At 37.0% G+C, this 144179-nt stretch overlaps 1 protein-coding gene across 4 annotated transcripts; it reads left to right on the forward strand.

Moving 5' to 3' along the window:
• Nucleotides 1–23392: 23392 nt before the first annotated feature.
• Nucleotides 23393–107303, forward strand: CLVS2 (clavesin 2). Of its 4 annotated transcripts, none has more exons than XM_034669078.1 (7): nucleotides 23393–23529; nucleotides 24006–24928; nucleotides 35643–35817; nucleotides 75812–75922; nucleotides 82084–82304; nucleotides 89489–89613; nucleotides 106318–107303. In XM_034669078.1, the coding sequence occupies exons 2-6, from the start codon at nucleotides 24540–24542 to the stop codon at nucleotides 89574–89576; spliced, it is 984 nt and encodes a 327-aa protein (XP_034524969.1). In that variant the 5' UTR covers nucleotides 23393–23529; nucleotides 24006–24539; the 3' UTR covers nucleotides 89577–89613; nucleotides 106318–107303. The 4 variants fall into 4 exon arrangements, with proteins under 4 accessions (XP_034524969.1, XP_002919735.1, XP_034524968.1 ...); XM_002919689.4 differs by lacking the exon at nucleotides 106318–107303 and adding an exon at nucleotides 91864–95930; XM_034669077.1 differs by lacking the exon at nucleotides 106318–107303 and adding an exon at nucleotides 94405–94446.
• The last annotated feature ends 36876 nt before the right edge of the window (nucleotides 107304–144179 follow it).

Here is a 144179-nt window from a genome sequence, read left to right on the forward strand (position 1 = left end):
TCTATTCAACATAGTAAATAAAAATCCTAGTTAGAACAATTAAGCAAGAAAAAGAAATAAACGTTATCAAAATTGGAAATAAGGAATCTTCTGGGTGGTTCAGTTGGTTAAGTGTCTGCCTTCTGTTCAGGTTGTGATCTCAGGATCCTGGGATTGAGCCCTGTCTCAGGCTCCCTGCTAACAGGGGCGTCTGCTTCTTCCTCTCCCTCTGCCCCCCCCGCCCCGCCCCTGCTCATGTGCTCTCTCTCCTTCCTCTCTATCTCAAATAAATAAATAAAATCTTTAAAAAAAATTGGAAAGTAAGAAGTAAAATTCTTTCTGTTCACTGATGACATTATCTTATATGTAGGAAACCCTAAAGACTAATAAAAAAAAAAAAACCCTGCTAAACTTAATAAATAAATTTGGGAACGTTTCAAGTTACAAAATCAATACATAAAAATCATTTGTGCTTCTATACAATAAAATGAATAATCCCAAAAGGAGATTAAGGAAACAATCCCATTTACAATAACATCTAAAAGAATAAAGTAGTTAAGAATAAACTTAATCAAGAAGGTGAAATACTTGTACACTGAAAACTTCAGAACATCGCAAAAGAAATTGGACAAATAAATGGAAAGACATTTGTTTTCATGGTTTAGAAGAATCAGTATCGTTAAAATATCTACACAAGGGTGCCAAGACTACACAATGGGGAAAAGGTAATCTCCAACAAATGGTGTTGGGAAAGCTGGATTTCCACATATCTTTTGCATGATATCCAAATATGAAAGAATGAAATTGGACCCTTCTCTTATATCACATGTTAAAATCAACTCAAAGTGAATTAAAGACCTAAAAACTGGTCCTGAAACTATAAAACTCCTAGAAGAAAACATATGGGCAATGCTTTATAACATTACCTTGGCAATGATTACTTGGACATTACACCAAAAACACAGGGAACAAAACCAAAAAAACAACCAAAAACCCCTCAAAACCCTAAGTAGGATTACTTCAAACAAAGTTTTGCACAGCAAGGGAAGTAATCAACAGAGTGATAAGGCAGTCTATTGAGTGGGAGAAAATATTTGCAAACTATGTATGTGATAAGAGGTTAATATCCAAAAAAACCCCTAAAGAATTCCTGCAGTTCAATAGTACAAAAACAAAGAGACCAATTAAAAAATGGGCTAAGGACCTTTGTAGATATTTCTCCAAGGAGGACATACAAATGACCAAAATGTATAAAAAATGCTCAATAACACTAACCATCCGGGAAATGCAAATCAAAACCACCTCCCATCTATTAGGATGGCCATTATAAATAAAAACAAAATAACAACCCAGTATGTGAAGAAATTGGAACTTTTGTGTACTGTTGGAAGGAATGTAAAAAGGTTGTAGCCACTGTGGAAAACATTATGAAGTTTTCTCAAAAAATTAGAAATAGTACCATATGACCCAGACATCCCATTTCTGGGTATATACCCACAAAAATTGAAAACAGGATCTAAAAGAAATGTTTGCCTTCCCATGTTCATTGCAGCATTATTCACAATGGCCAAGATGTAGAAACAACTTAAATTTCCATTGACAGATGAAAAGGTTTTAAAAAGTGGGGAGTGTGTGTGTGTGTGTGTGTGTGTGTGTGTGTGTGTGTGTGTGTGTAATGGAATATAATGGAATATTACTGATCCTTAAAAAAGGAGAAAATTCTATCTTATGCTACAAAGGAGACAAATCTTGAGGACATTACGTGAAATAATGGGTCACAGAGGATAAATACTGTGTTATCCCACTTATATGAGGTATCTAAAGTAGGCCAACTTATAGAAGCAGAAAGTAGAATGGTGGTTGCCTGTGGTTGGAGGGAATGGGAAATGGGGAGCTTCATTTCAATGGGAATAGTTTTAGTCATACCAGATGACAAAGTTGTAGAGCTCTGGTGTACAACAATGTACTTATAGCTAACAATACTGTACTGCATACATAAAGATCTAAGAAGATTGATTTCATATATATATATATATATATATTTCACTCTAAAAACAAAAACAACTGAGTCCTTTTAGGAAGAAAGAAGGAATTTAGGATAGATTCTGGTAAGTAAATAATGATGTTGATTATACTCAATTAAAATAGGATCTTTGATTACTGGAGAATCAAGACTGTATGTCAGCATTAGCAGTGGGATGTGTTGGTCTGTGATCAACTAGTTTTCATTTAAAATAGAAAGAAATTAATTTAGGAAAAGGGAATATACGTTCTATTGAGCAGAATATTATTAACTACCACTTACTAAGTACCTACTTTGTGTCAAATTCTTCAGTAAGCTCTTTACTTGTGTTACCTAATTTAACCCTCCCAAAACTCCTATAAAAGTGGATACGATTATGCCCATTTTACCTGTACAAATATTAAGATCAGAGAGTTTAAGCAACTTGCTCCAGCTAAGTAAGGTGTGGAAGACTTCAAGCCAGAGCAGCAGAGCCGCACAGCCCACTCCCTTGAAACATGCAAGAGAAAGCTGAAGAAGGCCTTGTTAGGAGAAAATCTACATGGAGTTAGCCTGCCGTAAATGATTGACAAAATCACCATAACAGCTCAAAAGCAACAGAAATATTAACATTGATTCACAGCATCTTGTGTGATCACTTAAAGGTAAAGGGGAGAACTAGGAGCATTTCAAATGTTTATAGTTTTGTCTCTCCTGATGCGGCTCTAGCTTACATTCTCTTCGCCTTCAGTGTTCAAGTGTGGTATGCTTCTGTCTTCCTGAAAAAATTGAATTCTATTGGCCGTAGTTAATGCAGAAGCAATTAAAAACTATTAATATTTCCATTTTTTCTCTTAACGTCCTCCTATTTTGATAGACATAGACTGCAATTAGATGCTCAAGGGGGTAGCCATAAATCATTGAAGGTAGTTTATCTACTCGCCACAGAAAGTCTGTGTGTCTTTAGAAGAAATCAGAAAAATTGTCTTTTCCCAGGGAATGTTTAATCTCTTGCGGCAAGTGTTACTCTTGGGTCACTATGGGGGGGCGGGGCAAGCCCAGTGTTTCATATCTCCATTTTTACTTTTGAATTCTTGTTTTACATTCCGTTCCCTTGACAGGTGACATTTTGAGGGCTGTCCCACCTACACGGCGGGGCAACCATGAAGAATGTCTAGTCATTTTCCCGTATCATCCTTTCCCCATGTTGCCATATAAGGGTCTCAGAATAGTTGTCCGACATCATGATTTTCAAGGGCAAATTTTTCATTTTTCTTATTATATATTAAATTTATACATGTTCTTGGTTTTGTTTGCGAATTATTTAAAACGATATTCTCTAGGAACATCTGGGTGGCTCAGGTCATGATCCCAGGACCCTAGGATCGAGTTCCACATCAGGTTCCCTGCTCAACAAGAAGTCTGCTTCTCCCTCTGCCTGCTGTTCCTCCTGGTTGTGCGCTGTCTGGCAAATAAATAAATAAAATCTTTAAAAACAAAACAAAATAAAATAAAATGATATTCCCTAAGTTCTGTTAAAAAAATCTTAAAGTGTGCCAAGCCATAGTATATAGAATTTGAACATGACATATTCAAATGGTAATTTTCTTATCATTTCCCCTTTCTGTATGGTTCTCGCCTATTGTTTTGAGAAGGAATTTTAATTTTTGTTTTTAATTTTAATTTTTAAAAAAATTTTTGTTTTACCTTGGACTGTTTGATTAGACCATGGAATAATTTGAATACTCAGTGAACACTCTGGAAAGTGAAAGTTTTATTTATTGAAAGGGAATGAATTTCACCAGAATATCCAGGTCTAAAATTCTAACAGTTATAATCTTGGACTTTCTCCAAACTTACTCTCCTGTCAGCATCAGAAGGAAACTTCCACTTGAATAATTTACCATCTCTGCTCCCAAGTGGGTCTTTCAAAATCCTCTTTATTTTCTTTAACTTTTCATTATGGGGATTTTCAAACATGCACAACAATATAGAGATGAGCATAACAAAGTCCCAAATATCCATAATCGAGCTTCAACAATTACCAACGTTTTTTCCATTGTTCTTACACTTTCCACTACTCTCAATTGTTTTTCCCAGCATGGTTCAAAGTGAATCCCAGATATCATGTCATTTCATCTGTCAATAATTTCATCTGCATAGAGCTCTTGTTAAAGGGTAAGAATTACACAAGAAAATATTCAAATGAATATGACAATCACGGTTATTCCTCTAGATATGCTCATGTTGTAGAGAGTGGAATGGAGACTTTGCAAGCTTTTGGTTCCCCTGAGTTACCAGTCCTAACTCAGGCATATATTAACAATGGGGTTTCAGTCATGCACCTTAACCTCTGTGTCCTCAGTTCTTATTTCTAAGGTGAGAATTTAAAAATGTTTTTTAGCTCAGAGACAAAAACTGGGTTGTTACAAGGATGCAACACATAAGGAATGCAAATTGGCTTTGTAAACCTCAAGTACAAAGGCATGTTTTATCGAGGTTTGAGGGTGTAAGCACCAAATAAATATGTGTTAAATGGAAGAACGGGCATGTAAAAAGTGAATTAAAGACATAATCTGCACAAGGCTGTATGAAAAGTATAAAGTGTGTCACTTCAACTGATGTCAAACAGGTAGCTATTTAGAAATAGCAATTGAGTATACGGTATATATAAAATACACCTTTAGACCATTTGACATTTTAGTCTTTTGTCAATGAAACACCATATAATTGACATTTTCATTTTTCATTGAGATGCTTATTATTATGTAATAATAGCAAGAAAAAATGCTATGTTTTGTGCACTGTTGATTACATTAAAACATCAGATCTTTGCATTTAGTTTACAACCTGTGTGTTTTTGCGTGTATTCCTGCCTACCATGGTGACTAAATGAATCTCCTCACATGGACTCTTAGAGATCACTGGGTGTTCATGGTGAATACAGTGATGGACTGTTTGCAAGAAATTATGTTTTTCCCTACATGATTTTTAAAAAGTAAGATTACTTTGGACTGGTCAAATTAAAGTCAGTTCAATTGGACACAAAAATATTGAGTTTTTTTCCTTCTTCGGAGAGTACCAGTTTTGTGTTGTCGTAAGATATGAAAAAGATATGGGCACTGCCCTTTAAGAGCTTGCAGTCCCGTCAGAGAGAAAAACATGCACACAAAAAAAAAAAAAGGAAAAAAAAGGTCAGCTGCTAGACAGAATAAAACATGTACTTGAAGGAGGTACAGATAAGTTAGGACAAAGTAATGAGCAATTAAATCCAGAGGAAAAGAAGGGTGGGAAAGAAAACAAAATGTTGAACTAATGGGTTGCAGTTTGTATCCAGAGCCTGAAAAAATAAAATATAAGGTAATATATTTCCTTGCCCTGCAAGCCCATTAAAAAAATTGCATGAAACAAGTGTGAGGTCTGAAGAAATATACATAGATTTTTCCTTTCTTCTTTTTATCCACAAGCTCAAAGGAAGGTTGATAATAGAGTAAAAATTGTAATTGATAATAGAAGACATTTTTAAAAATAAAAATAGAAGAGAAGATTATCATCAGCAGTTTCTCTAAATGTCCTATATAACATCATGTAATGAAACAGTTTCTGTGGGAAAAAATGGCATAGAATTACAGTACGCTTTTTAGTCCAGGCAGCTGCTCTCGTGATTTTGTGTAAGGCTGACTGAGTCACACTACCCGAAGAGCTTTCTCAGGATCCGCTGCGGTTGCCCCTGTTTTCTCACACTGCAATACTCAATTATCTGTATAAACCATGAAAGGATTAGAACATCTAATAAATGGAGATGATGAGATTTAAAGCTTTTGTTCTCTCCATTCTGGTGCTATAAAACAAACTATGGAGAACCTGAGAATTTATTTTTTTTTCCATTTAAAAAATACATTGGGGGAATCTTGGAGCGTATGATAGCAGCATTGGGAGGATGTATTGTGCAATTTTCGTTGCTACGAGGGATATGTCAACACTCAACACTTTAGAGAACATGCACTTCATGCTTTTCCCCGAGGAATGCACACCACTTGGCTAAAATGGGGGAAGGGGCCTCTTCTGCCCCTCACCCAAATGCTCCCCTTCGTGCAGTCTTCTTCCATGGGGAAGCTGGATCTCTCCCTGGGGGCCATCACTGCACTGAGTTCCTCTACTATTCCCTCTTCAGACCAGCTGGCAGCTAAGTGGAGTGGAGCACGTTATGCTGGCCTGTGTCTGTTTTTAACTTGCCCACACATTCTTTGGGACTCTCTTCAGCTTTCCTGAACTTCAGTACAGTGCTGCATGATATACAGAACACATCTCCTTCCCCCAGTCATCTTCATAGCTCCATTCTCCTAGACAGTGACGGGAGGATCAAGCTTATTATACAGATAGAGTCAATTGATTTCCATTCAGTGTGAGTCATGTTTGCTTTAATTGGTACATAATCAACGTCCATTCTACTAAGACAGTCAGTATGCTCTTTTGATGAATTGCTTTTAATTTTGCTCTGAGAGTTTGTGGTTAGATTCTCAAAGGTGATATTACCTTGTTCATCTAAAACTGGAAATTCTATATCTATAAGCCATATGGCAATATTCTGACATTAAATCATACTCATTTGAAGAAGAATAATACTAACATTTTGAGTTCTCCATGCCGGCTTCTGCATTGCTCTAATCAAAGAAGGTAATGCATGAAAAGTTACTAATAAAACACACAGCCAGAGAACAGGATCATTCAACTGATAAGTGAATTTCTATCTAAAGTTGAACCATAGTGATTAGACTTGAATTATGAAGGGTAGATTTAAAAGCAGGTTTCAAGTCCCTGTTTATAGTTGAGACAAACTTTGTTCCACTTGAATTTTATTTAAAAATTAGATTTTCCATTCAGTAGCAAAAGCATAAGAAACAAAGCAATTTATAAGGAGAGTGTGAAAGATACTTAGTCAAACCGTGATGGCTTATAAAGATAAATATTGTTTCCCTTACTCCCATTTTACACAACTGAATAGAAGTAAATAAAGCATATCATTAGTTAAGCAGCCTGGTAAGCATTTGTACTTAACATATATTCTACTTACATTTACTGTTATTATCTGAGTAAAGGATTTTAAGTTTGAAAGAAATGTTAGAAATCATTTAACTGAACACTCTTGCTTTACAAGTGAAGAAAAAGTGGTTAAGTGATCTTAAATAACTTAGCCTAATAGCATAGCAAGTAAGAGAGACATAACTAATATCTGGTCCCTTGACTCTTACTAATGCAATTTCTACCATATAATTTATAAAGCTATTTCTTATCTGTTTTAAATCACTGCTATTATATTTTATTTGATGTATTTATTTGAGCTTTTGTGTTCCCTGAGAAACCTGGTATATTCCCTAAACCAGAAAACCAAATGATGTTATGCATTCATTCAGCATGTATTTATCATATCCCTACAAGACAAAGCCCTTGCTTTACAGAACTTACATACACTAGAAAACAAGATAATAAAGGAGAAAGTGGGCAATTGCACGAAAGCATGATACATTATACAAGTTTATCACACAGTGTTATGAGTACAGAATAGGAGCACAGATCCATCTTGGATAGAGGTGGGTAGGTCTTATAATGAAGTTGATTTCAAGTTGAGTCCTGAATGATCAGTACTTGTTACGACGACAGTGAAGAAGGGTGCAAGAAGTACGTTCCAGGATTGGGGAGCAGACTGTGGATCAGTGTACAGACTCAGAAGCAAGGCTGTTCAGTACTCTTGCTTTTGAGAATGTGCTGGGAGATTGATTTTGCTGAAGCTGAGTGAATGACAAGAGAAATGAGTAGAGAAGTAAGCCAGGATCAGATAATACCTGGACTTTAAGCTGAGGAAAATAGAGAACTGTTGAAAGGGTCTTAAAGAGGAGATACAAAGTTCACTCTAATTGAAGGGCAGGGACTGGCACCCCTGTGGCCGGCGCTGTCATCTTTCTATGTGACTTTCTTGCTTTCAACCATGCAATATCTCCCAACCTCCATAGGGCAGAGTCTAACTAATCTCCTCACAAAATACACAGGGATCTGCCTCTGTTTCTTCTACCCTGATTCCAAATTTCAGCTACACTGCAACAGAATGCTTCATGCTAAGAAGACTGGCTTCTAGAATATTGAAAATGGTTCTTCTTACCTGGGACGTTTCTTCCCTTTATCTTTGTGCAGGCAGTACCTACTCATACTTTAGGCTTCCTGGAGGCGGGAAGCCTTCACTGAAATCTCCCAGTACCACCCTAAGCTGGTTTTTATCTACTCTATGTCTTCAAGACCAACTGTATTATCACTGCCATATCATTGTCATGCTATAATATGATTGCATTAAGATCCTCGTGTTCTTAAAAATATATAATGTGACTAATGTTAATGTGATATTATATGGAATAAAAATAATAAAGCTGACACTGATAGAAACAGAAGTTGTAACTACAAATTTACTTTTTTTTCTCCCCGCTGGCTATAAACTTGGCTCTGTAAATGCTTGTACGGTAAATGAATTGGTATAAAGCTGGGGCAATGAAACCAATACAAAGTGGTTACAGATGTGATGGAGGGCCTGAGCAAGGGAATGGCAATGGGGTTGGTTGGAATTGGATGAGCTCTAGATAAAGGAGAGATCAGACTGGACCAGAGATCTGTTGTGAAGGATGATGGAAAAATGGTTGATCTTCAGGTTTCTGGCTCGTGCAATGGCTTGATGGTGGTACCAGTCCCTGAAGTAGGGGACCCAGGGGCAGAGTACTTATGGAAGGTGAAGATGGAGACTTCAGTTTTATGCATGTTGCATTTTTAGGCCTGGAGGATCTACATGCAGAAATATACTCAAGACTCTGGCAAGGGAGTCTGGAGCTTCTTAGGGTAATTTGGCTAGAGATGTGGGAGTCTTTGGCATGAGAGTGGCAGGGTATGTGCATAGAGTAAGAGGAAGGAGCTGAAAATGCAACCTTAAGAAACATAAACATTTTAGGATTGGGGGAAGAATACTATTACAAAGGTGCAGTGAGGTAACAATAATAGTTTATATTTGTTGTGGGCTTTCCATATACCGTAGTGCCAAGTACTATATCATTTAATCAATCTGACAACAATGATGTCTATCATATCCCTATTTCTCACTTTCTCTTTCATATTTTGTAGCTATCAAAGTAATGTATGCTTTCACAAAATTCACAATGATATAAATACATAATTTAGAAGGTAACTCTATATCCCATTCTATAAAAAACTTATGGTACAGTTTAGTGCATATCCCTCTAACTTTTCCTACACTTTGCATATTTATATTGCTATTGATCATTCTTTTAAAGGATTGTGTTACTTTTGCGCAACTTAATTTAACCAGATGATTGCAATTGATGTGATTTATATTTTAAAATAGCTGCTTGGTATTCTATTTATGGATACAATGAACAGTTCAAGTAGTGCTACAGTGAGTAATCTTTACAGTGAAGAAAATTAGACTGAGAGGTAAAAATAGGCTTAGGGTAAAACTGTAAAGGGAAAGTGGCTAATAAATGGTGGCAACAGGACTCAAAAGAGAGAAACTAAATATCAATCTCAGAAGCCTAAAGAAGACTTGTTAATATGACAAGAAAGATGGGGATATTAACAGTGCAAATGCTAGAGATTAAATAATATTTAGCAAGAATTTGTTAGTGACAACCACTAATTCCTGGTGAACACATTTTAATGGCGCAGGTCAAAGAGCCTGGTCAAGAGCATCTGGAAGATGACTAGGATGAAATGGGCACTTAAGCAGCTTTTTCAAAACTTTTAAAGGAGAGGAGAGGAGAAAGATAAGTGCTGGTCAGAGGGGTTTGTGAGGTTGAAGACCCCTGTAAATGAGACCAGTTGTTAAAATCCAAGGTCATTTTGATAGCTCATCAAAATGTTCTTCTTTGATTTGTAATTGGAGGAATAAAACGACATCACAGAGGATGGGTGAAAAGACAAAAGACAAAATACTAAATAAAATACTTAACACTATACAAAATACTAAATATTAAATAAATGTGCATCACATGCCTTGACCTGTATATAAAGGTCACCAAAGTATGTGTACGATTAAAGCAACTCTGATGTCGTCTTCTTTCTTAAAAGCTTATTATGAAACATTTAAGACATAGAAATAGAAAAAATATCATGAAGAAACCCTTACACCCACTAACATACTAAAAAACAAAATGATGCCAAATTATTTAAAGCTGTATGGTATCCCTCTTTGGTCTTTTCTCTCTGCCTTCATCTAAACAGTTACCAGTATTATGAATTTGGTGATTTTTCTGCAGAAGGTAAAATTTTTTGTAAGAATACATTTTCATTTTGTCATTTTCATGGAAGTACGATGACAGATGATAGGTATTAGCATAATATTAATCTACTGTTTGACATTCTAAGAAACAGTCCATTTTGAAGCCCCAGTCTTCTTTGTGCATTACACAGTTCATTTAGTGGAAAGGATGTGCTGTTTATAAAAGTGAGTCTTGTGGCAGTCAAGGTGCCCGGCTAATGGTGCGACATGGAGGGGGGGTAAGATGGGACATTATTCCAGAGGCACATAACCGGAAATTAATCAAGCTCATTTCTCCTCTACGTGGTACTCCTCATCCATCCCATAATTTAAATCCTGGTCATATTATATCAGAGCATAGCTAACTATTTTCTATAAAACAGGAGTGTTTTGTCTTGTTCAGAGGCAGCTTCTATAGTTTTTAGTGTTCGAAGTGAAATAGTCCAACTTTATGTTAATAAAGAGATGCAATTAATTTTACCAGATTACTTGTTTCCCCCTTTTAGAAGTCTCAATTACATTTTAATTTACTGATCATTTCTGAAACAAATATATAGTCTTTGATGCGCTGAAAGACCCATTTATTTTGTTCGGAGAAAAATAAGTTTTAGTCTCTTAAGCACAAAGCATCAAATCACTGTAAGCATCCGCAGCAGCTCCTTTGAGACTAGCTTGCATCAGCTGTTGGGGGGTCAGTATCAGGAAGATTGGTTCTTTTTTCCAGGAAGCCCAGGGATCTCCTTGTGCCTGCTGATTTCACGTCCTTAAACCATAGCACATTTCAACGGCTGAGCTCACACTCGAAGACACGTTTAACTCATTCACGGAGTTTCTTTGAACTTTGAACTCTCCAGTTCTCAGTTCCCTGCACAGGAGATCGAGGCATGTCTTGGAGTCTGCCAGGCCTCTAAGAGTCAAGAGATTCACATAAGTTAGACCAGACAAATCAAATAAGGGGCTTCCCAGGCTGCAGACACCTTATTGACTTCCTATGAAAAGTCCCTCTCTAATCCACTGCTCACACTCTCCATCACCCCCTTAGTCCTACAGGCATTTGCTTACCTGACCACGGGGGGCAGGACCATCACCATGATCTTGCTCACCAGCTTCTTCCCTTATTTCTTCCCTGTTTCCATTTCCATTTCTTATATTGGTGAAATAGACCCTGTTTTTTATTCTTAGAGTTTCTTTTATCCCCTCTGTGGGCAACAAATTTTTCAACTAGGCCTGCCAGATAAAATATAAGATATTCAGTTAGATTCGAATTTAATTTTAAAAAAATTGTGTAAGTATGCCTCAAGTATTTCATGGGACATATTTATGCTAAAAAAGTTTTATTTGTTGTTTATCTGAAATTTAAATTTATCTGAGCAACTTTCTTTTTTTTTTCCTTTTCACCTCTAAAACAGGGAACCCTACTTTCAACTGGCATTAGTCAGATAGCCCAGACCCCAGATGACCATTGCGGCTTTGGCCCCTAGATGTTAGTCAAACTCTAGCAATTTTGCAGCTCCCTCTGCTGGGAAGCCAGAACAAGTAGGGCTTAAACTCCACTCTGAAGCTGGGAGCAAGGAGTAATACATAGCCCCAGGAGAAAGTATGTAATGCTTATAGGGCGTAATAAGTAAATCCATATGTATGAAGCAAGGAATATTTTGAAGAGTTGAGCTGCTTTTTTCCCCCTCAGTTGTTTTATATTTTGAGAATTCTTATAGCTTTACAGATTTACTTATTCTTTGGTTAATTTTGAAATCATGACATCAGTATTTTATTTCTTCTGCTCCATCGTGGATATACATCAAACTCTTCTGATATTCCCTATTAACTTGGATCCCAGAAAACTTGCAAATATCTTTGGAGTCTTGCTTTGTAGCTTCCAGAGGATTACAAGATCAGAAGATAGAAGTAGGATATTATTTTCAGTGTTTAATGTTCTGGTAATACACAATTTGAAAACTCTAGCTGGATGAAATTGTTACTAACAGTTTTTTTCTTATTATGATATTATTGCCTTATTATGTTTTGCCTCATTGTGAAAATTGTTCAAATATTTTTCCATAGTAACTTGATAGGCACATATTGCAACGCTGTTGATGTATGGGAAGCATTTATCATAAATATGTCTCTTAACACTTGTAATCAAGTATTGTGAAAATGAATGGCTAACAGTTTGAGCTGACTGCCGCGTTAAGGCCCATCCTGGGCTATTCAAGGTATATTCTCCCTTGAATTGCAATTTTGGTAGATTCAGGAACAATGTTGGTTGAATAAAAGATGGAAGATGGAGCCAAAAAATCTGCTCTCTGAGATGTTGCTGAGCTCCCGGTGCTTTTCTGGAAGGGCCCATATCTTTCCCACACAGTGTTGGAGGAAAGATGGGCTCTTGATCACGATTCCAGAAGCAGTGTGTTCTGGCGCCTGGACTCATGTTCAGGTAGTCAAGGTGTAGCCTGCAGTCCTTAGACTGGTAGGAGAACATTCAGAAGTCAGAGAGTTCATGGGCGCCTTCTGGAAAAATGGCCTATTGATGACTGGTGCTCGGTATCAGATAAAAGGCAATATTCTAACCACAAGGAGAACAATCAGAATGAGCAAACCCAGAATACCAGACAGCCAATCAACACATAAGGGTCTGGGACAGGCTTCATGGCTCATGCCTGTGGCCTGAGTCCACCTGTGGGTCAAATACAAGTTCTGAGGTCTGTGACCTGGGGAATATACAAACGCTGGCTAAGACATGACTCAGGGAGTTGAGTCCCTGAAGCAATGAAGGTGGGGGGGCGAGGACAGCAAGGCAGCCCAACTTCAGTGTGCAGAAGGCGCAGAGGTCCACAGAACCTGAGGTCGGAAGCCCCATAGAGGAACAGCTTAAGCAGAAAATATTCGTTAATGTCAAGGGTTGCAAATGGGCAGCACTGCAGATGTTTCCATGGGCCTCACAGTGGGCCTCATGGTAGAAAATGAAATCCGTATGCTCTCAAGTCGGCCAGTTACCCACATGCTCTGTGGCCTCACCCAGGCTGCTTCACATTTTCAGATACCTTGATGCTGGGTCCCTTGTGCCATTTGAATTTGGAACTTCTGGTTGGCACCTTACTTTTGATTGATCTGGGAAGCTGAAGAGGGCCAGAATCTTCAGAAGCACCCTGTCGGGATTTGGCTCTGAGGAGCTCGGTCAACCAGAGGCAGAGACACTAAGGTAGCCGCTGATGTAACTAAAAACTGTCATCACCAGTACTACTATCAAGCAAAAACATCTAACCATTCAGACACAAAAACTAAATAAATTTCACTTCACGTGATGAGACCAAGGCCAGCAGCTCTTAATTACAGAGAGCCAACAGACACATTTTGTAAAGATTTTGTGAGGTGTATCACATCACATGGTTACCACTAAGACTGAAAGCACTGACATTTGGAAATTCTTTTTCTTCACACGTATAAACTGAGAGGAGGATTCTGTGGTGGGTTTTTATCGCTCCAACTTCCTTTTGGGTATACTTTTTTTGAGAGAAAGAATACTGGAAAAGGCAAACTTTCCAGGGATTGTACAAAACCTGAAGGCCCATCTTATCTTTGAGTTCATGGGATGATGTCTAAAACAGGCCGAGAAAACCTCTGTGGAGGAGGTCAGAAAAATTGAGCTGCTTTTAAAGGATGCTAAAAGGGGAAATTTTTGGTTCTAGCATCAATTTGAAAGGCTAGACTATCACTGGTAATGGTCATTATCCTGAAGGATTCTGTTGAAATGTATGGAACTACACCTGTCTTAAACCGGAAAACATGATCTTAGCTATGTAACCCTGAAAATGAGGCTTTGGCAAAATAAGCCTCTAATAGTTCAGATAATTTACATGTCGTATATCCTACCCAGCTGAAAATGAAGCAGAGTTGCTGAGCACAGGGCACATACTGTAATTGGTTCTCAATAAATATTTGGTGAAAGAACAAATGAATTAGTAAAGGACTGAAACTCCATTTGCATCTTTAAACATTTTTTTCAAACTTCACGGGAGGATCAATTCATGACTTCCTAGAATGATTTTTTATAACATTCTTCGTATCACTAAGAATGTCATCTTAATAATCCATCAACACATAGCCGGCTAGGCAGTTTCAAGGCTTTCTTCTACAGTATAATCCTCTTTAGTAAGCTAGAAGATAAACAGTTTGGGGAAGGCACATGGATGTCTGTAACTGCAGCTTGAGAGGAAGTGAGCCACTGAAAATCTAAGGGAAACATTTTCAAAGGATGATTTAAGTGAACCGCAAAAAAAAAAATCATAGAAAAACCGATTTATAACACTTTGAGTCAAATGTCAAAAAAAAACTGCTTTCAAGAATCTAAAATGTGTTACTTGTATATTTTGACGACTATTTCTACTTTTAAAAAAATGGCCTGCAGATGAAACACATAGGGATTTTTTTTTAACTTTACAAGTTTTATTTTTCTTCCACTTGTTTTCACTGGTGGCCTTTTGAGTTTTAATGTGTGCTGAGCACTGAGGTTGTAAGGCAGGGCAAACGTATGTATGGTTTCTATGTGCTTGTTGTAGAAAACTTACTTCTAATGCTTGTGAAATTTAGCTAATTATATTCCATTAAAACAAACCCAGACCCTATTAGATAATTATTAGTAGATATGACATAGTAACAGAATTATTTTTTAAATTTTTTTAAAGATTATTTATTTATTTATTTGAGAGAGCACAAGCAGGGGGAATAGCAGGGGAAAGGGAGAAGCAGGCACCTGGCTGAGCAGAGACCCCTATGTGGGACTCGATCCCAGGACCTTGGGATCATGACCTGAGCTGAAGACAGATGCTTAACTGACTGAGCCACCCAGGCGCCCCCAGAATTGTTAATTTTTTAAAAGACTTATTTATTCATTTGAGAGAGAAAGCACGCACATGCATAGGCACGTGCGAGAGTTGGGGGGAGGGACAGAGGGAGAGAGAGACTCTCACGCAGACTGAGTGCTGAGCACGGAGCCTGATTTGGGGCTCCATCTCAGGACCCTGAGATCATGACCTGAGCCAAAACCAGGAGTCCCTGTTTAACTGACTGAGCCACCCAGTTGCCCCAGATCATCAATATTTTTAAGAACAAAATCATTCTTGAGAAAATGAAAGAGATTTAAGTTTGAGCAGTTGGTATGAAAATATGTTACAACTGAAATTATATGCCTCAAAACAAGAGCAATGAGGCAGAACTGAATTTGTTCTTATCTACTGACGAGACATCACCAACAGGGTGACATTTAGTCACTGGCATGTTCAGTACGTCAACAAGCCTGGATACAACTGCATTCATTTGAGAAATGACAACTCTCGGAAATCCAACAAAATAGTAGTTTTCCCCATGTTTTTCTATTACAGTATCTTCACCCTGACAGACTCTTTCGTATCGTAAATCGGGAAACTCATTTTAGGGGAGTTAGTATTGTTGATCCCAAACTGTTACTCAGGGAGTGAGCACATGTCTTCTTATTATGATAAAAATAGCTGAGGCTTATACACATCCATCCAGAACTTCATTGCTCTTTTTTATCCACACACACACACACACACACACCTCTTAACCTTTTATAGAGTGTTTTTCCTTGAGGTGGTCCTTAATGATTATTTTAATCTAGTTTCACCTGTGCAACTATATTGGAACTCTTGACATATGGAATTAAGTGACCTGGGCCAAGTATATCCATTTAAAAGTCTTTATTAAAAGTAGAGAGAAACTCTGCAAAATAAAATAAAATAACTAAAAGATTAATTTAATATAGATCTGTGATATGAAATTATATTAAAATAGTCGTGTATGTTATTTATTATATTTTTAAATAAAACTTGTCAGATTAATAAGATTTAATATAATCATCTCCTTAATTACATTTACTTCTTTGAAAGAAAGAAGAGCAATACAATCACCTCGATTGCATCTAATAGGGTTTCTGGGAAGCATTTGTATCATCAGGGGAATAGCTGGATCAATTTCCTATTACTGGTTTCTATGAAGGTGTGATACCATTGGTAACATAACACTAAGATGAAATAAGAATTTGTCAACTACATCTGCAACACCTAGTCAATGTAATGCTTTTAAGGGCAATACCTTTGTTTTAATTTTTAACTTCTCTGTAATACTACATAGATAGGAAAAAAAGAAGTAAAAAAGTCAAAACAAACCTCTGGAGGAAAGAGTTTTGCCTATTAACTACCACAATGGAATTTGTGTAGTATAATTGTGACAATGGAAATTGTCAAGATATTATTTCAAAGTTCTCTTAATGCTCTCTTGTGTTAGGGAGACTCCTGGTTATGAATCCTCTAATTGTGGAAGGAAGAAAATTCTAAATCTTAGTGCATTTAGATATATTAGGGATGCGTTTTTTGGGGTCTGAGAGTTAAGCAGAACTTACAGAAGTGGGTGTGGCTATGAAAGGGTAACAGGAGGGATCCTTGTGGTGATTGAAATGTCTGTCTTTTGACCGTATCAATGTCAATATCCTGATTGTGATGTGTTACCATCTGGAGAAACTGAACTAAGGGTGCATGAGATCTCTCTGTATTATTTCATAAAGCTGCATATTAATATAAAATTATCTCAAAATAAAAATTAAATTAAAATCCCCAGCTTAAAATTTTAATTAAATTAAATTTTTAAAATATAAACATTTTCTTATATTTTGGGGATCTGCTGTCACTTGTTTGCAAGTGAAACTTACAGATGATGAAATAAATAAGCACTTGAGAAATAACTACTAAAGGAAAAATTTAGAAATGTGTCCTAATGCTTAAATGAATTTTTATTCTTTTCATGAACATGTGAGCTCCTAGGAGTGATTTAATAATGCAGGCATTGTTCCTGCAGGTAAAATAACTTCATATATCTCTTAATTATACATTATAGACGTAGGTATAAAATTATGGTCTCCAACATTAAAAAAAAGTCTATCAGTAATAAGAAAATTTGGAAACTGGTTTAAATTATCCTACAGTCTCTTAAGAAAAAAGACTCTGTTTGGGTATTTTGGAGATTAATAGGAGTGCTGAGGACATCTAAAAATGACAATCAACGAAAGGAGAACCTGCTTAAAGATACCAGAGAAAGTGTAACAGAGGATCAGTGGGGATTAAGAGCAGGGATTTCCAGTATTGGGGGCTACTTTTTCTTGAGGGGCATTTTATGATTGAAGAGAGAGCTTGAGAGGCTAACCAGTACTTTTGACAGCTTCAAAAGTCTAGGGGATAGGTGTTAGATTCCAGGGTCCACCACAGGTAAGTAAACTAGAAAAGTATTTGCCCTTATAGAGACTGCAGCTCGGTTGCAGATAATTTCATTCCCTGAAATAAGATAAAGTTGATCTGTAGTTTTAGTGCCCGATTGTTCATAAAACAATTGATAAAAGCCACAGTAAAAACTTTCTGGACTAAGATAACATCATTCTAGATCTTAATTTACTGCTATAAATACTTTTGTTAGTTCAATGACCAGGATGTAATTTTTTAAAAATAGGCAGAAACTCAAGGAGGTAATACAATAAAAAATGAAAACCAAAAGAAACAAGGGAAACAATAATTAATAATAGAGCAGATCCACCAGGAACCCAGATATTGGCAGTATCAAAGAATTTAAAATCACTATGTCTATTGTGCCTATTGAGATAAAAACTGAGATTGCTAATTCCAACATAACTGACATACATATGTGTATCTGTCTGTGTATTAAGCAGTAATCCTAGAACTAGAAAATATTAAATTAAGAACTGAACAAGAGACAGTCAAGAGATAAAACAGCAGACTATTAAGGAGTTGAAGAATGATTTAATAAATTGAAAGCAGCACAGACAGAAAATATCCAAAAGGAAAGATGAGGAGAAAATTGATGGAAAATGTAGAAGATACATGTGGAGATGCAGAAGAAACAGTGAGGAGACATAATACCTATATAATTGGAGTTCCAAAAGCAGAGGAGAAAGAAAATGGAACAGAAGCAACTTAGACCATTCCAAAAACATATGAGAACCATCAAAATAACATCAGGAAGCCCTCTACATCTCAAGAAGGATTTTTAAAAAAATGTATAAAGAAATATAAGAATAAACAGTGGTAAAAGCCAAGTGATAAAAAGAAACTGCTAAAAATGAAAGAGATAAAGAAAAAATAAAATCAGCTAGAGAAAAATAGAGATTACTTTCAAAAGAATAATGAAAAGAGTGAGAGCTAACTTTGCAACAGAAATAATACAAGCCAGAAAAAATGGATTGCAATTTTTAAAGTGCTGAAAGAACATAGTTGCAAATCCAGACTCTCATACCTAGAAAAAATATTCTTGGGGAGGGAAAGCAAGAGAAACCGGCTTTCAGGCAAACAAAACAAGAATTTTTAGCCCTGGGATCTGTACCAAGGGACATATTAAAGGGTATGCTTCAGGTAAAAGAAAAACAATTCTTTATAGAAACTCAGAGATACATGAAGGAATAAAGAATAATGAAAAGGATAAATATGTATGTAAATCCAGGGGAATGATTCTCAAACGTTAGTGTAAATTAGAGTCGTGTGAAAAGTTGGCCAGCGACACCATGAGATCCCGTACCAGGATTTTGATCAGGATGTCGGGGTGTGGGGGGGATTTTCATTCCTAACAATTTCCCAGGTGTTGCTAATACTGCTAGTCGGAGGCTCACAATTTGAGAACCACTGAGCAACACTGGTTTATAAAATAATGATGTCTTGTGGGACTTAGAATTTATACTGAATTAAATCTATGCTAACATGGACAATTATTTTGTGACAATGGTAGCTCTTCTGTTCAATAGGAAAAAGATCATCTTGTCAATAAACCGTTTCAATAAATGGTGCTGAGTCATATTATATTCGTTATATGCGTATAATAAAATACTCCATCTCTTTCTCACACCATGCACTAAACTCAGTCTCAGGTGGATTGTAGGTTTAAATGAAAGGCAAAACAATAAAACTTCTAGAAGGTAATATCAGAGAATATCTGAGTGACCTTGAGACGCTCTTAAAAAGGACCCAGAAATCACTATTCATTGAAGACAAATTGAACTATATGAAAATTTAAAACGATGCTAATAGATTAAAAGAGTAATACATTACTATTAAAGAGTAATACATTTCACACAAAAGTTTATAGAAATGGACAAAAAAATATGAAAACTTGCTCAACCTCATTAGCAATCATGGAAATTACACCCAAACCACCATGCAATGCACCTGTTCAAAATCAGAAGGGATAAAGTTAAAATGAAGAATAAGAGTGAGATACGTGAGACGTGGCACTTGGGAACTCTTATATAGTTCTGCAGGGAGGGTGAAATAGCACAACAATTTGGAAAATAGTTTGGCGTCATGTAGTAAATCTGAAGATGCTCATCCCATATAACCCAGCACTTTCATGCCAACATATGTCCATGTGCACCAAGAGATGTAGATCAGAATGTTTGTACATCATGACTCATAACAGCCCTAAATAGAAAAACAACTCAAGGGGCGCCTGGGTAGCGCAGTCTGCCTTCGGCTCAGGGCGTGATCCCGGCGTTCCGGGATCGAGTCCCACATCAGGCTCCTCCGCTGGGAGCCTGCTTCTTCCTCTCCCACTCCCCTGCTGTGTTCCCTCTCTCGCTAGCTGTCTATCTCTGTCACATAAATAAATTAAAAAAAAAAAAAGAAAAACAACTCAAATCTCCATCAGCAGTAGAACAGATAAGTATATTGTTTATAAAATGGAATTCCATGCGTCATCACTGAATATGGATGAGCTAACTACATGCAACAACTCGGGAAGAAGAGTCCTATTTCACAAACATAATATTGAATGAAAGCAGCCAGTCACAAAATTACAATGAATGATTACATTCACTTAAGTTAAAAAAAAAACAGGAAAAACTAAATTATAGTGCGTAGTCATATAGTTTATAAAAATTTTAAAGAAAAACAAGGAAGTGATTATTTTCAAAATGAAGATGGTGTGGCTTCCTTTGTTGGGAGGCAAGGCAAGTAGTTAAAACGCAGGAAGGAGGGCTCTGTGGGTACTAACAGTGTTATATTCCTTAGCCTGGGTGGGTATTTATATAAGTGATTGTTTTGTAATATGCCGTAGAGCTGTGCATCTTGATTTGTGCCCCTTTCCGCATGTATATTTTATTTAACTATAGATGGGATAAATTGTTTTAAAATGTAAACTACTTATTCTGTCCACTTTAAGTATGGCAGTAAACCAAACTGCTTTCAGGTTCCTTGAAAACACCGGAAGTCCTTAATTTAATTATTTTCCCAACAATACTTTAATGAGTCCTTTTGTTTAGTTAATGTATTCTCCTATTCTAGTTCCTACATTACTTTGCAATAATTTGGCAAAGGAAATTAATATTGAATGGGAATCAAATGCTCTGAAATCATCTGGATAAACACCTTGTTTAATTCTTAGAATACTCTGTATATTTATTTTGGTTTCAGAACTGATTGCAAATGTTAAAGTAGAGAGAGAATAGTAGTAAAATTATTGGACTAAGGACTTAATAGTTTGTAAATATAGTGAAAAGATTCTTACATAACACATCTGACCTACTCCAACAAGCCTACCGCATGACAGAGGTGAGTTACATCATACACCGATAGATGGTAGATTAAAATGAACCTTATTTGAAGCAAATCGATCACTGATAAATAATAAAAACACCATCACTAAATACAGGTCACACCATACCTTGGAACAGCAAAAATTTTATCTCATACTTCCTTTCTGAAAATATGGTCTACCATTTCCATCTCAGAGAACAAAATTAAGTAATTAGTTTTTAAGCACCTGTAGGTTCTAAGATGTGACCCTACTTGCAAGCGAACAGCTTTACCTGTTCAGAGTTTCATGTCTGCTGTAGAAGTTGCAAAACCTTTGGGTTAGGGATAAACAACTTTATCACCCAGGCACAGAAGCAGTCTAAGCACCAGCACATTTTATGCTTGTTTCCTGAGCCCTGATACCCTCAAGCCTAGGAGAAGAGGGTCAGATGTTACCGGTGCACATAGTGGGTGGCATCACGGGGCAGTAGCTTGGAGATCAGGGAACCAAAATTAACCTGCCTGCCTTTTGCTCAGAAGGGAGATGCTACCTCTACCTTCCAAAGCTCTGAGCAAAGCTTTCATTCGGACGAAGGGACTAGCTCCAGCTTCCAACACTCTTTCAAGGCTGTGCACTGCATACACTGTACACATGGCCTTGAACAGACGGTCTGGAAAAAAGGCAATTCATGCCTTGCTCTTAAGACATTCTGACACACAAGAGATCCATGGAGAACTGTCAGAACCAACCTCTTTATAAAACCTGTTTATACAGTTCACGTGACACTAAATTTCTTCAAGTTCTAAAATAGTGGTCAAAAATAATTTTTTCAAAAATTTTTGAACTGTGAACCAAATTATTTTAATAGTTCATATGACATTCGAAATGCTTTTGAAGAGTCATAATTATATGAAGTCTTAGAAGGACATTATATGTGTGTGTGTGTGTGTGTAATTTTCTGCCTTCGTTATTTAAAGTGTAAATTCCTTGGGAATAATGACTGTGTGTGTTTGTGTGTGTGTAAGGTATTCTCTTATTCTGGTTCTTAATAAACTTTGCATTGATTTAATTAATAAAATACTAGAGGTCTGCCATCCCTCTTCTTTTTTTTCTTTTTGTGAACACCATTGCTAAAAAGCAACAAAAAGTGTGTGCCTATAATCTGAGTGTTCTAATGGTCATCAAGGATGACAAGGTTTTCCTATCTTCAAGACCACCTATTCCATCCATAGACCAAGACAACGCCCCCACACACAGTGGAGCTCAGGAAATATTTGTTGCATTGTGTTGGCTTGAATTTAGGACCCATGCTGGTTTGTAAGCCAAAGTTGCTCTTAGTGACATGCTCAGTAATACATACTGTGCTTTGAAAAGAGAAAACATTCCTTTACCTCAAACCCTCAGACAGTCATCTTAAGCTCAGACTCCTGTTCATTTATGATGATTCTAGGATACAGATGTATAAAACTAAAGGGAATGACTGCATGCGTCTCCAGAAATATTTGCTTTATTATGAGATGAGGAATGAGTGGAAGGGTGTCTGTTTTTCCTTCCTGTGGGGCTGTTTTTGTTTTTTGCCCCGGTGCTCATTTCCATTCTCTTCAATAGTAATTCAGCAGCCAGACTTTATGGCTGAAATACGATTCATGTAAGTTCCTCCGGAGGTTTAGTCATCAATACAGTGCTTTGGAATCACTCTGGTCTTCTTTTCTAAATCGAACATTTCTGTCAACAACAAATGCAGCAAGTACAAAATATTTCCGTACACTTTCCACATCAAAATGATCTCCTATGGGACCTCGAAAATGCCTGTTCATGTGAATTACCATCCACAACGGCTACTCCCCGGCCGCTCTGGGGTCTTGCACACAAAGGGTGAGAGAGGGGCGTGGGGACGCTGCGAGGCGTCGCAGCCCCGCCTGGCCAGGTGATGCCCTCTCGAGTAGTCTGCCGGGGAGTGCGGACAAGGAGAAGGCTAAACTTGGGGCTCAGGATATTTGAATGCCGCGGAAATTGCCGTGCTACCCAGCCGAGTCAGGGCGAGAGGAGCGGGGTGCGTGCGCGAGCGGAGTGAGCGCTTACGTCGCAGCTCGATCTGTGCTGGGATAATTAGAGAGGAGTTGGGCTGAGCCGAGTCCTCTTTTAGCCGCGGCAGCCGGAGCTGCAGCAGCAGCAGCCACAGCAGCAGCCCAGACGGGCGCGCCTGAATCCCGCCGCCCGGCGCGCACCGGGAGAGGCCCGCGCCCGGCAGCAGCCGCCCCGCCGCGCCCACCGCCCCCGCTCCGGCGCACAAAGGCGGCGGCCGCCCGCGTGGCCTTCTCCATCCAGGCATTCGAACCCCGCTCCCTCCCTTCTCCTCTACCGGGAACGCGAATGGCAGGGCCAGGCGAGGACCTGGGACGCCGGTGGCCCTAGCTGCGCACCCCCACCCTCCTGCTGGGAGAGGCAGCGGGTTGCTCGCGGAAGATGTGGTCACGGCTGCTCCCCAGTGCGTCTTCGGCCCGGGTCCCAGCTGCCGCCCCTCTGCTCTGCTCGCTCCATCCCACGGAGAGGAGTTGATGCTGCTGTCGCCGCCGCCGCCGCCGCCGCCGAAGCCGGGGCTGATGGATGCCAGGGAGTGCCGCATTGCTTAGCGTCCCCGCCTCCGGGTTTGCTGGTAGGAGCCCGCTGCTCTTCTCTCTTGCTTTGGGGTTTTGTAGAAAAGGTAGAGACATTTTAATTTTATTCTCCACTCCTCTTCCCTACCTTCTCTCCCCCGCCCCCAACCTCGCATTTGGAAACGTATATTGTGGGAGAGATCCCCCTCCTCCCTGCGCACCCCCCCCCCCGATAATTCCGTTGAAATAAAGGCTAGAGGAAGGCAGAAGTTGCGGGTGGGGCTGGGGTGGGGGGGAAGCCCACGCTGGTGCCAACGCCACCAGAAACCCTTCTGGTGCCTTCTGAGATCACGGTGTATCTAGGAGGGGAGGAGGGAAGGTGCGTTATCTGCAGAGTCTCCACCTAACTGGATCATAATCATTTTAAACAAAATCCTACAAATGTCTTTTAAAAATAACATTTTTGAATAAGCAGAAGGAAAAATAAGCTCCTTTCCCCCCTCTTTCCCTTTCTCTCTTTTTCTTTCTGGCAAAGACGCTCTCTCCCCGCCCTGGAGCTCAGCGCTGAAGAGCCACCTTATTATTAATCAGAATTCCCATCGTTATCCCTGGCAGGCGCATCCTTCAGTAGGGACCGCAGAAGCATCACAGAGCTGGGGCTGAGATGTGCGTGGGGGTTGTTTTTGTTACATCTTGGAAGAGAAGAGGACAGTACCAAGATAAGTGCCAAGCGTGCTGGGTGGGCTTAGGGGCGTTTTGTTAGGATTGAGGAAGGACAGGGAGTGTTGGGCCTGCCAGAGGTCCACATCTCTTTAAAGGAAAGCGAAGAAGGAACCAAAGTGAGGTGTTGTTTTTAAGGGGTGGGAAAAGAAGTTTATACCCCCCCAGAAAAAAAGCTGCGGGAAAGCAGGAGCAACAGGGTACTAGTCTGGACACCAAGACAAATAATTTCCTGTACAGAAGAGGAAGCAGGCAGCAGTGAGGTCCGCCAGAACGTTGTGGTGGCCAAGGCCAGTTTGTTGTGGGACAGTCAGCAAGAGGAAGGGAAGGTTCAGGAATAAGCAGAACAATGACTCATTTACAAGCTGGTCTCTCTCCTGAGACCCTGGAAAAAGCTCGCTTGGAGCTCAACGAGAACCCAGACACACTGCACCAGGACATCCAGGAGGTGAGGGATATGGTCATCACCAGGCCGGACATTGGCTTTCTGCGCACAGATGATGCCTTCATCTTACGCTTCTTGCGGGCCAGGAAGTTTCATCACTTTGAGGCCTTCCGCCTCCTGGCCCAGTACTTTGAGTACCGGCAGCAGAACCTGGACATGTTCAAAAGCTTCAAGGCCACTGACCCTGGCATCAAGCAGGCACTGAAGGATGGCTTCCCTGGGGGCCTGGCCAATCTGGACCACTATGGCAGGAAGATTCTAGTCCTTTTTGCAGCCAACTGGGATCAGAGCAGGTAAATCCTAAATTCAAACTTGTACTAGGGATTCTTTTACTCTCCCATTTTCCAGAATTTACCCTGAGTAGTGTCATGGTTTTACAGCTTTGATGTGTTTATTTGGCTGGGGGAAAAGAAAAACTGGAACTACAAAATGAGGTTCTGGTGGGCATCCTCAGGGGTGGGAGAAAGGCTTTTATTCCTGCCTTTGAAACTCTTTCTTCATGAGCGCCTAGTTTCTACTGCAGCTTTTTAAGTGCTTCCTGAATCCTGTTATTGTGTTGCAATTGAAATCATTCAACTTCTAAATAAAGCTGCTAAATTTTCCACCTCTTGAGTAAGTTTACTGTTCTGTGGAGAAATGAAGGATAAGAATGGAGACAACTTCTCCTTCTTCCTCCTAATGAAACTCTTAAACTAGGTTCATTATCACCATCACCATCATCACCATCATCACCATCATCACCATCATCATCATCTGTCTCCTTAGTACGGAGGTTTTATTTTTAAAGAATAGCTTGACATTCAGTCAAGATCAAGTAGTTTTATTCAACCAAGATCAAGTACTTTTGTTGCTTGGGAACTTTTCTGCTTGGTGATGTGTAGATGAAGGAATAATATGATGTGTGTCACTTCAATGAGAAGGAGAGTTGTACCCTCTGTCGCTGAGCATGCCTACTGACACTGAAAATAAAGGCTGACTGGTATGCTCGTTCTACACCTGTCACTAATCTGAAGCGTGTGTTTCCTGTCTGATGTGATTTTTTATCTTTTGTAAGGAAGTGAAAAATGTTCAGACATGTCATTTGGTAGACTTTTTGAATTCTATTTCTTTTTCATGGAGGAGAAATTATATTCTTATTTCATCTACATTATAACAGAAAAGTGCAGAGAAGGACTATTCTACTTCCTCAGTCAAAATTATTTTCTCAGACTGAAAGACATAAAAAATTGTGAAAGGGTCTTGTGTAAGGTAGTTTCAATTAAGTTCAAAGCTAAATATATTTCATGGAACTTGAAAATGTTACCAGAACTATGAATCATGAGGAGCTGGTTGTTATAACATTGGTGTATTTTTAGTTCTGTGAATGGTGACTTTTGATGCATCTGGTTAGTTGGAAACATCTCTGGAACAATTGTAAAAGACTTTTAGAGCTACTGACAAAGCTTATTGATTTTACGGCTTTCTAGAGAGGCTTCTCAGACTGTTGGAAACTTGGAATGTAAGCGAATGTTTTTAACAGGTTTTTACTCTTTAGTTAACCTGTTCCTTGTAATTCTAAGTTGAGAACTACTCTGATTTCTTTTAGGTAAATATAAAGACAAATTACTACCTAAGAAATCACAAAGCTAAGAAACTTACAGAGTTAGCTATTAAGGGGAAATGGAGTTCTGTTCCTTATTTTGGTTACTTATAAAGGTTTCACTGTACTTTTTATCAGGTGGCAAAGTTTAAAGGCCCATGAAACGCCATCTTTGACCGCAGTTTCTCTTTAAGAAGTTTTTTTCCCCCCATCTGAGATGTACATTGTAGGGTCATGCAAACCAATTATTGTGTATATCAAAATTGAAAAAAAAAACTATTCAAGAAGGAACCTAATCCATATGTCAGTTAGGTTGGCATTTTGTTTACTGAACTACAATGAAATGGGTGCCGTGGAAATTTTATATTTAAATGTATCTCAGAGTCTGTCAAAGGTACCATTAGAGAGGCAGATTGCATTCAGAGAGACATGCATATAGATCAGACCTTTTTCCACTTATTTCTATAAGTGAACTAATATTCATACTGACTTATAAGCCTTATTAAGATGAAAGTCATTTATAGTTCTCATGTATATGGGAAGCTGATTACTCCAGATTTACTAAAGAAACTGTGTTTTAGTCGTCTGTCTTATTCTTTCATATAAAGGATAGGTTAATAATAATGAAAATCTATCTCCTTGGAAGTCTGCAGTGGGAGATGATTTATTATTTGGTATATAAAAGTATTTTATTAAACCTACACAAAAATCTTAAACATTAAAATTTCATATATGTGAAGTTAAAAATGAGAAGCAATGTCCTGTAAAAATACTCTATCAGGAACTATAGACTAAAAATTGTGAATTCTACTTCTATGGTTGGAAATAAACAGGTATAATCAAAAAGTTCTACTATGTCAAGATCAGAAGGGATATGAGTTATTTAGAGCTTGTCTAAAATTCCTCCTATATTCTTAGGGAAAAAAATCATTCTTTACTTCCTACCTGCCCCCCATCTCAGATATGCCTATATCCAGTAACAAGGACTAGTGGATAAACGATTCCATCCTCCTGACCTACTCTGTAAACTTCTATCAGTGGGATATGTGTGTAAGAACTGCTCAGAAGTCTGCAGGATGGTTTCTGGAAGTTCCTTCCTGGTAGTATCAGGGTGTCATCAGCTCCTTTCCTACCTTGGGTCTGAATCCTTTTCCTTTCTACCCTCTGCAGCTTCAATTCTTATCTGACTTGACTTTTAACGAAGTCTGTGTCACCTTCCCTCGATGTTTACCATACTGCTGTTCTGTTAGGTAGATCTGCCACATGCCAAATTCTCTTGGTCCCCACGCCTCTCCTGTTCTGTGAGTTGGCCTGCTCTCATCCTGCCAGACCAAACACCCTGGGTCTCTTGAGAAGACTGCACATCTGATCATAATTCTGACCGCCTTCCTTGAGTTGTTCAGTGACTTGCCTGGCTTTCAACAATCTTTTTTTTAAAAAAATAACATTGTTTTAAGAAAGTAGAGTAGCATTGTTTTAAAGAAAGAATAGGTGGGAATGTCCATTACACAGGGAATTTCCAGAAATGAGGTAGAAGAAAATGTCCCCTTTATTTGGAAACAGGTTATTTTCAACTTCCCAAAGGGAAAAGCAAGATTTTTTAAATTAAATTTTGAAAAATTTTGTAAAGACTTCTGAAATCACTAATCTGTATAACAAAAAAGACTAAGTCCTATGGTATTGTGTTTATAATAGCACATGAACTAGAGTTAAAGCTTGTTGATATTTGTTGAGTGGAAGTGAGTTATGCATTTAAAAAAAAGATTCTAAGTAGGAAGTGATCTGATGTATGTTTTCTCCTATGTTAAATTTGTAGTATAGTTTTCTGTGCTCCTCGGGAGACTAGCAACAGTAAATGTGTGTGAGATGGTGACTATAAATAAAATAGTGTCTCTTTATACTGCAGTGTAGTGCAGGTCAGTTTCAGGTTATTGCTGAGAATTGGACGATTTCCAAGGCTTTTATAGGAGAGATGGAATCTTCAGGAAGACTGAAGTAAAATAATAATATTTACAGTGTACCTGTCTTCTAACATATCTAAAAAATAATTGAAATTCTGAAATGTCAGAATGACTTTCAATGTGGTCTGTGATTTTTCTAAAGAGGATAGAACAGGGTCAGATGATTTATTACATGTGTTGAGCAGGCCATACCTTGGTAAAGATTCATACAATGTTAGCTCATTTCTTTCAGACTGTCTCACATAAGTTCTGAAAACAAGAATAAATTCCACCAAATTACAAACAGCTGAATTATTACACCACATTACTAGGATCTAGTAGTCTTCCACACATCACATGCTGTGTTTCCTTCCTGAAGGATCGTACCCTGCTAGGACTCAGAAGATACCTTCAAATTGTCCACCTGATTGCAACCATAGAGTGTGAGGGTAATGTAACATGAAGCTAGAAGAGATCATACTATCTTAAGAAAAGGAAGCTTGGAATGCAAGTAGATCACGGTTTAGACTCTGGAGCATGGGAGCAGCTATCTGAGAAGTTGAAATTCGTGTGAATATTCATGAGTAAATTGGGTCACCTGAAACATAATGATGTCACCCATTTTGATAGTTGGCCTGTAGGTCGTAAGTAGTATTTTACTTCATTAGCATTATAAAGTAGTTCTCTAGACTTTGGTACATCAAACAAGCATTTATCTGGAATCTGGTTAATAACCATTAGAAAGCAATTAAATACAGCTAAACCAAAATGATTCCTAATATAGTGGCAATTCCGAAGCACTGACCATCTTGCACTGTGTTTGGCTTGCCGTGATAAACATTGATCATCACGTATAGTATCGAAGCTTTGGAGGGGGTAGAAGACCAGCAGGTCCAACATCATACTATGATTCTCTAACTTATCCTGGAATTTGTCTAAAAACCATATTATTGTCAGTTTGTCTATTCTTATTGTGTGGCGTTTTCATGAAAAAGAAAATGATATTTGCAAGTTTGGATTGACTTGTGAATATGCTCCCATGTATGAAAGTAATGTGGTCAGTCTCCAAATTGAAGATAGGTTGTGTTGATAATAAATTAACATTTTAACACAGCCATAGACTATACAAATTTGTTTTACTCTCAGCCACAAAGTTTTATTCTTCTCTGGAAGTGCACTGAAATAAAATAAAACAAAATAAAGTAAAAATTACTAGGAATAGTCAAAGGCAATTAACTAGATAATTAGGAAGAAACACTCATACTCAGAAATCTTAAAACAAACGAACAAAGAATATAGGCTTAATTTTGAGGCCTGATTTTTGAAGATTTCTTGTCTCAGATTATTAAAGTTTTTATTTATGTATATTTGTTTAAATATGTTTCAACTTTTTGTTTTACAGTGTTGTATATTGTGCCGAGGTCAGGAATCCTTACGCTTCAAATCCTGGAGGCATCTTGTGCTGTGTTATATGGGTGGATTTTGAGATTCAGTCAAAACTGGAAATGGCAAGTGTGGATTCCACGGGACTTCTGTCCCAGCAGGGCTTCTGTACTGTTTCCTTATAAGGAGGCTCTTTTCACAAATATTCCGGAAACTTCAGTTTATTCCAAACTATGCTCTTAGTTCATACCATGGAAAATGGGAACGAAAAAAAAAAATTGTCCTGAGAAATGTTAGTGGAATACTGGAACAAATCTCTGGAAAAAATAGGACGGTCTCTAGAAACTGGGGCAATTATACAGTAATTAGTGAAATAATCTTGAAATAACGGCAAAGACCAAGAGTGCCAACCTTAAAGTAGGATGTTGATGGGGTCTGACTTGAACTGGGCTATTTTCATATTTTAGATATGCAACTTTAAACAAAGGTGAAGAGAAACAAAGGATTTGAAGTTACTACACTGCACTGAAAGGAAGCCTCAGAAGAAATGTTCAAAGATATTTTAAAACAGAAGTCAACAGTTAGTAAATTAATGTTATCCTCAGTGAATGAATACATTTCCTCCATTCTGGGAAAGGTCGAGCTCTTTGACATCACTGAGAGCAGGTGTATATACTTTACTAACATAATAAACAGCACTCCTGATGGGGGGAAGGATGTCCCTGTGTATCATATCTTTACAACATCAAATAACAAACTGAGCAAATAGTACTCGATTTAAATCGTTTTTTTTTAAAGTACACCTGAGTCAAGCGTTTGTTACATACATAGAAATTTAGTAGGTGCCAGGGGCAAATGAAGACATGTAACGCATTCTTTGTACCATCAAGGGGCATATGACCTCTGGGAAGAAAAAACATGAGGCACTAAATGTCTAGCAGAGAGAGTGTAAGTGCTTAATGGGGTACCGTGTGCCTGCGCTCGAGGTTCAGGGCAAAGGGGCAGCTGCGGGCTCCTCAGTGCTGTGCAGAGAGAACATCATCTTCTCCATTAACTGAATTTGACCTTTTATTGTTTCATGTTAATTCATTCATTAATTACTTCATTTATTCATTCGTTTAAAACACTTTTATAGCGTGTGTGATGTGCCAGGCACTCTTCTAAGCCCTTTACAAACATTGATCTATGAAATCTTTACCACAATCCTACAAGGCAGGTCCTATTGACACCCACATTTTGCAGTTGAGGAAACCGAGGCGCTGGGTGGTGAAGTATCTCACTCATGACCATACAACTAGTAAGTGAATTGTTCAAGCTTTTTGTGTGTGTATAGACAGTGACCGACAGGAGTCTAGGTAAAAACAAATCTAGGGGAAAGAATTCCATCTATCGTTTAGAAAATCTTGATTGAAGATCAGAATAGAAAATTACAAAGTTCAGCTGCTGGAATAAATCTCCAAAGACAAAGATTGCACTTAGCAGACCTTTGCTTAGAGTGTCCTACCCTAAAAAGAAGAGTTGCCTTTTTGACGTTTGCGTTTTTTCCAGCATAGTTCTACTTTATTTTGTTTTGTTTCATTTTTTTATTTTATGTTATTCTGGTGGCAGTAGGTACACATTGTTTTACCTTTCTTTTTCCCCAAAGAAAGACATTATTCCTGTAGTTGTTGCATTTTCAGTGATTCACGTGTTCTCACTCACCTGCATTCCCACAGCAGGAAAAATAAAGCAAGGCTCATGCAGCTAATCTTCTGTGCTCAGTGGTACAAGCCAGACAGATGAATATTTCAGGGTTCCTACTTTCTCTAGGGTTTGTAGACCTCGCCTCTTCCCATTCAGACTCTTAGGAATGTCTTCTCGCCTTTCCTTCACCAAAGCCTGCTGCTGGGGCCAGACCTGGAGCATGCCCTGGAACTGGGCATGGTACCACGTTCGTATTGACTTCTGATCTGTCTTCTGACACGCATGCCACGGAGACCTGAAAAAGGCAGAGCAGCTGTTCATTAGACTGTGTTCTAGGTATGAGATAGCACGGGGCGTGCAGAGAACCCAAGTGTCAGAACGACCCGGCTTCTCATCATGGCTCCCCGCTTTACTCCCAGGGTGATTCTGGTCAAACCATTCCAATTCTCTGAGACCCTGTGTCCTCATCTCCAAAATAATAGGAACAAAGCCAGCTTAGAGACTTTGGGCTTGTTTTGAGATTAAGATAATGCGTTTGAAATTGCCTTGGCAATCTGAAACGATCCCACAGATAGAAGTATTATTATTATTACCACTCAGTAATATAAAACACCTAGATAGGTTCATCAGCTTTAGAGCTAATGATACCCCGAGGCATTAATAGAGACAATTCTTTGCCTTTGTCTTTCCCCTCTGCACCTTTCTAATAGGAAGTGCTTCAGACATGAGAAACGTGGCTTAATGAAAACTGAGGGGTGGGGGCAGCCTTAATGAAGAATTTAATAAGAGCTGATTGATTTAGTGACAAGGGGAAATTGTTTGCTGTTGTGCTGTTCAGTGTGATGCCCAGATGCCAGTGTTGCCTTGTCAGGCTGAAAGAAAAGGTTGGGGAACGGGAAAGAAATGACCTGTTTGTGATTTAGGTTCCTCTTTGCATGGTTCAGAAGTTGTAGAGGATGCCATTCTGTAAGCCCCAGGACAGCACAGGCCAGTCAGCAGCCCAGTCCTTGCCTGGCCAGAGGCAGGAGAACAAGCTTCCCTGCTTTTGATTGTATCTGTAGCAAATAGGAGATACAGGGGTCCGTCTTCCCCATACGGTTTTTATACATGATCGCAGCTCTGCTGTCTTTCAAGAGCAAGGGTCTATATAGTCTGGCGCCCCAGTTGTAAAATTCCTTCCTGGTGTTATTATTTCTTCTTACTACATGCTATGCATCATCCTCTCCAAGTCGATTTCAGATTCAGGCTTTACTTAATGCTGTTTTGGGAAGCACAATCAAGAGTCAGTCGAGAGCTGCATTAATGTGCTAATTTGTTATTTATGGCTTTCTTCCACCGTACAAGGGGAGAATAGCAATGGTGGAGCTCCTAGAGTTGGGAGGTAAACCTCAAACATGAACACACTTATTGTAGTGGCCTCAGATTTGTAGATGATAACAGTTAAAAATAATTTCAAAGAGAAAAATGAAAGCAGGATCCTGGAAGATATAAAATTCATAAAATCCTCCATTTCTTTGGAAGATATTTGACAGACTTTGGCAAGATCTCATGTAATAATGTTCTGCTTATGCGGAGCCTGCTGAGCTGCTAATGGTAGTAATGTGACATGTTTGACAACAGAGGACTGGAGTGGCAAGAGTGGTTTTGACCTGCCCTTTGAAGGCGGTTAGCTAAGATGTTTTAATGTTTCTTTTCTTCAATTTGGACATCAAAATGATTTATATAAAGATCATTTGATTCTCTTTTTGAAGAAAGATATTAAATTTAAAAACTTGGTGAAATTTGCTCTTGGAAACTTTGCAAACCTGCTTTTCGTCTTTGCTGATTATGGGATTTGCCTTATTGTATTTCCTTGGGAATAATGATATGTCTGCAGGTTTTTCTCTTGATTTGGCCTCAGTTTGGGAAAACCATACTTAAAGTGTATTATTTAAAACAAATTGCCTCTTGATTTCTGCCTTTTCTGATGCTCTGGTTTATTCTCACTAGAAATAATACATCATCCTTCCATATCTGATTTCAGATTCAAGTTTTACTTAATGCTATTTTGGTATTAGTGCTATTTGCTATATAGTTACTCTGTAGGTAACATAAGAATTATCATAATGGGGAGAAATTCTAAATTGGGCTTTTCTAATTAAAAATGTTTTACCATGATATTATGAATTTCAGGAATTAAAATGATTATTGTTTAGCAGGTATCTTAATTTAAACCAGAAATATAGCCTTCTTCCTCCATCTTTCCAGTCTGTGTAGGTTTATAGGCTTTTTGTTATAACACTGTGTTAGGCTATTATATTTATAAAGGAGACAGGCCAGCCATGGAGTGACAAATAAAGGTATTCGGCCATAGGTATTTTACGGATTTAAAGACAAATAGGTAATAGAGCTTTACGCAAAAATTTTATTATCTTGTGTATTCAGGAAGTATTCTGGGATGCCATGTCCTTATGCCTATAGAATAGTCTGTACCTTCTAAAGGTTTAAAAATAATCTCTTGACCCTTGACTTTTATGAGTAATAAGCTATCTAAAGATCATCATTAATTTTAAGTATAATATACAAATAGCCTTCAGTTCTGATTATATCCTGCTTAGTATACTGTGTCTGTGGTTACCATTACAATAAAAAGTATGCTCTGTATGTATTCCAACCAACATTTCCTGAATACTTGCTGTATACCTGGCGCTGTGAAAGTACTTTCACTTGAATCATGTCCTTGACTTTCCTCCCCATCCCCGTCCCTCCAACCCCCCCCACTGCCAGTGAGATAGAGTAAGATAATCACAGGTACTTCCATTTTTTTCATATAAGGGAACTGAGCCTTAGAATTATAGATCGATGACGTGTCCAGGACCACACAGCTAATGAAGGACAGGGAAGAGATTCTATCTTGAAGTCTTCTGACGCCATGCTGTATGCTTGAGTAATGTTGGGTTTCCAAAGGGTTTCTGTTCCAAACTACTGATTTTATAGATGAGGAAATGAGACCCAGAGCAAGTGAAAAATTGCCTGAAGTTCCTTTCTGGACTACTATGCTTTCTCCATTCACCTCCAAATGTTTTTAAAAGTAAAAATAGAACTACTCCCTCATATGTACTCACTATCTCCTATTGTCTTCCTGGTGAGCCCATCATTTCCACTCCATGCTAGGGATTTCTACCCCTAGTCCACCAACCCTCCCCATCCCACCTGTTCCCGAGGTCAACATTTCTTTCTCTAGTTTTTTCTAGATGTTTCCGCCTGAATATCTGAGGGGGAAAACTTGAAATGTTACCATTTTCATAAATTTGGTGATTCCCCTTGAAATGCTGGGATTTCCTTCTTGAATAACTATTTCATTTTCTTCTCAGCTCTGATACATCACCTCCTTCACTTACTTGAACTGTGTTTTTTTGACTCTGGAATTTTCCCCCTTGAGCTTTCTCCTCAGTTTTGGATTTACTTTTTCAGATGTTTACTTGATATATCTTTCTGGGTGTACTACAGACTTCTCACCAACTCTACAATGGGCTTTCTTCCAAACTCTACATTTCCAGCCATCCGCCAACTGTATCCTCTACTTGCATTATCGATTTTGTTGAAAGGTTTTGCCATTTACTCAGGCTCGGAAGCTAGAAAATCTTTGTGTCATCTTTTACTCTTCCTTCCATCTTAGTCTCTGTGTCTAATTAAGTATCACATTTTAACAAATTTACCTCTAAAATACTTCTCAAATTTGGCTTTTCTTTGCTCTTCCTTCTGCTGCCTTCGCTGAGGCAGTGTCTTACTCTACACTTAGTGTCTTTGTGCTCTAGTCTACTCCCATCTTACAGGAACGTAAAGCGCATTCATTGGGTTCCTACAATGTGCTGGGCGCTCTGCTAACATGCAAGGCTGAAAGATAAAAACTCAATGCCATATCCTTCTTTCTTTCATTGCATCTTTATGATGTAAACTCCATATGAGTAATTAAAATCTGCTGACACTTTTAGCCATAGCTGTTTAACCCTAGTGTTCTTGTTTATTGGTGAAACTCATTCAAATCTCATTCTCAAGTTTTCCAAATGTGAAGGTGTGAAATGTCAGTATTACTGAGGGCATTCTTGAGTTGTTTCAAAAGTACCATGCCTAGTTTTCAGGATAGTTGAGATGAGATTTTAGAAAATCATAGGAAGGCCTGGAGGTAAAGGAAATGGTTGTAAAATATGAAACAAAATATTTTCAAAAGCATTTTAGTTTGTTTTGGTAGAATACATGTTAAATTCTAATACGTCTCCGGAGTGCAACAAATAAATTTCCTCTTGGAAGAAGATTTCTAAACAAAATTATCTTCAGACTCCCGAGGTATTTTAAAGGGAATTTTCAGCGTATTAAACACTTTCTACAGTTTTGACGAAAGTGGTTGTTAGATTTAATGCAGTCCATTTCTGTTGCTGATAGGTACACACTGGTGGACATTTTGCGTGCCATCTTACTTTCCTTAGAAGCCATGATTGAAGATCCTGAGCTTCAAGTGAATGGATTTGTTTTGATCATAGACTGGAGTAACTTCACCTTCAAGCAAGCCTCCAAGCTTACACCAAGCATGCTGCGATTGGCTATTGAGGGCCTTCAGGTAAAGATTTACAAATTATGCAGTTTCTCAGCCTTTCAGCGTTTGACTTCTCTTATCTAATGTGTTAGAATGACAAAATGTCTTACTTAAAAAATACTAAAAACGTTTTTTAAAGTAGTTTTTAAGCACCAACACCAAAACACTAACCAGACGAAGGATTATAGAGAAAAGTTGAAAGATATGGACCTTTTAATAGATAGGGTTTGTAATACTGGGTACAAACCTCACTATGTCTAAGCATAAATGCGGGTGATGACCTGAGATTTTTACCTTCATAATCAGAACAAAGGGCATGTTTTGGATTTTAATTATTAGCTGTTCAGGTTTTTTTGTTTTGTTTCTCTTTCTTTTCCTGTGTATATGAATTATTAGTTAAATATTTGCTTTAAAGCTATTCCATTTAACCTGCTGAATTGGGGATACGATCATTCATATCTTCATGTTGCCCAAAAAACCATTAGAAAGGCAAACAATCAATATGTATCTTGATATCTAAGATTTGGAATCACTGTTTTGAAATACTTCTCTAGAATTAATTCAGGTTTTTGCTGTTGTTGTGGAAGGGCCATCACATGGAATTTACATAGGAATGGTGCTTCCTCCAGTGAATGACACTTACCTGGGTAGGAACTATAAAATGGAAAATCAATTATTAGTGACATGTCATAAACCTACTATTGATGATTTCTTTTTAAGTTTTAGGATGTCTTTCTTCTCTCTGTAGTTTGCTTTCTGGTACTTTGTATACAATATTTATGGAATAAATTTTAAATTTTTTAAAAAATTTGCAAATTAACTCTTGAGTGATATTAGTTACTATTTATTTTCTATATATTCAACATGCATTTTAGAAGTTTGCAAGTCAACAGTTTATTTTTGTAACTTTTACCACTGAAAATATCACTTGTTTTAAAATGGCTAATTATATCTTTGTCATTCATTAGGCCAGAGTGCTAGACTTTATTTTTTTATGTTGAATAGCCAAAATAATCCAGATCTCTGTTTCATAGTAATTTCTGACTGTATCTGTAGGCACCTAAATTGATGGCTGATGACTCACTAAAAATGGTCTACTTCTCCAGGCAGCAGTACATCTTAACCAAATTGAATTCACAGTTTGGATTTTGCCTCTGAAGTGAATAAGGCACACTGATCCTTTTTCTCTGCATAGCTTTTTCCTGATGCAGGTTTCCTGACTTGCTCTGGGTGAGTCAGCCTTGCTCCTGTCTTATCTTAAACAACATCTTTTTTTAAAACTCCATAGAGACAGTTAATAGGGGTTGAGAGAGGACACAGGGTAAGCATGTTTGGAAATGCGTATATCATGTAGATTCATTCCTAATTCTGTTCTATTGCCAACAAAGTATAAAGTTTCCTTAGCTTTATAAAGAAAAGTGGTTACTACAACCATGTTACTTAGCACAGAATGGTAATCTAGCATTTTACAATTTTTTTTTTTAAATTTAACATGCCATCTTCTTCTTGCATGAGGCACGGACTAGGTCTTCAGCTACACGAAGAACTGGAGATCTCATATTATTTGTAAGAAATTGAAAAAAAAAATCTCAAGAATAAACTCAGTATCTTGCTATTTGCTAACTTCCATGCTTTATGGAGTCATGTAATGGTAGCATTGTAAGTCAGTCCAGGAGGCAAACCTGACCACTGGGACGTGTTTGGGAGCTTCCCCGCTAGCCATAGCCGCTATCGAATTCAAGTGCTAAGTGCCAGCACTGACAGGAACTACAGTTAATTTATTTATTTTTTTTAATTAATTTTATTTTATTATATTATGTTAATCACCATACAGTACATCCCCTGATTCTGATGTAAAGTTTGATGCTTCATTAGTTGCGTATAACACCCAGTGCACCATGCAATACGTGCCCTCCTTACTACCCATCACCAGTCTATCCCCTTCCCCCACCCCCTCCCCTCTGAAGTCTTCAGTTTGCCTCTCACAGTCCATAGTCTCTCATGTTTCATTCCCCCTTCTGATTACCCCCCTTTTCTTTATCCCTTTCTTCCCCTACCGATCATCCTAGTTCTTATGTTCCATAGATGAGAGAAATCATATGATAATTGTCTTTCTCTGCTTGACTTATTTCACTTAGCATTATCTCCTCCAGTGCCGTCCATGTTGCAGCAAATGTTGAGAATTCGTTCTTTCTGATAGCTGAGTAATATTCCATTGTATATATGGACCACAGCTTCTTAATCCAGTCATCTGTTGAAGGGCATCTCGGCTCCTTCCATGATTTGGCTATTGTGGACAATGCAGCTATGAACATTGGGGTGCATATGGCCCTTCTCTTTACTACGTCTGTATCTTTGGGGTAAACACCCAGTAGTGCAATGGCTGGGTCATAGGGTAGTTCAATTTTTAACTTTTTAAGGGACCTCCACACTGTTTTCCAGAGTGGCTGTACCAACTTGCATTCCCACCAACAATGTAGGAGGGATCCCCTTTCTCCACATCCTCTCCAACAATTGTTGTTTCTTGCCTTGTCTATCTTTGCCATTCTAACTGGCGTAAGGTGGTATCTCAGTGTGGTTTTGATTTGAATTTCCCTGATGGCTAATGATTTTGAACATTTTTTCATGTGTCTGTTAGCCATTTGTATGTCTTCATTGGAAAAGTGTCTGTTCATATCTTCTGCCCATTTTATGATTTGTTTATTTGTTTCTCGTGCATTGAGTTTGAGAAGTTCTTTGTAGATCTTGGACACCAGTCCTTTATCTGTGGTGTCCTTTGCAAATATATTCTCCCATTCCGTGGGCTGTCTCTTAGTTTTTTTGACTGTTTCCTTGGCTGTGCAGAAGCTCTTTATCCTGATAAAGTCCCATAAGTTCATTTTATCTTTTATTTCTCTTGCCTTTGGAGATGTGTCGTGAAAAAGGTTGCTCTGGCCGATGTCATAGAAGTTGTTGCCTATGTTCTCCTCTAGAATTTTGATGGATTCCTGTCTCACATTGAGGTCTTTCATCCATTTGGAGTTTATTTTTGTGTATGGTGTGAGAGAGTGGTCAAGTTTCATTCTTTTGCATGTAGCTGTCCAATTTTCCCAGCACCATTTATTGAAGAGACTGTCTTTTTTCCACCGGATGTTTTTTCCTGCTTTATCAAAGATTAGTTGCCCAAAGAGCCGAGGGTCCATTTCTGGGTTCTCTATTCTGTTCCATTGGTCGATGTGTCTGTTTTTGTGCCAGTACCATGCTGTCTTTGTGATCACAGCTTTGTAGTACAGCTCGAAATCCGGCATTGTGATGCCCCCAGCTTTGTTTTTCCTTTTCAACAGAGGAACTACAGTTAATTTAAATCTCTGTGTTTGTGTTGGAGAGGGAAGGATCCCCTCCTCAGCAGGGACCGGTGCTGACTGCCTTGTTTCTTTTCCGCATGAATGTTTTGGTCACCTTTCCTTTCTCCCAGGACCCAGACTGAGGAAGCAGGGTTGATTTCCCCTGGTTGCCACCTGGGATGACACTTAAAAGAAAGGAGCTCTTTCTGGGGAATAAATATGACATCTTACTAACACTTATTTTATTTTTTTAAGATTTTATTTATTTATTTGAGAAAGAGAGAGAGACAAAGACAAAGTATGGGGGGGAGAGGGGAGGCAGAAGGAGAAGCAGACTCCCCACTGAGCAGGGAGCAGGACATGGGGTTCTATCCCAGCACCTTGAGATCATGACCTGAGCCAAAGGCAGATGCTTAGCCAAATGAGCCACCCAGGGGCCCCTGTTACTAACCTTTGAACTCGGTTTTTCTCCAGTTTGGATTGGTTTTTTAAGTGCTCTGTATCTATGTGTCTATGTCTACATCTGTACCTAGATCAAAAACAATAGGAATTCCAAATAAGAATAGAAGATGTGCTAAAAGTGTTCCTTTCACTGCGACAAGCATGAATTCCTAGTTTGTCTTCCACTGAAGTAACATTTTATGACTTTTCTAACCACTACTCTGTTTTACTTTGCATATGCATATGCAATGTTTCATGAGAAACATTGTTGCGTATTGATCCGTTTCATGCAAAGCATCAATAAGCTTTTTTTTGAGATTAGCATAAGACCAAAAAATGTTTTCAGTAAGATATGTACGCAACTTTAGATTGCTAAACACAACTAAACCATCACCAAGACTACAAGTACTACCACAATAGTAAACCACTTCCAGTGAACCCAGTCAAGGAAATTAAGAGATGAGGATATTTTTAATAACTCAGTGATAATTTATATCATGCTATAAACTTGCTATAATATGTTACTTTTATTTAAGCAAACATAAAAAATATTCTAAGGAGTTGAAGTAAAAATAAGAAAGGGCATCAATGGGTCTAGTGCCAGGAAGGAAACTTACTTTAATGACGTATATTATTAATGGGATGATGTAGCTGTGCTTTGAAGAGGCCCCACCTCTCTTCTTCTTTAGGTGGTTGTATAACCTGTCTAAATGCACACAACAACGCCCTTTTTCTCAAGCAAGAGTATTTTGAGTGACCTGGCTAGAGATAGTATCTGACACCTGGAAGAAAGACACATAGACTATTGCTTTTAGGACCTGCCTATGATCAAAGTGCAAGGTCCATAGAGAGAGAACATGGAAGAGTGGAAATAGAATGTGCTTTAGAGGCAGATAGGTCTGGGTTTGGATGACAAGCCTGCTGCATACTAAATACTTGGGCAAATTACTTACCTTGTTTGCCTCTCAGTCTATTCATTTATACCATTCAAATTAGAAATGATACATCTTGTACCTAACAGGTGATGCGAATGCTCAGAGTAATTGATGGGAATGCTCAGAGTAATTGAAGCTCATTTGTCAGGTGGCATACTTTTCTGCATATGTGCTGGTTTTCTCACAATTCAGTGACTACTTAGACTATTTAGACTTAAAGCTGATCGACTTTGGGAATCTGAATAACATGATATTTTGCTTTTAGTGCTTAGGTTATCAGTACACTGATTACATTTTTTTAAATCACTGTGTGGTTAAGTAGCATCTAGATATTTTCATGTTAGCTGCCAAATAAAATATTTTTTCATGTTGGAAGCCAAATGAAAAATGAGATTGTTTCACCTGGTGAACATTAATTTTTGTTTCCTTGGGGAGAAACTCCAGGCACAGTTGGAAAGGTGGCGCTTGTGGATATATCCTTGGCCTGGAGGGATGACCAAGAGTTTGCTAAGTGGAAAAGGACAGGAAGAATATTTTGGACAGGAAAACTTTGGGGAGGTGCTTTGAACACACATACAGCTGTAAGGCATTGAAGATACATGATAAATCTGTTTCGAGGTGGCTAGACAGAGAAATGAATTGAGGCAAATGACCAGAGGTGAACCAAGCAAGGCTGACTGAGAACTGTTTCAATGGGATGGAGCTGATGACATTCTTTGTGATTTGGCCTGTGTTCTCCAGACATGGGGAGGTTTGGGACAGGCAAATGACCCGGCCACTCCTGTGCTTGGGAAAGATCTCTTGAGCAGAAGAAAGAACTTGGATAGAAGGTTGGAGAAGTTAGATTTAGAGAGCCCCCATACTGCCGTGGAGGTAACTATATTGATCTCATTTTGTAGGACAGAAAATGACACTTCAGGGAGTTTAAGAGACTTAACCAAATTTTCTCAAATGACATAAAGGTTTGAGTCCAGGTTGTCTGACTCCAAAGACCAGTGTCTCTCATGACTCTTGTTTCTATTGTTTCCAGGGCTGTGTTTAAGAAAAAGTGGGTAGGGTCAGATTAGAGTAACTTCACTCCCCCATACCAAATCTTCATGCTGTACTACAAGTGAAATTTGTTTTTGGGATAGGGAGTACAATTCTAACTAAAGAAGTCACAAATGGCTGACCTGTGCAGAACCATTTTCTTCCTCCCAGTGAAAATCCTCCTTGAGTGAATGCCAGCCTCTCAGTTCCCTGTGAAAAAGGCCAAATGAAAGGCATTTTTCCATAGTCGAAGAGAACTTTTATCAACACAACCACAGCTTGATAAGCCACTCATGATATTGGTCCACTGCGGTTATGCTTTCTCTGTGCAGAATCTGTAAACACGTTTTTAAACAAAAAGCTTCAAATATTTTTACCAACATAATGTAGTTCCTTAATAGATAAGTGGCAACATCAGATATTTTTGTGGAAATAAAGTATTCAGACTTCATTGGAAAGAAACAAGAAAGAAAATTATCTTGCTACTTATAAGAAGTTAATTGATTGGGGTAGTCATAGTAACAGGAAGCATCTTAGAAAATCAATACAAGATTAAGTGGATGTGACTTGTAGCCCTGGGAAGCCAATTAAAACATGAAATGTTTGGAAATACCTGGAAAAGCTTAGACTGTTTGAATTTACAGTGAAGCGATGTTCTCTTTAATATTTCTTGCCCTTGTTCTATTTTTATTTTTTTCTCATAAAATACAACCATTCTTAAAACTCTTTAGTAATGAAAAACTCAAACTCTGTTATGAATCCAGAATCTCTTGTCATTTTTTTTAAAACTTATACTAATGTTACCTGTTGTTCATTGTTCTTTGGCTATTTTTATCTGTTTTTCCCTCTTAGCGCTGTCCTTCTGTGTCTCAGTGCTTTTGTTGCACAATTTCACAGGAATCCCCAAACTCCATCTGCTGAAAAGTACATAATGTAGTCAAGACGCGGCTTGCTGTCAGGGGGTTTGGCTGTAACAAGGAGCTGAATAGTTCTTTGAGATGCTACATAAAACTCAGATGTAAGGGCCATCACAAAATGCCTAAATCAGTGCCAGATATTTTAAGAGCCCTTAATAGATGGGACTTGTGAAAGAATAAAGAATACGTAATCAATTCACAACACTTGATGCCAGCCCTTTCTTCGGTCTAAAGGGTCTAGTGTCAGGAGCAGCCACCAATCTGCTGGCTCTGGGAGCTCTGGTCATTCATGTGGAAGGCAGAAAGTGCTGCTGTTACAAATTCTGGCTCTGACTGTTTGGAAGCCCAGTCCTACCAGGGGGATCTTGCCAAAAACAGAAGACATGCTAATGATTTGGAACATCACTGTCCAAGACTAGCGGGTGAAGAGCCCCATTAACTTCAGTTCAGCATTAGTTTGTGCAGTCCTCTAAATCCTATATGCAATTTCTGACAGCTTCCAAATTGCATGTGTGTGTGTGTGTGTGTGTAGGATGGTTAAGAGAGAATATCAAAAAATAACTCAGTGAGATGTTGAGTAAATTAGGAATTTGTAATAAAACAAAAGGACTCTGTGCTTTGCAACAGTGTTCTTTGCAATGGCTGTTAACCTGCCAATAGTTTTCAGGCTTAAAATGCTTTGGACGGTAGCAGAAACTTCTTGCATTCAAGCCACCTTCTAATCTTAAGGCAGCATTATGGTGTATTGCTGGGAGAGGGTTGAAACAATGCCTATCTTTATAAAAATGAACACAGATTCACGAACTGTATTCATTCAGACAGCCTGAAGGTGGGAGCGTTTATTTCCACATTTTGTATGCACAGGCAGAACCATATTGAGAAACAGTGACAAGGGCAGTGTGTAAAAAAAGTGACATTTTGTTCATCACATGCATAGCTGTCTGAGCTAAGTGTGCTTCCTTTCAGTTGTTACTTAACCTAAAACAAATGAGTGATACCCTTAAAGTTGCTTTATTTCATGGTGTGAGAATGTGGTGGTTTGGCGGAGAGCTTTAGTTCCCAGAAGTAGGACGTTGGAAGTCTTTTTAAAAGCTGACAATAGGCATGTAAAAGCTATATATAATTCAGTTCAGTAAGCAGGCTAAGGATTATATAACCTTTGATAGTGGGCTAGGATAATTCTGTGTATGTATTTATGTACATATATACATATTGATGTATATATATATTACTCTTTTTTCTTGCATTATAATTGCTATTTTATGTTTTGATTAGCAGTTAAATCTGTTTAAAATATCTATTTGTAGGAAGGAGGTGTCAACCTTGACAAAGAAATGAACAGACGGGTGCTCTAGAGTTACTTAACACACACTTGCTGACTTAAAGTAGAGTATTAGTAATTATCAGTACAATTTAATACCACTACACTTTCAATTTAATACTTCTACATTACTGAAGAAGAATGTATTTGCCTCAAATAACCAAATAATTGCAGTGACAAAAGGGAAAGAACCAAATAGCAATCTTTTGGTCTGAGTCAGTGAGATAATGATAAATGGATAGAAAGTAATTATCTATAATGAAAAACTGAATGAACCATATGAGCTGCTCTGCATTTCATTTTATTGACTATGTTTAGACATGTCCTTAACTAGAGAACAAAAAAGATGAGTAAGTGCACGTTCTCTTTTCTTCTTTTTAGTAGCAATGCAAAAGCATCTTGATATATCCTTCTCCCCCAATGGAACTTTATTTTTTCACCCTCTTCGGTTCTAAACTGCAAAATGTGAACAGCCAGTTATCCTTTCAAAAAATTAGGTCTGATACAATGGAATACTCTTCAACCTTATAAAAGTAGGAAATTCTGCCTTTTGCAACAGTATGCATGAACCTGGAAACATTATGCTAAGTGAAATAAACCAGACGCTTAGAAAGACAAATGACTGCATGATCTTATTTATATGTGGAATCTAAAAAGATCAAAATTCATAGTAACAGGAGTAGAATGGTGGTTATCAGGGGTGGGGAGGTGAGGGAAATGGAAGATGCTGGTCAGAGGGTACAAACTTTCAGTTATAATATGAATGTACAGCATGGTGACTATAGTTAGTAACAATGTACTGTATTCTTGAAATTTGCAAAGAAAGTAGATCTCAAGTGTTTTTATCACACCACATCCACACCCCCCCATACACACGGTCATTATGTGAGGTGCAGATGTGGTAATTAGCTTGATTGTGGCAATGATTTTACAATGTGTGTGTATAACAAAACATGCTGCATATCTTAAATATGTACAATTTTTATTTGTTAATCATATCTTAATAATGCTAGAAAAAGATTAGGACCTAAAGTCATCAGATTTTCCTACGGATGTTGATAAAATTGACATGCTTATTTTTCAAATGTTTAGTCATTTTGCCTTCATAAATAGAACCTCAGGTACACCTAAATCAAAAATTTTTGAAATCTCAAACTTAGGTTTCATTTTTGTTTTCATAAATTTTAAAATTCTGGTGCCATATTTCCAGAATCATGGAGGTGAGTGATTCTTCTGTCTCACCCGTGGGTAGCACTCTTGTTATATTTTCTTAAGGTTGATTTGGAAGGAGAGCACTCTTTATCCTTCATCATAACTGTTCTGAAGATTTGTTTTTAATGGGCTTAGTTTTCTTCACATCTGTAATTAGAGAAACTACAATAAACTCATAATGGGAGTGGCTCCTAGACTACTATTTGGTGCACAATTAATAACAGTGTGTTTTTTAAAAGATTTCATTTATTTATTTGAGAGAGAGAGGGAGCTGGAGCTGAAGCAGGGGGAGGGGCAGAGAGAGAGGGACAAGCAGACTCCCCGCTGAGCAAGGAGCCCAATGTGGGGCTTGATCCCAGGACCCTGAGATCACCACCTGAGTCAAGGGCATACGCTTACTAACTGAACCACCCAGATGCCCCAACAGTGTGTTTCTGTAGCTTAAAGTCAACAGCATTTTTGCAAGGTCCCATTAGTTTGAATTTTAAGATGTGGGTGTGTGTGAGGTAGCTACATAAGGTAGTAATAGCTGCTATAACAAACAACCCAAAATGTGTACATTGGCTTAATCATCTTTCCATGAAGTCCAATACAATGCTTCTCCTAGTGAGTCAGTAATCCATGTTCTTTCCACCTTGTTGTCCTGCCATTTTCTAGGTATAGTTTTCAAGGTCACTTTGCTCAATTCCATTCCATTTTCCTATAAGTAAAAAAGTATAGAGGATCACACATGATAAATTTCTGTGGGCCAAACCTGAACACAGTGCACCTTGCTTTCTTTCAAATTTTATTGGCTAGAAAACTCAGTCAAATAGATACCCATAATTACAAAGGAAGTGAAGAAATGTAGTCTAGCTGTGATCCTAGGAAGAAAAGGAATGACGGACATCTTGTATTCTCTTTCATAAAACTGATTCCCTAAAATAATTTTTTTAAATGTTTGCTTATGTTTTCTGAAAGGAAAAGGTGATAATTAGACAGTGTTTCAGGGAAGTTTAATTGCTACATTCAAGCACAGTGGAATAAGTGCATCTTCTCTACAATTCATTCTGTGTACTGACTGCAGTCTCTATACCTGACTAGTTTTGCCTAGATAAGGGGGTTGGTAATTTCTATAAACCCAGTCACTCTAACTATATCTCTGCAAATGTAACATGGTTATGATTCAATCAGTTCAACTTTCCTAAGACAAGTATTTCCAAACATCCTGGATTTAAAGGGAGGAAAAGCTAAATAATTCCTCCATAGTCTTAAGACAGTGTCCAAGACAACTCTAGTGATATTGTTGCTTTAGCTTGAAGTTAGAAATCCTCTGAATTTGAGACTTAATTTTCATAAAATGAGAATATGACTTTTTTTTAGAAAGTGAGAATGAGAATATGTTTTTTGATGAGGTGACTTGAGAAACTCCCAGAAAAGATTATTAGCTGCTAAAACACTGAAAGGATTCCTACTATACAGTCTTATAAGGATTTAGAGAATAGAATCTCCATCAAACTAGGATGTAGAATCCACCAGCATCCAATATTTATCAAGTGCTTTAAAAACCAGTTGGAGTTTTACTTCTTGTTTAGTCACACAGGGAATACATGCAGAAGTCAATATAATTTTAGTCAGTACAGAAACTAATAAAGTAAAAGTTACATCATCAGTACCTAGTTTTTCAATCATATTGTGTACTATATGTAAGGAAGCCACTTTCCCTTGAAGGTACTCTAGGAGCTCTTTATTTCATGTTATAATTTTTAACTATCCCAAACTGCCATCTTAGAAAATTTTAAAATTTTACTTGTATTATGTTAACTGGTTCTTGGATTTCATTTCCTCAAGTCTTTGCATTTTTTCTGGTTTTTGTTGTTGTTGTTTGTTTGTTTGTTTTACCTGAAAGAGTATAGGGGAGTGAAATGTCAGAGTATTTGAATTCTTTTAAATGTGTTTATTCCATTTCCATTTTGGTTGATAGTTTTGCTAGATATAAAAATATGAATTCAAAATAATTTTCCCTCAGTATTTTGAAATCATTATTTCATAGTTATTAAACATCGATTATTTTTGATAAGAAGCCTGGCTTCAGATAAATCCTTGTTGCTTTGTAGGTATTTGTACTTTGCTAAAGATTTTAGTATCTTTCTTCATCTTTGGCATTGGAAAGCACAGACTTAGAAGTAGATCTTTTATGTATCTACCAGACCATAATGGAACATTGTTATTCTTTCAGTTGGAAAAAGAAACATTTTTATTATTCTTTCTTCTGAATTTTCCTCTGATCCTTTTTCTCATATTCCTTTAGCATGGACTTTTATCTGTGGTCTTAATCCTTTGCATATCATAGTGTCATATGATCACATGTATTTATTTATTAAACTTTTTAATTTTATTTTGAGATCATTTTAGATTCATGTGCAGTTGTAAGAAGTAGTACAGAGAAATCTTATGTTTCCCTCGTGGTAATGTCTTATAAAAATACTGTACAATCTCACACCTGGATGTTAAGGTGATATAGTAGAGAATGAAAGTCCTGACTCTTCACTCACTCTTCTCTGACCACTACAGTGGGTGGTGGGGTGCCTAACAGCCTGGAAAAGGTGCCATTCTAGACTTCCCTTTCACCCCTTGTTGGTGTGGGTGGTTATGAGGTCACTTTTCTTTTCTTTTTTTCTTTTCTTTTCTTTTCTTTTTTCTCTTCTCTTCTCTTCTCTTCTCTTCTCTTCTCTTCTCTTCTCTTTTTTCTTTCTTTTCCACCTTGTGGTGTATGGCTGGAGTAGCGTAATTATTGCCTTAAAGTTTTGTATGTTGTGAGTGTGCACACCTTTCCTGGTCCTTTGCCCACTGAGAGCAGCCTTTCGTTGGGGATTTTTTTTTGTCTGTGCCCACTGGAATTTCCAGTTGCCAGTTTTCTGAGCTCTAAGTCAGATGTATGAGGTAAAATCAAAGCCAGGCTATTTACCTAGATCATTCTATGGAACTTAAGATTTCTAGCTGGTGTGCTTTCACCTTTCATAGTCTTCTTATGTTTGTTTTATATATAATACCCAGTTTTTTAAGTTATACTTACTGGGAAGAATAAGGAAAAGTATGATTATCCCATTTTCTTAGGGTAGAAGTCAAAACTACATGTATTTTTCATAATATAAAATTTTATCAAATATCTGATTTATTAATGTTACTTTGCCTCTTTGCACAATGCTTTTGTAAATTTATTATAAATTTATTATTGTTTGTACTGTTTACTGTCATTTAAATTTGCAGAGGAAGTGAGGACATTGAGCTTATTCAGTCTGCTGGATTGACTTGGAAGCTCCTTAATGCCTAAAAGCTAATCATTATCTAGTTTATGATCAAAGGATGATAGAAATGAAGTTCATGAGGTATCATTTTTTTTTACCTTTACATATGGGTCTAGAGAGAAATTATTATTCTTTCATGTGGTGATAGTTTTGTTATTATTATGTTTTTTTAATCTAAATTCCCAGGGATATATTTTTCTGGGGTGAAATACAGAATAAATTTATTTACAAAATCAAAATTCTAAGGGATAGACTCACAATTTTTTTTGCAAATAAGTATAGGCCCACCTAACCTAATACTCTGAAGCTCAAAAACCAGGTTCATTTGCAACTGGGTAATGATTCAGGCAGATAGACAACTTTATCAACCTGTTTCAAAAGAAGATCTTGAAGAGATGCCTCTAGCCATCCTATTATCTCTGCTAACATGGCTAAGGAAAGCACATTTTACTTCACGTAGGACAGTAATAGATTTCTACGGAGCTGGTAAACAAACTACATTTGGTGGTAACTCTGGCCTGCTGTCCTAACCCAGGTGATGGTCAGCGTCATAGTCGGTTACTGCTAGGTGCTAAACTTAGAGACATAATTAAGCTAGTGAAAGAAGAGTCAAAGCACTCCACTGCAAATCTTAAGAGGCTGTTTTCTAGTTTTATAAATATTTAGATCTGGAAAGGACCTTAACCCAAAGAAGAGCTAAGGTGATTGCCGTGATGCATAGAAACAATCAGAGGAAGCTTAGGCTGAATTGAGCAGCACCACGGAGAGCTCCTAGAAATTCCATTGTTATGATTTGCAATTTTCTGCTTTCCAGTTTTGATTTTCTCTAATCATCACTGCCTTTAAAGTAAGCCCATTTACCTTTAGAGTAGGTCACAATCCCTGCTGAAATAGAGTTGGGTTTTTTTTTCATTATCCTGAGTTTCATAGTTTATGTGTTTGACTTAAGGCTAGTTTTTCATGCAGCTCAAAGTTCTCCTTTTAAGACGTTTACTTTATTATTTAGCTCCTGTTTCTGGAATTGTTTACTGGAAGTTCATGTATCAGCGTTGCCTTCCCTTTTCTTTCCCCTTGGAGGCTTCCCACATTTTTTATAACTTAATTTTAAGTATACGAGCCATTCTTAAGTTGGATTGGGGGTAGAAGAAGTGACAATATGAGTTGTTTTTATCATGAGCCCAGGTGAGGAAGAAAGAGATCATTTTCTTTCAGCCCACTAAACGGCTGGGAAAGTTATGTTCACTTATCTTTTTTCTTTATATGGAGTTGTTTGGAGAGCAATTATAGAGTATATAGTTAACAGCAAAATTGTCTCCTCCTGACACTTGCTAGAATAGGTCAGACTTTAGAATCAGGTGTTCCTGGGCTTACATCTTGCCTCTGCCACATCCAGATTTCAATTTCAGATAGACTACCTAACTGATCCCAGTCTTTGTTATCAGATCTTTAAAAATGAGATTAATAACTTCCACCTGGTATTATTATGAGGTTTAAGCAAGACATCATGTATGAGAGAGATTGGCATATACCTAGTCAGAGAAGGCACTTGGTTAAATCAATTCTGTGAAGTTCTTCCTTGCCTTGTGCTCCAGAAGAGAATCTAAGCAACCTTATGTAAAAGAAAGGCTACTCCTTTAGACTGAAGTATGATTTTTACATAACGTAATTAATCAGCCTAACTTGGCAGATCATACAAAACTGACCAACTGAAGTTATGTGGGAAGAACCCTCCTACACAACATTTCTTGCAAATGACACACCTTTTAACAGTTTTCTCTTAGACATTTATAGCCCCTGCCTTTGTCCTTCCTAGCTGTAAATAATAGTTAAATATGATTATAATAAGTCTTGATGCTTTATGGTACATGGAACTCATTAGTTTATTCCTAGGATGTAAGATTCTTGAGATTTTCACTCTTGGAAATACCAAAAATATTTTCTGTTGAAACCACATGAAGAGACTTGTATAGATATGATTAATACACATATCTCTCCTCACTGTTCTCAGCCATACGGTAAGCTCCTCAATGGCAAGATGACATTTAGTTCAGCTAAATAACTCACAAGCTGGCTGACAAGGAGGATCATATTGCTGGTTTTGGGTAGATTAAAGACATATTGTAGAACTGCAGCTTTTTAAAACTTTCCTCTGTGGTGAAGTAGGATGGGATACTTTTGGGAGAGCATACTTTGGGAGGTGTAATATCTCAGGCATTTGAGAGATTCAGGGAAAGTGGAAATCAAAAGAACTATGGGAAAAAGAGAGCTGATATATTAAAGTCACTAAGTGGACTTTGTGACCAATAGGGATGGTAGGATTCAGAAATAATACTGGCCAGGTGATGGCACTTAAACATCAGAAGTGTGTTGAGAGCCATTATTATAATGAGTGGCAAGGCTGGAGTGGCAGTCATAAGGGCCTGGCCTTTGGGGGCTATGGTATTCCTATGGGAAAGATAAATGAGAAGACAGTAAGTGTTGCTTAAAATATTCAGCCAAAACAAATGAAAAGGAATGAAGAGAGCTATTCCAATGTAAAGTTAGAATACCATGCCTAGTTTCCTGGCCTGAGCCTGTTCTCAGACTCAGAATCCATGACCAGAAGGAGAATATGGATCCCCCAAAAAGAAGGACCCTGAAAAACCAAGTTATTTCTACCATGGATGATCTTTCAAGTCTTAGGAGTAATGTTTGCAAAGAGTTTGTAATAATATGGGCAACAGTTATGTATAATGTTAAGTAAAATATATATGGTATAAACAAATGTAAAATATGATCACATTTATGTTAACAATGTGTTAAAAAAAGAGAAGAAAATGTATTGGAATATAAACAATTATTAAATGAGAGTGAATAGGACTATGGTAAATTTTTCTTTTTTCTACTTGCTGCATTTTACACATTTTGTCATTGGGGATGGAGACATGGTATTTTAATTATAAAATATTTATTTCAAATAGCAACGATATACTGTAGAAAATAAAGTAAATTATTTAACAAATAAATATACAATATGCCATGTTAAAAAGGTTAGTTTCTATTTTAAAATAATATTAACATAGGTTGATGAGTAAATTAACAGAATCAGGCAGCTGCAGCTGCTCATCTTAAGAAAATTATGCAGTGCTAACATATAGAGCTGTGATGGGTCACGTTTGGGGACCACAAAAAAATCTGCAGCAAGATTTCAGGGAAGCAGAGTCAGTGGAAATGTAAATATGCTTTGTAGTAAAAGATGAGACATGTTTAAAAAAACATGTTTTATGAAGTTTCCAGGCTGGTGTATAATCTGAAACATTATACTAATATACCTGGCATGTATTAACTAGTTTTTGGTAGGAAGAAAGAAGGAAATTGAATTTCAACAGCCATCAATAAGCCTTATTTAAAAAAATATTTTTATACAAATCTTAATAAGATAGCCAGAGATGAATTAAAAGAAAAAAGTGGACATATATTACACCTTACAAAGACAATCATGCTTTTAAAGATTACATGCTCTTTCTGACAGTTGGTTATATCCTTATATTATTAAAATCATTTAAATAAATGGCAAAATAAATTCTGCAGACAGAAATTGTCTAATGGTTCAGAAGAGGGGATTATGCTGTATGACTAAAAATGCTAGAAAGGTTTTATGGGAGAGTCAAAATTGAGCTAGCTAGCCAAGGAGGACACGGTATGGGTATGTAGAGAGACATAAGAAAGGAAACAGCAGAGCTAAGATTTAGAGATGAAAACACTTAGATGGCATTGAGAATATGTAATAAGTCTAGGCAGTCTGATGTAAAGGGTTGAGGCAAGGTAGGCAAGAAAGATAAGCTGGTAGGTTGGGGCCAAAATAGGAGGGACCTTGAATTCAAACTGTATTTTATGAAGAATGGAGAATCAATGAGTATTTTGAGGAAAACAAATCATAAAAAATGGCCAAAACAAAAATTAATGTGACATCATTCATTTGTTCATCATTTCACTGTGCAGATATCTATTGTGTGGGATAATTTTAAAGAAATTATTTGAAAACATCGGAATTTAGGAGACTTTTGTAGCAATCCAGTCCAGAGATGCTGGTGGTCTACAGTAGTTCAGGCCAAGTAATAATGGAAAAGAAGGGGAGGATACTTTTTTCTTTGTCCTTTCCTATCCAACTTTTCTTCCTGTCCTCATTTAAATCTTCTTTCTCACCTTGGTTATCTCACAAGACAAATGAGTGGCCCTGAATCTAACTTGCCCTGATCCAGTCCTTTTTGACATGATGTTTACAACTTTCTTCCTAAAACATGATCTTATACAGCCTGATGTATTATTTGTATACTTTAACTATTTAAGGGTTACAGGTACATAATTGGATTTTTTTTCCTATAGACTTTCTAGGCTAATAACTAAGTACGGGTGAAAAGAAAACTGAGTCTTCCTAATCTAATCTTTCTCATGTAATAGGGATGCTATTTTTTGGCATTTTATGTGTTTCTTTATCGGGCTGTGGGCCATTCTATACAGATCTAAATCAGTTTTAATAGGCGCACAACATAGGAACAAATACTATGTCAGATGCTGTAATGAAAAGCTTAGCGTAGACATGTCTAGAATCTTAGAATCCTAGCATTTGAAAGAAATTTAAAAATCACCCAGGCCATCTAACATAAGAATCACTTCTCTGGTAGTCTTAAGAGATGATCATGCAACTTCTGTTTATACACATTCAGAACCTGCTAGTGCAGTTCATACAAGGCAGACCTTGTTATCTTTAAGAGTTTGGCATCAAAGCTTTTTCTTAAATTCAGCTCCTGCCTCTGAATCTTGCACTTTCTACCACCTCTTATACCAACTCTTGAACACAGGATTGATGGCACTCCACCTAATACACTGTCTTTTACATACAAATATTTCAAAAATGTAGAATGTGTGTTCCTTTGAACATTGGAAGCAATATTTTTCATTTTATAATTTCCTTCTCCAAATACATACTGCCTGTTCTTCCACCCTTTCTCTCTTGACATAGTCTCTGAATAGTGTATCATTCTAGTTGACTTCTTTTTTTTTAATAATATTTTTTATTATATTATGTTAGTCACCATACAGTACACCCCTAGTTTTTGATGTAAAGTTCCATGATTCAATACTTGCATATAACACCCAGTGCACCATGCAATATGTGCCCTCCCTAATACCCATCACCAGCCTATCCCATTCCCCAACCCCCTGAAGCCCTCAGTTTGTTTCCCAGAGTCCATAGTCTCTCATGATTCATTCGCCCTTCTGTTTACCCCCCCTTTCTTCTTCCCTTTCTTCTCCTACCGATCTTCCTACTTCTTATGTTCCATAAATGAGTGAAACCATATGATAATTATCTTTCTCTGCTTGACTTATTTCGCTTAGCATTATCTCCTCCAGTCCTGTCCATGTTGCAGCAAATGTTGAGAAATCGTTCTTTTTGATGGCTGAGTAATATTCCATTGTATATATGGACCACATCTTCTTAATCCAGTCATCTGTTGAAGGGCATCTCGGCTCCTTCCACGATTTAGCTATTGTGGACAATGCTGCTATGAACATTGGGGTGCATATGGCCCTTCTCTTCACTACATCTGTATCTTTGGGGTAAATACCCAGTAGTGCAATTGCTGCATCATAGGGTAGCTCAATTTTTAACTTTTTAAGGGACCTCCACACTGTTTTCCAGAGTGGCTGTACCAACTTGTATTCCCACCAACAATGTAGGAGGGATCCCCTTTCTCCACATCCTCTCCACATTCTAGTTGACTTCTAAACTCAAAAAATTTTGCCAATTTATCCCCAAGTAAAAGTATAATTATTCCACATGTATTTTGATCAGATTTGCAAATATTTCTCACTATTAAAAAATTATATTTTATATTTTAATATATTTTATTTGTATATGTCATATCATCTTATACCATTTTAATATATATTATTTATTTTACTTAGTATATTACTGAATAGCCAGTTTTCTGTAAAAGTGAAAAAAGGACAGGGCAATTATATCTTACTTAGGGAAAGGATCAAGAAAAGAGAGATCCATAGAAATCCTTAGAAGGATTTTGAATGGAGGAAAATGCATTGTTAAAAATATTATAGGGGCACCTGGGTGGCTCAGTTGGTTAAGCGTCTGCCTTCAGCTCAGGTCATGATCCCGGGCTCCTGCAATTGAGCCCCATGTCAGGCTCCCTGCTCAGCAGGGAGTCTGCTTCTCCCTCTGTTCCTCCACTCCCCGCCCCCTGCTCATGCTCTCTCTGGCACTCTCTCTCTGTCTGAAATAAATAAATAAAATCTTTTAAAAAACCCCACACATTATAGTTTGAGAACAGTTGGGGGAAAAACAGAGCTAAATATGTACACAGTGCATTTGGATGTCAGCGATTAGGTTAATTTAGTCATTTCTTAACATTCATGAAGAAGTCAAATAGGGAATAAGGTTGCCAAAGTTAGTTAATACCTAATAGTAGAAGGTCATGAATGCCACTCTTAAAGTTTTTGAGTTTTTTCTGTAGGTGATCAGTCAAGTTTCAAGGTGACAGGATAAGTATATTTTAATAGATAAGTCTACCAGTTCTGTGATAAAGGATGGATTAAACAGAAGGAAACATTGTAACCATTGCAACATGCTGTTGGTTCACGCTAAGCATGCCATCAACCATAATTCTAACAAATACTGATGAATTCATAGGTTGCAAGGAAGCAGTGCATTAAAACACAGATTGATGGGGCAGTTTTTGTCAAAAGCCCTGCGAGAATAGTTCTCATGAATCATCTTACATGCAGAATGCTGTTCAACCTGAAGGTGCATCACCCTCACTTAGTGAAATGCTCATCACTTCCACACACTGGACGTTCAACAAGCCATTCGGAGAGAGCAAAGCTCTGTCAAGCCCTGCAAATGCTGACTGTCAAAAAAGGCAGGAAGTTACATTTATCACTATCACAGTGTTGTCTTATAATATCCCAATGTCTCCTTTTATATTATTTTTTCTTAGTTCTTTCAAACAGGTTTTTAAATAGGCTGTTAATAAAAGTGTGTAAATTTAGTTCTTTTCTCATTCAATTCTATCTGTGTCTGATCTTTGATCTCCTGGTTCTATGGAGCTATTATAAGAGACAGGTGAGAGACAGGATTCTTGAATCCACTGTGTAATGTTTAATCTTCAGTGGAGTCCCAGTTATCCAAGACTCTTATCTCATATTCTGTTTGAATGTTCTCAAAGCTTTAGCAGTAAGAAGTGGGAACGAGTCGCTTCGAAGTCAAGCTTTATGTCACCTGAAACTATATGTTGTTCAGACTCATACATGAACGCTCGGAGATTGTCCACTTCCTGCTGGCTAACACAAAAATCGCCCCTATCTTTAGTAACATTTTTTTCCCAGAGGTGCTTCGCTTTGTCTGTTTCCATAGCTCCAAACTGGACTTTGCTGCCCAGGTAATATTGGAGTGGAACCAAGCTGTGCTGATCCAAAGGACAGCACAGACTTTCTTCTTCACATTAGTATCTGAAACTCAAACTGCTTCTGCCAGACCACATGGAGTAAATCTTAGGGCCTTACCTGCTACTCCATTTGCTATGTGCTAGGATGAGGTGGAAATAATTTTGTAAGAGGCATCTTAATCCTGCCTGAAAGGTCATCATTTAGTACATCACGAAGCAGAGGAAGGATACACTTCTGTTGCGTTAGGTGTCTCTATGAGGTCACCTCTGTCTGCTCAAGCCAATGCCAGGTCTAACTCCAGCTCATATATCTGCTAAAGAATCTGATAAACTTTTAAGTGGCCATTTTCAGAAGATTTCAGGGAGTACAACTCCAAATTCTGATGCTAAAACACTCAGGGATATATTTGCCCACTTTTTATTGCATTAGTCTCATGATTCACCCTCTTGGTCTTATTTTTCCTTCTTTACTACTTAACTCCATTTAAAAGTATGGAATCGGGGGCGCCTGGGTGGCTCAGTTGGTTAAGCATCTGACTGTTGATTTCAGCTCAGGTCTTGATCTCAGGATTGTGCATTCAAGCCTCACAAAAAAAAATGTATCAGGTAAGATATTTACTTCTTCATAAAAAATAAAATAGGAGAGCTTATAATTCAAAGTAAAAGGCCTTTTCCCACTATTTACTGCCAATATCTTACGGTTATCTTTTCCTAGTATTTACTCATGAAATTTCTTCTAGTCGTTCAAAAATCGTTCTCCTTTAACCCTTTCTCTTCTAATTTGTCTAATTGCTTCCTAGCTTTACTGGATGGCTATCACTCTGGATCGTTTTTCACTGGACTCCTGGTTTAAACCTACCATTTCTTGTTGAATATCCCTATCTTGTCACCCTTGGTTTTCACATCTATATTGCTTCTGTTTTATTCATTAGACTTTTATCTGTTCTCCTATTTTAAAAATGCTTTGAAATAATTTATGCAATGATGGTTTTTTCTCCACTTCTTTCACTCTTTACAGTTTTCATTTCCTTTAAAACATATTCCTCTTCCATCACTTTCAATGAAGTCTCAGGAGTAAGGGAGAGCGATATGTGTGCTCATTTTAAATCAGAAAATTCTTATCTACTTTTTTAAAAAGATTTTATTTTTAAACAATTTCTATACTCAACATGGGGCTCACACCCACAACCCTGAGATTAAGAGTCACTTGCTCCACTGACTGAGCCAGCCAGGTGCTCCAATATTCACCTATTTTTAAATAATTTTATGTATCATTGTAAGCCACTGAAATCCTCCCTGGTAAAACAGAGTGTAAACTTTTATTTCAAATGAGTGACAAAATTCATAGGTGGCAGGGATGGCAAAAAATGGGGCTTAACATGTGTTATCTCTTCAATAAAACTTGATTTTCTTCTTTGCCCAAACTAAGAAAATGATAAAGGTGGATGTTGGTTATAGAGTGATCAAAGCAAGGTCACTACTATAGGGGTCTGCGCAGTATTTTCTTAGGATGGTGGTGCTAGTTTAATATGTAAATTTTCATCTCTTTCACACTTACTAATGAATAAAAACTTAGAGCAGAGTGGACTAAAAAGAAGATTTGAAACTGTGGTAAAGTCAATGTTCACCTTGAGCAGCAACAGCTTGATTAGAGCTTTAATCTTTCAAATCTTTAAGATTTCTGTGTCTAATTTTTTCAGTAATAAAATTAAGAAGGTGCAATGACAGTCTGGTCCAAGCGGCTTATGGGCATTCTGTAAATCATAAACACCGGAAGTTTCTTTATTGTCTGTTGTTTCTTTATCTATGTGAGATTTTTAAAAAAGGTTTTTTTTTAATTTATTTGAGAGAGGGAGAGGATGAGCCCAAGGGTGGGGGGATGCAGAGGGAGATGGAGAAACAGATTCCCCACTGAGCAGGGGGCCTGACACCAGGATCGATCCCAGGACCCTAGGATCATGATCAGAGCCAAAGGCAGATGCTTAACTGACTGAACCACTCAGGTGCCCCAATGTGAGATTTTTAAAAAATTAATTACTCCTTAGAGTTGTGTCTTTTCCTACTACATTTTTAAAATCTTTAGATGTATAACTTTGACTCAAGATTGTGGTTTATATTTTTCATGTTGGCATATTAATCTTTTTTATATTTTTTAAAGATTTTTTACTATTTGAGAGAGAGAGAGAGCATGCACACACAAGTGGGGGAAGGGGAAAGGGGAAAGGGAGAGAATCCTCAAGCAGACCCGGGCTGAGCACAGAGCCTGATGCGGGGCTGATCCCAGTACTCTGAGATCATGACCTGAGCTGAAATGAAGAGTTGGACGCTTAACCAACTTAGCCACCCAGGTTCCCCTTTTATTGTTTTAAAGGGACCATTTCAAACTAATATTAATTGGCTCATGAAATTAAAAGATTTAAAATGACAAGTTAATTTTTTAGCATTTTCTGGGTAAGGCATTGTTTCCTTAAAAATCTACTTTTATTTAACATTCAGAGAACAACATAGGGTTATATGTAGAAAATATTTTAAATTTACATCCTTGGGGCACCTGGGTGGCTCAGTTGGTTAAGTGTCTGCCTTTGGCTTAGGTCATGAACCCGGAGTCCTGGGATCAAACCCCATATCGGGCTCCCCGCTCAGTGGGGAGTCTGCTTCTCCCTCTGTCCCTCACCCTACTTGTGCTCACTTTCTCTTGCTCTCTCAAATAAATAAATAAAAATCTTAAAAAAAAATAAATTTACATCCTTAAATTTTTGTTCCTTTTTTTGTGCCAAATCTACATAGCAGCAATTAACATTAAATGTGGTGATGGTTGCACACAGCCACACTGGTGATAAAATTGCATAGAAGTACATATGTACACACTCACAAATGAGTACTTACAAAACCGATGTTATCTGAATAGGCTCTGTGGATTGTACCAATATCAAATTCCTGGTTTTGATGGTTTATTCTAATAAAGTATCTCATTGGGGTAGGCCAAGGGAAGGGTGCGTGGGATCTCCCTGTTCAGTTTTGCAACTTCCTATGAGTATATAAATATTTCGAAATTTAAAAAAATTTAGTAAATAGATAGATAAAGATACCATCTGAAAGCTGAAAAAAGTGAGCTATCACAGAGTCTAGGTCCTACCACCAGCATTGTGCCAATATATAGTAGAAACAGTAAATAACTGTTGAATGAGAATGAGGAGATAGTGTCTATTATCTCTTTTGATGAACACCATAGGATAATATTTAGAAAAGCATTTTTATTTTGAATTATTAAAAGAAATTGGATTTTTTGTTGTTTCATACTGGTTTTGATTTTATCTATATGACAAAATATTAGAGAGAAAAGCAAAAATCTTCAAGGTAAAATCCTCTTTGTTAACATTTATATGTAAAAGAATGTTTTGATGACTTTACCTAAATGCGGGGATTATTTCGTAAACCTTCAAATTGAACTTTCCTTTGGATACACACACACACACACACACACACACGAACATGAATACAGATAAGACCCATATTGAAGGAGTGGGAAGCAGATGGTAGGAAAAAAGGATTATCATCAAGGTCTGATCTAATGGCAAACTATATAGATGGGATTGGGAGAGTACAGAAGATAAGATGTAACTGTGTATTTTGTCTAAAAATTTCTAGAATCCACCTAAATTATAACTCACAGGTAAACCACGGTCTATTTTAAAAAGTAGAGTGAATTTTTAGAAAGTTGTATAAATCAACATAGCAGCCTAAATATGTCACATACTTCAATGTCTACAATGACAGGCCTTGCCCTAGCCAGATTCACATGCTATGTAAAACAGATATTTACCAGCTTTGTCACTAATTCAGAATTGCTGTGTTCACTTAGGTTTCAAGGATGGGTGAAGGCAAGGAATGTAATCTCTTTCTTATACTCATGAATTGCAGGGAGGAGGTCAAAGCTAGGGAGCTCTCTTAATCACACAAGCCCACATCCACACACAGCAATAGTTGGAAACATCTCTTTATTCAGAAAAATCTGTGTTTCTTTGAGATCTTACGCAACTTTATGGGGCGGGTTGGAAATTTTGTTTTTATATTTACATTCCATTACTGAGATTATGGAAAGAAAGATCGCAGATGTGTGTGGTTGCTCTGATGTGAATGCTTGATCAGATGGAGATGCTCACACATCTTGTTTTACAAATTGGCAGACCAGAAGCTAACATGAACTCTCCAATTACATTGCAAGATTCCAGAATGAATGGAGACCTCAAGTGCACAGTACTGCGATGGGAAGACAGTAAAGGCTAATCTTTGACATTGCTTTCCAGTGAAATACACCATGGGTCAAGGACTTGTTGAATATTACTTCCTAAGGAACTTTATTTGTAGGAAGACTTTACAGTAACGGGAAGGAAAACTTTAAGGAATAGCTCTGGATCATTATTATTTGCCAATAAAGTAACAGAGGATAAAGCAAAAGGAAAAATAATCTTTCGGAGGCCACATGAATTTCCTGGTGGTTTAATTAAAATATTCTCAAATTAACAAAAATTGCTAAGTAGCCACAGAATTTTGTGATCAACACAATAAGAGCAAAGTGAAATCTTTGAGGCACTGACTTAAAAATTCTTTTTGTAGTTAGGGTTACACTCATTAAGTATTTTTGAATTTTGGAGAGGGGATGATGATCCGGATCTGAACACTTGCTTCCTTCCTGTTGTAAAACTAACAAATAAGAGAAGGTAAATATTCCAAAATTAGCTAAACTGAGACATCATCTTCCTTACCCCCAGCCTTGCAGGAGGTATTCAGAGACTGAATGGGAATTCCTCATTAGCAGTCACGCAGAGGCATGAGCCCTAGTTGTGCTGTTTTTCATGTGTGCTTCTTTGAAGGACACGTGCCTGAAACATCTTTAGACTCTCTCAAGCTGTCTTTATTATCCACTGCCTCACAATCCATATGGACATCACACAGTCTTGGAAGGCAGTGGTAGAGCTAAAAGTGTTCTGGCAAATGACTGGAAAACATCATTCTGGCTTCAGTGACCTCTTCTCTCCAGCTCCTTTCTCAAGCCAGCTCCATGGTATTGGTCAGGAACTTAAATTAGGGAGAAAAATCTGCATTGTTTTTATTTTAATAGTATACAGATTACTGTAGCCTTTAAATGTAGTCAGGAATCTTAATTCTTTTGCTATTTCTGCTTTTCTATATCTTTACTTCAGTGTGAGCTGTCCAAGCTTCAGGATATCTTCACATGTACGGCTACTAACACTGAAATCTCAATATATCAAACTTCCTCTTAAATCTGATCCTTTTCTTCTGTTTCTAATACAATTAGTGGTGAACGAACCAAGATTAAAAAGTAGCAACCTACTTTCAGCCATTCTGTGGTAGTTCCTCTTTGCTTCTAACCGTTTGTTAAACTGTATCTTCCCCATATTTTTAAAATGTATAACTTGTTTACCTTTTATGGTTTCAGACCTTGATAGGACTCAAATTCAGGCTCTAGTTACCTATATATTGCTAATAGATTTGACTGCATGTCTCCATCTTCCTGAAATCAGGTAAAGCAGGACATTTTGCAAACGTTCATCAAACAAACTGGGCAAGTCAAAGCATCAAATCACCATTTTCTATTTTAAGAAATATGCATCAGAGACACCCATAACCCCTATTCCATCATTATCTCTAACAGTTCCCTAGTTGAACTCCAGCCCTATCCCATCCTTAACCCTCACCGCCTCCTCCCTGTTGCCCCCTCCCTGCTGTACATAGCTCTGATGAAGGACCCGGAAGATGGTGGCTCACACATTACTTGGTCATTTAAAAACTAATTAAACTAAAACTCTAGCTGTTTTTATTATTATTGTTTTTAACCTGAGATAAAATGTCTCCACAACAAAGTGGTTGCACTAAAACATAAATATTAAAATGTCAGATTTGCATAACAAACTACACACCACGGCTAGACTAATGTTCTGACAGCGCAACTGTAACATACCACTCTGTTCTCAGGAATGCCCAGTACAAGCCCTTTGGCAAGACAACCTGGACAGTCCAAGTAGACTCCACAGCTGTCTTCTTAGCCATGCTGCCAACATTTCCTCACACTTACCCTCAACTCCTGACAAATGCCCCTGGCAACTGTATCTTAAAGGTGGCCCAATCTTCCCGTCTCTGGTCCTACTGCTCCTTCTCTCCAGGACACTCTTACACGTGCCCCATTGCCTCATCCACAGCTACCAGATTCTCTTTGACACTCCAAAGTCTATTCCATAGACTACTTCTTTTGGGAGTACTTTCATCATCATTCTAATTTTTCTCTTCGGTCTCTGGCATCGTTTCTTTCCTTCAAACATAAACACACCTTGTGGAAATTATTTTTTCTTGATTTATGTTACTTATTCTCTTAACCAGTAGTATATAAATTCCTTCAAGTTAAGGCCTCTGCTTCATTCACATCCCCCTTACACTTCCCAGGCTAAAGTACTGTTCAACAAATATTAGCTAAATTCAGTAGATGCTTAGAGGGTTATATTGTTGTCTTTATGTTATTTTTTAAGTATACGATGTTTTTACCATTAGACATACTTACAAGTATGTGAGTGTGTGTGTATTGGTGTGTGGTACATGGTCATATAAGAACATTTGAAAAATATAAAATTTACAAAGCATAAAATAAAAGTCATCTATTATTCAGTTACACAGAATTAACCAGGCTAATAGTTTGATGTGTGTTTCTAAATCTTTCATATTCCTTTTTAAAATAAATTAATGCTTTTTCCAGATTTATTAACCTAGTATCATATTTTGATTATTTTCTGTCGTTTAGAATTCTTTAAAAATGTCATTTTAATTGCTCTTGAACACTATATATTATAAACACATTCTTCATTTATTCACTGTTTTGTCAAAGTAACTTTAATCCCAGTGTTTTCCTCATTACAAAATATGTATAAAACATTGTTGTACATAAAATTTTACTCTAATTAATGATGATTTCCTTATAATTGGTTTCTAGAACTGGGATTAGGGGACAAAAGGAGTGTATTTTGAGGTTTCTTTCAGGAATGTTTTACCAATTTATATTCCCTCAAAAGAATCTGATGGCTCCTGTCTTGCCAAACCCTTGCAGCATTGAGTTTCATCATTAAAAGCAATCTGGTCTAGTTTCACATGCCTGATGTAGGCAGGAGTGTCCTGAAATATCCACTTAAGGACTTCTGCCTAATTCTTTTTATAATTTGCTCTTCTCAATTTCTCCAGCCGAAGTTGTGCAGCTTAACTTCCCTTTGGCAATTTTGAATATGAGAATGTCAGCACTTCTGAATGTGTGTTACTAAAGTAGTTTAAAAGTCTAGAGAGAGACCTAATCCATTATTAATATACTGGCTGGGGTAATAGTAAGGTCTGTTGCAGTTGACTTATAGATTGGAGCCAGAGGCCTCAAGATACAGGTCACAGAAAGTTACTACATATTCTATTTTGATCAGAAATGGCACAATTATTTGTTACCCTTGCTATGCATTCACTTTTAATAGACGAGCCTGACTTAGGAACATGATGATGTAACAATTTTATAAGTTGGTAATTTTTACTTTGGGCTCTCTCCTGCTGTTACACTTGATTGAAATTGGTATTTCACGGATTGGGAAAAGGTGTGAGAATGGCTTTGTGTCATGTTCTCCCAGCTGTCTTGCCTCCTTTGTGTACCAGGCACACATCAGCAGCAACTAACTTAAATAAACCTTGTGTCTTCATGTTAAGGCTCTGTGGCTGTGATTCGCTTCAATCTGTTATCAATCTTCTCTGACAGAAAAAGTAACTGGGGAGAATACCACACTTAATTTTGCTCACAAAAGAAAGTTCTTCCCTCCCATTCAGTTATACGATGACTAAACATGATCCAATTAGTTTTCTGTGTTGGTTTTACTTTAAGAAATAGTTTTAGGTAGGAAGAGCTCTTTTGAGGAGGAATATTTTATATAATACCCCACTAAGTTGCCTCTAGACTCAGATATTCCTCTCTCCATGCAAAGTTGATGCCACTGAGTCACGAGTGTCATTTGAGAGTTTTATACAGGTTTAGGGATTTATCTAAACTGATAAACCAGCATTTGTGTTCCAGGGACCCTTGCAGGGTAAGGAGGGTCATGTTTGAAGCAAAGTTAGCCACCACCAACTGATTAGGTGAGCACAGGAAAAACAATAACAAAATAATGATTTGTTTAGAATTAGAGTACACTTAAGATTTTGAGATAGATTAGTCAGTTCTAGCCCACAAATTTCAGAGACCCTGACCATATAGTCATAGTGAACTCTAGGAGACTTTCTCTCCATAATAGTCCCTCTGTTCTATTTAGTAATTCTGTATATGTGGCAGGGATTCTTTTGCTGACAGAGGCGCATTTATCTTATGGGTAAGTAGATTTATCACTGGAACCTAGAATCCAAGAATGTATGGATTACTTCAATACATGTGTTCAAAACTAGCAGGAAAAGAAAGAAAAAATGGAATTACATTATGTTTTGTCTGTGGCAGCAGTGTTTAACAAGTTATTACGTTGTTATTTACAATATATTTGCATGTTGTTTACAAGTGATTGTTATGTTTACTTGTTATTTACAAATGATAATTTACTGGTCAAAAAGGAATTGGAGAAATTAAAAATTTAGAAATGATTGTCTGCATTAAGATTACCGCAATGACAAGGACATCACAAAACACTCATTTTCACTTGAGCAGATGATAATCATACGCTATCCTGGACGAGGAAAGGGTTAACTCCTTGCTTTTCTCTGGGCCTGTGGCTTTGTAAACTGGAGAAGCCCTTGACCACCACTGTGTTCTGAGTGACCTGAGAAGATTCCTCCTAGTATTTTTGAGTGAAAGTTAAAAGACTCAGTTAGTCCAAACAATAAATTCTGAATGTAGAATCATGAAAGCAATGCAATAAAATCCTTCTGCTTCAAAATGTTGACGTGAGACCTGAGCTTCCTACAGTGTATATCCACTCACAATTAAAGGTCGTGATTATTCAACACCTTAGAATCTTATGCAGGTTTCCTAGTAATTTGCGTTAAGAACATTCAGCCCTTCAGTAAGTCCCTCTATGCTTTCTTTTATGCACCCTATGAAGGAGAATATCAGACAACATCATTGTACACGGGCATCATTTCTAATTAAATTAAAAATTAAGTCAGAGAACACCCTCAGACAAAACTGAAAAAGAGCAAATCTAGCACATCTCTATAATGGGAACTGAATTTCATAAAAGGAGAGTGACAGAGCAAAAGAGACTTATTAGGAGTCACAGTGTCTGAAATCTTCATTAGCTAAATATTGACGTATATAGGATGGGGGAAAATGGCTCCTTTTTAAAAAGAAATGTCAGAAATGATATGTATTTGCCTTTGGGTAGAGCACATTCTGTTGATCACCCTTAAGAGAAATACATGTCGACACACTTATATTCATGATAGACAATTTAAACAATAACTGACATTTTGCCGAAGGTCTTAGAACAAACAGATGTTGTGTAAAGTATGCAAATGTAAATCTAGGGACATTAATTTTTAAATTAAAAAATTGAATCTATAGGGGTGCCTGGGTGGCCCAGTCGTTAAGCGTCTGCCTTCGGCTCAGGGCGTGATCCCGGCGTTGTGGGATCGAGCCCCACATCGGGTTCCTCTGCTGGGAGCCTGCTTCTTCCTCTCCCATTCCCCCTGCTCATGTTCCCTCTCTCGCTGGCTGTCTATCTCTGTCAAATAAATAAATTTAAAAAAAAAATAAAATAAAAAATATTGAATCTATAAAGTTATCTATATTTTAGTGCATATTTAGATTAGGATTTTAATATTTGGGAGGACAAAGTCATTTCAAAATACATTCATATCTTAAAAATGTTTGATTCTAAAAAGAATTTTTACCTCCAACACCGCATATTAATGGGACATTAATGTATAGTATTAATTACTGTCTTAAATGACCCCTCATGGTTAATCTATGTTTCTTAAAACACTTATTAAAATTAAGACATTGTTTTTTCTGAGGAATCATTAAAATTTAAGTCTGTAATTTATGTGCATTTTGTTTCAAAGATTGCTCATCAAATAGAAAATCTTGCTAAGTGCTTATTTTGAAATACAATGTGATATATCTTTGAAGGCTGACTTGTTTCCTCTAACAAGAATTGACTACTCATTTTTCAACCATTTAATTATTTTTTCTTTTTTCTCAAACTCCCAGTGTTAAGTAAACTTTAGAAAGTGTTAATAATTATTGTTTCCCTACATGTGGGAACAATTACCTATTTTGGTGAAATTTTGTTTCTACACAATTCTTTGCATCTAATCCAGTTCCTCTACTGTCTGCTTATCTGGATAGCATGAGGTTATAACAGGACGTTAGAAGTTAAGAGGTTGCAGGTGAAGCATCCTCCTGCATTTGTACAACCCCCGCTTAAAAACTTATCTCTGTACCAGGTCGAGAGCCTTTGTTTTCAATCTGTTAGTTGCATCCATTTACACATGGCTCATTACCAGTTATGAGGCAGGCATAGAAAAAGGCATTCCAATTAGCTGGTCATTAAATAGTTTCCTGGCTGTTTTCTCTCAATTTGGCAAAATACACTAGTTAGAACATTTTGGTAAAAATCCTTGTTTTCCTCATGAAAGCAATGGAATGACTTGCCTAGATCTGCCTGTCCAGTATTAATGAGACTACATAGATGTGATTACAGCTGTAGCTCCATTCTGTTTTAGTTCCAAACACTGCACAGAATACTAGAGGTGGGGAATGGAAGCAGGGCTTTGGAACTAGGAAAACATGATTTCCTTCAGAAATCTTAATCTTTTAGAAGATGGGTAAGGTGTGTATAGAAATAGCTTACACAACATTCTAAAAGATAGATATGAGTATACAAATGCTATTATACCAGCTAGAAAGAATAACTCCAAAAGACATATTTAGGAAAATATGGTGTGGTTAATATGTCAAGACACATCAGTTTTTTCTTTTCTTTTTTTTTCTTTCTCTTCTCTTTTCTCTTTTTCTTTTTTTGCCATATCCTGATTTCATTAGATTGACTAAGAGAACTCTTTAATAAAATTTTCTGAAATCTCTATTAACAGAACTCTTAAATGAGGTTTTCCTACAACCATCCAGAATACTAAATCTGTATTCTCCACATTGGCAACATTTCACTAGGTTTTCTTGCATTTCCACTCCATTCTCTTCAATATTCTGGGCTGCATTTTAGATCTGCCCTTCCGAGGGATGACTTCCCCATCTTCCTTCCCTTCTTCCTAACACTTCTTTGTAAAGCAGACCAATCTTAAGTTTAATCATATCTGAAGGAAACTAATATTGATGCAATCTACGGAACTAGTAGTACCAACTGCTGTAATAGTCACCTTCTACTTTCTATACCTAGGCATACTTTTAAAGAGCATGATATTATTACATATGTTTTATACCTATGAAGCATTGGAAAAATTATTCTCATAATTCCAGACTTTTATATAGAATTTCATGTCATCTGTATAAAACTTAACTGAAAAAAAATTAGAAGCATCCCCTAAGATTGCTTTTGTCTCTGTTGGTAAGGTTATGAGTAACTTTTTTGTGTTATATTTTTTTGATGTTCAAAATTTCTACAATAATTATGTCCAATAACTATACTAAAATCATCATAAAAGAATAGTACAATATTTTTAATCTTAGTATAATTTTAGGGATAGAGCTATGAAATTAAAAGTGTAGTTTCTAGGTGTTGTATGCTACGACTTATTATATGCCCTTTGCCATAGTGCATATAGTAGTTGAAATTATATGCTTCAAAAAAGTGCAGTCAAGGTATAAAAGAAAAACAAACATTAAAAAAAGGCTAACAGGGATGTCACTGTGGTGCAATCACTTAACCATCTGACTCTTGGTTTCGGCTCAGGTTGTGATCTCAGGGTCATGAGGTTGAGCCCTGCACTGGGCTCTGAGCTCAGTGGGGAGTCTGCTTGGGAGTCTCTCTCCCTCTCCCTCTGCCCTCCCTTTCTCTCTAGAATAAATAAATGAATAAATCTTTAAAAAGGCCAATTAATTTAATTTGAATGAGTGAGTTACACATACAATTTTTGCCTATGTTTATGCTGAGGTCACTTCTTAACACTCTTGATCATTTTAGGAACCCTAGGCAGTCTTGTGAAACAAGACCAAAGTTGTGTTTTTAATTCTCATAAAAAACTTCATTTTGTTCATTTAGGGCTGCAAAATTGTACCTTGATTGTACCAGAAATTATATTGATTTATGTTGTTCTCAAATCTGACAATTTACTTGTAATAGTATTATCCTAACACATAATTTTGGTATTTCACCAAAATCAATGAAAGAATTGAATGATATATTAATAATTCATTCTCCAATTTTTCTTCTTGAATAGCTAGACCTCTGAAACAATTTTTGCTAGAAATATATGACTAACTTACCTATGTATATTTGATATAGATACATATATTTATCTCTCTATGGGGTGTCCATAGTGCAATATCTATAGTGTCTTTACAGTTTATATGCCAAGGAGGACAAGGTAGAGGTTTTGCTTTGATTGTTGGCAGTAGCAATGAACTTTTAAGGAAACTCATGTATTGCATAAAGGGAATACTTCCAAATCTATCTTCTCCCAAAGAAAGATATTTACTTGAGTATATGGTCAACAGAGGCTTGGAGAGATGTTGAATTCCACTAGAGCTTTGGTAGGCCAAGTTTCCATTAACTCAAGTGTTCAGTCAAGACAATCTGTACATCCAGCACAAAGTGTACCACTCAAGAAGAACACGAATCGAAGCAGGTGAATTGCCAGAAATTTTTAAAAGGTAGAAATTCTATTAACTTTCTTCCACCCGTCTTGGCTGTACTATCATTAATTGCAAGGTACATCATACTTCATCGTCTCCAATGAAGAGCATTGCGGACAGCGGAGTCAATGATCAGCATATTGCATGTTGTTCTTCCCTTCCCTTCCCTTCCCTTCCCTTCCCTTCCCTTCCCTTCCCTTCCCTTCCCTTCCCTTCCTTTCCCTTCTTTCTTCTCTTCTCTTCTCTTCTCTTCTCTTCTCTTCTCTTCTCTTCCATTCTGTTTAAGATTTATTTGCAAGAGAGAGAAGGAAAGAGAGAGAAAGAGAGAGAAAGGAGAGAGAGAGAGTGCATGAGAGTGCACAGGAGCAGGGGGGAGGGGCAGAAGGGAGAGGGAGAAGCAGAATCTCCACTGAGCAGGGCAGCCTGATGTGGGGCTTGATTCCAGGACCCCGAGATCATGACCAAAGGCAGATGCTTATATGACTGAGCCACCCCGGCACCCCTGTAAGCTGTTATTTTAATTATTATTTTGTACTATGTAGTGTTTTAGGACCAAACAAGTTCCCATTAAACCACATTATAAAATTACCTCCATGGTCATTTCCATATGTGTAAAGTAAAAATTGATATTTGATATGGTAGACCAGTACTTAGGAGGTGTGCTCAATGACTAACAGCTATGGTTGGCCATTAACAGTTGTATTAAATGTTTCCATTTTGCAGATAAGGAAATTGTGGCTCAGTTTACTTAAATAGTTTACTTAAGTGATAAATACCAGAATCTATTCTATTCAAGAAACATTCACCTAGCTCTGCTCTGGAACGTAAACACACACACACACACACACACACACACACACACACACAAGTTTTCAAAATGTTGAGAATGTGAAGATGAATCACACACAGTCTGGATCTGAGTTCAGTGCACAAAACAGAAATCTCTCTGGGTAGTTCAAAGACAAATGGATTTAAATACAGGGAGCTCCTGCTTTAAAACCTCATTGGAAACATAGGAGGAATTACAGTGTCATTAGGGGACTGTGTCTGTTTTCTTGATTTTGAGTTTCCAAACCTGCAGATGTGATCCAGAGGTCAAGAAGATGCTGTCTCCATCCTCTCACTACTGCCATCCCAGTAGCCTCTCACTTAGTGATACCTAGAAATTAGAAGGTAGTATTCAGACACTGCCACAAAGAGTTGCCCCCCTGGAGTTTGCCTAGCAGCTGCCACTGCAGCAAAATAATGTGACTGTGGCCTCCAGCTGGTCCTTTAAATCTTGGTCATATGCCTCTCATTGACATAACTCTCTTATTTAGAATCCCAGCTATAAGATTCTTATGATGAGACTCCCATCCCCTGCCCTATCAGGTGGGGCATGAAGTGGGTGGAAATGGTTGCAGGCCCAGCACCAATAGACCATATAAAGCACACAATCAAGCACTCAAAGAGCTCACAGTTTAATTGTGGAGGCAAACAAATGAAGAGACAATTTCAGGATCATATGGCAAGTGCGGTGAGAAACTTAGGCACTGTGTTCATGATGGCAGAAAGTGGACTTTCAAGGGAGAGCAAGGCATGGAAAAGTGAGAGAAGGGATCAAGAAGAGTTTCCTGGAGATGGTGTCACCTGAGCTAGGTCTTAAAAGATCAACTTGAGAAGACAATGTGAAAAGGGAGCGGAAGCCATGCAGGCACATGGGAGAGAACAAAGTCAACAAGCCATAAAACTGCACGTGGACATCAACAGACATGAAGAGGGTGCAGGGAAGTGACGTGGTGCCAAGCAGGGGAGTGGACACAGTGCATCTGGGGTGTTCCCAGGATCGTGAGAGTGAATATAAAAATAGGAATCTATGCAGAACTGAGGATCTAAATATTGCAGGGCTTGGGGCATGATTGGAGGTGAGAGGATCAGACTTCTGGTTTCTAGTTCTGCTTGTAAGAAGCTTGGAAGATGCCACTTTGTCCTAACAACAGATAAACAACTGGACAGACTGAAAAATCAACAACTCTTCTTAGATTCACAGAGAGGTGAGGTAACAAGGATAACCACTGTCACCAAGACTGGAGGGACAGACAGATGAACACAGGGAGTCTTGGCTTACTGAAGCAGAGATTCATAAGGGGAAACAAAGCATGGTGGGAACCAATGTCGGGGCAGGACATCGTGAAGCTTAAATGACAAATTGCTGGAGGCTCATTGGGAATGAGGCTGAGAGTTAAAAATTCCAGGGGTCCCAGTCATAGGCGGCCCTCCACACTTTTGTGAGATTTACTTCCAGGAGCTGGACCAGGTTTTCAGTGAATATTAGAGAAAAATCCCCTTGTGTTTCTGTCAGAGGGAAAGGAAAAGAAGCCATTTTGAAATATGCAGAGCATTCTGTTGCTGCTGTTGTTGTTGTTTTTCTCCAAGTTTTTACTTAAATTCCACTTAGTTCACATACAGTGTATTATTAGTTTCAGGTATAGAATTTAGTAATTCAACAGTTACATACAACACCTGGTGCTCATCACAAGTGCCCTCCTCTGTTCTTAACAGGGCCTGCCCACAGAGGAAACTAGTAACCAGAGCCTAATCTCCTCGGGTATTATTAGAACCTAACTGGCCTAGAGGTAGGAAGATACTCAACTCTAGCCTTCCACATGGGAGAAGGGAAATACCCAATTCTAGGCTACCTCTCCCACCTAAGGGAAGAAAAAAAAAACTGAGAAACACTTGGGAGTTCACAGTCCAGAGGCACAGACTCACTAAAAGACCAAGACCTAATCGTGGGACTGTGGAACACTTCCCCCCACCACACCTCACCACTGCATTACAGTTGGCCGATTTACAGAAGTTCCTTTTATCTGGTACATCATGTCTGGCTATCAAGAAAAAAATTATAAAGCATACTAAAAAAAGTCAAAAAACACAACCTGAAGAGACAGAGTGAGCATCAGAACCAGACATGGCAGGGATTTTAGAATTATCAGACTGGGGATTTTAAACAACTTTAATTGATATGCTAACCTCTCTAATGGATAAAGTAGACAACATGCAAAAACAGATGGACAGTATAAACAGAGAGATGGAAAGTCTAAGAAAGAAAAAGAAGATATCTAGAGATCAGAAACACTGTAATGGAAATGAATGCCTTTTTTGGACTTAGTAGACTGGACATGACTAAAGAAAGAATCTCTGAGCTTGAGAATATATGAATAGAAACTTCCAAAACTGAAAAGCAAAAAGAAAGAACACTGAACAAAAAGCTGGAACAGAGTATCCAAGGACTGGAGGACAGCTTCAGAAGACATAACATGTGAGTCATTGTAATAACACAAGGAGAAGAGAAAGGAAGGAAACATGGGCATCACAGTGAGGAGAAGGAAGGAATCAAAGATTATATTGTCCTTGTTTTGGACTTTGATGACTGATAGGTGGCCCTGAATCTGAATTTTAACCTAGATGAATTTCATTGCAAAGTTGGTGCTTTCCCTTCTCTTTCCTCCTGTCTCAACTGTGATTTGGTGCTGATCAAGTCATTCTTTACATAGAGATATAGCCAAGAAAGCCCACGAACTCATGTGTAAGTTTTGTGTGTATGTGTGCATATTCATTTTTTAATAGAAGATGCATGGTCTTCACGTGATTGTCAGTTTAAAAATCACTGAGCTAGGACATTTAGCTTCACAACTTGATAGCTGATGTTTGTTCAGTTTTCTTCTGGAGATTAAATGCCCATTAGGGAGTGTTTTTTAAAAGCATTCTAAGTAGTTCTGCTTCAGGTAGCACACAAGATCTTCTTGAAGATCTTCCTGCCATGAAACACAGAGGTGTTAGATAAATCACAACAAAAATATTTTCAGATTCTTGGCTGAACTCCAGGGCACATGAGAGAAGTCACCACCCCTCACCTGCCCTTGAACCCTGAGGCAAGAACACAAAGCCTTCTGGAAAAACAAAACAAAACAAAAAACAGGAGAATAAGTGAAGCCTAAGTGGTTTTGGAGGCAAGTGTTGACTGTGGGAACCTACAGCTTTAGAGGGTAATGATTGCCTGGGGCCTGGGGTGGGCAGAAGCCAAGACCAGGTTTGCATACATTGAGGGCAAATGGGGGACTAAATTGAGACTGCAATCCTCCAGGTGCTACACCCTTAGAAAAGGTTTGTGCTAAGAAAATCCCTGCTGGCTAGGAAAACTTTAGATAAATCTTTCTGCCTCTGCCATAAGCAGGTGGAAAAATAATAGTAATAATAAGATTATTATTAATAATAATGATAATAGTCTCCTCTGATAATCTGATACCATAATTATCTCCTATGAGTTTGAGATTTGAATACGCACTCTACAATCAGAGAAATCCCAAAATGGGAAATTAAATTAAAGTGAAACCAGGTTGATAGCACCTAGTAGGAGCTGATGCAGACCTTATCTGGAGAAAGTCATCCTCAAGCCGGCTACTTCACGATTCCCGATCATTAATGTTAACCAAATATGAGTTCACCATAAACAGGATACCATAAACAATGTCAGCAGAGACAGCAGCCAAATTCAGGTGCTCAAGGACTAAGAAACAAAACACCTTTGTATTAAATGGTTATGTTATTAAATAATGTTTCTAATGGTGGAATTAAAATAAGCAAAGACCAATTAACTAGGGAATTAAAGTTATATGATAATCTATCTCATAACCCATAAATTGGCAAAAATTAAACAGATTGACAATACCAAGTGCAGCATGTGAAACCAATACCAAGTGTGGTATATGCTGGAACTTTCCTTATTGCTGGGGGAAGGAGGGGTGTAAGTTGATATAAGTGCGTTACCAATCACGTAAAGGTGAAGTATTACACTCTATGACTCAATGTTAACACTTTAGCGGTATACCCCACGCATACACTTGAACATGCCCAAGAGAAATGTCCAAGAATGTAGTCTGCAGAACAGCAGTGCCGGTGATGGGAAAGCAGACAAAATATTTGGAAAACAACATGCACTGACAAGAGAAAATAAATTATGATGTACCGTACAATAGCAGACTATACAACATTGACAACGAACTACATCTACACATGTATAAAACTCAAACAGGAGGAACCTCAAAGACAATATAATGTGACAACAGAAGAATACATTCAGTATGATGACATATTTATAAAGTTTAAGTACTTAGAAAACCTAACAGTATATTTTAGGGGTGTATGTAAATATATTCAGAAAAAATGTAAGCTATAAAAATGAATAAAATATACAAACTATAAAGAAATAACAAGTAAAATATATTTATACATTTATAATATTTATAAAATAAAAGCAAGAGGATTACGATATGAAATTTTAAAATGTGGGAGAGGGTCAGAGAATATGGATACAGTTAACTCCAAGGTTACCAACCGTGTTCTATTCCTTAAGTTGAGTGGAGGGCACATGGATGTGTATCTTAGCATTCTCTTTATGGAATATACACTATTTTCTTTTTTATATATATACTCTTTTCTTTTTTATGTATAAAAATGTCATGACTTAAAAAATACTATGTCTGCATTTCTATCTGATTCATTTCTATTATTCTAATAACCTCTGGAGGAATGAAAAATACATGTTTATGAATGAAGTAAGGCACTGACATAAAAGGAGACATTTTTTCCCATTAATTAATTAATTAATTTTTTAAGTATTGTTGTCTTTTTGTGGTGTGTTACTCTCAGAGGTAGAAATTGCTTTGCAAAAACAAAAGTGCTTATTGGCTCTGAAAATCAACATAGAAAACCATGACTTAATCATTAATGCTCCTAAGTGTTCCCCCAAAACTAAAACATTTTAATGGGGTTATGCCGTGCATGTTTTTGACTAGGCAATCTTATATGAGAAAAAGTTGAAATTTAAAAAATGCATCTGTGATTATCGCAGTTCCTTTTCTTTTCCCTTGTTCCCATTCATGCTCGAAATAGAATCCAGAAGAATGCCAGTTATGATACCTCTTGAGAGACACCTCTAGTGGAGTTTGTTTATTTTGTTTTGAAATAAGACTTTCGTAGCCAGTTCAATGTGGGATTTTGAACTAGTAGCAACAATCAGGCCATGCATGTGGAATCCGTAGCATACTCAAGTGATGTCAGATGTTGGAATTCATTCAGTTGAAGGATTTCCTTCATAGCAGAGAGTGAAGTGGGAGGCACCTGTTTAGTCGCAGACAGGAGGAAAACGCCTCTCTACATCACGCCAGATGCAAACCTTACACAAGTGAGCTCTTGCTGAAGAGGAAGCCGGCTTTACGATAGGCCCCTTTTCTTCCTGTGGGGTGAGCTCAGAGGGTTTTGACTTAATTTAACCTGGCAAAATGCAACCCCACGTTTCTTACACTACAACATGAAGTTGTTATTTTGCTTACGCATGTTCCCCCACCTCCTTTTTTTTTTTTTAAAGATTTTATTTATTTATTTGACAGAGATAGAGACAGCCAGCGAGAGAGGGAACACAAGCAGGGGGAGTGGGAGAGGAAGAAGCAGGCTCATCGCGGAGAAGCCTGATGAGGGGCTCGATCCCATAACGCTGGGATCACGCCCTAAGCCGAAGGCAGACACCCAGGCGCCCCAACCCCCCCCTCCTTTTTTATGGCTGAAATAAGGGAAGGACTTCATTATAATGAAGTCGATAAAATAAGATAGAATAAAGTGAGTTTTTTTTTTAAGATTTTATTTATTCATTTTGAGAGAGAGAGACAGAGAGCCTTCTGAGCCTAGAGCCCAATTGCGGGGCTCGATTCCAGAACCCTGGGACCATGACCTGAGGTGAAGGCAGATGCTTAATCATCTGAGCCACTCAGGCGCCCCCCCCAGTGAGTTTTGATATATGACAGTGCTCACATTGTAGATGACCATAGTGAAATTTTTAAAAATATTTTAATTTAAATACACTTTAATATAAATAATTTAAATAAAACACTTACCTAACATAGATTCGGTATTTGACAGATCCCTAATGTCTTTTCTTGGCCTATAATGACTGTTAACATTTTGTAGGCTGAAAATGTGGCACTTCCTAAAAATGCTGAGTTCTTATCAACAAACTGCTCTTGAGAAGGATTTGCTTTATTACGTATTGTTTCAGTTTAGGTCTGAAAGTTACGATGTTTCATGCGGTAAGTTTCTTCCTTCTTTCTTAGTCATTTTAACTATACAAATCTTTTCATTTAAGTGTGTGGAATAACAAATGTATATCCCACGTGACCTTCCTCAAGCCTTCTCAATATACTAAAGCATGTGTTGATTTTCTCCCCACTCCATGTTCCTCTAGGATAGTTTCCCAGCGCGATTTGGAGGAATTCATTTTGTCAATCAACCATGGTATATCCACGCCCTGTACACCGTGATCCGGCCGTTTCTAAAGGAGAAGACTCGGAAAAGGGTATTTGTTTGTTTCTTTGTGTTTTATTCTTTCTCCTCCCACATTCAATGAATTATACTGCCTAATGTGTATATAATATTGGCTGTGGTCAAATGTGCCTCTATATTGCATATAAATATTCAACATACAAGACATTTAAAAATTCTTGAAGACCTTATGATTAATTCTGATCGGTGTATGTGTGAAAGAAATACTTAAAATCCTGCTCGTCTACTTTCCTACAAATTGGGAGAACATTTCAGTACATTCATTATATATTAAAGCCTCAATTTAAAAGTAAAAAAAAAAAATTGTGCCATGTTACTAGATTGTTATTAGTACACTTAATTCCAAGTAATATCTAGAGAAAAGTTATAACTTTTTAAGCTGATATATGAATGCTAGTTATTTCACGATATGTATCACATTGAATATAGTGAATTTTGTAATATCTAATAGAACTTTGTAGTGATTGTCATGATCAGTCACACATTTCAGAAAGAATGCTGATGTGTAGAAATAATATTTCTTTAAATGGCGAGTCATTTGAGTTCTAAGATTGATATTCATCTAACAATGAGGATATTCAAAGCACATACAACAAAATAATCATTTTTTTCTGTGAACAAGGCAATTTATATAAAGCATTTAGCACGGTGCATGGTACATGGCAAATGCTGAACACATTTATTGTTGTTATTAGGAATATGGATTTTAAAATGCATTTTAATGCCCTTTATTTCATTTTATCCTCCAAAAGTCTCTGAAGCGTACATTTAGTAAGCCTTATCTCTTATTTCAGAGCTGAGAAAACTAAGTCTTAAGATGGGTAAGGAACTTGCTTACTCATTTACACAGCTGTAGAGTTGTAGAGCTAATGTATGAATCCAAATATCTCCAGATTTAGAGCTATTTTTACCACCGCACTGTGACCAATTTCCAAATGATTAGTTCCAAAGTAAAATATACTTTGCTTCTAAATGTGTATTGAAGGTAATTTTCCATGTTTCTCCATGAATGAGAAGGCACTTCAGGTATTTCTGAGCAGTGTTGTAGAGGCCTCATTGTGAGCATAGAGGAGAAGTAATTGGTAAGTATGTGTTTGTATCAAACATTGAACAGAAGGTCTTCTGAATATGAATGTGTTGAAAATGTTCCGGTAGTATAGGAGGAAGGCTTCTGTAAACAATTGCAATTTGTATCAGGAATTGTTTCTACCGGTGAGAATCAAATTAATTTACATGTTAGAATTCAGAAAACTGTGTTGATGTGCTTCACAAAATAACACTTTCAAACTTTATGAAGAGATGATCAGGTGATCCGAAACACCTGCTGGGCTTTTAGTACGTATCATACTAGGGGAGGCTTCTGTAGTATTCTCTCTATGCCACATGCTGTTCTAAGTACTTTACATATGTTAACTCATTTAGTCCTTACAAGATGGCTCTAAGGGAAGCATTGTTATTTTTCTCCTTCTATAGGTGGGAAAATGAGGCACAGAAGGTTAAGCAAATTGCTCTAAATCACAGCCAGGAGGTAGTAGAGCTGAATATGTGGATTTATTGGGAAGACAGTTTCAGACAGAGGACATAGCAAAGACAAAGGCCCTCAGGTAGAAACATGGTAAACAGGTAGTAACTTGGCAAACAGCAAGAAGGTGCAGAAAGCTGGAGCAGAATGAGCTGCTGAGGAGGGTAATAGACGACGGGATAGAAGGGAAGATGGTGTGCCAGATCCATTGCAAGGGTCTGGGCTTTTAGTCAGAGTGAAATGAGATATATTTGAAAGACTGAATACGCGGGTGACTTGTTCTGAGAACAGTGTTCTGCTCTGTTGAAAAAGACGAAGGAGGATCAAGTCTAACCCCAAGTTCCAGGTTGGGGGTTATTTGATTGAATTGAATAATTTTGACAATGCCTAGAAAAATTCATGGCTAGCATTATTCTAGATGGAAGTGAGGTGTCTGAGCTTTACCATTTTAATTAAAACTACATGACTTGTAAACATTGTAAAAAAATCTTGTAAAAATCTTGTAAAAAAAAGAGAAAGCAGTTATAGGTTAAAACACTTTTGATTTCTACTTATATAATCAATATAAAGTGCAAAGCTATTATGTTTCTTTACAGGTATTCCAAGTGATTCAGCATCATAATATTACTCAAACACTGTATACCTCAGATGCTATAAATCTGTGCTCTGAAAAACTGGCAAAAGAATAATTGTGAATCTTCCATCACAAAAAGGAAACACCTGGTTCTTTATTTATTTTATTATTTTTTTAATTAAATGAAATCTGACTTTGAGTCTCCAATATACTGGACTGATGGGAATATCAACTCTGGGTGGTATAGGTGTCCCTTCTTCTCAAAATCTCATCAGTATTTGGAATCTTTAATGCAGAGCCAAACTTCCCATCCAGTATGGCCACTTCTGACATCCTCACTATTCAACCTAGTATTAGTTCCTTGAATTAAGGTCTCTTTCTGCTTCCAAGTTGTCTGTGAAAAAAATAGCATCTTTGCTAAAGCTGGAACCCAATGCCTAGGCTTCAACCTCCACGCACTCTTCAGGTATTTCAGGGCTGTGGTCTTGCCATTCCCAAGAGCTGACAAGAAACAGGCTTCCCCACTGATTGGTTCAACTTTCTACCTGTTCCTCAATATGGTGGACTCTCTCTTCCATTCCTTGCTAATTCCCAAACATATTTCACTTTTCTCCCTTCCACTCAGGTCACCTATCATTATCTCTTTAATGGGACAGTGTAGGGAAATAAAATAAAAGTATTATTTAGGCTAATTCTTAGAATAGTAAGGTACTCTGAGGCAAGGGAGCCCACAAGGACAAGACTTCTTGCATGAAATGGTGGAAGGGAAAAAATGTAAGGAGAAAAGAACAGCAAAACTTTAATAAATGGAAGGCTTACAGAATATGGGAGGATAAACCATGGGAATATCTAAAGGCAAAAATCTTCAGACAGAAGAAGCATCCACTGCAAAAGTCCTGAGACAAACGTGTACATGGTGTGTTTCAACAGGGAGGAAGTCGTAGATGTGTTCAAAGAAGGAGTTTATGGAGGACCTTACAGGATTTACTCTAAGAAAAAGGAGAAGCCAATGGAAAATTGTGAGCAGAATAACATGATCTGACTAACGTTGTGACATGGTCATTCTGGCTTCTGTGTTGAGAACAGAGTGTAGGTGGCAAGAGTGGAAGTGGGGAGAGCGATTAGAAAGTTAGTGTAGTAATACAGTTTGTAGGATGATGGTTTGACTTAGGGTTGTAGGGGTGGAATTCATCAGATGTTCAAATTCATGATATATTTTGAATGAAGAACCAGAAGGATTTACTGACAACTTAGAGAGGAATTAAGGATGAGTCAAAGGTTTTAGCCTGAGAAGCTAGAATCAGTCATACCAATAACTGACATTGAAAACAGGAAGGAGCTGATTTGGGGAAGAAAGCTGTTAGTTCAGTTTTGGACATATTAAGTTCGAGGTGCCCATTGACGTCTAAAGTGGAGATGTCAAGTAGAGAGAGGAAATAGCAATCTGAAGTTCAAAGGAATGGTTTGGGTGCAAAATCTAAATGTTCAGGGTGTGAACAGTATTTAGGACCCTAGACTGAATGAGATCACCAAGGAATAAGTACACTTAGAGAAGAGAATAAATCCAAGAACTGAAGCCTGGAGCTCTGTGACATTAAGATGTTGGGGTGATGAGGAATCATCAGCAAAAGAGACTGAAAGAAAGCATCTGTCAAAGTAGGAGAAAATCAAGAGATCCTGGGAATAAATGTTGCAAGGACGAGAGTCATTTATATCCGATGCTGCTGAGAGTTCAAGAAAAATAAGGGCTGAGAATTGGACACTGAATTTAGCAACGTGAAAGAGCCTGAGAAGAACTATCTTAATGTTATAGTGGGTAGCAAAGCCTGTTTGGACTGGATTCAGGAAAAATGGGACTAGAGTATTTGGACAGTGAAACAACTCTTTTGATGAGTTTTGTAATAAAGGGAAGGAGAGAAATAGGATAATAACTGGAAGTAGAAGTCTGGCCGAGAGAGGTTTTGTGCATCTGTTTGAGGGGGGATGGGAAGAGAGAGGTTGGCGAATTTGTCCTCTGTTGGGAAAGTTCCCCAGCCAGAGGAAATTTGATGATGTGAGAGAGACAGAAGAGAATTGCTTGATCAATATAACCGAGCAGAGGAGAGAGGATGGCTTCTAGTGCACAGGTGGAGAGGTTGGCCTTTGTAGAGTTTATCTTTCCATTGTACTAGGAGCAGAGGCACAGCATATGGACACAGATGCTGGTGGGTGGGTCTCATCTGGTTGCCCTATTTTTCAGTGGAAGAGGAAACAAGGCCAAAGCTGAAAGTGATGTTGAGGGAGGAGGTAGCAGAATGTTAGCAAAGAGAGAGGAAGTAGTGTGCTAGGATTTCATTTGCTTCTCTAAGGATTTATTATAATGACTCGTGCATGACTTGAGGAGGTTTCTTACATGAAGAAACACATCTAATGAAATAAGGTTGCGTAACTAATAAAGTAAGAGTTTCAGGTTCTAAAACTTAACCCCCCCCCGCCAAATTATTTTGATTTCTTATGAGAAGAGCTTAAGTATGTGTTGAGGGGGGTGTAGGGGGGCTGTTGTGCTCTGCAAAGAGGAGTGGGAAGGTGTAAAGTTTGCAGTTAACCTAATGTGCTTTGGAGCAGACGTCACCTTCCACCTCTGTCGGCTCCATATCAGGTAGTTCAGGCAGCTGTTTGCTCTGCCTACTTTGGCCAGTGACCTGCTCTCATCTGTTTTTACTGGTCTATAATCTGTTGAAATTACTTGTTGATTTATAGTTCCCATCCCTATAATTTTGTTGGATGTCATAGACTAGTTTTTCTTTGTTTTCCTATATATTTACTTCAGTGGACTCTAAAATTACAGAAAGCAGAGGTACTTATGTTAGCCTGTTCATCATAAACCTGAAGTATGAGTCACTTAGAAACTATGAGTGACTATTTCTAAGTTACTTATAAACTGTAATCCTTAAACAAATATTATGTAAATTATATCAGATGGCACAAATGCTCTTTCAGAGAAGATCAATCTACAGTTTTGAGATTGAAATAAAAGAAAAGAGGTAGCAATTTATGGAGAAACAAATCTTGAGTATGTACCTTGAAAATTTTTTCAGTTTAAAGATTTATTTATTTATGAGAGAGAGAGAGTGAGAGCGAGCGGGGGGGGGGGCAGAGGGAGAAGGAGAGAGTGAATCCCAAGCAAACTCCATGATGAGCGAGGAACCCAACATGGGGCTCAATCACAGGACCCTAAGACCACGACCTCGACGTGGGGCTCAATCACATGACCCTAAAATCACGACCTAAGCCAAAAACAAGAGTCCAACATTCAACAGGTTGACCTACCCAGGTGCCCCAATAATTTTTTAGTTTAAAAAAATGTTCTAGGTAATACCAATAATTAATGTATACATACAGCTTTACATTTTCACTCCATTATTCCATTTATATTTGAACAATAAGCATGGAATCCTCCAGTAGAGAAGATGCTGGCAACATTATAGAACATAAGTCCTTTGGGATGTGAACCTTCACTCAACCTTTCATTATGATGATGCTAATCTGCTTTTATTTACATCACACACTTTGCATTACAAAGCAGTGATTTAGTGGTTATAGTGCTCTTATTTTTATTGATGATAAAAGAGAAAACCATACTGGTAACAGCTTTTGAGCTTAATAACTTGGATGGGCTCTATAGTTGATGTGTCCCTTATGAGAATGGTGTATTTTAACAGCATTCATTAGGCACATCATGAGCTTTGCACAACTAACATCAAGATGATGTATAGATCAATAAGCCCATTGGATTCTGCTCATGTCCTCAACTATAAAGTAGGAAACCAAATTTCAGGTTCCAGCTCTTTAACCCAACCACTATCTGACTTTCTAGAAACTACTTACGATTCCTATGCCTCAGGATTTTTATATGAAATATTAGGATAATAGTACCATCCCTGTCTGTTTCACAGAGTTGATGAAGGACTTAAATATTTTAACAGACATGGAAAACTCTCATTTTTGCTTTTCCTAGCCTCACTCCCTCCTCCTAGCATTTGGATAGTATTTATTCTCCTGTGTGTGTTTCTCCTCACCCTTCTTCTTGCATTTGTAGATATTTTTGCATGGTAACAACCTGAACAGTCTACACCAACTAATTCATCCTGAGATCTTGCCTTCTGAGTTTGGAGGGATGCTGCCCCCTTATGACATGGGAACATGGGCAAGAACACTGCTAGACCACGAGTATGACGATGACAGTGAATACAACGTAGACTCCTACAGCATGCCTGTGAAGGAGGTGGAAAAGGAACTCTCCCCCAAGTCCATGAAGAGGTATGCTGGAGGGGGGTGGGAAGTGGGCTGCAACCAGTGTGGGGATGCCCCCAGTGAATTCCAGGGCTTATACTTTTGGGGAGTATATATTCAGTGGGATTTTAAATCCTTTTATGCCCCCATGATTAGACATCCGGGAATTTTGAGTCAAAGATAAAGTCATTCAAGGCAATGTCAACTCAGCTTTGTTCCATGGTCACAGACAATCTAACAAGGCTGTTCGGGGACCCTAAATCCAGAGCTTTTTCAAACTGTACCCCCAGAGTTCTGGGGGAGCGCCTTAGGCCGAGCAGGTGGGGTGGGGACAGTGCCCATCTCCACAATGAGAACAACTCTCCTTCTATCTAAGCAATTTACTGGACTTTTGTATAAGATTTCATTTGAAGAAAGGAATCCATGACAAAGTCACACACACAAGCGCGCGTGTGCTCACGGATACATTTCAAATATTACATTTAAAATTTATATTCTCTCTTTAGTATCCCTGCCCTGTTTCTGATTTAAAGGTCTAGCCCTTCCTGGGACAAAACATTCTGTTTTCCTACAGCTTTACACTTTATAAAGTTCATTCTTGAGTGAGATTCTGATTCCTTGCTTTGACTCTCATGGTACTTTTATGCCTATTTTCTTTCAGTCAGTGCAGGTTTATTGAAACATGCTCTGTAATAGGCACTTCCTAGGTGTTTTGGATTCACTGTGAATATACACACGTCCAACCATAGTTTAGTGGTGATGGAGGATGGGGAGTTGCTGAACATGCCCAAATACATAGCTGCCTCTGAGTTTGCCTTCTGCTGCAAACCAGAAGTTACCTAATTCTCAGGCTTCCCCAGGCCACAGCAACCCAGAGTTCACTTGGATAACAGTAATGAATATTATTTCTCTGTTCATTTCCCATCACAGAAATATAAGAACCACAGCCCCTGCAAGTCTTTTCACCTAGCTCAGGGAGGACCAAGGCGCTGCCCCTGTCATCCCTCACACTGTCCTTCATCTTTCTCTGATGAAAACCTATGGTCCTTTGGTCAGAGTTGTGTTCACACAGGGGTATCGCTGTTCTCAGAGGCGGGACTTCTTGTGCTGCTGCTGCTGTTGTTGCTACTGTTGTTGGTGTGTGTGATGTCCTCCTCTCCCCACGCTGCTCAACAATGCCTTGGAGAGAAAGGAAAGGCTGGAGACACCTCCAGCTTTAATTTCTCCACCAATCAACAAGCTTAGGTGTAAGCCAAGTCTGGACTTCTCAACTCCTTTCTCTTAAAACAGGGTTTCTTACTGTGATTCTATGCTCCCCTATCAAATCGGTCCATGGATGGGCTCTCAGAGGTAGACTGTTAAGTGCTAAACGTTATATTCAAAAGTATATGTGTATGTGTGTCCAGGCATCGACATTTTGTGCATTTTTCTGGAGGAAAGGCATATATTTCATCAAATTCTCAAAAAAGTTTTCTAAAACAAGCAAACAAAAAATTAAAAGCCAGTTGTCTAAGAATAACTTCCTTCTTCTTTTTCTTTCTTTTTTTTTTTTAAAGATTTTTATTTATTTATTTGACAGAGAGGGAGAGAGAAAGAAAGCAGGGGGAGGGGCAGAGGGAAAAGCAGGCTCCCACCAAACAGGGAGCCTGATGTGGGACGTGATCCCAGGATCCTGGGATCATGACCTGAGCCAAAAGCAGGCACTTAACCGACTGAGCCACCCAGGTGCCCCAGAATAACTTCCTTCTAATAAAAATAATAATTCTAATTGTTGTTGCAATCTGCCATTTACTATGTAGTTATCATGAGTCAGGCCTTTTCTAGGTATCTTTTTCGTAACATTAATATATTTTATCCTCACAGCAACCCTGTTAAACAGATGTTCTGTCCTCAAAGTCACATAGTCTATATGTAGTGGACTGGGGCTCCAGTCCATGAGGTATAGAGTCTAACATGTTGTTGACGTAAACCTTCCTTGTCTACCCTCTGAGACAACATGATGTAGGGCTGTCACTCTGGAATTGAGTTACATAAGGATTTGGAAACAGCTGTCATAGGTGATCCCTGGTCATTGCCTTTACCAGCTAACGATGCTAATTTCCTTCAACCACTTCCGTGACATGTTCACTAATGTGGTGCCCTCCTTGGAGCACATATCTCTCCATATCCTCCACATCCTGGGTGTATCCTATCACCTGCAGTCTGCGTGCCTGTACTCTTCCCAAACTTCCTACCTGGTGTCTTTGCCTCTACCCTTACCCTGCTCCCCGGGCTCCCACTTATTATCCACATGGCAATCTAAAAGATCTTTTAAAATCTAAGTCAGATCATTTCACTTCTATGCTTTCATATTTTTAATGACTGCTGATTATATGGTGAATAAAATCAATTCTGTAACGTGGCTTGCAAGTGCTATATGATCTGATCCTGCCCCCCCTCACCCTTCTAGGTGTATCCCACCTTCTCTCTCCTCCCTCGCTTTCAGCCACAATACCCTTCTTTCTGCTCCTGCAGCCTCCTTCTCCAGCTTTTTCCTCTCTAAAGGCCTTTCCACTTGTCACTGCTGCTTTGGATGCTGTTTTCCTGCATCTCCCAATCGAAGGTCATTTCCCTAAGGGAGTGGTTAGGTCTTTACCAACCGCTAGGTCTTAATCAACTCTACTTCCTCCTCATTCTGGTCACTCCCTATCAGTCACCTCTTTTATTTTCTGCTTGTCAAATGACTCATTTTATTTAATGTTATGTCCCCTCCTCAAATTTAAGCTTCATGAAGACTTCAGTGGCTTTGTCTATCCTATTCTCTGAATCTCCAGCACCTGGAGTAGGGCCTGGAACATGGAGGGTGCTCACTGGGGACCAGTGGAGTGAATGTGCTCTGCTGTCTGTCAGTGGTCCCTTTCAAGTGCGGTGTTCAGAACTGAATAGGTGACTCTGATGCTATTACTACTTGCATCAAGTTCCAGAACCCTCGCTTTGCCCTCACTGGCTTCCTTTGGTTTCTGTTGTTGACTCTGTTGCTGTGGTTCAAGCAGCCGAAGCAAATTGCCGACTCATATCGAGCTCCCTAGCACTAGAAGGCTCTTTACTTACAGATCCATATTTGACAGAGGGAGAGAGAAAGAAAGCAGGGGGAGGGGCAGAGGGAAAAGCAGGCTCCCCACCAAACAGGAGCCTCATAATTCTCTCTTTTTGTGTTTAGCTTTTTCCTCCAAGCAGATAATTTTAATTGATTAACACCATCTTGTTAGATTTGGCTCAGCCTGTCCACCTTTTGAAGTCTTTTTGGATCCTGATTTTCTTCCCCAATTAATGAGGCCATTCTGTCCTCTGCAGACTTGGCTCACAGCACACCGACCTCCCCAACCCTGAGTTTCTCGCTTCTGACGTGGATTGATTAGAATTTCAGACATCCTTTGTTTAGTGTAGGTTTTGTATCATGTGAAGATTTTAGGGTTCTATCTGAAAACTTGTGAAGAATGAGCTTAAGGAAGTTATTTCATTTGATTCTTACCTTCTGTGTGTCAGGGAGTGGCAGTTCCCCATCAAGGATGGGAGACAATTGTTCCTAGGTTCCCCCCTGCTCTCCTCTCCTCCATTTTTTTTTTCCAGTTTTATAATATCATTAGACTGAGAGGGAAAAAATCATACCTTCACCAGAGACTTGTAGATATTTGCTCCTTCAGGGGAATTTAGCTAGATGTATAGGAAGAATACTTTGTTTTCCTGTGTTGATTTGTAGAGGAATAGCATAGTCACGTGAAAAGATACAAAGTTCAGTAGATTGTGGGGGCCTTACACTAGGGGAACATCTTTTACCTTATATCTCTAGTACCCAGGATAGTGCCCAGGATAGGCACATAACAGCTGCAGTGAGCAGCAATATTAACATTGCCAATGTAATATGATCTCCGATTTTATCGAATAATATTTAACATCTATTGTTGAACCTGTCAAACTCCATCTAATGCTTTGTATATATCGACTCCTTTGCTTCTGTAAACAAGTAATCAGGTGTGCTATGCCCCTTTCATTGGTGAGGAGACCCAGATACAGAGAAGGTAACTTCCACATGTCGCTGCTAATATTGGAAAACAGGCCATAAGATACCATAAGTCATCTCCCTAACTGCTACCATTTGCTATCTGCCAGAATTTGTACTGTGATTTATGCATGCATTATTGAATTTGATCCTCAGTACATCTGTATGAGGTAGGTGTTATTATTCTCCATCTTACAGTAAAAGAACAAAATCCAGGAAGCTTAAATAGCCTCCTTCTGGTCATAAGAGCTAGCAAATAGCAGAACTGGAATCAGAATCCCCTTCTGTCCAAAATCTATCCTCTTAAACACTAAGGTACAGCACCATATTGTGGATGCACAATAAATGATACCTGAATAATTAAATGTAAATGATTGGGTTTCATGAAAAAAAATACAATATTCATTGCAAAGACAACAGAGGCTATGTGGAGACCGCTGAGATACGCTATGAGTTAATGATAACTCCTTTCATTGCAGTGGAAACGGACCAATGCATTAATAAGTCATGGTCCTGCACAAAAATACCACTGTAGTTTTGGATGGGACAGAAAAAAAAATCTAGACTAAAATAACAGTACATTTAGGACAATCCCAAAAACAAAAAAAAATCTTAATCAGAAATCATTTCTGCCTGGATTGTTTTATTGAGGAATTATTCTACATAAGGACCAGCATTCATCATCCAACACTTCTGATACCGGTTGTGCATGATAAAACAAACTAGGAATTTAATCGCAGGTTGTAGTGTACTGTAATTTAAAATATTTCGGGGGCGCCTGGGTGGCACAGTTGTTAAGCATCTGCCTTTGGCTCAGGGTGTGATCCCAGAGCTCTGGGATTGAACCCCACGTCAGGCTCCTCTGCTGAGAGCCTGCTTCTTCCTATCCCACTCCCCCTGCTTGTGTTCCCTCTCTCCCTGGCTGTCTCTCTCTCTGTCAAATAAATAAATAAAATCTTTTAAAAATAAAATAAAATAAAATATTTCATTAAAATCACCATACCCTCTAATCATTTTTTTTAATAGTCAAGGAACATAAGGATTTAAAAGATTGTGTGTGGGTGTGCGTGCCCATGTGTGTGCATGATATATGTTTTAATAGAACCTTATGGCAAATGCTTAAATTGTGTACTTTGTGCTGTCTGAAGAGCTTTGTTGTGTTCTGATTGATATTATTAGGATATGCATCAACATTTATAGAATAAACCTAACTGTGAGATTTTTAAAATGTGTTTTCTGTTAAGAATTTCTTTTTTATAGGATAAATTGCTTTATCTTTATTATTCTTGGTTTTAAATGCTTAATACCACACTTCTTTTAGTACAGAAATTATTTCTTGGGTAGAATTTGATACACTGAGATTCGATTATATAGCAGACTGTGATACACGTTGTGTTCACCGAAAGGAGAGAAACTGATGAAGTCCCTGCTCATGGAAATTGTAGTTAAGTGGGTACCCGTTGTCAAGTTAATACTTCAGTACAGGACATTAAATGAACTTTTTTGTGTTTTAACATGGATTTTTCTTGGGAAACAATTTTTTTTTTTAGTTGAACCTAAGTAAAATAGTGGTAAACGTCTAATTCCTAAGTGTTTTGTGCAATTGTCTGCTGTGTTAAAATGTATTTTATTCACGAGATAAATGATTTTTCCTATGATAAATTATTACTACATTTAAAAGTGATATGGAATCTTTTATTCCCTCTTCTCTTCTTTCCCTCCCCCCTTCTCTCTCTCTCACTCACTCTCATTTGCTAATTCAACTTTAGTTGATCTCCTTTCTGACATAGACATATATAACCTATTATTGAGATAAAATAGTGAAAATGACTTAGGAAATAAAACATTCCTGTTTTAATGCCCTCGCCTTCCTTTTTGTTCCCCCTTTAAAAAAAAATTTAAGCTTATTTAAATGAATGAGTCAATTAATCAGTTAATCCTATAATTATTTTTGCTTTGATAATTAGTTCCATTGCTGTTCTTTTTCATTAGCATGTGCAGTTGTATTTTAGCTTATAGTCTTTCTTTTTTGAGAGTTAATGAGGTTTGCTAAGAGGCACATTGCCACAGCAATAGCCAATTGGCTGGAATGCAGCAGCAGGGAGAAAATTCATTATGGAGGAGAATTTTAAAAGGGCAGCTGCTTCTTTAATGCCATAGCTATTAAGAATGCAGTTTCCTGCCATAACAGTAGCATGTTTCATTGACTTTCCTCCTTCCCAGTTTCATGTTGTTTCCTAATGATGAATTGAGATATAATTCCCACCTACTATCAAAAGCGGGTGTAAGGAGTTAAATTCCTTGCTCTCCTAATCAGAAAGCAGTGCCTCTGCCTATACAAGAAGGTCTTTTTTTTTTTAAGTCTTAAGTTGTTTCATGAAACTTTCCAAAGTAAGACTGATTTTATTCAAATGTTCTAGTGGGAAATTTAACAAAAACTCTCAAATTTTGATTTTTTTTCCTAATGTGGTCATTGGGAATAAAAAATGATGGTTAAAAAATGCACATTCATGTTGAATTTGTTTCATCAAGATTTTTTTTTAAAGATTGATTTATTTATTTGAGAGAGATAGAGGTTGCACAAGAGCTGGAGGAAGGGCAGAGGGAGAGAGAGAGAATCTCAAGCAGGCTCCATATCCAGCATGGAACCCAGCTCGGGGCTCAATCTCATCAACCTGCAATCATGACCTGAACAAAATCAAGAGTCCTGGCTTAACCGATTGAGTCACTCAGGCACTCCTCACAGAACTCTTTAAGACAGGAATCAAAGCTCCTATCATTTCTATTTCATTTCTTATAACAATAGTTTCACTGTAATAATTTCCCATTTGGAGATGTTCTATTATCACACATCTGTCCTATAAATTCTCATTCTCAAAGAAAAGACTCTTAATCAATCGTGAAGAGGAGAACTTAAGCCTATTATGGTACATTTAGAATCATTTGCTGCTCATTATTCTGTTTAGGGCTCAAAGGGGATTGTTTTCTCCCTCTGATCCAAAGCCCACTGTAAGCATGTCCTTCTCTAAATGTGCAGCATTCTCAGTTCATAAATCCCTTGATGCAGGGAAGATAATCCACATCCACGAGAGAAGGAATAATGGAGAAAAGACAGAGAAGGGAACGGGATTATTTGGTAATAACTCACTGACATTGGCTTTATCCTTTCCAGATCCCAATCGGTAGTGGATCCTACAGTATTAAAACGCATGGATAAAAATGAGGAAGAAAACATGCAACCTTTGCTCTCTCTGGACTGATAACTTCTCTGCACTCCCCATGGATTAGAAACGGAAGGTACTGTTTTCAGCAACAGGGACAGCACTGTGGAGGAATGACCAGCTGGAAACTTATTTATTCATGTTAATGTAGCATAATATAAAATAAGGCATTGGGCTTTCCCATTCGCTTGAACCATGGGTGCCCTGGTCTGGAGTTAAAGAAAAAAGTCAATAATTTATTCTGTAAGTGCCAAGTTCTTTGTAAATATAACATAATCTTCACATCAAGTTTGTAAACTTTGGTAGTAACTGAAATTGGAAAAGATTGGCTCATGAGTCCATGCCAGTGATATGAACTATAACAAAAAACAGAAAAGACACATACACAATGGAAGCTAATTAAATGTAGCCCTGTTTCCTATGAAGCCATATTTCAGCTCTCATAGTGATTGTTTCAATGTTTTTCTCTGAAATTGTCATATTCCAATGTACTTTTAATGGACACAGGTAACTAGATGATTCTAGGAAATGAGTATGATAAATGTATTTTCCTGTCTAGTGATTTTCATTTCACAGAAAATGTGTCCTAGTGACTATCACTGGCCTTGAATTTTGGAGATGAGGAATGGCAGAGGAGCTGGTAAACTAAACACTTGAACTCTTTTATGTTGTTTAATTCCCGGAGTCTTGTGAAAAGATATGTTTTCCAAATTAAGATGTGGAATTCTGAAAGAGAGTGGATTTTTTTTAAACTGCTGTTTTCACATTGTGTCTTTAATTTGAGATTCCCTTGTATCCATATCTGATGTACTTTAAGAACAATTTCCCCAAAAAACTCTTTGACCAAGAGAAAGAGAACTCATACGTGAATAGTGTTTTGACAACTAATTTTGGATGTAAATTTGCCGTGTACAGATAAGGGGCTAATTTCTAATTCTTGTGCACTGGTTGGAAATATATATATATATATATATATATATATATATATATTCACATGCACTCATATATTTTTATTGAGCTCTAATAAATCCTTGATGTGACAGGCTTATAAAATAAATCATACATATTCAATGGTCTTAGAGATGTTATAAATGATTACATGAAATGCTAACTCTGGAAAACTACTTCCACTAAAGTTAATGAAAATGATATATAGTGAAACAGACTTTTAGTGAACTTGTTTTAAGGAAATTCTAATTTAATTTGTAATGCAATCTTGAATCTGTGCCATTTTAGTGGAATATATTTTTCCTTCACAAAACAACAGGTCTCAACATAATGTAGGCAGTATCAGGTGACCAAGAGTAATAAAATTTCTCTCAAATTCAAGTTAATTATCTTAATGATCCTATAACTACAGATTTTCTTTTCAGAAAAGATTGAAAGAACATATTGCATCCATAAGACATAATGAAAGCATCTGAGGGCATCTGAGATAGCATATTATAGTTTAAATCTAGTCGTGGAATCCTTATGTTATTTAGTTTTATTTCATAAAAATTCTGTAATTATAACACATTTTAAAAATCTTACTTTAAATTTCAAATTCCAGTGAGAAAAAGCAAGATTTTTACCACCTTTCAGGGTGGTAATTTTTGAGATTGAAAATTTACCACTAAAATATTCTTTTGAACAAAAAATATCTCAAGGAACTCTTGGAAACCAACTGAAATAAAGGCATGGAGCAGTCTTCATATTGTTTTTAGCTGAAAGCTTCAAAAATTCCACTTACAATTCTATCCCAAAATCTTAAAATCCAGATCAGTACACCAATCTGCAGTATCACAAATGGACTATCCAGTGTTTGTAAAAATACATAAATATACATAAATAATATGATTGAAATACACCTTAAAAATGCCAACCTCAAATCAAGTCTGGAAGAATAAAAACTGTCAGGTCCTCTGCTCTACCCATAAATATTATAGAGATTGGAATGAATTGTGGCTAAAAAGCCACAGCAACTCTTATCTTTGTAAGAACCTAACCACAGGATTCTTATATTTTTGCCTACCTGACATACATTTTATAGTGTTGGACCTTATATACTATAGAAGCAAGTGTTAGCAAGATGAAGCATTAGGATAAAATAGAAACAAAGTACAGAAGGATGGTCAAGTTTTCATTCTCTTGTGTTTCTCTTGATATACACTGTTTATTGCCAGTTGTTAGAATTCTGCCGGCTTCAGATGTCAACTCGCGTAGCCAGCTTCTTTCCCCTCTCATAAGGCTAGTGTCATATATAAGAAATAACCAGAAGGGCATATTGTACGTGTATTATACCTATCTAATTATAAGTATGATTCCCCCTCTCCCCCTTACCCAGCATTGGAAACTGCACCCTATTGCTGCGCGTCTGCTCTTCTTCAAATGAGCAATTGAGAGTTGGCTGCATTGTGTAAAATATGTTTAAATGAATGAACAAATTACAACAATGATGCCTTTTGAAATTGCTTTATCTAGTTCAATCGGTGAGTAAACTCATTGTCCAGGAATGTTTTGGGAGCTGCTTAGTCAAGGGATATTTGGTCAACTTTATAAATTTTCCTTTCAGCATCTGCTAACTAGCACCATTTAGGGATTTTTTTCCCTTAATGTAATTTCCTGTAGTGTAGCTACGTCTGTTGTCACATAACTTAGTAAATAAGCACTCCTATATGTCAATTTAATTGTGATCGTGCTCTCTCTCTCTTTTGTGCGTGCGTATGTGCACACACACACACACACACACACACACACACGGCTGTTGGCCCTAATGAATTTGCCTATTTTGAAATCTATGCTTTCCTTTCGTAGCTTTTCTTGTTACCGAACATATGTAGACATCAAAGGATTCCCGCGTTTGGCTTGGAGCAGGCCAGTAGTTCCTGCTTCTATCACCCTGCCTGTTCCGTCAGCTCTTTCTTATATCCTTTCTTTCTTCCATTGTTTCAGGGGCAGCTGCTTCCAAAGCTGGTTTAAAAATAAATAACTTTCCTTTTATTGTCAGTGATATCTGCACACATTTTTGCCTGATAGCGTAGAAGGAAGAGATTATCATGAAAATACACTCTAGGAAATATGAAGAAGTGCCTCTTTAAAAATAAGATAAAGCAGTGATACTAGAATATGGATTCTATTTGTAGTCTCTTCTGAAAAGTAAATACATGCATCTAGATCATAAGGGTGAAATATCATTTGAAGAAGGGTAGTTGAGGCCTTGCTTTGAACATTCCCATACAGCATTAAGTCTTTATTGTGTCAGTTCAATACCATAACTCGAACACATTATTTACAAATCTGGCATTACGCTAAAACAATATACGAGTCTTTGCAAGGAAGTTTTTGAAGTGGGTACACGTGATTTCTTTTATTTCAATAATAGTTTGCATAGTGTAGGCAGACATTCCTTAAGTCTTTTCACAGAAAATGCTTGTTTACTTTACAGGACTGAAAATTCATACATTCATAAGCAGGAAAGCCAAGCAGCTAGTTTCTCTTTAATATTGTTAACTAGGTCACATTGTTAAATTAAACATTTGAAGTTTCTGTAATATTCCTGAAGGAACAGAGGTCCCTCTAATGCATCAAGAAAATGGAGCACTATTTTAGACCTCGGGGAACATGTTTATCACTCACAAAAAGAAACCCTTAGAGCCACGACAGTTATCTTCAGAAACTGACTTCCTTTCCTTCTCCAAACAACCTAAAGGTTTGTGGATATATCTATGATTATTTAGAGAAATTATATCAAGAAAACCTGCTGTGAGGCTATGTACTCTTCCAATGTTTTATCTAAATGTCTAACTGGCCTGGTTAATATCTTTTTTGATTATTTTGTGCGTATTTATTAGTGGTTACTTGAAAAGTTGCCATCAGCCATGAGGACTTTTTAGAATGATTTTCAACGCACAAAATATAAGGAGGAGAGCTCTGGCATGATATTTGAATTTTCAGATATAGTATCCACATTTTTACACAAAAAAGCTCATAGGCATATATTCCATTTAAATATGCTACATAGATATATGGCCTAAAAAATAATGGTGCATTTTAAATTTATGAGGCCATTAGATCATGTAAGAATCAGCAAGTTGTATGAAATATATCGGCACAAAAATAGAAGATTGAGTAAATATTCAGGACATATAATTATCTTCAGTAGTGAAAAGGATTTGTTTTCTTCTTTGTTTTATTTGGAAAAAAACTAATTTTCAGTAAGCAATTGGAACTATTTAGCACTACTTAGTATTTAAAAAGGTGAAAATTAGTAAAAACACAAAAGGAAGCTTGACTTTGAAGCATATATCATGATCTTAATGGCTTAGAGAACATAATTTTTCACAAATTCAAGTTTGGTAAACATCCATAGGTTAAGCCCACACATGGAGATACTGTTATGGAGTTTATTCTGTGATAAGTGTGGAAATTTATTCCTTTGGATTGTGGGGAAAAAATGTACAAGAGCAATTCTGTGGATTGAAATAGCCAAATGGTACTGTTTTTCAAAGATGGAGGATGAAATGATACTGTTGAAATTAAAACAAAAAAATAAGCATAGATTACACACTTTTATAGTAGATAGTGGACATTGTTACAATGAAGAAGGTGTTTGGTCAATATTGGAGTTAGTTTCAAGTTTTGATACAAAAATCTGTGTCCTTAATGATATCAATATCAATGCATTTATTCTGTCAAAATTCTTTTTGTGGTGAATGAGAGGGACCTAGATGAAAATCGAAATCAATGTTAATGGAACTTTGAAGAGCGAACCAATCTGCAATAATTTTAAAAAATTGCAATGGACAATAACTGGTTTACATACAAGAGAGATTCAAAGCATTGTCTTTTTTTTTTTTTTTTAAGATTTTATTTATTTATTTGACAGAGAGAGACAGCCAGCGAGAGAGGGAACACAAGCCGGGGGAGTGGGAGAGGAAGAAGCAGGCTCCCAGTGGAAGAGCCTGATGTGGGGCTGGATCCCATAACGCCAGGATCATGCCCTGAGCCGAAGGCAGACGCTTAACGACTGAGCCACCCAGGCGCCCCTCAAAGCATTGTCTTATTCCTAATCCAGTTTTCAGTTTTCAAGCTTATTTCAGAAGAAAAATAAAATTCCAAAACCAAGTAGTTTTTGTTTTCAAAACAGTTCAGAAAAAAACAAGATGTCTAAGAGGTAATTATACAAGTCCTTGATAAGAACACTAAGCACACTGGTTCCTATTTGAGGAAGCTATTTATCCCAATACAATAGTATAATTGGTATGATATAATTTTTGAATATATATACATTTCTGCTTTTAAAAAAGCATTCATTTTGCATATGGTGAACGTTGAATTTGGTAGTATTGGCTCTGTTGCACCTATGAAATGTAAATTTCTAAAATGTCATCTAAAATGGACAATAACTTTATTTTTTAAAGAAATTTTAGTTAGCTATTTAGGTTAAAATATCTGAGATTTTCTGACACTTCTATGTTTGAAGATTTAAAGGGGAAACAGAATTCATTCAATCAATATGTCATTTTTAGTATTCTATAACTTTCAGACAAGATTTCAAAGGATAGCTTGAATGAAGCAAATCAACATTTATGTTGCATATAACAATAGGAATGATCAGTATAGTAACATTTCAGTCTTTGTGTAAAGAGTGGCATTAAAAAAATTAAAGTTATGGCATTAGACATAAATTCAAAATTATAAAAAAATTGATTTAAATAAGTTCTATTAAAAATACCCCATTTCAAAATGTTAAATAAAATAAAATTATTCAGTCTGGCTTGAAAAAAATAATAAATACACATTTGTATCTTCTGTGATTTACCCGCATTTAACCTACCTATAGATGAAAAGTCATCTAATGAGAGAAAAGAGACATTTACCTAGAACCCTCTTCAGTACACTTTATGATTTTCTCTGGCTCAAATGCAGATGACTTCCCTGCATACAGCTTTTGAGGTTATCAAGAATCATTATTGCTGCCTCTTTGTGATGCCATGTCAGGAGGAGGCCATGTTTCTAGCAGCTACTGGAGAAGCACCTTGATTGGGAATAAACCAGGTCTACCAAAGCATGCATAAAAAGCCAGAGATATGGAATTCTCCTCACTAAAAAGTGCATTCAAGTGTATTAAAGTGTACATGCAGAAAATGATTTCAAATGCCAAGGGTTTCTGATAACAAGAGTTAAATACTTGACCAATAAAAAGAGTCCATGAGGACACAATGGTCAGGGCTCTGATGTGTATTCTGTCATCACACAGCAACAACATCAGAAACCCTGTCTCTGGCTATCACTTCTCTCTGAAAATAAAAATGGCTATGCTCTCTTCTTCCCCCTTTTTTCTTTTTCTTTTTTTTTTTTTCCCAAAGATTTTATTTATTTATTCAACAGAGATAGAGACAGCCAGCTAGAGAGGGAACACAAGCAGGGGGAGTGGGAGAGGAAGAAGCAGGCTCATAGTGGAGGAGCCTGATGTGGGGCTCGATCCCATAACGCCGGGATCACGCCCTGAGCCGAAGGCAGACGCTTAACCGCTGTGCCACCCAGGCGCCCCATTCCCCCCCCCTTTTTTCTTTTTTCTTTTTTTTTTTTTTTTAAAGATTTTATTTATGTATTCGACAGAGAGATAGAGACAGCCAGCGAGAGAGAGAACACAAGCAGGGGGAGTGGGAGAGGAAGAAGCAGGCTTATAGCGGAGGAGCCTGATGCGGGGCTCGATCCCATAACGCCGGGATCACGCCCTGAGCCGAAGGCAGACGTCTAACCGCCGTGCCACCCAGGCGCCCCCCCCCCTTTTTTTTTCTAACTGGAATCATAAAAGTATCAGACAGAAACCATAAACACTTTGTTGCCTTTTAAGAAAAAAATGTTGACATTGTACACATATAAACATAATTCATTCAGTTGCATAGGATTGAATGTTTGCGTGTTGATCTATAAATTTTTACCTAAAAATTTTTCAAAACTATATTAAGATTTTAGTGCTGGAAAATTATGAAATTTTTTTTGGATCTGCCATTCATGGAGAAGACCAGTAATATCTTTCCTTTGAATTCATGTATCTAAACATTTCTCTGTGGATGTCTAATAAACATCTCACATTTAATGTTTACAAAAAAACCAAACTTCTCTTCTTTCGCCCTGAACCTGCTTCTCCTTTAACCTTTCCATCTCCCTAAGTGTCAGCTCAACCTTCCGGGCTCCAGGGCTCAAAACTTTCCAATCATCCTCTTTCCCCTGTCTCTCTCTCTCTCTCTCTCTCTCTCAAAACCACATCCAAAATCAGCTAGCTCATACCGTGGGCTCCCCTTCAAAATGTAATATCCACACTCTGACCACTTCTCTAACCATGACATCATTACCCCGTTCCCAGACTTCAACATTTCCACCTGGAGTATTTTAATAATCTGAAAATTAATCTCTTTGCTTCTGCCCTTGACCCCTGGAGTGGATTTATAACACATTAGCAAGAGTGAGCTCAGCTCATTTCACTCTTCCCAAAACCTGCAAGAATAAAAACCAATGTCCTTAGAGTGAAGAATGAGGAGGGTTGATAGGAACTCTGTAAGCACCAGCAGAGGAGGGTTGATAGGAACTCTGTAAGCACCAGCAGAGCAGAAGAGCGTATTTTCTGATTGGGTTGGGCTTTTCACCCATATAATACAAAAGTAATTGTTAAATACTTTAATTTCTTACTTCTAAAGTTCTACATAATATACCCTCTCACCTCTGACCTTGGCTTTTCTTAGAGATTTCTTAAATATTTCTTCTACTTTTTCTTCTCTTGCCAAATTATCATCCTTGCTGTGCCAAGAGTTTGCCAAGCATTCCTCCAGCTCAGAAACTTTGCACTTTTGCTCCTTCTTGCCTCTTTCTATGCCCTCCCCCCATATCTACATAGTTTAGTCCCTCATTTCCTTCGTCTTTGCTAAAATGTCACCTTCTTAGAGAAAACTCTCTAAATTTTCCTATTTAAAATTAAAATTACATGGCCCTATGGTTCTTCTTACTTCCCTTTTCTACTCTTTTTCTTCCTCATAGCTTTTATCACTTTCTAGTACACCATATAGCTTATTTATTTTGTTTATTTTACACTTTTTCCCAATAGAATATGAACACATAAGCAGGGAATGTGTCTGTCTTGTTTGCTGTTGCATTACTGGTGCCTTAATAGTGCCTGGAATTTAGTAGCAAGTCCAAAAAGATTGCATGAAGATCTTCATTTGTTTCAGCATGTTATGTTACGTAGTAGCCGGTAGTATGCATTTAAGGAGAGGTGTTTTTTTTTTTCTTAATAAGAAACATCATTTTGTTATTCAGCTTCAAAGGAGGAATTTTCCCCTCTCTGACGATGATGGAAACATGAACCAATAATTATATCCCACTCTCCCTCAAATCTGGTCTCTACCCCAGGGCCCAAGTTTTACATAGTGCTTGAGTTTTGTCCTTGTCTAAGTCCATCCGACCCCTTATCTATAATACGCATGTCTTACCCTTACTTTTGGAGAGACTACAGGATAGCTCAGATGAAAAGTCATTTTGAGCTTGAAACCAGAGTAAATTGTTCTTTGTTGATTATCCTAGTTAGTTCCAATTTAAAATTTGCAGGAAGTTGAAAGACCATAACTCTTCCAATATTGGAAACCAGAGTAAGGGAAAATGCTAAGATTGTTACCATAGCTGGAAAGGAGAAAGAAGAGAAGAGGAGGGGGAAAAGAAATTATGATCACTCCTTCACTGAAACAATTACAACATAAATGAAGTTTTTTGGTGTTTCTAAAGTCTTCCCATGATCTTAGAAATATATATTACAACCATTTAGTCTGGGAACACTTTAACAGAAGTCATATCAGTTACGTTTTATATTTGATATCTCTGTATATTTTTTTTATTTTTTTTTTAATTTTTTAAAGATTTTATTTATTTATTTATTTATGCGACAGAGATAGAGACAGCCAACGAGAGAGGGAACACAAGCAGGGGGAGTGGGAGAGGAAGAAGCAGGCTCACAGCGGAGGAGTCTGATATGGGGCTCGATCCCACAACGCTGGGATCACGCCCTGAGCCGAAGGCAGACGCCCAACCGCTGTGCCACCCAGGCGCCCCTCTGTATATTTTTTTAAATAATTTTTTTTTTTAAGATTTTATTTATTCGACAGAGATAGAGACAGCCAGCGAGAGAGGGAACACAAGCAGGGGGAGTGGGAGAGGAAGAAGCAGGCTCGTAGCAGAAGAGCCTGATGTGGGGCTCGATCCCATAACGCTGGGATCACGCCCTGAGCTGAAGGCAGACGCTTAACCGCTGTGCCACCCAGGCGCCCCTAAATAATTTTTTATTCTGTTATGTTAGTCACCATACAGTATTGATATCTCTGTATATTTTTAACTTTGGAGGTTTATAGTTCTGATACCACATGACAGGAACTGCTCATGTTCATATATTTTGACTGGTTCTCTCCCTTCTCCTCTGCATTTTAATAACAGCTATTATTTTCTGAACCTTATGATCACATTTGTTATCCTTGACTATCCCCATACTTTTCCCCCCTACAATTTGGACTGACTTCACCATAATTTTTATAACCAAATATCTTAGATATTGGTTCTTGGTGTGATGGGTTGCTGATTTTCATCCTTTGCAGTTTATCTTCTCATTCTTACCAAATCTATATTATTCCCTTCCCTCCACGACCCTGTGTGCCTTTCTTCATATTGTAATAATTCAAGCTTCCAGTTTTACCATCTCCTACCAGGTCTTCTATTAAGAAGACACTGAAAATAAACGTGGTGTTGAAGGTGAAATTGAAGAAGGAACTATAACCTGAAGAATAAGAATAGATGTTTGAAAATGGTTTCAGAAGACTATCAGTCTTTTAGTGGCTTTATAATGGGTACTGTGTAGCATATCGGTAATCAATGTAGATTATGTTTCTTGCCAACTACATAAATATATTGCAGTCAGGGTTAATGGGTAATTTGGAAAAACTTCTATAGAGAAGAGGCTAAATGGCCCATGCTCGGGAAAAAGACAGAAGTTTCTTGTGTTTCTTACTTTTTGATCTTTAGCCATCTGGACAGTGGAAGGCATTTGCCTCTGTGGCATCTTTTGCCGGTCTTTGAGAATGTGTTTAGCATCACTTCAGAAATAAAGAGTTCAAGTTCAAGCACCCACAGTGCATGGAAGATCCTGTAGTTCATGTCATCTTCTACCAAATTTTGTTGTGTTTTTTTAATGCATTATTTTTATGATGAAATCCTAAGAATATATTCATTGGTAAATTTTATTAATTCTATGTAGAAATTTTATAAGTCCTCTATTCTTAAAACCATAGTATTGTTTCACATCATGTCGAGGTTATTTCATGTCCCTTTTGATCTCTGAGGATGAATGTTGTTCTGCTTAATAAAACGTCACTAAATGAAATTTTGGATTCAGAAATGTGAATGTGCATATATCCCTTTCAATCTTTTTATCATAAACTAAATTTCTGTAAATTTAGAAAATATATCATATAAAATAGCTATGAATAAATATGACATTAAAATATGGAGACATGACAGTGCTGTTAGTATTTAGGAGCATATAATGCTTTCAAATGGATTTTAAACATGTGTGGGCATACTGTAATGTTATTTTGATTTGCTGATTTGATCCAATATATTTGATAAAACTGGTGTAATTCTAAATCACTATGAAGTCACTTCTTGACTTCTAGAATGACAAGATGGAGATACAAGCCAGTGTTAGTTATAAAGTCTACCCCTTGAAACAGTGCAGTGGGTTGAATGATGATTTCAGTTTATTTCATTTCAACATTAACAAACATTTATTGAGCATTTGTTCCACCCCAGATACTGTTCTAAGTTCTAGGGGTATGGCAGTAAAACAAAGCCCCTGCTCTTCTGAAAGTCACATTCTAGTAGAAAAGACAAACAGCTGATAAGCAAAGTTATATACTGTCACTTGGTGTTTTCAGTGCGATGAAAACTTGCCTAGTTTAATTTGTGTGACCTCTGGCACTCTGTTTCTTCATCTGTGAAATGGGGCAATAATTGTATCAACAGCGTGAGCTAATTTTTCATACCTGGCCCCATCCTTTTCATGGACAAATGCAATATCATCTTCTTGTATCCATGCTGTTTTGGGGATGACTATAGGGGTTTTTAGTTCCTTCCTTTCTGCTGGGGCTGGGGGTAGTTGCTAGGGCTGTTGACACTCAGGGGTAATGCAGCTCACAACCTGCCTTTCAGGGTGGTCCAGAGGTGCCAGGTCTTGTGCAATTTTGTCCTTTTTAAGGTAGATTCCTTATTGCTCTATCTCATTATAACTGAAAAACAAACATTGATTTTCATCAGAAAAGACAAAGAGGAACCAAAGATAAGCACATTCTAATAGACTATACGATTTAATCTTTCCATTTCATCTGTTATTTTCCCCTATCCACAGAGAACCACAAACCCATTGTTTTCCTGGACAGGTTTGGGTATATTCTATGGACCACAGTTAAAGAAAGCTCTGACCATTGTAACTCCAGAGGTGCTAATTTAGGTAGTATTAAAAGGATTATTTCCTGCTGGTATGTGAAACTTAAAAGAAAAGTCATAGTATAAACTACCTACAGAAACTCAGCATGGGAAAGTTTCAAAATATGGGTAGAGTAGAAGACACCATGATTATTGATTATAATTCATCCGGGAGGAGCCGTGAGTAAATAAAAGTTTCTCTTATGAAATATAAGGGGGAAAAAAGCAGCAAATGGCTTCCATCTTAAGGAAACAGGGAGCCTCTCTATTTCTGTTCGTGTAGAAAGTCACTAAAGGGAAATGTCTATGTTAGGGTAGGCTAGATGGCATGTTAATCAATACACAGAAAAACTGAGTTATTTCACATACTGACTTTTATAAAGAAATATTTAAGAACATCAACAATTGACATTACATTTATGAAGGAAAAGACAGTTTATTATTGTCATAATAAAACATCTTGATTCTAGAAGCAAGAAGGTATAGATACCCTTCAGATGGCCTATTTTTGTGAACTTATTTATGAAGTCTCTATAAATTTATTTCCCTCATAGATTATGTACTGAAGATTTTAGTTGATCTCAGAAAAAAATAGTGATTTTTACGCAACTTATTTGCTAAATGGTAATTGAAAGCATTTTTCTAGAGCAAAGGATTTTAAACCTGATTTTGCCACAACTGCTCTTTTGTCATTTAATGGGCATTATAGACATGTGTTAACAAACTTTTCTCAAGAGTAGTAAACCAAACTGTATACTTCTAGATTTCAACAAAAACCTAAAAATATTTTAACTCGGAATAATTATGAGAATATTTACTAATTATATTTGATTAATGGAGACTGGCAGATTATTATTAACACTTCAGTAAAAAAAAGCAAAAGAAATTTTATTACTATCCCTCAGGTATGGCCCCCTCACCTCGACAAAAACTACCTCTGTTCTTACATTCCTTGAGAATAATAGATGCCACTACTGGAAGATCCTTTAGAGATGAAATAATCCAAATTGCTAATTTTATTAGTATATAAATGGAGACCTATAAATAGTCTGTCTTGCTAGAAGTCATACAACAAATTAGAGTAGAACCAAAGCTCAACCAGTCCAGTGATACCATTGTTGCTTTTAGTAACTATCCCCTTGTTCTCCTAACCCTTTTTCTATTCAACTCTGTTCTGCCTGCATATGAACCTGTTTCATTTTCTCCATCTTATTTACTGTGTTTGGGATTCTCCACCAGTATTACATTAGGTAAAATTTACCCATTCAAAGAGGGCAATACTCAGGGATTTTCAAATTCGAGACAGACTGTCCATATCCACTATTCCCAGCCTTTTAGGATCTTAGCAATCAATAACTTCAGGATAAGCCCAGTCCTACAGGAAGATGAAACTTTATCAGACTTATCTCTAAATGAAATGGTCATTTAATAAAGCCAACTACTGTGTTTAGAAGCATGTGTTCCTTGATTTCAAGAAGAAAATGGGATGTGCATCATCTCAGGACAGCTACTCCATTTAGCTCTTGACCATCTTGTCTACATTTGTCAGTGAGTTAAGGTGAGTAGGACAGGATGTTGTTCCATGATGGCTGCCAAGCCACTGTGCGGATACACAGGAGAGCTGTGGTACTGTTCAGGACAGCTTCCCATGAGTCGATTCAGGTGTTTCCCCTACTGTATTTATTTATGATGTGCAGTTCTCATAGGACGTACTACAGGGATTTTGTGGACTGGAGTATTTAACAGATTGGATTTTCTGAAATCCTTAAAAAAATGGAGAGAAGTGTGGATCTTAATAAATTGGCTAATCTAAGCATAAAAATATTTAAGTCAGTTCACTAAAAGGGAGTAAAAAACTCTGCATCAGATCTTACTTGAGATTATTTGAAGATTGCTACTGTTGAGTTTGGAAAGGGTGGCTTTGTAATAACTTGGCCACTATCATTTTATGTGACTTTTTAACTGCTTTTTTATGGCTTTCAAAGTAATGTGTGAAGACATTGTATTAGACGCACACAGAGAATATAAATGATACACAGAGTCATGCTCTCTTAAATAAGTGCTTAAAGTAAAGCATTTTAAAAAGATGTACTTATGATACTATTGTATTCTGAGTTGAGAGTGATCTATTTTAGATATGATTTCTCTTTGGGAAAAGAAATTATGATTAAAAACACCATAGCTCCATATATCATATCATATATTAGGATAACTTTCAAATATATTAAAAATTTCAAATTAAAAAAAGGGAACCACAGAAGTATTGGTAGAAAGCATGGAAGAATGCCTTGATAATCTTGGAATAGAGGGCTTTATGCTATGATTCAAGTTCCAATAAGTTAAAAAAAAAAGATACATTTGACTAAATGAAAAAAATGAAATTCAAAAATTTTTGAATGAAAAAAATCATAAGCAAAGTCAAAAGGCAAATGAGAAATGGAAAATTTTCGACTTATATTGGGGACATAGAGTTAAGCTTTCTAATATAGTAAGAGGTTTCTAGAAATTGGTAAGAAAAGAAAAGCCCAATAGAAAAATGGGCAGTTGATATGAACAGACGGTTCACAGAAAAGAAAATATAGTATCTTTAAAAATATGGAAAAATGCTATGCCATACTCAAAATGAGAGAAATAGAAATTCAAACTATGGAATAGTTTGATAACATACTCTTTCTCAAGGAAGCTATGAAGAAATAAGCTCTCCTTATATTGCTTTTAGGAAGGATGACAATTTGGCAATACCTATCAAAATTACAAATGGGACTATACTATGATCCAGCTACTCTTTTGGGAATTTACCCTTCAGACATACTTGCACACATGAGAAATATTTCATAAGATATATTCAAATATATTTCCAAGGATAAATATTTCCAAAGATATTTATAGAATAATTGTCAAAAACTTGGGAAGAAAAAACTTAAAAATATATGATATATCCATGGAAAGGGTACTATGCAGATCTGATATAATCTGCTTAAATAAACAAGAACACTATACAAATTTTTAAAAAAATGAGAAAACACTTTGTGCACTGACATAGATCTCTAAATATATTGTTGAGAAAAACAGCAAGGGACAGAATATTGTACAGAATATGTTATGGTTAATGTAAAAAAGTGGGGTGGAAATAAAATAGTCACGTTTGCTTGTATATTAAGGAAATGCAGAAGAACATAAGGGATTAATAACCTTTGTTGTATGTTGGGGGAGTTGGAAATTGGGTGGATTAAGACAAGGGCAAGAAGGAAATTTTCATTTTTCAGCTTTCTACATTTTTTTTATTGTTGAATTTTGTGAATGTATTCTTTATTGAGAAATCAAATAAAAAAGCTTAAGAATTTTTTATTGTCTTAAAGCATTTTGACATTACTGAGAGTTAAAAAGTTTGTAGTACAGTATACGAACAAGATAACAGAAGAAACACCCATGTGTCAACCACTCAGCCTAAGATATAGACCATTACTAATAGTTTAAATCCTCCTTTATGTCTCTACATGATGCCCTCTGATTTCTGCTTAAAGGTAACTATCTCAAATTATATTGACTATTTACATTCTCTATAGTTTACCATTTATGTGTATATCTCTGAAAAACATCGTTTTGCAAATAGTTGATGTAAGATTGGGTCATCTCTTATTTGAATGTCTGGCAGAATTTAGTCAAAATGATTTGGGACTGGTATTTTCCTCATGTAAATATTTAAACTCTTAATCCTATATCCTCAATGATTTTAGGACTATTGAAGTTTCCAGTTCATAGTTGTCAGTTTCAGTTACTGTATTTCTTTTTCTAGGCATTTGACCATTTTCAATGATGTTTTCAAATTGATTTGCATAGATTTTATAATAATCTCTACTTTTTAAGATACATAGGCGGTATTTATATTTATCTCCCCTTTCTACTCATCGGATTATTCATATATGCCTTTTTTAGTACTGTCATAAACCTTCTTTCTATAGCTTTATGAGTTTATGTAGCTCAGTTGAAACTCTGTGTTAAATTTTGTGAATCTTGTCTTTTTAATATAAATTCCTAATTCGGGTTTTAAACTAATATCTTTCCTATTATCTAATAAAAATTGTTAAAGCTATGGATTTTTCCTATAGGAAATTATTTTTTTCCTCTTTTTTTTTCAAAATGTTTTACATATTTGCTTTTGACATTTAATCCTTAACCTCGGAGGTATTGATGTTTCCATGTAGTGAATTATGGAGATCAAATATTGTTCCCCCCATCAGGTGTCTAACAGTCTTAGGTAGTCCTACCTTCGTTTGTTGTTCTGTGTTGCAAATGCTCCAGCCTTGTAAGGGTCCCCTTATTTATCTCCTATACCTTCAGTAACTATTCAAACCAAAACCTTTGGAGAAATAGGATTTTTAAAAGATCCCAGGTCAATGGTTATCATCAATCTTTGAAAGATATTTTTATTTTTAAGTAATCTCTGTCATGGATCTTTGATATACTTCCTTGGATTCTCACACCTGTGTTTATCATCTGAGGATTTCCCTTATTTTATTGCCTGTTTAGCATTATTTTAAATAGTTTCTTTTTAGATATAGTCTTTCTATTTGTTCTCTAGAGGGAGGATTTGCCAGAGTATTTACATATCAATAGTGCAGAGTCTTTTAAATTGATTGCTATTTTAAGAACTTTGAACTCTAACAGAATAAGGTCATTGAAACAAAAGCCTAATCTAGGTTTTTAAGAAATGTGCATTGTAGGAACTTTGTTATTCCCTTTGTGATGTGTTTTTTATCACTAAGACTTTTGACATGTGCTTCAATGCAATGTGTTCCAATATTATAAATTAAAGAAAGAAAAGAAAATGCTACGGACCTAGGAAGCTAAGTACCTACTGATCTAATAATAAATGTTCTAGATGTTATTGATGCACATTAAGTAAGGTATTCCATATTGGTTGGAAGTGACAGTAAGTTTTCTTATAATAACAATTGCTTTGTCATTTATTTTTCTCTTGCAGATAATTTATGTATTAGCCTGGACAAAAAGCTCTCAGATTTTACCTGCTCCCTATGCACTCTTCCATAATGTTAGGCAGGATTTTTTGAGGTCATGGATACACAGAAAGTGTTTTTCAGAAAGGGGTCATTTCCCTTGCATTCCTTCTCTTTAAATAATCATATAGCCAGACGAAATCCTTGCAGGATTATAGGAGGAAATGTTATGGTAACCAAGATATCAAGTGGGATTCTATCTCTAAATTTTTTAGTGTTTAAAACAGTTTTTAACAAAGTCGTTTTATACCTTTCAGAGTGGGTGATCCAGAATCAAGGGCAGTTTCTCATAAGATTCATCATTTGTGAACCAACGTGAAACCTGAAGTTTCTGAAGTTACTCAGAACCTAAGGTGACTTTTATTCCTAAATAGATCTCTACAATTATATGTATAAATTAGAACAACACATACATATTTAGAAACTGGGAACAAAGAAAAATAACCATGTAAGCCATGATGCTCTAGAGTAGTGATTAGCACTGTGGTCTCCCAGGTCAGACTCTTTGAGTTTAAGTCCTTTGTAGTAGGCGACTAAGGCTGCCTTAACAAGATACCATAGATTGGGTAGCTTAAACAACACATTTATTTTCTTGCCATTCTGGAGGCAGAAGTCCGAGATCAAGATGTTGGCGTGTTTTGTTTCTTCATGAGGCCTCTCTCTTTGACTTGCAGGTGGTTGCCTTCTTGCTGTGACCTCACATGGTCTTTTCTTTGTGCACACATGCCCTGGTGTTTCTCTGTGTCCAAATTTCCTCCTCTTATAAGACAGGAGTCAGACTGGATTAGAACTCACCCTAAGAGCCTCATTTTTCACTTAATTACCACTTTAAAGGCACTATCTCCAAATGCAGTCACATTTTTTGGTACTGGGGATTAGGGTTTCAATATAAGAATTTGGAAGTGGGGGGGACGTAATTCACACTATAACATCCTCGCTTATCGTTCATCAGCTGTGAAACATCAGGATAATTTTTTAAAATCTTCTTTGTACTTATTAGGATTGTTGTGACTATTAAAAATAAGAAACATGAAAAACACTTAGGATAGTGCCTGGTAAATAGCAAATGTTAACAATTAGTGTTTATTATACAATAGAAACTTTCTATTTTTACATCTAGGTAAAACATTATAAAATATGAAGTGTTCTGAAGATATCAGTTAAGTATAGTGGGTTTCCAGTGTTCGTGTATTCCATTTCCTGATTGATCTCTGGTTAGTTGTTTTATCCATTATTGAAAATGTAATATTGAAGACTCCAATGATTATTGTTGAATTGTTTCTTCTATTACTTCCTTCAATTCTGTCAGTTTTTACTTCATGTATTTGGCACTCTACTCTTAGGTATTTAAAGGTTTATAACTGGCATGTCTTCTTGAAGGATTGACCATTTTATCATTGTAAACTGATCTTAGTATAAAGGAGAACATCTGTAATAGGAAATCATAAACTCAGTGCCTATTTTCCTCCAAATGCTTTTTTATCTTTTATATTTCTACATGTAGTAGCCCTTTTCCAGGCCTCCACACCCCATCTGAAGAAAGATCAAACTGCTACAGTGCTTTTGACCAATGTTTCCTGCCTTTTAGACCAACCATCCTTATGTGCTCTTACCACTAAGCAACTCATGCCCTATCAATGGAGAATGCAACCTACCAAGGGTGAATGGGGAGTTGGGAAATAGCAACAGTGTCATGAAACTGAACTGGAAGCCAGAGAACACCAAAGCTTTTCTGTTTGAGATGGGTATTATTAAGCAACATTGAAAATTCTGACAAAGTCTCAAAATACCGATAAATGTTAGATAATGTTGGTTAATCTGTTCACTATCAATATTATTTTTTAAAGTTTTTATTTAGATTCCAGTTAGTTAACATAAAGTGTAATCTTAGTTTTGGGTGTGCAGTATAATGATTCAAAACTTCCATACATCACCCCGTGCTCATCACAAGTGCCCTCCTTAATACCTATCACCTATTTAACCATCCCCAACTCATCTCCCTTCTGGTAACCATCAGTTTGTTCTTTACAGTTTAGAGTCTGTTTTTTGGTTTCTCTCTCTCTCTCTCTCTCTCTCTCTCCCCCACATACTCTTTTTTCCCCTTTGCTCATTTTATTTCTTAAATTCCTTATGTGAGTGAAATCATATGGTATTTCTCTTTCTCTGACTTATTTCATTTAGCATAATACTCTCTAGTTCCATCCATGTTGTTGCAAATGGCAAGATTTCATTCTTTCTTAAGGCTGAGTAATATTCCATTGTGTGTGCGATATATATCTCGCCTCTTTTTTATCCATTCATCAATTGATGGAAACTGGGCAGTTTCCATAATTTGGCTATTGTAGATAATGCTGCTATAAACATCAGAGTGCATGTATGCCTTAGAATTAGTATTTTTTTTTTCCTTTGGGTAAATATTTAGCAGTGTGATTGCTGGATCATAGTTCTATTTTTAACTTTTTTATGAGCCTCCATACTGTTTTCCAGAGTGGCAGCACCAGTTTGCATTCCCACCAACAATGCAAGAGAGTTCCCCTTTCTCCACATTCTTGCCAACACCTGTTGTTTCTTGTGTTGTTGATTTTAGCCATTCTGACAGGTGTGAGGTGATATCTCATTGTAGTTTTGATTTGCATTTCCTTAATAACAAGTGATATTGAACATGTTTTCATGTGTGTGTTGGCCATCTGTATGCCTTCTTTGGGAAAAAAATGTCTATTCATGTTTTCTGCCCATTTTTAATTGGATTATTTGTTTTTGGAGTGTTGAGTTTTATAAGTTCTTTATATATTTCAGATACCAATGCTTTATGAGATATGTCATTTGCAACTATCTTCTCCCATTCTGTAGGTTGCCTTTTAGTTTTGTTGATTGTTTCTTTCACTGCGTAGAAGCTTTTTATTTTGATGTAGTCCCAATAGTTTATTTTTGCTTTCAAATTTATCAGCAGTACAGAAAATGAAATTAGACGAAAGGGACAGAATTATATTACTTTACCTTAACTATTATTTAGTACATAGCTTATTCTACTTTTTAAATGTTCTTAATAAACATGGAAGAAGAGAACATATTATGCACCAAGTAGATTTTTAGTGGAAAGAAGATATTTTTAACCCATGCTTCACTTTGATGAAAGTAAAGATTTTTGTGAAGATGAGTTAAGAGTAGTTAAGTAGAAGGAGCAGGATTCTAAAACATGGTCATCGAGTGCTGAAGTTATTTCTACTACAACTTTCTGCTACTTAAAGATATCTTGAAATTATCAGAAATTAATCAGGATATTCTGCTTTTTAAAGAGTTCTAATTAATAGAAATTTTGTAACATAACATGTTATAATGTGCAGCTTATCAGGCATGTCATATGTAACAAGTATTATATAATACAAACAACTAGATGAATTACTATTGAAATTGATTTTTGTCATTTTATAGTAATAAAAAGTCCTTCTCTGTTATGTTTATTTAATGAAATGTGGTTTTCACTATTGGCATATTTGCTAAATGTGTCAATAAAAAGAANTTATAATGTGCAGCTTATCAGGCATGTCATATGTAACAAGTGATATATAATACAAACAACTAGATGAATTGCTATTGAAATTGATTTTTGTCATTTTATAGTAATAAAAAGTCCTCTGTTATGTTTATTTAATGAAATGTGGTTTTCACTATTGGCATATTTGCTAAATGTGTCAATAAAAAGAAGATCCAAGATATACAGAAGATCTTATAAAACAATATTATCTATGTATATTGAAGTACTTTCATGCAGTGTAGTGACTGATGATGTGAAAGGTCTGGAGGGCAAATGTCACTATTTCTATGTCAAAGACAAAAGCCAATGGAAAAATATAAGTTGAAAATAAGAATGGACATTCTCAAAAAGAAGACTCATACTGGAAACATATTATCTAAAGCTACTTGGAAATGATCATCAGAAGTGGCTTCTAATGTTCCTGACAACTGAGAAAAAATGTGGCATGTATTACGTGTTGAAGTTTTTTTAAAGACTTATTTTTAAGTCTTTTTATAAAAAGTCATTTTATAAAAGAAGAAAAAATGTGAAAAACCTACTTTCTGATGACTTACTCTTCATGAACAAGTATGTTTGCTTAAGATATATTGTGATCTCCATTGAGTAGAAAATGGGACACTGGAAGGGTCTCTTGCTCTCTTTCTTCACAGGACAGGTTTGTTGAATGAACATGAGAAGCACTTAAATGCTTATTCTTACCTTTTTTAAATTTTGGAAAATCTGTTATATTGGCTCTATTAGTCTGATCTTACCATATTACTCCTTAAAATGACATAGAAAAAAGAAAAGATGTTGAACAGATTTCTGGGAACACTAACAATCAAAGCAGACTTTTACTTTGTTAATTATATTAACCATATGGCATCTACCAGTCTTCCAAGAGCAAACAAGAACAGGAGTTTTGAAAAGAAAAAGCAGCAAAAACAGATGAGATAAGTAAAATAATTTTGGTTGATTTTTAATTTTTTTTCCCTGAATGGTCTCTCTCCAGAATGAGAAAGTGAGAAATTACATAGACTGAATCCTTTGATTCTGAGTATAGCTAGATAAGTGATATTAGAGCAAATCAGCAGGAAAAAGTGCCTAGAGAGATGTTCTGTATGGGACACCAAAACATTACTGACATAAATTGAAAAAATTTAAATTGTCCCTGCTCCCAGTTTCAAGTGGTGAAGATAAGGAATATTTCTTGTTACACAATATGTCAGTTGGGCTTTATTTATTGTATTTATTTTGCAATTTGCATGACAGCAGAAATTTGGCAGCCAGGCATAGCCAGTTGAAATTCTGAAAATAAATAATTCATGATGCCATACTGTTTATGGGAAATTAATCTGAATTTTAAACCCTTTGCTATGCTTCCCAAGTGATTTCTGAATAGAAAAAAATGTATAAAAATGCTGAAAAGAAAATGGAAACTATAGAAGTTATTTATTAAATTTTTTAGAATATAAATCCTGCTTTGCCCAATTAAAGTGAATCACTAAGTAAATCTATTTGATATACAATATTTATAAATAGAAAAACAGAACATTAACTTATAGCAACACTTAACAGCAACAAAATAACTGGAATGATCACAATATTTTTTTTTTTTATCCTCTTAAATGCATTAGCTGAACATGCAAGAAAACAAGGGAAATATTCAAGATCAGAAAGTTAAAGTACTGAAGCTCTAGAATCATACTGGGTGGTGGGTTTGTGGAATGGGGGAGGGGGTAAGAAGTGGGTGGAGGAGGTTTCTATTTTATTTTGCTCAGGTTTTAAAAGTTGAATGAAGGTTCGGTCCAAGAAAGAGATGGTAAATCAGAAATAAGATCCTACACTCAACTAGGCCCCCTAGAGGGATATACTCTCATTAAAAGAATACAATAGCTACCTAGTAGGGAAAGTTATCCTCATAAGGAAACTTAGAAGTATTACTCTGGGGGCGCCTGGGTGGCACAGCGGTTAGGCGTCTGCCTTCGGCTCAGGGCGTGATCCCGGCGTTATGGGNAGTTAAAGTACTGAAGCTCTAGAATCATACTGGGTGGTGGGTTTGTGGAATGGGGGAGGGGGTAAGAAGTGGGTGGAGGAGGTTTCTATTTTATTTTGCTCAGGTTTTAAAAGTTGAATGAAGGTTCGGTCCAAGAAAGAGATGGTAAATCAGAAATAAGATCCTACACTCAACTAGGCCCCCTAGAGGGATATACTCTCATTAAAAGAATACAATAGCTACCTAGTAGGGAAAGTTATCCTCATAAGGAAATTTAGAAGTATTACTCTGGGGGCGCCTGGGTGGCACAGCGGTTAGGCGTCTGCCTTCTGCTCAGGGCGTGATCCCGGCGTTATGGGATCGAGCCCCACATCAGGCTCCTCCGCTATGAGCCTGCTTCTTCCTCTCCCACTCCCCCTGCTTGTGTTCCCTCTCTCGCTGGCTGTCTCTATCTCTGTTGAATAAATAAATAAAATCTTTAAAAAAAAAAAAAGAAAGAAGTATTACTCTGGGTCCAGGTAGAAAATAAGTGTCTCTGCTGAAAATTCATAACCATGTGGAATTAGGGGTTCTGATTTAAACTACATGAGTGGTCTAGAAAATCATAATCAGAAATAACATTTAAAAGGAAGTTTTAGGTATGGAACCTCTGGAATGCTTGGCAGAAAAAAAAAGCACAACCACTCTGGAGGCACATGCCAAACCTATGTTTCCCAAGACTTCCACTTACAAAAGAATCTTGAAAACAAGTCATAATGTACATTTTAAAATCCATGAGGAACAAATTTACCATGAGCGACAATCATCAGATACAACAAACAGTAACAAGGATATCACCTCCCTTAAAGTTTCAGATATTAGAACTATCAGATAAAGAGTATAAGTATGCATGCCTACTTTTAAAATTTATTATTTAGTATTCTTAGTAGATTCACACACCTTTTTAAAAAATTTAATAGATTAAGAATTTAAATGTGAAAATAAAACTTCAATATTTCAGAAGAAAAATATAGATGAACAGCTTGGTGCTAGGGTCAGGAAGGATTTCTTAGTTCTCTCCCCCAAAATTTTAAAGAAAGATGTATATCGGATTATATTAAAATTAAAATTCTCTCTATAACAAAAGATAAATTTATTTAATAATAAGCCATAAATGAATTTATTTATGATGAGTTAGAGACTAACAAAACCTACTTGCAATCAATATATCCAACAAAGGATTTGAATCTAGAATATATGAACTCCTGAAAATCAATAAGAAAGGGCAGATAATGCCACTGAAAATTAAGCAAAGGATTTAAGAGAAAAAGAAGAAACCTGGGAACCTAGAAACCTGGGAAAACTTTTTCCTCCCCTACAGTTTCTAGAGAGAGTTTTGAACATGCATACAAGATTAGATACAAAAATTTTCCTTCAAGTGTTACTTGTAACAACCAACAAATTGAAAACAATGTAAATGTCTATCAAGAAGAATAAATAGGTACACTGTGACACATTCTACCCTGAAATGCCATACAACAATTAAAATAGCTGCAGCTACAGGTATAAAAGAAATTTTGGGACTGATACCTATATTCTGATGCCACTTATATGAAATTTCATAATGAGAAAAAACAACAGTCTATTCATATGAAGCAAAAGTATAAAAATATCATACAGGAGGGTGAAAATCACCAAATTCAAAATAATGATTACCTCTAGAAAGAAAAAAAGGGACTGTGATCAAGTAGGGATTCACAGGGGCTTAAAATATATCTGTAATATATTTCTTTAAAAAGAGCTATGTTTCTTTTAAAAGAATTATCTTAGAATTTCTTCTAAGTTTTAATTTGGATGAGTGCCTAAGTTCCATTTCATTGTTCTCTACATTTTCCTGTACATTTGAAATATTATTTCAGTATAAAAAAGAAAAAAAAGTGTTTTTTTAATCCAACTCACTAAATAAACATTGGTTTTATAATCAATTGATGTGTCTCAGCGTTTTCCAGGCCCTGTGTAATTTGATTACATTAGGCCCAGGTCTACCTTTGGGATGAATGTCATACTTCTTGGAATCTACCTACAGAATAATGTCCAGCTATTTCAGTGTTCCACTAGACAAGGTCAGGGAGGTTGATCTTTATCAAATGACTAATCTGCAAGGCTTTAAAAGACTGAAATGTATTCCTCCAGATTTCTTATGTTGAAGCCTTAACCCCTGATATATGACTGTATTTGGAGATAAGGCCTTCAAAGAAGTAATTGAGGTTAATAAATGAGATTGTAAATATGGGCATGTTAGGACTCGTGTCCTTATAAGAAGAGGAAAGGCCACCAAAGAAGAGGCCATGTGAGGACATTGCAAGAAGGAGGCTGTTTGCAAGCCAAGGTGGAAAGGCCTTAGAAAAAACCAAACATACTAGAACTTTGATCTGGGACATCCAGCCTCCAGGACTGTGAGAAAATTAATTTTTGTTGCTTAAGTCATGTGATCTGTAGTATTTTTGCTATGGCAGCCTTAGCAAACTAATACAGCTGTTAAAACATGGGAATATATGAGATTGTAAACCTGGAAATAGATTGAAGACCAGAGGTAGAAAATTTAGTTAATCTAAGAAACTTAAAAGGCCAGAAGAATAGCAAGTGACCACTCCAGCAAAGTTGTTAGCAGTACTGGATTGGCTAAGATAGAGATCGACAGAGACATCCAGATGGGCCATGGCCTTGTTCAAGCATCAAGTGAACATGGCTGAAAACCCAAGTGTAAATGCCTTCTACAGGGAGAAATAGATTTTGTTTCAGCTCTTGTATGAATTGGGGCTTTCTTTGACTTTTGCACTGTATTTGTATAATTTCTAACATAATGCCCATAAATTTTGGCATATTAATAAATATTCTGAGGTTTAGTACTTAGTGACCTAATTTGGAGCCCATTCATATTTTTAGGAATCAACAGGAGCAAAAGACAAACGAATAAACAAAAGCAAACACTACACCCAGATTTTAGATAGGACTTGGGTCCGGTTAACGTCAAAGAAGTTAGTGTTTGAGTTCTAAAGTAATATTTGTATTTTTCATTTACTGCCTCTTCTTAGACAAGAGTAGTTTCTTGTCTTTATTCCTTTGGATGAGTGGATTGTTCTGAGGTGAAAGGGAAGATAAGGTGTAAAAGTTGGTGCTATGGAGAGTTAAGTCAAAGGAATGGCTAAATAAAAAGAAATAAATTATGCTAGCAATAGCTAAAAGAACATAGAATTATTATGGAAACAGACAATGTATAGAATACCCTTACTAATATTACTGGTTTTTTTGAACTCTCATCCTGTGCCTGGTTTTATGTTTTACCTTTTATATACTATATTCCATTTAATTCTTAAAACCACTCTATAGTGTAGATACTAGGATTAGACAAAATTCTCAGATGAGGAATCTTTTGTGACATTAATTAATGAGCCCAAGCACACTTACCTAGTAAGTATCAGGATCTAAATCCAGTTCTGTCTGATACATAAACCGAAATCTGTAATTACCACAAAACTGCTTCACAAAGGGCAGATATTACTTTTAAGGAATTACAATGTGAACCTTTGTATTCTGAATCACTTGTGCACTGTCAGCAGTCAGGAGAGAATGAACCCGAAGACTGACTCTGTTCTGCTCTGCATCACTGCAGGACAATTTTACTCCAACTTCTGCTTGCTGGTGACTCAGAGTAGCGGACATCTCCATAACACACCAATTAGAGCAGAGCAGCAGGCTTCTCATCAGCTGACGCTGGTCCTCAAGGTAGTGTACACCAATCAGACCTATCCTCAGGGAACTCCAGAATCACATTCCGGGAGTTTGGAAGGAGGCCAGGCTTTCTATTCAGTAGGAGTGGGCTGAGATTCAGATGTAAATAGGAGAGAAAGTCTGCTGGAGCAGTGGAAAATAACTATGTAGCCCTGGATTGTTGATTTAGCATAAATGCTGCAATGATTCATCTCTGAGTTGATAAACATGTTTTCCAAAGTGAGAGGCAGACAGACAGGACGCGGTTCCCAGCTAGAAGGGCTTCATTACTGGAAGGTTTGTAGACAGAAGCCACTCTGCCCACACCTCCACCATGCTGGAAATGGATTGGTGCTAGCGGCACAGTTTTTCTTTTCAATGAAACACAGACAAGAGGAACTCTAGCAGGTTATTTTTCATAGAATAGTTTGAGGTGGGTCCTTAGACTTACTTTTCTTGTAGTTCATATAGTGACCTAGCTTCCATGTCATATTAGGGCCTGCACTGATGATAGGCATTCAGGAAATGTTCACCAATTCACTGGCATGGTCACCAATGTATTTTCAACTCTCAAAGGAAAAAAAAGGACCACAGATTCTGAATTTGAAAATAGTGCTGGCATTGTTTACTCATGATCTACATGCACAAAGAAATTAGGCTCCTAGCGGTCAGGCAGACAGAGGGAAACTACCATACCGGAGTTGTTAACACATCAAGTTTACTCTACAGGTTCTCATTTATATGTTAGTGCGACCCAAGTTCACCACCACTACCACCCCAGGCTTTCAAGAACTGCTTTGTAATTCATGGGGGAGAAAGAACCTTGTGCTCACAAGTAAATAAACTTACAAAGTGTCTTTGAAAGGGAAAGCTAGCAATATGCATTTGAAAGGAGGTCAATTACATTTGAAAATAATGAAAAGCAGAGTATTTTCCAGAGGAACAAAGAGTAGTATACATTGAAGAACTCTACAGTGGGCCTGATGGTGGTTCAGGGAAATAAAACAAATATTAAGAATATTTTGTTAACGTAGTTTTTAACTGTCAAATTTGTGACATGAAATTCTATTGATTATGCATGAGCTAATTGTTTTTTCATTACCTAACAACGACAGGCAGATTGAGGTGAATTGTTAAGTTAAATAAATAAACAATTTAATTGTGAAATATCCAAATGGCATATCATTTAGGCATTTGGCTATAGGTAAGGCTTAGAAGAGAGGTCAAGATATAAATGTGCTTTATATTCATGATATAAAAAAAAATTGGAGGAGATGGGGTGCCTGGGTGGCTCAGTCAGTTAAGCATCTGCTTTCAGCTCAGATCATGAACCTAAGGTCCTGGGATCCAGCCCCACATTGGGTTTCTTACTCAGCAGGGGAGCCTGCTTCTACCTCTCCCTCTGCAGCTCCCCCACTCATGCTCTCTCTCTCTGTCAAATAAATACATTTAAAAAAAAATAGGAGATATAAACACTCAAGGAATGAGGATAAATTCAATTATGTACATAGCCTAGATCTGAGCCTACAAAATTCTGACATTTAAAAGGTCTTGCAGCAGAGAAGGAGTGGATGAGTGCCACTAGAAGAGGCTGTCTGAGAAATAAGAGGAAAACTAGAAGAATGTCTTGTTAAGGAAGAAAAGAAAAGGGGGTGTTTCAAGAACTACGTTGGTGGTCAGCTTGTGGAATCCTAGCAAAGTCAAATAAGTTTTCCTGTGATTTAGCTATTTGGTGGCATTAGTTTCCTTCACAAGAGCAATTTTTTTTCAGCTGTACGGCCAGAAACCAGACTAAACTGAAGAGTGAGGTGAAGGTGAATAACTAAAAAAACATTTGCAGAAAGATTTTTTAAGAGAAAGTTTATAGTGAGATTCATCCAGGGATGTGGTTCACTATACCCTGAAAATGTGTAGCAAAAGGCATTAAAACAGAAAGGCTGCCACATATGGTAAAAATGGGTTACTGGGTTGCTGATCTAAGAGTTATATGAACAACTGCTTCAGGGGATAGAGGGAGTGCTTGGCAAGTAACTGGAAGAGTGGAAGAACAGGATGTTTTGGTCAGAGTGGGATATTTGAAATGGGTACTTTGAGAGTAATTTGAGTTTCTTGAGATAGCAGAATTCAAGTTGTGATTGAGGGAGTTGGTGGCTTAGGTGAAGTGGATGAGAGCTTACGAAGTTCAGTGAACACAGTCAAGATTGTTGAATGGTTCATCCATGTGGCTATTGTAGTCTCTTGGATGATTATAGCGGCTAAGGTGAAGACGGAGATGGTGCACAGGAGTTGAAGTCATTAAGAAGGACCTGGAGTTTGGAGTTGGGGAGAGTGGTGAAGCTGGGTGATACAAATCACAAAGTTCTAGAACTTTGGATTTGGATGGTTCCTGATGAAAACCTGGAAGACACTAATCCCACTTCTTAGCCCAACACTTAAGCTTTGGGGGTGTGGGAGGGAAACAAACAAAAACACCTTGCCTGAGAAAGATAAAGAGGAAATTTTGTTTTCTGGGAATACCTAGGTTTCAGTTAAAGTAATTTTAAATAAGAAATAATTTAGGGGAATATCAGTAGTAAGTGTGAAAGGTTTAGGAAAGAATGTTAGAATGAGAAATTGGGTTAGGAAAAAATATGTTGACAGCATTGTGGAAATGAGAATTGAGGAAATGATTGAAAGATCTAAGAGGTTTGCATTCTGGGCAATGACTCATATAAACAGGGAAGAGAGATATCATATGCTCGGTCCTGATCTTTATCTTATGAACTGATGGACTTAGCTGCAGTCTAGAAGTAAGCCTTGCAATCGCTATGTAGTTGGCTCTTGTCAGTGCCCTGGGAATATCAGTGCTGGCAACAGTGGGCAGTGATGCTGGAGTCAAGTGAGTCTTCACTGGGGGAAGGTTTGGGGTTATAGTTGGCAGCAGGTTATAGTTGGCAGCAGGTCCAGCTAAATTTCTGCATTGTGTGGACATCCTCAAGGATTGGTCAGAATTTTCCATGGCTTTTGAATGGCTAGGGCCAAATATGCTTGAGATAGCCTGTGGGGTCCCACCTTATCTGGTTGTGGTGATTGTTTTCTGGCATCTCCAGCAGTGTGTGGGTCAACAAACACAGGCCTAGCACTATGATAAAACATACCTTTAATTTTATATGCTGCAAAGCATGAGTTTTTGTTATATACTGGATAGAAGTTGCAGAGATTTTTTTTAATACCTAGAACATAAATTTTGTTTGAGTTTGAAATCTAGCTGCATTACTTATTTAGAGAATGACATGGAGAAAGTTACTATCTTTTCTCAGGTTCACTCTCCCTATCTTAAAATGAGAAAAAAAGAATTAACCTGCAGGGATGATCTAAGAAATCTACACATTTCTGTGCATGTACACATAAATATATATACACTTACCTATGCATGTATGCATAACCTTACACAACTTGTGATAAATATGGGACAAATATAAGTCTTATTTTAATAGGATGCTATTTAGTGGTAATATTAAAATTATTTAACAATTAGTGAGGCAGAGGGAGAAAGGCTGCCTGACCAATGAGAATGTATATTGGCCAGTTTGTGGGGTCAAAGCCTATCATGATGAGCATTGGTTCTGACACTAAGTGCATTGAAATAGCAAGAGCAGCAAACAGCAGTCCATTCTGTCTTGGCCACGTGGTCTTGTGACTTTACTCAAAATGATCTGGCTTCTCATTTTCACCCACTGAATTAGTAATGACATAAAATGCAAGAGTCAGTTTTCTCTATTGGAAATTAGAGTCATTATTTCAAATGTATGTTGTAGTAGTATTTAAACAGTACTTCTTAAACTAGTCTTTGTAACTGAAGAAATAGTACTTCGCCTTCTACTAACAAGTTAAAATTACCTAAAACAAGTAATGATTAAAAGCAATTGCTTTCGATATCCTCTTTGGAGAGGTCAATATGTTGAAGCACGGATGACATGTATTTTCCTAAGATCTCTTTTAAAAATATGCTTGTTTCAATTTATAACAATTTAGCTTTTTTCGATGAGTTAGTATTTGAACAGGTCTGTCAAACTACTGTGTTATTAAACTGAGAAGACTGTCCTTATTCAAAATTCAAATGTTATTGTGTTATGTTGCATTTATGTTATATTAAAATAAGAAATTCAGACAATTAAAAAAATCTAGGCCTCCCATTTGCCCCAAACGCTACCTTATCCAAAGAAAAGTACATAGAAAATTGAATTCAAAGGTCAGATTTAGACTTAGGTAAATCACTGGTTCTGCATAGCAGCTTGAGTATAAAAACAACACACCTCTACATCATCCCTGCAAATAGTGGAAGGATTTGAAAGAGTTTCTCTCCAGACTTTGGTAAAAATTTGTTTAGATTTATCCAGAGCATTATTTAATCAGAACATGATTTTCATTTATATTGTTCAAATAATTTGTCAGGAATGCCATAGAGAGATATGTTGGTTTATCCTTTTGTATATGAATTCTCAGAGTTCATGATCCTTGACCTTGAAACATAGGAAATTTTTGTCTCCACCTCCCAATTCTCAAATCCATTCATTTTTCTATATCTTCTTCCTTAATCCTAGCTACATGGACTGCTTCAATAACCTTTTAATTGGTTTCCTGTATTTAACCCATTCCCCATTCTTTTAAAGTACAAAAGTGGATGAACTTGATCAGATTCAAATGTTATATAGAAAGCTTATGTATTTTAGTATATGTACAGAGATGACATACATACATGAATAATATATGTATGCATATGTGTGTGTATTTATGTATATATGTGTATCTATAATTATGTGTGTGTATATATACATACACACACACACATTTGTATATAGTCATATGTCAAAGGCTGATGTGTTTTGGTTAAGAGAAGAGAAACGCAAAAGTATATTTCATGGGCCTTGGCAGGGAGACTAGGGAGCAGGGAAAGGTATTTGCCAAAGGAGAATGAGGGAATAATGATATCATATACAGAGCCCCTTCTTTGCCTCCCACACAAAAAGTATGGAAAAGGAGCCACTCCCTATAACCAATAAATAGTTTTAAAGGAAATGAAACCCAATTTGTTTCTAAGTGCTATATTCCATAAATGTTAACAGGAAGGGAAATCTTTATTGTGCATGAGGATGAATTAAATTCTGGGTTTTAGTATTATGCTTTTTCCAGGACTAGTTATAAGCATTATTTATAGGCAGACAATTATAGATAGCTTAAAATTTATTATTAAAGGGTGATAAAATGTAGATATAAAATAGAAAACCTGTGTCCTCCTTTAAGATAAAGAATTTTTTGGTTAAAATGGTAGGATAAACCCACATTAGGAAAGAGAAAAAAAGCTACAGAAGCAGCCCTGCAGAAAATATCACTCCAGCATTTTATAAATACCCAATGTTATTTTCCTTATTTCATTTTTTGGGTTTCTATTTTGTCTACAATGAAAGCTATTTTATTTTGTTGTACATTAGAACGAGACGAGAATGTGCTTAAGGGAATTTGATCCAATTAGTATTACATTGCTGACCTTTAGTAAAGAATGCACAGAATGAATTCAAGAGTAGGATTGAAATAGATAGGTTATACACTGCATATATTCTAAAGGTTCTAAAGTGTAAAAAATTTTACTTTGTGATTACAAGCAACTGCATTATAAGATTTTATAATCTGAATTGTTCATAGCTGTAGGACATCATTTCAATAAACTATTCTTAGGGGAGAAATACAGTCAAATGAAGCTGAACCATGTAACAAAATTAACAATATGCATTTGATAACTACTTCCTTCTAAGTGTATTAATACCATCAAGCCTGATCTCTCCTTCTATCTGTAGAAGCAGTTAAAACCTAAAAGAGCAAATTACTTCCACAGTTCTCCAGTTTGCCTTATTACAAAACTTGTGAAATTATTTTATAAATCACTTCATAAAACGTATCTTCATAGTCATTGTTACATTGCTATCTGGTGTATTTTTTTAAAATAAAATTTTAAGTGTAGAGTAAGCAAAAAAAATCTGACTGCAAAATAGAGCAAAATAAATTTCTACTTTCTATTTTTCTCAAGGTCATGACAATTCAATTTTTGTTACTTGGGAGTACTGCACTTGAACTAGGTCATGAAAAATAATTTTGAGTACCTCAAAAAAGGCAGATCTGGAATTAAGAGATGCAGGGTTTAACAAAAGTGGACTTTATGTTACCTAGTAAATGCATTTCCAAAATTATTTATGCAAATAGGGAATGATTTCTGCATGTAAGTGGTAGCTGAACTTTTCTAAGTGGATGATGTTGCTCAGGGAATAATCGTATTCTTCCTCACTCCAACCAACGTGTCCAAATTAATCCCATAGTCAGTATAAGAAGATGTATCTACAGTGGCCCTTGCTTTACTCTTAACATCCTTCCATGTGTGCTATAGATCCTGGCATCTATTGCTCTACTCAACAACTTCACTCCAACCATTCTCCCTTCTTGCTCCATCATCTTTGCCTCTTTACTGGATCATTAACATCACAAACATATATGTTATAGTTTTCCCCATTTTCTTAAAAAAGATTTTATTTATTGATTGATTTGAGAGAGAGATGGTGAGGGAACCGAAGGCAAGCTGAGGACAAAGCAGAAGCTGACACCCCACAAACCACCCCCCATGGGATATATGTGACATTCCTCTTGCACTTCTGGCTGCCCTAAAGCTAAGGAGAGGAAAAACAAATAGTTAACTTATAGAGCTCACAATCCTGCAAGACGTGAGTCTCCCTCAGTTTACAAAAGTCTTACCAATTTACCAGAACAAAGCATTTCTATCAATGGCTTAACTTCCAGAGGTAAATGAAGATAAAATTAAATGTCCTTATAACCTGCAGCCCATTGACATATACTTCAAGGGGACGGTGTAATGTTCATCCAGGAAGCTCCCAACCATCTTCATGTTAATGCCTTGCTAGAGGGAAAAACAAGTTAACACAATGGCAAGGCCAACAGTATTCTGTGAGTCTTCTTCAACAAAAGAAAATTCTTCTGAAAACCTCCCTTTTCCTTACCTCCCCCAATCCCATAGATATAATCAGCCACCCCTCATAACCCCGGGGTAGCAGCCTGCTACCCCTCATAACCCTGGGGCAGCCGCTCTGCCCATGGGTCCTGTCCCCGTGCTTTAATAAACCACCATTTTGCACCAAAGACGTCTCAAGAATTCTTTTTTGGTAGTCATCTCCAGACCTCACCCTACCAAAACTCATCTATATTCCAAAACCCTATCAGAGAGAGGGAGAGAGAGAAAGAGCTGGAGCAGGGGGAGGAGCAGAGGCAGAGGGAGAAGCTGACACCCCATTGAGCAGGGAGCCCGATGCAGGGCTTGATCCCAGGACCCTAGGATCATGACCTGTGCCGAAGACAGACACTTAACCGACTGAGCCACCCAGGCAGTTTTCCCAATTTTTAAAACAAAACAAAACAAAAGCAAAAAGCCTCCCTTGACCTCATGTTTCCCTTCCAGCTACTACCCAATTCTTTGCTCTCTGTCTAGCAAATCGATACATTTCTTTTAAAGTATTCTTTGTTTTAGTGGTTGCCACTGCTTCACCTCCATTATCTCTTGACCTTATTCCAGTTTTTCAGTCTTCACCTCTCTACAAAAACTGCTCTTATCTAGGTCACCAATAACCTTCACAGTAATAAATCCCATATCCGATCTTCATCATTCTAGACTTGTCAGCAACAATTAAAGCAGTCTTTCTCTGTTTTTAAACATTGTCTTGTCTTCTGGAATACCATTCTTGCTTACTTGCAATTATTTTTACCTGGATCTGATTCATCTTCCCCACAGCTAAACATGGCATGTTCCAGGTTCAGTTCTCAGTCATCTTCTTTTCTGTAACTGCAAAGCCTCTTCTTCCTTTCCCGAGTCTTAATCTCATTTATATGCTGATGGCTCTCCCATTTTCATTTTCAGCCCTGACTTTTCTCCTAATTTACATATTTGTGCCTGCAAATTCCAACTTGATATCTCCTTTGGAATGTGTAAGAATCATCCCAGATTAGTATATTTAAAAAAAAAAGTTTTTCTTTTTTTTAAAGATTTTATTTATTTATTTGACAGAGAGAGACAGCCAGCGAGAGAGGGAACCCAAGCAAGGGGAGTGGGAGAGGAAGAAGCAGGCTCCCAGCAGAGGAGCCTGATGCGGCTCCATCCCAGAATGCTGGGATCACGCCCTGAGCCAAAGGCAGAGGCTTAATGACTCCGCCACCCAGGCACCCCTAAAAGAAAGTTTTGATAATTCCCTTTGAATCAATTCCTCCTTTATTCTAATACAGTGGGTCTCAACTGGAGGTCATTTTGTCCCCAAGAAGACACTTGGCAAAGTCTGGAAACATTTTTGGATGTTCCAACTAGGGTATTTATGCTACTGGCGTTCTATAATGCTTGGATGGTCACACACAACAAAGAGTTATCTGGCTTAAAGTGTTTACTTTCATCTTTCCCCTCTTTCATTTTCATACCCAATTCATCAGCACACCTTGTCAACTCTGCTTTCAGAAAATATCTGCAATTTCTCCTCAATTCCTGTGCTTTTCTCCAGTTTACACAACCATCACCTTTCACCCAGAATAACCCACCTCCTGCACTAGTTCATCTCTTCTCTTCTGCTAATACAGATGAAAATTCTACACATCAGCTACAGTAATCCTTTTAAAGCAAAGTTAGAGGCCTTTGAACACTTCTCTACCTTAGAATAAAATCCAAAGCTTTTACTTTTATTTGTAGTCTATTTATATTTGTTTCTTATTTATCTGTCTTACTCTGCTAAAGATAAGCTCTAAGAGAGTAGTCTGTTTTGTTTGTTGCAGAATTCCAGGGCCAAGAGAGTATAGTGTACATAATAGGTGCATAATACATGTTTATGAATTGAGTGAATGACCACAAGTTTAGTCTTGATGACCCAACCAGCCAGTACGGATCTTTTAAGTACGACTGTGTGGACAATATTAACTGCGGAGTAGGTCACGATGTTGATGAGGTTGTGGGATACAGGTGAGGTTCAGTGGGGTGGAGTCCGGAGCCGACGAACAAAAAAGAATTCTTGAGATGTCTTTGGTGCAAAATAGTGGTTTATTAAAGCATTGGAGGCAGGATGGGTGGGCAGAAAGAGCTGCTGCCCTGGGTTGTGAGAGGTGGCTGATTATATACTATGGGGTTGGGGGAGGTAAGGAAAAAGAGAGTTTGAGAAAGTACTTTCATATGTTAAAGAAGACTCACAGGATACAGGAGGCCTTGGTTGGCAAGTTAAGGTTGTTTACCCCTCTAGTAAGGCATTGACATGAAGATAGTCTGGAACTTCCTCGATTGCTAGAAGTATCTCTATGGTCTGCAGGTTATAAAGACATTTAATTACATTTACATTCCTTTATGGAAGCTAGGTTATTGATAGAAATGCTTTGTTCTTGTAAACCGCTAAGACATTTGTAAACTGAGGGAGACTCAAGTCTTGCAGGATTGTGGTCTCTATAGATTAACTATTTCTTTGTCCTTTAGGGCAGACAGGAGTGCCCTAGGAATGTCACATACATCCCATGGGGGGAGGGATTGCAGGGTATCAGTTTCTGCTTTGTCCTCAGCCCGCCTTCTGTTCCCTCATCAATATTATATCAGAACATACTTTTTTTTAAGGAGGCTCAATGCTAAACATGCAGCTCCCGACTCCTGACCTCGAGATCAAGAGTCACATGCTCTACCACCTGAGCCAGCTAAGTGCCCCCAGAACATACATTTAAAATGTCCTTTCTTCCTTCAGAGTGTAGGAATAGAGGGTACATTTCTCAATCTCATAAAAGCCATCTATGAAAAGCCTACTGCAAGCATTATTCTCAATGGGGAAAAGCTGGAAGCCTTTCCCTTAAGATCAGGAACACGACAAGGATGCCCACTCTCGCCACTATTATTCAACATAGTACTAGAAGTCCTTGCAACAGCAATCAGAAGACAAAAAGGGATCAAAGGTATCCAAATCGGCAAAGAAGAAGTCAAACTGTCTCTCTTTGCAGATGACATGATACTCTATATGGAAAACCCAAAGGAATCCACTCCCAAACTATTAGAAGTTATAGAACAATTCAGTAAGGTGGCAGGATACAAAATCAATGCCCAGAAATCAGTTGCATTTCTATACACGAATAACGAGACTGAAGAAAGAGAAATTAGGGAATCCATCCCATTTACAATAACACCAAAAACCATGCGTTACCTTGGAATTAACTTAACCAGAGACGTAAAGGACCTATATGCTAGAAACTATAGATCACTTTTGAAAGATATTGAGGAAGACATAAAAAGATGGAAAAATATTCCATGCTCATGGATTGGAAGAATTAACATAGTTAAAATGTCCATACTACCCAGAGCAATCTACACTTTCAATGCTATCCCGATCAAAATACCGAGGACATTTTTCAAAGAACTGGAACAAATAGTCCTTAAATTTGTATGGAACCAGAAAAGGCCCCGAATCTCCAAGGAACTGTTGAAAAGGAAAAACAAAGCTGGGGGCATCACAATGCCGGATTTCGAGCTGTACTACAAAGCTGTGATCACAAAGACAGCATGGTACTGGCACAAAAACAGACACATCGACCAATGGAACAGAATAGAGAACCCAGAAATGGACCCTCGGCTCTTTGGGCAACTAATCTTTGATAAAGCAGGAAAAAACATCCGGTGGAAAAAAGACAGTCTCTTCAATAAATGGTGCTGGGAAAATTGGACAGCTACATGCAAAAGAATGAAACTTGACCACTCTCTCACACCATACACAAAAATAAACTCCAAATGGATGAAAGACCTCAATGTGAGACAGGAATCCATCAAAATTCTAGAGGAGAACATAGGCAACAACTTCTATGACATCGGCCAGAGCAACCTTTTTCACGACACATCTCCAAAGGCAAGAGAAATAAAAGATAAAATGAACTTATGGGACTTTATCAGGATAAAGAGCTTCTGCACAGCCAAGGAAACAGTCAAAAAAACTAAGAGACAGCCCACGGAATGGGAGAATATATTTGCAAAGGACACCACAGATAAAGGACTGGTATCCAAGATCTACAAAGAACTTCTCAAACTCAATACACGAGAAACAAATAAACAAATCATAAAATGGGCAGAAGATATGAACAGACACTTTTCCAATGAAGACATACAAATGGCTAACAGACACATGAAAAAATGTTCAAAATCATTAGCCATCAGGGAAATTCAAATCAAAACCACACTGAGATACCACCTTACGCCAGTTAGAATGGCAAAGATAGACAAGGCAAGAAACAACAATTGTTGGAGAGGATGTGGAGAAAGGGGATCCCTCCTACATTGTTGGTGGGAATGCAAGTTGGTACAGCCACTCTGGAAAACAGTGTGGAGGTCCCTTAAAAAGTTAAAAATTGAACTACCCTATGACCCAGCCATTGCACTACTGGGTGTTTACCCCAAAGATACAGACGTAGTAAAGAGAAGGGCCATATGCACCCCAATGTTCATAGCTGCATTGTCCACAATAGCCAAATCATGGAAGGAGCCGAGATGCCCTTCAACAGATGACTGGATTAAGAAGCTGTGGTCCATATATACAATGGAATATTACTCAGCTATCAGAAAGAACGAATTCTCAACATTTGCTGCAACATGGACGGCACTGGAGGAGATAATGCTAAGTGAAATAAGTCAAGCAGAGAAAGACAATTATCATATGATTTCTCTCATCTATGGAACATAAGAACTAGGAGGATCGGTAGGGGAAGAAAGGGATAAAGAAAAGGGGGGTAATCAGAAGGGGGAATGAAACATGAGAGACTATGGACTGTGAGAGGCAAACTGAGGACTTCAGAGGGGAGGGGGTGGGGGAATGGGATAGACTGGTGATGGGTAGTAAGGAGGGCACGTATTGCATGGTGCACTGGGTGTTATACGCAACTAATGAAGCATCAAACTTTACATCAGAATCAGGGGATGTACTGTATGGTGATTAACATAATATAATAAAATAAAATTAATAAAAAAAAATAAATAAAATAAAATGTCCTTTCTTAGCCCAATAGAATGTTGGTAGTCCTATGTTGTTCTCCAAAAAAATAAGTCATGAGTGGCTTAATGAAATCAGATTCCCGTTTCCTTTCCCAGCACACTGAGTTAGGACCAAATTTTTTCCTGTCTGAGCTACTACAAGATCCCCTGACTCATCATAAGCTCCTGTCTTTTCTTATTCAGATTCACCTTTCCCTGCATAAAAATTATCTGAAGGTAACTCATTGTTTACCAAACTAAGGAAAAGTTTTAACTTCTTGGTATTTATGTCATTGACAATACAGGTTCAAATAATTTTTCCAGTTTTAGGTTTAACTTCTTCTTCATACAGATTCTAAATTTCAGACACTGAGCAATTCTACATTGGCTTTTTAGTCCATGTTTCTGTGACTCCCTGCTTTCACTTATCTTGTACCAGTTGGGATGATAGGATTCCTTCCTCACTTGCCACAACATCCCACACTTTGATATTCTCCCCAGTCCTTGAGGTCCATCTCAAATGGCACTCTCCCTCATAAACACCCTCCTCTCTGCCTTGAAAAGTAATTTCTCTTTCCCTTGAGTACCATCGAGCTCTGTTAGTTCCTCTTTCATGCTCTTATCTTCTTCTACCAGGTGTTAAAATTATTTATATATTTGTCTTTTCTCTCTTTTAGATGACAAATTCTTAAGGAAAATGATGAATTTTTTAAAAAAATTTATAACTTTTATAAAACTTACCAATATATATTTTTTGCGGAAAAATAAGAATCAGACCGGTGAGAGACCAAGTGACACTCGGAGAAGTAGGAGAACTCGGATTTATTTTACACCAGCGGGCCCAGATGAGCTCCTGCTCCAAATTCTGGGCCCTGAGCAGAGGTGTTACAGGGCTTTTATAGGGGACTGTAGGCAGTCAGCCTCCAAGGGCCATGCTGACTGCTGGTAGGTGGGTTTGAACTGGGGGCGTGGGGACTGCTTTAGGGGGGAACAGTAGTGCAGGGAGCCTGTGGCGGGAAGTCTGTTTACAGAAGCAGAAAAAGCTGGTTATCTCTTGCTCCCAGTAGGGCTTCTGGTTATCTCTAGCTTATTGTTAGTAACTTTCCATATTCTGGAGCCTCTTGCCTGGGCCTGCTCTGGGCAGTTCCTCTCTTCATATTTAGACTTAACATAACCATATACAATGTGTGTAAGCTTTGCGTTTTCAATAATATTTAAGTTTCTTGAGGTCTACAACTCTGTGTTTTCTATGGGGTGTTTTGCATTATATAAAATATATTTTGACTACCATCTTTCCTAGATCCATAATAAAAGCTCAAAAGTAGTTATTGAACAACATTTCATCTGAAAGTTTTTAAATGTATGATTAAAATAATTGTGTTACAAATATATGTTCTTAAATTATGCTGAAGTAAATTTTAAGCATTATTTTTAAAGAAAGACCTAGCAAATACCTTAGCTTACTGTCTTTACATCTGAAAACAATTTAAAATAACATGCTATTTTGATAGTACTAGTTTTCCTTGTAATATAGCCAAACAAAAATCCTTCCTGGACTCAAAAGTTATCATTATCCTGATGAATATATAGAGATTTTTATCCTCCTCATATCTTCCATTCCCCTCTACCTGCTGAGATAACTTCTATATGTTTTTAAGAACAATATAAAATGTTCCTTGCAAGTAACTTTTCCTGACCTTCCCAGTGTAATTCTGATTGAAGACTTTTCCTACCTGTAATTACAATGATCATAAAATGCTGTGTTTTCGAATTTTTCTTTGTATCAGATCATCACTGAATTTCTTATAAACTGACAAAGTTAGCACATTACAAAACCAGCGGAAGTCACGGCTTAATTATATTTTACATTTAAGATATTAAAACTGTGTATCTGGGGGGGCACCTGGGTGGCTCAGTTGATTAAGCCTCTGACTCTTGGTTTTCAGCTCAGGTCACAATCTCATGGGTGGTGAGATGGAGCTGGAGATGGGCTCCACAGTCAGCGGGGAGTCGGCTTGAAGATTCTCTCCCGCTGCTCCTCCCCCCACGCATGCTATATTAGCTTTTCTCTTTCTCAAATAAATAAATAAATCTTGAAAATAAAGCAAAACAAACAAACAAACAAAAAAACCCCTATGTATCTGAGCTGTGAAAAAGTGTGCTGATTTCCTGTTCAAAAGCAGAGTAATTCTTATTCTCTAGTCTCAGGGTCTCATTCCTGCCTGAGGGGTCTAGTCCCATAACACATACCCTTATTCTGATATCATTAATCTTTCTCTTTACTAAATATTCTCTCCTGAATACGCATATGCCAAGTCTCTCCTATTTTAAGCAACATACTACTTTTATACACAATTGTCTTATAACTTTATTGTTCTTGCTTGCTTTCCCCTTTTCATAGCCAAACTTTCTGAAAGAATAGTTAAAACTTCCTGTTCTACTTCCCTAATGCTCCTCAAACCAAGACATTCTGACTTTGGTCCCTGTGATGATTAATTTTATTTGTCAGTCTGGCTAAGCCTTCTGTAAAGGTATAATTTTTGAAGATCAGACTAACATTTGAGTAGTAGACTTTGAGTAAAGCAGATTATCCTCCATAATATAGATGTACCTCCAATCAGTTGATGACCTTAACTAAAAGGAAAAAAAAAAGACTGACCTCCTATTGGCGGAGGGAAAAAAAGGGAACTCTGTCAGCAGACTGCCTTCAGACTCAAACAGCAACTCTTCCCTGGGTCTCCAGCTTGCCTGTCTACCCTGCAGATTTCGGACTTGCTAGCTTTTACAATTGTGTGAGCCAATTCCTTAAAATAAATCTCTCTAGATAGTTAGATTATAGACAGACAGATCGATACAGAGGTATGTATGTACATACACACACATCCTATTTTTTCTGTTTTTCTGGAAAACCCTGACTCACACAGTCCTACCTTATTTCTCAAATGGCTCTACTATGCCTACCAGTGATCTACTCTCTACCTAGTCCTTTCAGACTATTTTAAACTTCGCCTACCATTTAAGTGTTTCTAGACCTTGTTATCTTTTACTTTCCATGTTTTCCATCAAGTTTCATAACTTCAATTGATAGATGCACGTGGACAATTCCAAGATTCATCTTAAATCTCTTTCCACAAATATATGCATCTATTTATATGCCTTGGTGTCAAAAATTGAGCTCTTAATCTTTCTTCTCTTTGTGTCCTTTCTATTTAAAGAAATGCTCTCAACATCCACTTCAAAATTGAAGTGGGAAACCTGTTAGACACCCACAATTCTTCAACAACATCTACCTCCAGATACCAAATTCACTCGAGTGTGTGTATGTGAGTGTGTGTGTGTGTGTGTTAGGAGAATTCCAGGTTTATAGTTGTTTCCTCCCAGTACTCTAAAGATATCATTCCATTATTTCCTGGTTTCCATTATTTCTGTTGAGAGGTTAACTTCTATTCCTATTATTTCTATTGAAAATAGTTCAATAATTCTCAGGCTACTTTGAAGATTTTTTTCATTGCCTTTGGCTTGAAGCTGTTTTCCTCAGATTCTTTTAAGTATAGGCTTTCTTCTGAACAAAACTACTGTCCCATTATCTGCCCCATTCTCTCTCTTTCTACAACCTGTTAATATGGATCTTGGACATTTTCATGAAATCCCATCTGTACCTTTTATAGGCTCTTTCCCACATGTTGTCACTGTTTCCTCTTCATGCTTCAGATTGAATATTGTCTATTGACCTGTATTTTCACTTATTATTCCCTACCTAGCAAGCTGTTACACCCATCTGCTGAATCCTTAATTTCTGTGATTGTATTTTTGCTGGTTTAGAATTTATTGCATCTTGATTCCAGGTTTTCCATTTTATTCTCTAGTTACTTGAAAATATTAATCACATTCATTGTCAAGTTTGTGTCTGATGACTCTAAGTATTTATCCCTTGTGATTGTTGTTCTGTTGTCTGGTCTGTTCCCCTGTTGTTTGTTTTTTTTTTTTTTTTAAATTGGTTTTCCTGATAGATTTTTATTGACTGCTAGTGACTGTGTGAAAAATTAGGGTCTCTGGATGATTTACAGATGATTTTCTTTTAATTCTGGCAGAAAGGTAGGGTCAATTACATTAATCCAATCTGAAGCTGAAGTGATTAAATTCTGGGCGGTTTGTTTTTGTGTAGATTGATCTAGTTCCAGTTTCGCCTTGCTCCCATAATTCATTTTTTTCAAGTGACCCTACTGATAGTTCAAGCCTGCCCCCCCTCAGGAATCTCTTGAATTAAATTTTTACTTTTAACAAATTGGAAGAGTGGTGTTAGAAGATGTTTTTCAGAATAGTGAGTTGAGAATGGCTATAATGATTATTAATGCCTTCTTTGAAGACAGCCAAGAAAACAAGGAGTAAACAATCAAGTAGGGGCACTAAATCAAAAGGTTTTTTATTTTCTCCTGAGAATAAGTAAGATTACGTGGTGTTGTGAGCAGAAGGCAAAGGACTCAGAGCAGATGCTTTGATGGATAATTTAAATACAGGTTAAAGATAAAGATGATAACTTTTATGTCCAAATTTTGGACTACCACTATATTTCCCCCAAGATACCTTTTGAGACTTTTCTCTTCTTTTGATTGCCAAAACAGTGCCAGGAAAACAAATTTCCTACATTGTATTATTTTAGAAGTAGTACAGAGATGTCTCCGGGTCTTGTAGAGCAAGTGACAGCTTGTTTATAAGGTATCTCTTTTTTAGACATGAGCCTATTATTCTGTTTTCTTTCATAAAAATGTGTGTGTGTTGTCGTTTAGGATGTAAAGTAAGCTAAATATATGAAAAAAATGATACTATTAGACTTGGCTTTATCAGTATATAGTATCTATATTGTAGGATTTCAGTGATACTAAGAAAGTTTCTCTGCTCAAAAATACATACATAAGCATTCATGATAATGCTAACTTGCACTTCTAGAAATGTTTTTCTTTGGGAATTGAAGATCCTTTTGGTCAGCACGAATCTTTATAATACTCCTGGGAGAGGTTACTATTGAACAGTTGACATTTTAAGGGGAATTATCTTACTTTCTCAATTAGTGACAGTAAAGAGAGCCTGTTCTACTGGGACTAGAAAGAAATATGCCTCAGGTGGAGAGTGGAATTATTAGGAAGGAGGGGAAAGTAGCAAAGATAACTTGATCTATTTCACAATTTTGCTTAGGGCTGCCTCTGAAGAATGGTCCGCTATTGACACATAATAATTCTTCAGCCTTAAAGTACAGTTCTGTAAAGAGAACTATCATACATCTAAGAAAGCACCACTCCTGTATTTACACAGCAGAGGTAGAAGGTGGGTTCTGTCCTTTCTTCTGTAAGAGTTTGGGCTCATCTTTCCCAACCCTCTGACTCTCAAATTCCTCATGCTTCTCACAAAAGGGGTGATTCCCTGGTAAAGGACCAGGGTGCCAAGAACCTTGCCATAATGTTCTCTACATTTTGTATAAAAAAAGAATATAAATATTAAAGTGACTGTGATAGACAACACTCTTCTTATATCCAGTAAATACAATCTCTTCTGTAATTTACTTAATATTTTTCTTAGATTTGATCTTAAGTTGTCTCAGTTTCTTCACATGGTCTCACCTTAAAAATTAAAGCCTAGTGATTTCCATCAAATTATTGTGATAAGCCATATATAATAATATATAACTAGAGATAATTAAAATACATAAAATATATAAACTAAGAAATCTTCTCCTATGAAAGCATAGAATATGTCATACTGTGTCCTTCAGCAAACATTGTGGTACAATAGAATACATTAAAATATTTTGAACTTCTTCATCCTTTAAACTTTTAGAAGATTAACATTTTCTTTAAAATATGTGTTGCCCTTGACTGGTATTTGTGAGTTACTTAGCTAAATTCAATTACTAATTGAAACTGTGCATCCAAACAATTGGAGTTTTTGGATGTAACTGCAACCAATCTTCACCACCACTGCTTCCATCATTTTATTTAGCATAGTAAGCTAGATGCTGTGCCAAACGCTTCAAATACTTTATTAACATATTATTTTATCTATGTAATAATGCTACAGCATAGGTCATATATCACCTATTTTAGGTGAGGAAATGAGTCCCAGAGAATTTCAGTAAATTGCCCAAAGTCATACAAATAACCAAAAGCAGAGCAAAATTTCTACTCTAGATTTGTCTAATTCCAAAATTCATGCTCTTAACTACATTATCCTTTACACCATAGAACTTAATGAATATCAGATAATTTGTTTTTATTTACTTGCAAGGAGTTTTCTTCTCATCACACAGAATAACCTCAAAATAATATGAAAAGTCTTCTCTCACAAACATAAAGTGATGAAAAGAATGTATTAAACATATGTTCTTAACCAGAAGTTTTTTTGTTTGCCTGACAGAATGAGCTAACATTCATACTCACTTACTTAGAAAAATAAAAGTGACTGAAGTAAAGAGAAACTTTGTAAAGTGGTGTTTTCACCAGGTGAAAATTCTCTTCAGCGCACTTAGTTATTTCTACTTAATTTTATTAAGAAAAGGAATTTCATGAATTTAGTACTCTATAATTAATGGCCAACATTTTTCTCAAGGTGCTAATTTTCTATTAATGAGCAATTCCTCTGCTTGACTTCTTTATAAACTGAAGTATAGTCTTTCAAATAATTAGCTAAAATATCTAATTACAATCCTACCAGAAGGTAACATTAGACACCTATAGTAATGATCCATAATTTTTGTACGAATCACTGAGTCATAGTATACATATCTTCTACTAAGTAGACAAAATCTATGACTTATAGGTGGCTTCTTGTTGCTAAGAACTCTCTTTGCAAATTAATAGATTTTTCAATGTGGAATTTAATGTAATGAGTCTGATTCTTGTATGTTTTTACAGACTGAAAATGATTTCAGGCCATTTTTTGAAAATATTTCTATATTATATTCAAGCTTTGGAAAGCGTAAACCACAGCTATGAGCATATCTGCTATATTAGAACACAAAGCAAAAGTAATTTCCTGATTTAATGTTTCCTTCCAGATGGAGCTCTTACACTGCCTGTCTTTAACTTTTCCATTTAGTATGGCTGAAATTAATAGTGACCAGATTGGAATCTTAGAGGTTATAAGAATCTCAGATTCATGCTTCAGTCCATGAAATATGGTTAATTCTCCTCTGCTTCAAGTCCCTCTTGATGTGGTGGTATTCGATTCTCAAAGGTTTCTTTTTCCCATATAGAATCATTACTGAAGACTGTAATGATCCATTGTGGGAACATCCCTTCTTATACGATGTTGGAATAAAGTAGAGATTGGTACTCCGTATCCTTTCTGGGGAGGTTGGGGAAGGAAAATTCCCTGTGTTGAGCTTCTCTATATGTAGAGTATCTCTGGGGCTTTCCCTGCCCAGACTCACTAACTCCTCTCCTGTTAATATTACATCAATTTACTTGGTATTACTTGGGTGGGGTGGAGTCCCCATTTCCACTCTCTCCACTTGAGAAGTGAGCACAGGCCGGGCCTAGAAAACAGATGCTTGGCAGATAAGCTCACAAATGGAGGATTCCACATTTGGAGGATTCCAGATCTCACAACTTTGACCACTGTCCACCCCAGGGGCCTAGACTTTAGTTACATGACACCTTCAGAATATTCTCTGCAGTGAAATACCACCTGTTCTGCAACTCACTTGCTTTTCTAATTGGATATTATTAAGCAAACTTTTTATTTTGAAATTATTTTAAATTCACATGCATTTATAAGAAATAATACAGAGATCCTGTGTACCCTTTACCCAGTTGCTCCCATAGTAACATATTGCAAAACTATAGTATAATATCACAACCAGGATTTTAACATTGAAACAATCCATCGATCTTATTCAGATTTCCTTGGTCTTACTTTTGTATGGGTATATGTATTTAGTTCTATGCAATTTAATCACACACGTAAGTTTATATATCCACCTCCACAGTCAAGAGACAGAACATTTCCAAAATTATGAGGATCCTTTGTATTTCCTTTTTATAACCACCCTTACCTTCACCTTGCCTCTAAATGGCAGTCACTAATCTGTTCTCCATCCCTACAATTTTATCATTTTAAAATGTTACATAAATGGAATCATACAATAGTACCTTTTGCAGTTGGCTTTTCTTTTCTCAGCCTAATTCTCTGGAGTGTCATCCAGGTTGATGCATGTACCAATAATTCATTCTTCTTATTGATGAATAGTATTCCATGGCTTGGATATATTACAATTTATTTAACCACTCCCCTGTTGACATCTGCCTTCCTGTGAGTAACTTGAACATTTTCAAGGTTTCATTATGATTTATTTATGGTGTTTTTGATTGTATCATTTTGTATAGTTTTCTTAGTGGTTACTCTGAACATTATAATATATGTATGTGATTTATCATAGTCTACTAGGTACCAACATTTTACAGTTTTGAGTAAAGTGTGGAAATCTTATTTCCATTTTTGTCCCATTAACTTAATCATTTTAAAATATTACTGCCTTTAGTATTAGAGAGTATTATAAATTTTAATCATCAAATATGATCTAGAAATTTCATGAAGGTAGTTTATTATATATCCTCATATTTCTGCTCTTTCTAGTCCTCTTCCTTCCTAATGCTCCAAGTTTTCTTCTTTTATCATTTCCTTTCTGTCTGAAGAAACTCCTCTAGCCATTCTTTAAAGTTTGGTCTGCTAATGACAAATTCTTTAATTTTCCTTTATCTGAGAATGCTTTTATTTTCCCTTCCTCGCTGATGTATACTATGGCTGAGTATAGAATTAATGGTTGACAATACTCATCTTTCAGCACTTGAAAAATGTGATACTTCCTTCTTGCTTCAATGCCTTCAGATGGGGAAATGCGCAGTCACTCAAATTAGTGTTTCCCTATATGTAATGTATCAGTTTTCTCTTCTTTTGTGATCTTTTCTTTGTCTTCAGGTTTCAGAAGTTTAATCATGATGTGTCTTGTGTAGCTTTGTTTAGATTTATCCTGTTTGGATTTACTCAGCTCCTTGACCCTATGTTTTCTGACAATTTTTTCCTGAAACTGGGAACTTTTCAGGCTTCATTTCTTTGGATATTCTTTTAACCCTTCTTTTTGGATTTTTAGTTATTGTGCCACAGGTTCCTGGGGTTCTGTTCACTATATATCTATGTATCTATATCTATAGATATATAGGTATTTTAAAGATTTATTTATTTATTTTAGAGAGAGAGAGCATACACATGTGTGTGTGAGTTGGGGGGTTGGGGGGAGAGGCAAAGAGAGGAAGAGAGAGAATCTCAAGCAGACTCTCTGCTGAGTGGGGAGCCCAACATGGGGCTTGATGCCCTGACCCTGAGATCACGACCTGAGCTGAAATCAAAAGTCAGCCGCTCAACCAGCTGAGCCACTCAGGTACCCCTCACTATATTTTTTCAATTTATTTTTCTCTCTGTTTTTCAGATTGGTAAATTCTATTTGTCTTTCCTCAAGTTCACTGCTCCTATCCTCTATCATCTACATTCTACTACTAAACTTATTAAGCAGTTTCTTATTACAGTTACTGCGTTTTTCAGTTCTAAAATTTCAATTTGGGTATTTATTATATCTTCTATTTCTTTGTCGAGATTTATTACTTTTTTAATTTGTTTCAAGAGAATGTTTGTTGAAGTATCTTTATGATGACCAAAGCTTTGTCAGATAATTCCAACATCTGATTTGTCTTGGCATTGGCATCATTCTCACTCAGGTTGTGATTGTCCTGGTTCTTGGTATGTGTAATTCTCAGCTAAGTAGGTGAAAGGAGTCTCACAATTGGTAGGAAAGGAGACTACTTCCTTTGGCTGCTTATTGTCAGTAGGTCTCCCAATTCATTCTCTCTTGCTGGTGCCATTTGTTGGTAGTGGTGGAATTCCAGTTTGAGCTGAAGGAAAATCTGCATACCTGAAATGCCTTCAGTTGCTATGTTGGAAGTCAAGAGGCACTACCATTTTTTTTCCTCCAGTTTTGGAGTCCCTAATTAGACCATCTTCCTCCTTTCATCTTTGAGAATCCTCATGTGGTTGCTTCTTGTATTATTTCCAGGAGCTATAGTTGTACTACGTGGGAAGTAGCAGGGAGAAACAAATCTATGCCATCTTTTCTGGACCAGAAATCTTTAATTTTATTTTAAATTAATTCAATTTATTTACACAGAATCATCCTGAGTTACACCCTCAGCAATTTCTATAAAATTATCAGTGTGTATCATTGACATTATATATATAGTATCATATATATAATTTTATATACATAAAAATGATAGAATAAGAATTGCAAACTGTAGTATGCATACCACATTAAGAAGTATTGCGCTATAATATTATGCATCTAAAGTATTTTAGAACTTTCCTACTTTATGTATTTAAGATTAATATCTCCTCTATAATATGTGCATTACTTTCCATTGATATTTATGAGATATTTTATTAAAAATCAATTAGTGTTTGAAATTGCCAAGGCAAGCAGTTAGGTCTTCTGGGTAAATACATACTAGTTGGGGATGCCTGGGTGGCTCAGTCAGTTAAGCATCTGCCTTTGGCTCAGGTCATGATCCCAGGGTCCTGGGATCAAGTTCCACATTGGGCTCCTTGCTCAGCAGGGAGCCTGCTTCTCCATCTGCCTGCTTCTGCCTCTGCCTGCCTGCTTCTCCCTCTGCTTGTGCTCTCTCTCTCTCTTTCTGACAAATAGATAAATAAAATCTTTTAAAAAATACATACTAGATGGCTACAAGAAACTATTTTCTCATATGACATTGGACATATGAGACATTAGACCTTTCTCATATGACATATGACATTGATTTTTGAAATATCTCAGAAGGAATCTTGGAGTTTAGATACAAAAGTTTGCCTTCAAGTACCTTTCCTTTTCAAAAGAAAAGCAAGTCACAGAATTTTAGAATTAGAATTTTCCCTGAAGATCATATAATTAGGAGATCTCTTTTATAGATGAGGAAAGTGAGAATAAGTTAGATAAAGTTACTAGGCCAAAATAACATCTAGTAAGTTCAAATTACATTTTAACTGCAGTGTAGTTTTACACAAGCTTTAGATACTAGATACAAAATTAATGTCATTTGCATAAAATTAGGATTTATTTGTCACAAACCTAGAAGTTTTGCTCATGTGTATCCATTTCTTTTTCTATGTCAGCTCAATGTATTGTACATTTTTAGTTCTAGATTTCTGATTTCCAAGTTCTAGTCCAAACGGTTATCCTTTTCATTTATTTGCAACTTGGTAATTATTGATCAGCCCATAAATGGTAGCTTTGCAAAATATTAAAAAAACAAAACAAAACAAAACATTTCACCTCTTGTCAAGAGTAGGGACAAGGTGTGGCTAGCAGAAAGTGACTGGATTTCAGCCCCTCTTTGCCTCCTCAGCCTGTTAGCCTTATACTGAGCATAGCTTTCACAATTCTATGTGACTGGATTTCAGCCCCTCTTTGCCTCCTCAGCCTGTTAGCCTTATACTGAGCATAGCTTTCACAAGTTTCTATGTGACAATTCTAGTCCAAACGGTTATCCTTTTCATTTATTTGCAACTTGGTAATTATTGATCAGCCCATAAATGGTAGCTTTGCAAAATATTAAAAAAACAAAACAAAACAAAACATTTCACCTCTTGTCAAGAGTAGGGACAAGGTGTGGCTAGCAGAAAGTGACTGGATTTCAGCCCCTCTTTGCCTCCTCAGCCTGTTAGCCTTATACTGAGCATAGCTTTCACAATTCTATGTGACAATAGTGGGGTCAATTCTGTTTAGTTGACTTTGTATTGTTTCCTACACATTTTAGTATGTAGCATCTTTTTTTTTTTTTTTACAAAATTCAATTCTAAGTATTTCAATTTTCATTGTGATCTTTGACTCGTCAGTTGCTAAACAGTAATAATTTTAAACTTCCAACTATATGAAGTTAATTTTTTTGTTAGCAAAGGTTTCTAACTTGATTAAGTTGTGTCAGAGAACCTGCTTGGTATAATACTAATTCTTGAAAAGTAGTTTTGTTTTGAAATATTCCAGTACATTCCATTCTCTTCCTTTTTTATGGTCAAATAATATTTCAGTGCATCTATATATACCACATTTCCTTTATCCATTCATCCATCAAAGGACACTTAGGTTGTTTCTTCATCTTAGCTATTATAAATATATTGCAATGAACATGAGGGTACATATATCTTTTTGAGTTAGTGTTTTTGTTTTCTCTGGATAAATACACAGAAGTGGCATATTTTTTTGAAGACTTCAACAGCTTATTAGAAAACACGTAGCCATTTAAAAATTTCCACCATTGAGATTTTCAAGCACTGGTATAAGCTGTTAACAAAAAGATATAAGAGGGGGGTGCATGGGTGGCTCAGTCCGTTAAGTGGCAGACTCTTGATTTTAGCTTGGGTCGTGATGTCAGGGTCATGACATCGAGCCCCATGTCAGGCTCCATGCTCAGCATGGAGTCTGCTTGTCCATCTCCCTCAGATCTTCCCCTTGCTGTCTCTTTCTCTCACTCCCTCTCTCTCAAATGAATAAATAAAGTCTTAAAAAAAGAAGAACTTAAAAAAAAATTGAAAATTTGGTACTGTATTACTATTTTTTCACTTACTAACTATAACTATATTTTATTAAACCTTTGTATCCACACAGAGCCCCTTGTTTCTTTCATGATATTTTTATAAAGAAGTTTTGTTTTTTTATTTAACACAAAATTTTGTGATGATTGTCATCATGTGTTGATGATAATAGTTAAATTACATGTACTACCCTCTGTACTGACTTATTTGCTCACCATTGTTACTGCACACAAAACTTTTCCTGAAGCCCTTTCTCTTACTGAGGTTAATCCTTTTCAGGAAGGGTAAACTCTCTCTGAAATTGTTTGTCTGAAATCGTCTCTAAGAACATGTTGTTATGTTATGAGAAAGCCAAATACACACAGAAACAGCAAGTTGACACCCCAGTCAACAGCCTTAGCTAAGCCTGGATTTAGAGTCATTCCAGCTTGGGCATCAAGTAAGACAATGAGGAAGCTGCTAGCCCAAAGCCAGGTGAGGACCAAATCACTGTGGAGCAGACCCAAGCTACCTGTACTCTGCCCCATCTGAATTCCTGGCCCACAAATCTGTAAGCATAATAAAATGACCAGTTTTTATGCTACTGATATTGATGTAGCTTATTATACAGCAGATAACAGGAGGAGTAATGCTGTGCATTTGTATTCCTCTAATGATCTTGATGAGATTTAGGAAAAATGGAATGAATTATCCTTTAATTACATTTGGCTGTTGAACAGTGCTTTTGAAAGTTTTGTAGCTTGGAGGTTGCACCACTCAAGCTGGTTATTAACGTAGCGAACTTGATTTTTAGCTCAGTTTAGCTAACATTTTTTAGTGATAAGCATGTACAAAGCATTCTCCAAGCATTCTAATCTTGATATTATCATCTATTTAAAGGGCAAGACTCTAGCCAAGCAATGTTATTCGAATAATGGTCCTTAAAAGGCTGCCTTTGAGCTTTAAAAAATTTTAATTTCTACAAAAAAATGCTTTATGATCACACAGATATCCTTTTGATGCAAACTCATTTTCAAAGCCTGTGACAAATTATTGATGGAAGAATAATTCTAAATATATCTCAGAAATTTTTAACAACTTTGATCCTCCTCATTATGCATGGAAGTGTAATTTGTGAAAATATAAGTGACTATGAAAAAACACCTTGTATTTTCATTTGAATGCTAAGTTTTTATTAAAATATATTTGTGATATTAACAGCATTTTCCCATAGCTCTTTGACTTTATTGGAACACATTTTATTTCCCCATGGCTTGCTGTTTATACTTTCTAGCAGTTGGTCTTCTGCTCTCATTGAACTTCCAGAAGTGAACTTCCAGAGAACCTCCTTCATTGCCTTCTATAAGAAGGTTGTCATCCATGTCTAATGGAATTCTGTTTGAGGAAATCTGTCCTGATCATAAGCCTAAATTGGACTTCATTCTTCCAGAAACTCAGAGGGCATTTGGCATGTCACAATAAATTCTGAAAGTCCTGTTAAACCCAAGGGCCTCATAAATAAAATTTTCCAGTAGTATACTCAAAGAATAAATGGTGTATTACTACATTTTAATATATCCCAACAGGCACATCAAGAACTAAATATGAAATCACTTTATTCTGCCTGAGAACATCAAGATGAATCAGGAACTAGTCTTATATGACCTTGGAGACCGTTAAAGAAAGTTCTTTCTTCAAATGAAAACATACTTTTTATCTGTATTGTAAAGTCAAATATTCTATGGAATATAAGCTACTTTCAACTTATACTTAGAGAAATACAAAACTCCTTCATCAAGTAAATTTAGCTATTTCCCCCAAAGTTTGTGTAAAGCAAGTTATAACAACTCTGAAAGCAGAGTTCATGACATTACTTCAAGGTAGCTCAAAATCTTCCCCTCACATTGCACATAGTAAACATCAAATAATTTTTACCTCGAAATGAATTGAATTTCACATAGAATTAAATCCTGAGATCTACACATATCCCAATCCAATAACAATATTAATTAATAGAGGAGCCAAGATACTGCCCCAAATATAAATGAATAAATCCTTCTTTTACAAGAACTTATCAAACTATAAGCATCTGACTGAGTACCCATCGGTTTACATAGAAGAAGCTACCTACACTGCAGTAGGAACTTGAAAGATCCCTAAAATTACACTGTTAATACAGCTAATTTGGGAGAAGAAAAGAGACAGTCTTTTGAAAAGTTCATAGAGATCAGTACAAAACCAGTCTGACGTAAGTATGGCCCAGCATTTGAAGTCATGAGAGTGGCACTAACGGTTTCTGAGAATGGGACTAATAAGATGAAGACCTAGGGTCATCTATGCATTCATTCATTCACAAATATTTGTTTAAAAAAAAAGATTTTATTTATGTATTTTAGAGAGGGGTGGGGGAAGAGCAGAAGGAGAGGAACAAGCAGACTCTGTGTTGAGCAGGGACCCCAATTTGGGGCTCGATCTCATGATCCTGAGATCATGACCTGAGCTGAAATCAAGAGTTGTTTGCTTAACCAACTGAGCCACCCAGGTGTCCCCATTCACAAATATATCTTGACCATCTACTATATATCTATGTTGTACTGGGGTAGGGTGAGTAACATTGGAGATGTGGCCTGTCCCTCACATGCTTGAAATCACAATTATGATCTGGTGGTGTAACAGATACCCTACAAACAAGGAAGCAAATAAATACAATAGTGAGGTGATTAAGACCTAAATTTCGGTAAGGGCACAAGGAAAGCCTCTGTGATAAAGGATAAGAAGTAGCTGATCATGGAGCGTGCCATGAAGAGGAAACAGCATGTGCAAAGTGCTTAAGAGTACCTTTTGAAAGATTTAAAGATTTGGAAAAAGATTTCACAGCACAAGTTTTAAAGAAGGGTTAAAAATATAGTACCTTAATAGAGTTTAGATTAGAATATAGTCTCTCTCTTTTTTACCACTGAAAGTTTTGATTATTATGCTTAGACAATCTCTTCTCAAATTATTCCCACCACATGGCATCATCAAATGCCAGTGAGCTGGGAGCCAGAAGATCCTATTTGTTCTTTTGTCTTATGTGAGTTGGTTTTTATGGAATACAGTCAATATTGTGAAAATAAAGAGACCTAAAGAATTTATTCTGTGTAACTCATTTGGTGGGGGTTTTCAAATTACAATATATAGTATATCTGTATTCACATATATGAATATGTTTGTAATTCTAGATATTAATTTAAATATATTTTGTGATACTCTTGAATAGTTTGAGAGTCTCTCAAGCAATAACATACTGCTATATTAAAGGGAGTTCAGAACTAAATTGTCTGCAACAAAAAGATAATGGTACTAAAAATGATGATACAAAACAAAGGAAAATTATGAAAAAAATGAACTGAAATAGAGGGAATGAATTAGACAAAGATACATTGGGATTTCAAATAAAATCTTAAAAGCCAATCCGGTTTACATTTCTCTGCTTTTCATTAGTATTTTCATTAACATCCTGTGTAGAGGGAATCTTTGAATGCTTTATAATTTCTTTTTTTTTTTAAATCAATGGAATTTTTAAAAGAGATTTTATTTACTTATTTGCAGAGGAAGAGAGAGCACAGGTAGGGGGAGCGACAGGCAGAGGGAGAAGCAGACTCCCTGCTGAGCAGGGAGCCTGATGTGGGACTCTATCCCAGGACCTCGGGATTATGACCTGAGCGGAAGGCAGATGCTTAACCGGCTAAGCCATCCAGGTGTCCCTGCCTTATAAATTCTTAGAGTTATTTATACTGGGGAAATAGAAATGTGCGTGTGTGTGTTTGTGATCTCAGACAGTTGGTTATGTTCTCAGGTGGTACAGATGACAAAGATCATCAGGATTTGTACAATTTTGAATCAATTTCAGGAATCTTGGAGAGGAAGAAAAATAGAAACAAAAATTGCACTGTGAAAATTAGGGTTCAATATTAGAATTTAATAACATCATTATGTGTAACAATATGTAGCATGTTCAGTATAAAATATTCTGAGCAGGAAAGATTATTTTGAAAACTTCATATTAGATCAAGTAAAAAGAGAATTTTTCAAAAGTAAAGGTCAAATGGAAACATCAACATGAACTCATGACCTTTACAATAAAAAAGGATTTCTCACTTCATTAATAAAGTAATTTAAGTTTTCCCTCCTCTAAGGTCACTTGCCTAACATCAGG

Source organism: Ailuropoda melanoleuca, chromosome 10, assembly GCF_002007445.2.
Source record: "Ailuropoda melanoleuca isolate Jingjing chromosome 10, ASM200744v2, whole genome shotgun sequence".
Lineage (NCBI taxonomy): Eukaryota > Metazoa > Chordata > Mammalia > Carnivora > Ursidae > Ailuropoda > Ailuropoda melanoleuca.

Excerpts from the sequence above, each read along its gene's own strand:
- CLVS2 (XM_034669078.1), top strand. The coding sequence starts at position 24,540 with ATGACTCATTTACAAGCTGGTCTCTCTCCTGAGACCCTGGAAAAAGCT. Across the intron at positions 24,929-35,642 it reads GCCAACTGGGATCAGAGCAG|GTACACACTGGTGGACATTT; the intron begins GTAAATCCTAAA and ends TGTTGCTGATAG. Across the intron at positions 82,305-89,488 it reads TCCCCCAAGTCCATGAAGAG|ATCCCAATCGGTAGTGGATC; the intron begins GTATGCTGGAGG and ends TATCCTTTCCAG.